Here is a 106,384-nt window from a genome sequence, read left to right on the forward strand (position 1 = left end):
CATAGAATTGGACCCCCTGGTCCAATCTTTTTGAAACTGGGAGGGTATTTTGGGGAGAGGCACTACCGTCCTCCACTGCGAAGACTGCCCATTTATACTCACTCTCTATTTCCTATTACTCAGCCATTTTTTGATCCAGAAGAGGACCTGTCCTTTTACTCCATGACTCTCAAGCTTTCTAAGGAGCCTTTGATGAGGAACTTTATCAAAAGCTTTCTGGAAGTCAAGGTAAACAACATCTATTGGGTCCCCTTTGTCCACCCCCTCAAAGAACTGTAACAGGTTAGTGAGGCAAGATCTTCCCTTACAGAACCCACCCTGAGTCTTCCTCAATAATCCGTGTTCATCAATGTGCCTACTCATTCTGTCCTTGATAATGGTTTCTAACAACTTTCCCGGTATTGAAGTCAGACTGACTGGCCTGTAATTTCCTGGAAATCCTCTGGAACCCTTTTTAAAGATGGGGGTGACATTTGCTACCTTCCAGTTTTCAGGAACGGAGGCAGATTTCAATGAAAGATTACATATTTTTGTCAGAAGATCAACAAGTTCAACTTTGAGTTCAGCCCCCAGGTCAGATGGTTGACACCCCGGGTTTGCAGAACGAAGTGTCACTCTGGCAATGTGAGCTTAAAAGGCTGGCCTCCCTAAAAAAGCAGTGTGCCAACCAAAGCTGGTTATACAAGCTTGAGCAAACACGGGTGGAGGACTCACATGTCCAGGCAGAGGGGTTTTTTACCATCACCTGAAAGCTACTACAGTTGGGGCTCCCAAACGCATGCCACAGAACCCATCTGAACAGATCAACCATTGGCTGGGGAAAAGCCCAGCTATCAAGCCTTGTTTTGCATACATGGCAACACGCTCCAATATTTATCTCTCTGCAAAAAGAAAAATCTGTCACCTAATTTGACTGCCATTTGCAAAAAAACCAAACAAGCCCGACGCCCCCACAAGCGTTTGCAGCCCACAGACCTTCGCCTACTCATCCTTCCAGGAATGAAAGTGGGCGGGGCTTCCTGACTCCGCGAGCACGCACGAGCAAGCGGAGCCCTTCTTTGCCAAGGGGCATGCCGGGTCTGGTAGTCTTTCGAGCCTCCTGCCTGCTGCGCTACCGAGCGCAAGGACTACGAGTCCCAGAAGGCGCCACAGTGGTTAGCTTGAGCTGCTTTTTCCTCGGCGCCTGGGTTTTAATCACACGTGGGAGTGGTGAAGCTGGAAGGGGCTGGAGGGAGTGAGACGCAATTCCTGGCAGGGCGCGCGTCTAACTTGTTCGCTTGGGCTTTTTTGCAGTCTGGTGGGGGAAAGAAACTGGTGAGTTTTAGGCACTTAGAGGGGAAAGTCCCCGTTGATCCGAGGGCGCCCGACCAACAAACGGTTCTATAGAACCGATAGCGCATTAGGTAACGGTTCCATAGAAGTGGTGCGAACCTGCTGAATCCCACCACTGCTAGTAGCCCACAAAGTTGAATTTCTGCTCACAAGACTCCGCAGCTTAGAAGGGAACATTGCTCTTGAGGTATTCTGCTTGGTGGCAGTAGCAGTCTACCCTCTATCTGCCATTGGGCTGGGAACTTGAGGATCCGGTCCTAAGCATGTGTCTTCATTGAGTACATAAGAACATAAGAGAAGCCCTGTTGGATCAGGCCAATGGCCCATCCAGTCCAACACTCTGTGTCACAGAAGAACATAAGAGAAGTCCTGTTGGATCAGGCCAATGGCCCCTCCAGTCCAACACTCTGTGTCACAGAAGAACATAAGAGAAGCCATGTTGGATCAGGCCAATGGCCCATCCAATCCAACACTCTGTGTCACATAAGAACATAAGAGAAGCCATGTTGGATCAGGCCAGTGGCCCCTCCAGTCCAACACTCTGTGTCACATAAGAACATAAGAGAAGCCATGTTGGATCAGGCCAATGGCCCATCCAATCCAACACTCTGTGTCACATAAGAACATAAGAGAAGCCATGTTGGATCAGGCCAATGGCCCCTCCAGTCCAACACTCTGTGTCACAGAAGAACATAAGAGAAGTCCTGTTGGATCAGGCCAATGGCCCCTCCAGTCCAACACTCTGTGTCACATAAGAACATAAGAGAAGCCATGTTGGATCAGGCCAATGGCCCATCCAATCCAACACTCTGTGTCACATAAGAACATAAGAGAAGCCATGTTGGATCAGGCCAATGGCCCATCCAGTCCAACACTCCATGTCACACAGTGGCCAAAAAACCCCAAGTGCCATCAGGAGGTCCACTAGTGGAGCTAGAAGCCCTCCCACTGTGCCCCCACCCAAGCACGCAGAATACAGAGAATCACTGCCCCAGACAGAGAGTTCCATCAATATGTTATGGCTAATAGCCACTGATGGACCTCTGCTCCATTTGCTTATGCAGTCCCCTCTTGAAGCCGTCTATGCTTGTAGCCACCACCGCCTCCTGTGACGGTGAATTCCATGTGTTAATCACCCTTTGGGTGAAGAAGTATTTCCTTTTATCTGTTCTAACCCAGCTGCTTAGCAATTTCATTGAATGTCCACAACTTTTCATCTTGTGATAAAGGGAGAAAAGTAGTTCTTTCTCTCCCTTCTCTATGCCATGCATAATCTTGTAAACCTTTATCATGTCACCCCTCAGTCGACGTTTCTCTAAGCTAAAGAGTCATAAGAACATAAGAGAAGTCATGTTGGATCAGGCCATGGCCCATTCAGTCCAACACTCTGTGTCACACAGTGGCCAAAAAAACTCCCCAAGGAAACTCAGGAGGTTCACAAGTGGGTCTAGAAGCCCTTCCACTTTGCCCCCCAAACACCAAGAATACAGATCATCACTCCCCCAGACAGTTCCAATAATATACTGTGGCTAATAGCCACTGATGGACCTCTGCTCCATATTTTTATCCAATCCCCTCTTGAACCTGTCTATGCTTGTAGCTGCCACCAACCCCTAAGGCAGTAAATTCCATGTGTTTATCACCCTTTGGGTGAAGAAGTACGGTACTTCCTTTTATCCGTTCTAACCTGACTGCTCAGCAACTTCATTGAATGCCCACGAGTTCTTGTATTGCGAGAAAGGGAGAAAAGTACTTCTTTCTTTATTTTCTCCATCCCATGCATAATCTTGTAAACCTCTATCATGTCACGTTGCAGTTGACGTTTCTCCAAGCTAAAGAGCCCCAAGTGTTTTAACCTTTCTTCATAGGGAAGGTGTTCCAAACCATTAATCATTCTAGTTGCCCTTTTTCCAATGCTATAATATCCTTTTTGAGGTGCGGTGACCAGAATTGTACACAGTATTCCAAATGAGACCGCACCATCGATTTATACAGGGGCATTATGATACTTGGCAAATAGAAGGGGAAGACATGGAAGTAGTGACAGATTTCATATTTCTGGGATCCAAGATCACTGCAGATGGTGACTGTAGCCATTAAATTAAAAGACGTTTGCTCCTTGGGAGGACAGCTACGGCGAACCTGGGCAGTATAATAACAAGTAGAGACATCACCCTGCCAACAAAAGTCTGTATAGTCAAAGCGATGGTATTCCCAGTAGTAATGTATGGCTGTGAGAGCTGGACCATAAGGAAGGCTGAGCACAAAAGAATAGATGCTTTTGAGATGTGGTGCTGGAGAACACTCTTGAGAGTCCCTTGGACTGCAAGAAGATCAAATCAATCAGACCTAGGGGAAATCAACCCAGACTGTTCCCTGGAAGGTCAGATGCTGAAGCTCCAATACTTTGGCCACCCAATGAGAAGGGAGCACTCACTGGAGAAGATCCTGATGCTGGGAAAGACAGAAGGCAAAAGAAGAAGGGGACGGCAAAAGAGGAGATGGCTGGACAGTGTTACTGATGTAACAAACACGAATTTGAGTAGACTTCGGAGGATGGTGGAAGACAGGAGGGCCTGGCATGACTTTGTCCATGGAGTCGCAAAGAGTTGGACTCAACTCTGCGACTGAACAACAATTATGATACTAATTTGTTTTCAGTTCCTTCCTAATAATTCCCAGCATGGCGTTGGCCTTTTTTATTGCAATTGCACACTGTCTTGACATTTTCAGTGAGTTATCTACCACGACCCCAAGATCTCTCTCTTGGTCAGTCTCTACCAGTTCACACCCCATCAACTTGTATTTGTAGCTGGGATTCTTGGCCCCAATGTGCATTACTTTGCACTTGGCCACATTGAACCTCATCTGCCACGTTGACACCCACTTACCCAGCCTCAATAGATCCCTTTGGAATGCCTCACAATCCTCTCTGGTTCTCACCACCCTGAACAATTTAGTGTCATCTGCAAACTTGGCCACTTCACTTCTTACTACCAACTCCAAATCATTAATGAACAAGTTAAAGAGCATGGGACCCAGTACTGAGCTCTGCGGCACCTTACTGCTTACCGTCCTCCACTGCGAAGACTGCCCATTTATACTCACTCTCTGCGTCCTATTAATTAGCCAGTGTTTCATCCACAAGAGGACCTGTGCTTTTACTCCATGACTCTTGAAGAAGAAGATATTGGATTTATATCCCGCCCTCCACTCCAAAGAGTCTCAGAGCTGCTCACAATCTCCTTTATCTTCCTCCCCCACAACAGACACCCTATGAGGTGGGTGGGGCTGGAGAGGGCTCTCACAGCAGCTGCCCTTTCAAGAACAACCTGTGCCAGAGCTATGGCTGACCCAAGGCCATTCCAGCAAGTGCAAGTGGAGGAGTGGGGAATCATACCCGGTTCTCCCAGATAAGAGTCCGCACACTTAACCACTACACCAAACTGGCTCTCTGTTGAGCTTACTAAGGATCCTTTGATGAGGAACTTTATCAAAAGCTTTCTGGAAGTCAAGGTAAGCAACATCTATCGGGTCCCCTTTGTCCACATGTTTGTTCACCCCCTCAAAGAAATGTAACGGGTTAGTGAGGCAAGATCTTCCCTCACAGAACCCATGCTGAGTCTTCCTCAATAACCCGTGTTCATCAATGTGCCTACTCATTCTGTCCTTGATAATGGTTTCTACCAACTTTCCCGGTATCGAAGTCAGACTGACTGGCCTGTAATTTCCCAGATCTCCTCAAGTCCGAAGGGTTTTAACCTTTCTTCATGGGGAAAGTGTTCTAGCCCTTTTAATCATTCTAGTTTTTGAAAAGTACCTTACTTTTCTAAGGTAACAGTCCACCAAACCCACAGGCATGAAGAAAGCCACGCTCGTGAATACAGTGACTGTTTGCTAAGGAACTGGCTGTATTATCTACAGATAAGCTTTCTATGACCCGTTCTTTTTTCCTTCTGGCAAGGAAGCTGCAGGTGAGGTCAGACGCCCCGGAATTCCCTGATGGGAAACAGAAGCATATCTGCTCAACTTAAAAAAAAAAAGGCTATATTTACTCTGCAACATCATTAGTTGTAATTAAAAAAAACAAACCTGAGAGCAATGTTTATTGATCTAAGACATTTTTTATTGCTCTGTTCTGTCAAAAAGACCATGCCAAGGTGGCTGGCGGTCAAATCACATCGCAACGGTAAGAATAGAAGACAATAAAATAGAGCAAAGGAGAACCGGGCGCAGCAGCCGATCGATAGAACTTGGCAGTCTCAACCCAGCCGGTGCCTGGAACAACCACATAAGGTATTTATAGGACCCCCCACAATGGAGGACGAGGAGATTAGATTTGTACCCCACCCTTCACTTCCTGAAGGCGTCTCAGAGCGGCTTACAATCTCCTTTCCCTCCCCACAACAGACACCCTGTGAGCAATACTCCCTCTAAGCCAGGGGCGTCAAACATGTCGTTTGGGGGCCGAATCGGGGCCCCCGGAGGGCTCCTATTTATTTATTTGTTATTTATTTATGATTTATATCCCGCCCTTCCCACCAAGGTGGCTCAGGGCGGCTTACAACAGGTAGATCAAACATAAAATTTTAAGTTAGGTATTTAAGATATTAAAACATTCAAAACATTTAAAACATTAAGCATTGCGGCAGTATGCATAGCAAGAATCTGATAGAGCTACATTTAATTTCCTATGTCAGTTAGGTGTAAGCCAGCCGGAAGAGGGTTGTCTTAAAGGCCCTGCGGAACTGAATAGGCCCCGGAGCCACTGGCTGTTGTCTGCTCCCTATGTCTTGCTTCCTTCTGCATCACAGCTTGCTTTGCAAGGCATGCTCAATTGCACAGGAGCTATAGAACAAAGCCTCTATTTTCTCCATTGGCTGAGGCTCCTCCTCTGGGAAAGAAGCTTGCTTTGCCAGGCTCTCTCAATCGCACAGCAGAGCTACTGAACCAAGCCTCTCTTCCTTCTATTGTCTGAGGCTCCTCCCCCTCCTGGTCCCCTGGGGAAGGAAGGAAAGAGCCAGAGCTTCCTTTGCCCAGTTCCTTGTATCCCATGGGAGAGATACAAAGAAAGCACCTTTAAGACCAACGAGTGCTAATGTTTTAAGCATGTTTTAAGTTTTTAAGATATATAATAATAATAATAATAACTTTATTTTTATATCCCGCCCTCCCCCGCCGAAGCGGGCTCAGGGCGGCTAACAGACATGGAAATCCCATGATTCATATAAAACAATGTAAACAATTTTAATATATCAGTTGTATAATAAATTAATTTAAAATAGATAAAATATATAAAATGGGTGCTAAAATACTGTGATCATAATATCCATAAGATGGCTAGATGTGCATACGTCAGATTAATCAGGTTCCATCTCGAAGGCAAGCTGGAAAAGAAATGTTTTGCAAGCCCTGCGGAATTGGTTCAGGTCCCGCAGGGCTCGCACCATCTCTGGAAGGTGGTTCCACCAACGAGGGGCCATCACCAAGAAGGCCTGCTCCCTAGTAGCCTTCAACCTAGCATCTCTTGGCCCAGGGATTGTTAGTGAGTTCTGAGAGCTAGATCTCAGTGCTCTCTGGGGCACATATGGGGAGAGGCGGTCCCTTAGGTAGGCAGGTCCTCGGCCATATAGGGCTTTAAAGGTAATAACCAGCACTTTATAGCGAACACGGTACACAACCGGTATATATTTGAGTTTGTGTGTTTTCTTCATAAAATTTATATCTCTGCTACCTGGTCTTAACTAGGTACACATATGGTCCAGTCCAACAAAGTCTCATTTATGTCAGGTCCGGCCCTCATAACAAATGAGTTCGACACCCCTGCTCTAAGCTGTGTGCGTCTTGTGAGCAAAAATTCTACTTTGTGAGCTCCTGGCATTAAAGTCGTGAGCGACTGCATAAAATCGGTTTGCTCTGGGGCTGTTTTTCCTGAGCGAAGGTAAAAATGTGTGAGCCGGAGGCTGAAAAACAGACAACTAGGGGCAATCCCAGAGGGTTTTCAAGCCAAAAGCTGCACAGTTGGATTGCCGTTGCCTGCCTTTGTGTAGCGACCCTGGACTTCCATGGTGGTCTCCCCCCCCCAAGTATGGAGCAGAGCTGATTCTGCTTAGCTTCTAGGATAGGAGTCTCTATGCAGCTTACTGGATATACTTGCAATATTCATTTATTTAATGGCTGCGGCAGGAGGTGGAGCCAGCCCCAAAACGGCCGCCGCAGATTGCCGTCAATCATACATTGAAGCTCCTTGTGCTGCGGTACTTCCCACCCAAAAGCTAGTGACCCTAGAGAACAATTTCCAAGGGCAGCTCCACAGAAGTTACATTACAGATGTCTAATCTTGATGTTACCAAGAAATTTATGCCAGTGGCCGGGTCATAAGAACATAAGAGAAGCCATGTTGGATCAGGCCAATGGCCCATCCAGTTCAACACTCTGTGTCACATAAGAGAAGCCATGTTGGATCAGGCCAGTGGCCCCTCCAGTCCAACACTCTGTGTCACATAAGAGAAGCCATGTTGGATCAGGCCAGTGGCCCATCCAGTCCAACACTCTGTGTCACATAAGAACATAAAAGAAGCCATGTTGGGTCAGGCCAGTGGCCCATCCAGTCCAACACTCTGTGTCACATAAGAACATAAGAGAAGCCATGTTGGATCAGGCCAGTGGCCCCTCCAGCCCAACACTCTGTGTCACATAAGAGAAGCCATGTTGGATCAGGCCAGTGGCCCCTCCAGTCCAACACTCTGTGTCACATAAGAACATAAGAAAAGCCATGTTGGATCAGGCCAATGGCCCATCCAGTCCAACACTCTGTGTCACATAAGAACATAAGAGAAGCCATGTTGGGTCAGGCCAATGGCCCATCCAGTCCAACACTCTGTGTCACATAAGAACATAAGAGAAGCCATGTTGGGTCAGGCCAATGGCCCATCCAGTCCAACACAAGGACCATAAATGTTAATTTTAAGTGGAATGATGATTTAAACAATGGTTTTATGATGTAGTATTTATTGAATCATATGATTTTATTGTATTATATTGAATTAATATGTTGTGAGCCGCCCTGAGCCTGCTTCGGCGGGGAGGGCAGGATATAAATAAAAAGTATTATTATTATTAACACTGTGTCACACAGTGGCCCAAACGCCCCCCCCCCCCCCCATGCTATCAGGAGGTTCACAAGTGGGGCTAGAAACCCTTCCACTTTGCCCCGCCCCCAAGCACCAAGAATACAGAGCACCACTGCGCCAGACAGTTCCAACAATATCCTGTGGCTAATAGCCACTGATGGACCTCTGCTCCATATGTCTATCCAATCCCCTCTTGAAGCTGGCTGTGCTTGTAGCCGCCACCACCTTCCACGTGTTAATCACCCTTTGGGTGAAGAAGGACTTCCTTTTATCCGTTCTAACCTGACTGCTCCGCAATTTAATTGAATACCCAGAAGTGCTTGTATTGTGAGAAAGGGAGAAAGGGAGAAAAGGACTTTTTTCTCTCCTTTCTCCATCCCATGCATAGTCTTGTAATCAGCTTCACAGAGAGTAGTATGTTTTAGTGTTGCAGTGGACCGGATTCTTTCCCTTCTAAGTCAGGAAGGTGAGTGAAAGAGTCCTTCCAAGATCAGGAGTCATCCCAGTATTTTGGATGCACCACTTACTTGACTGTTGACTTCATTGAAAAGGTCAATGCTTATTGTCCTGTTGTTTGTCATGCAAATTTACTCAGTGTATCAGGATATAATCCCCTTATCTCCTTTCTCCATTCCCTCCACACCCCCTGGCAGACCTCCCTTTGTCCACATCCCTTCTTGGCTGGAGCAGGATGGAATAAAACCCATGACACTGTTCCCCACCCCCCTGGGGATTCCCAACCTGTTTGAACCTGGGAGCCGCTTTGGAATTCTGAAGTAACATGGTGAGCACAGCCACAAAATGGCTGCCACAGTTTACCTTAAGAACATAAGAGAATCCACGTTGGATCAGGCCAATGGCCCCTCCAGTCCAACACTCTGTGTCACTTAAGAAAACAAGAGAAGCCATGTTGGATCAGGACAGTGGCCCATCCAGTCCAACATTCTGTGTCACTTAAGAACATAAGAGAAGCCATGTTGGATCAGGCCAATGGCCCATTCAGTTCAACACTCTGTGTCACATAAGAACATAAGAGAAGCCATGTTGGATCAGGCCAATGGCCCATTCAGTCCGTGTCACACAGTGGCCAAAAAAACCCATCTGGAGGTCCACCAGTGGGGCCAGGACACTAGAAGCCCTCCCAGTGTTGCCCCTCCCAAGCACCCAGAATACAGAGCATCACTGCCCCAGACAGAGAGTTCCAACAATACACTGTGGCCAATAGTCACTGATGGACCTCTGCTCCATATTTTTATCCAATCTCCTTTTAAAGCTGGCTATACTTGTGGCCGCCAGCACCTCCTGTGGCAGTGAATTCCACGTGTTAATCACCCCTTGGGCGAAGAAGGACTTCCTTTTATCCGTTCTAACCCGACTGCTCAGCAATTTCATCAAATGCCCACGAGTTCTTGTATTGTGAGAAAGGGAGAAAAGGACTTTTTTCTCAACCTTCTCCATCCCATGCATAATCTTGTCAACCTCTATCATGTCACCCCGCAGTCGACGTTTCTCTATCATATCACCCTGCAGTCTTGCGCCAAGAAGCCTCATGCTGAGCTGTAGCCGATGTGAAATTGCTGTTGGAGACTCTCTGCGTTCCCTTTTTTAAAAATTATGTAAAGAATCCATATAATTGAGTCAGTATTGGTCCCAGGTCTGATGAAGACTGGAAAGAAACAAGTACTTAATGGGTTGACTTGTCACCACACTACTTTGGGACTTGAATGTACATGTTTTGGACATTTGGACTGGTTTCTATATATTTCTTAGTAAATTGGTCACTAGTTTTATTTTTTTGTTGTGTAATCCCCAGGTGGGGGCAGGTTTGGAGGCCCTCCCCCCGCTTCAGGGTCATCAAAAAACGAGGGGAGGGAAATGTCTGCTAGGCACTTCATTATTCCCTATGGAGACCGATTCCCAGCAGGGGTGGCCAACGGTAGCTCTCCAGATTTTTTTTGCCTACAACTCCCATCAGCTCCAGCCATTAGCCATGCTGGCTGGGGCTGATGGGAGTTGTAGGCAAAAAAACATCTGGAGAGCTACCGTTGGCCTCCCCTGCCATAGGGTATAATGGAGAATTGATCCACGGGTATCTGGGGCTCGGGGGGGCGGGGGCTGTTTTTTGAGATAGAGGTACCAAATTTGCAGCATAGCATCCATTGCCTCTCCTCAAAACACCCTTCAAGTTTTAAAAGAATTGGACCAGGGGAGGTCCAATTATATGAACCCCCAAAGAAGGTCCCCCTATCCTTCATTATTTCTAATGGTGGGAAGGCATTTAAAAGGTGTGCTGTCCCTTTAAATGTGATGGCCAGAACTCCCTTTGGAGTTCAGTTGTGCTTGTCAGAGCCTTGCTTCTGGCTCCACCCCCAAAGTCCCCAGATATTTCTTGAATTGGACTTCGCAACCCTACACATTTGATACTCAGTTCCTTATTCCTAGTTCCTTCTTTGCAAACCCAGCCACAAAGACGTCCCCTGTGCCCAAGGATCTATAAATATCTTCAATATCTATAGCCCGATTGTGCACGTAAAGAACTGCTCACGACCTGAGTTCGATCCCTTGGTTAAAACAATTTTTATTGGTAACATATGGTAATAAATCTATTTCTTACATCTTTAATAACTTCTTTTATCTACCCCATATATTACTTTCTACCCACCCCTCCCCCCGTTACTTGACCCCCGCCGGTGTTATTTGCTTAAAATGCTAATATTTAAAGGTACCCTTAACTATTAAAACAAAAATTTATATTCTTCTTCTTTCTAAAACTTAATCATTATCAAAAATTGTCCAATGTCCTTTTATTTTCCTCTCTTTTTCTACATATCTTCTAAACTTTTAAAACTGAAGGAATAAGAAAAAGAGCAAACAGAAATGGAAAAAGTTCTGCTTGGAGACAATGAAAAATTAATTTCAAAAATATATAAATTACTTTTAAAATGGTCTACCGAGGATGAAGTAGTGAAATCTCAAATGATTAAATGGGCAATTAATGTAAATAAATACAGATGGAAACTTGGGAATACTTGTGGAAGAATTCTATGAAGCTTTAGACGTGTCATAGTATTAAAGAGAATTGTTTTAAAATGATGTATAGATGGTATATGACTCCTAAAAAATTGGCAGAGATGAACAATAAGATGCTAGACAGATGTTGGAAATGTAAAAAACATGAAGGTTCTTTCTACCATATGTGGTGGACTTGTGAAAGAGCGAAAAAGTATTGGCAGATGATTCAGCAAGAAATTTCTAAGATCTTGGGATATGAATTTAAGAAAGTTGCAGAGACGTTTCTGTTGGGATTATAAATGGAAAAATTTCCAAAAGAAGATAGAACTGTAATTTGGTACTTGCTTTCAGCTGCTAGGACATTATATACACAGTTGTGGAAGCAAGAAAAATACCAGAGAAATGGGATTCGATTATAAAAGTTATGACATGGAGTGAAATGGACAAATTAACAAGAATATTAAGAGACTATGATTTAGAAGTTTTTAAGACGGAGTGGGAAAAGTTTAGAAGATATGTACGACCTGAGTTCGATCCCAGCGGAAGCCGGTTCAGGTAGTTGGCTCCAGGTTGACTCAGCCTTCCATCCTTCCAAGGTCGGTCAAAGGAGTCTCCAGCTTGCTGGGGGGAAAGTGTAGAGGACTGGGGAAGGCAATGACAAACCACCCCGTAAAAAGCCTGCCATGAAAATGTTGTGAAAGCAACTTCACCCCAGAGTTGGAAAACGACTGGTGCTTGCACAGTGGACTACCTTTACCTTTTTAATAGCCACTGATGGACCTCTGCTTCATATGCTTATCCAATCCCGTATTGAACTCCCTCTGACTGCACATGGGCCAAGTGTTGACTGCCTGTTATTTGACCACAATCAAATGTTGCCTAATAGTCTAGGAAGCCAAAAATGTTATGTAGTTGATAACGTCTCTTTTTCATTTTTATGACGGTGTCATTTATTGACTAGAGGGGTGGGATTGTGCCACCCCACCCCACCCCCAGCTGTACCCTTTGAAAGGAAAGACCTTGCAGTATAGCAGAGCACCCTTTGATTAAAATGTGGAATTCACTGCCACAGGAGGTGGCGGCGGCTACTAAGCATAGCCAGCTTCAAGAGGGGATTGGATAAAAATATGGAGCAGAGGTCCATCAGTGGCTATTAGTCACAGTGTGTGTGTGTGTGTGTATTTTGGCCACTGTGTGATACAGAGTGTTAGACTGGATGGGCCATTGGCCTGATCCAACATGGCTTCTCTTATGTGACACAGAGTGTTGGACTGGAGGGGCCACTGGCATGATCCAACATGGCTTCTCTTATGTTCTTATGTGACACAGAGTGTTGGACTGGATGGGCCATTGGCCTGATCCAACATGGCTTTTCTTATGTTCTTATGTGACACAGAATGTTGGACTGGATGGGCCATTAGCCTGATCCAACATGGCTTCTCTTATGTTCTTATGTGACACAGAGTGTTGCACTGGATGGGCCATTGGCCTGATCCAACATGGCTTCTCTTATGTTCTTATGTGACACAGAGTGTTGCACTGGATGGGCCATTGGCCTGATCCAACATGGCTTCTCTTATGTTCTTATGTGACACAGAGTGTTGGACTGGTTGGGCCATTGGCCTGATCCAACATGGCTTCTCTTATGTTCTTATGTGACACAGAGTGTTGGACTGGATGGGCCATTAGCCTGATCCAACATGGCTTCTCTGATGAACATATGAAGCTGCCTTATATTGAATCAGACCTTTGGTCCATCAAAGTCAGTATTGTTTTCTCAGACTGGCAGCGGCTCTCCAGGGTCTCAAGCTGAGGTTTTTCACACCTATTTGCCTGGACCCTTTTTTGGAGATGCCAGGGATTGAACCTGGGACCTTCTGCTTCCCAAGCAGATGCTCTACCACTGAGCCACCGTCCCTCCCAACATAGCCTGATCCAACATGGCTTCTCTTTTGTTCTTATGTTATGTTCTTTGCTGGCCAAACAGCAGACGTTTCCAAATGGACTGTGCTCTTTAATTGCTGCTATTTCACTGTTGCTTTATTGATGTTTGCCTTCCATTTAAAAACTGCTGACCGAGCCGCTCTTCATTTCTCTGCATGTATAGAAACCTTATTTTGCTTTGATGCAAGCAGCTCTACCTCATAGCACTCAGTGTTATTTTTTTTTTAATCTCTTAGCATCCCCGGTGTGGTACTTTATTTTTGAAATCCCCTGTATTTCATTGAAAGGGAAACCAGCCTGAAACCCTCTTAAAAATGGGATACGCAAAACACTTTTGATTACAGGATGTAACTGTGACTTCTGTGCAAACGTAACGTAGATTCATGGATTATATAGATTCATGGAGGGTAAGCCTATCAGCGATTACCAGCTATAGGGGGTCGGAGCAAGGTTGCGCTGCCTCTATAGTTCACAGAAGGAATTATGGAATTGCTGCGCTTCACTCTGAGGATGTCTCCCCTTGTGGGGAAGGCAGACAGGAGCGAGGCCATGCCGCTTCTTTCTTCCGCCTGGGTCCCCGGGCAGATGAAAGAGGCAGGAAGCTGGGCCTCGAGGAGAGCACACACAGGTGCACAGTCTCGCCACTCTCAATTTCCCAGGTCTGCGGGCCAGGCAGCCAAGAGCGGTGGAGCAGTCTACAATCTCCTTTCCCTTCCTCCCCCACAACAGACACCCTGTGAGGTGGATGGGGCTGAGAGGGCTCTCACAGCAACTGCCCTTTCAAGGACAGAGTCTCAGAGCAGCCTGCAATCTCCTTTCCCTTCCTCCCCCACAACAGACACCCTGTGAGGTGGGTGGGGCTGAGAGGGCTCTCACAGCAGCTGCCCTATTAAGGACAGAGTCTCGGAGCGGCTCACAATCTCCTTTCCCTTCCTCCCCCACAACAGACACCCTGTGAGGTGGGTGTGGCTGAGAGGGCTCTCACAGCAGCTGCCCTTTCAAGGACAGAGTCTCAGAGCGGCTCACAATCTCCTTTCCCTTCCTCTCCCACAACAGACACCCTTTGAGGTGGGTGGGGCTGAGAGGGCTCTCACAGCAGCTGCCCTTTCAAGGACAGAGTCTCGGAGCGGCTCACAATCTCCTTTCCCTTCTTCCCCCACAACAGACACCCTGTGAGGTGGGTGGGGCTGAGAGGGCTCTCACAGCAGCTGCCCTTTCAAGGACAGATTCTCAGAGTGGCCTACAATCTCCTTTCCCTTCCTCCCCCACAACAGACACCCTGTGAGGTGGGTGGGGCTGAGAGGGCTCTCCCAGCAGCTGCCCTTCCAAGGACAGAGTCTCAGAGCGGCTCACAATCTCCTCTCCCTTCCTCCCCCACAACAGACACCCTGTGAGGTGGGTGGGGCTGAGAGGGCTCTCCCAGCAGCTGCCCTTTCAAGGACAGAGTCTCAGAGCGGCCTATAATCTCCTTTCCCTTCCTCCCCCCACAACAGACACCCTGTGAGGTGGGTGGGGCTGGAGAAGGCTCTCACAGCAGCTGCCCTTTCAAGGACAGAGTCTCAGAGCGGCTCACAATCTCCTCTCCCTTCCTGCCCCACAACAGACACCCTGTGAGGTGGGTGGGGCTGAGAGGGCTCTCACAGCAGCTGCCCTTTCAAGGACAGAGTCTCAGAGCGGCTCACAATCTCCTCTCCCTTCCTCCCCCACAACAGACACCCTGTGAGGTGGGTGGGGCTGAGAGGGCTCTCCCAGCAGCTGCCCTTTCAAGGACAGAGTCTCAGAGCGGCCTATAATCTCCTTTCCCTTCCTCCCCCACAACAGACACCCTGTGAGGTGGGTGGGGCTGGAGAGGGCTCTCACAGCAGCTGCCCTTTCAAGGACAGAGTCTCAGAGCAGCCTGCAATCTCCTTTCCCTTCCTCCCCCACAACAGACACCCTTTGAGGTGGGTGGGGCTGAGAGGGCTCTCACAGCAGCTGCCCTTTCAAGGACAGAGTCTCGGAGCGGCTCACAATCTCCTTTCCCTTCCTCCCCCACAACAGACACCCTGTGAGGTGGGTGGGGCTGAGAGGGCTCTCACAGCAGCTGCCCTATTAAGGACAGAGTCTCGGAGCGGCTAACAATCTCCTTTCCCTTCCTCCCCTACAACAGACACCCTGTGAGGTGGGTGGGGCTGAGAGGGCTCTCACAGCAGCTGCCCTTTCAGGGACAGAGTCTCAGAGCGGCTCACAATCTCCTTTCCCTTCCTCTCCCACAACAGACACCCTTTGAGGTGGGTGGGGCTGAGAGGGCTCTCACAGCAGCTGCCCTTTCAAGGACAGAGTCTCGGAGCGGCTCACAATCTCCTTTCCCTTCCTCCCCCACAACAGACACCCTGTGAGGTGGGTGGGGCTGAGAGGGCTCTCACAGCAGCTGCCCTATTAAGGACAGAGTCTCGGAGCGGCTCACAATCTCCTTTCCCTTCCTCCCCCACAACAGACACCCTGTGAGGTGGGTGGGGCTGAGAGGGCTCTCACAGCAGCTGCCCTTCCAAGGACAGAGTCTCAGAGCGGCTCACAATCTCCTTTCCCTTCCTCCCCCACAACAGACACCCTGTGAGGTGGGTGGGGCTGAGAGGGCTCTCACAGCAGCTGCCCTATTAAGGACAGAGTCTCGGAGCGGCTCACAATCTCCTTTCCCTTCCTCCCCCACAACAGACACCCTGTGAGGTGGGTGGGGCTGAGAGGGCTCTCACAGCAGCTGCCCTTTCAAGGACAGAGTCTCGGAGCGGCTCACAATCTCCTTTCCCTTCTTCCCCCACAACAGACACCCTGTGAGGTGGGTGGGGCTGAGAGGGCTCTCACAGCAGCTGCCCTTTCAAGGACAGATTCTCAGAGTGGCCTACAATCTCCTTTCCCTTCCTCCCCCACAACAGACACCCTGTGAGGTGGGTGGGGCTGAGAGGGCTCTCCCAGCAGCTGCCCTTCCAAGGACAGAGTCTCAGAGCGGCTCACAATCTCCTCTCCCTTCCTCCCCCACAACAGACACCCTGTGAGGGGGGTGGGGCTGAGAGGGCTCTCCCAGCAGCTGCCCTTTCAAGGACAGAGTCTCAGAGCGGCCTATAATCTCCTTTCCCTTCCTCCCCCACAACAGACACCCTGTGAGGAGGGTGGGGCTGGAGAGGGCTCTCACAGCAGCTGCCCTTTCAAGGACAGAGTCTCAGAGCGGCTCACAATCTCCTCTCCCTTCCTGCCCCACAACAGACACCCTGTGAGGTGGGTGGGGCTGAGAGGGCTCTCACAGCAGCTGCCCTTTCAAGGACAGAGTCTCAGAGCGGCTCACAATCTCCTCTCCCTTCCTCCCCCACAACAGACACCCTGTGAGGTGGGTGGGGCTGAGAGGGCTCTCCCAGCAGCTGCCCTTTCAAGGACAGAGTCTCAGAGCGGCCTATAATCTCCTTTCCCTTCCTCCCCCACAACAGACACCCTGTGAGGTGGGTGGGGCTGGAGAGGGCTCTCACAGCAGCTGCCCTTTCAAGGACAGAGTCTCAGAGCAGCCTGCAATCTCCTTTCCCTTCCTCCCCCACAACAGACACCCTTTGAGGTGGGTGGGGCTGAGAGGGCTCTCACAGCAGCTGCCCTTTCAAGGACAGAGTCTCGGAGCGGCTCACAATCTCCTTTCCCTTCCTCCCCCACAACAGACACCCTGTGAGGTGGGTGGGGCTGAGAGGGCTCTCACAGCAGCTGCCCTATTAAGGACAGAGTCTCGGAGCGGCTCACAATCTCCTTTCCCTTCCTCCCCTACAACAGACACCGTGTGAGGTGGGTGGGGCTGAGAGGGCTCTCACAGCAGCTGCCCTTTCAAGGACAGAGTCTCAGAGCGGCTCACAATCTCCTTTCCCTTCCTCTCCCACAACAGACACCCTTTGAGGTGGGTGGGGCTGAGAGGGCTCTCACAGCAGCTGCCCTTTCAAGGACAGAGTCTCGGAGCGGCTCACAATCTCCTTTCCCTTCTTCCCCCACAACAGACACCCTGTGAGGTGGGTGGGGCTGAGAGGGCTCTCACAGCAGCTGCCCTTTCAAGGACAGATTCTCAGAGTGGCCTACAATCTCCTTTCCCTTCCTCCCCCACAACAGACACCCTGTGAGGTGGGTGGGGCTGAGAGGGCTCTCCCAGCAGCTGCCCTTTCAAGGACAGATTCTCAGAGTGGCCTACAATCTCCTATATCTTCTCCCCCCACAACAGACACCCTTTGAGGTGGGTGGGGCTGAGAGGGCTCTCACAGCAGCTGCCCTTTCAAGGACAACTCCTGCGAGAGCTATGGCTGACCCAAGGCCATGCTAGCAGGTGCAAGTGGAGGAATGGGGAATCAAACCCGGTTCTCCCAGATAAGAGTTTGCACACTTAACCACTACACGAAACTGGGACTTTTCCACTTAGTAAAGAGACATATAATCATAGAGTTGGAAGGGACCTTCAGGATCATCTAGTTCAACCGTCTGCAGGAAATTCAGAGGCTTCCCCCCCCCTCCCGTGACCCCTGGTTCATGACCAGAAGATGGCAAAAAACCTCAAAGACTCAGACCGCCTTACGATCTCCTATATCTTCTCCCCCCACAACAGACACCCTGTGAGGTGGGTGGGGCTGAGAGAGCTTTCATAGAAACTGTCCTTTCAAGGACAACTCCTGCAATAACTATGGCTAACCCAAGGCCATTCCAGCAGCTGCAAGTGGAGGAGCGGGAAATCAAACGCGGTTTTCCCAGATAAGAGTCCGCGCACTTCACCACGACACCAAAGTGAGTCATCCCTTCCAGTTGGTCTGTTTAATGATCTGCCTCAGTTTGCAGAATCAGCATTGGTGTCAGATGGCCATCTAACCTCTCTTTAAAAACCTTCAAGGAAGGAGAGCCCACCACCTCCCGAGGAGGCCTGTTCCACTGCGGAACTGCTCTGTCAGGAAGTTCTCCCTAATATTTCGTTTAAAAGTCTTTTGATTTAATTTCAACCTATTGGTTTTAGTCTGATCTTCTGGGGCCACAGAAAACTAAGATAACTGAGGGGATGTGAGAGAGGTTTATAAAATTATGCCTGGGACGGAGAGAGAGAGAGAGACAAAGAGAACTTTTTCTCCTCCCAAAATATTAAAACTCCTTTACCCAGAGAGTGATTAAAATGTGGAATTCGCTGCCACAGGGGTGTTGGAATGGCCACAGGAATAAACAACTTTAAAAGGGGATTAGATAGATTCATGGAGGAGAAGTCTATGAGTAGTTACGAGCCATGGGGACTAAAGGGGACGCTCCATATTCAGGGGCACTAATCCTCTGAATCTCAGAGCAAGGAGACAACATGAGGGGAAAGAGGAATGTCTCAGCTCCTATGCCCTGTTGTTGGATCTCGAGAGGAACTGGCTGGCCACTGTGTGAGACAGGAGGTTGGACTAGATGGACCCTCACTGGTCTGATCCAGCAGGGCTCTTCTGATGTTTTTATGAAGGCCTCAGCCTCTATGCCCTGTTTTAGGCCCTCCAGAGGAACTGGCTGGCCTCTGTGTGAGACAGGAGGCTGGACTAGATGGACCCTCACTGGTCTGATCCAGCAGAGCTCTTCTGATGTTCTTATGAAGGCCTTGGACTCTATGCCCTGTTCTTGGCCCTCCAGAGGAACTGGATTGCCACTGTGTGGGACAGGAGGCTGGACTGGATGGACCCACACTGGTCTGATCCAGCAGGGCTCTTCTGATGTTCATATGAAGGCCTTGGCCTCTCTGCTCTGTTGTTGGCCCTCCAGAGGAACTGGTTGGCCACTGTGTAGACAGGAGGTTGGACTAGATGGACCACTGGTCTGATCCAGCAGGGCTCTTCTGATGTTCTTATGAAGGCCTTGGACTCTATGCCCTGTTCTTGGCCCTCCAGAGGAACTGGTTGGCCACTGTGTAGACAGGAGGTTGGACTAGATGGACCACTGGTCTGATCCAGCAGGGCTCTTCTGATGTTCTTATGAAGGCCTTGGACTCTATGCCCTGTTCTTGGCCCTCCAGAGGAACTGGTTGGCCACTGTGTGGGACAGGAGGCTGGACTGGATGGACCCACACTGGTCTGATCCAGCAGGGCTCTTCTGATGTTCTTATGAAGGCCTCGGCCTCTATGCCCTGTTTCAGGCCCTCCAAAGGAACTAGTTGGTCTTTGTGTGAGGCAGGATGCTGGACTAGAGGGACCCTCACTGGTCTGATGCATCAGGGCGCTTCTGATGTTCTTATGAAGGCCTCGGCCTCTCTGCCCTGTTTTAGGCCCTCCAGAGGAACTGGCTGGCCACTGTGTGAGACAGGAGGCTGGACTAGATGGACACTCACTGGTCTGATCCAGCAGGGCTCTTCTGATGTTCTTATGAAGGCCTCAGCCTCTATGCCCTGTTTCAGGCCCTCCAAAGAAACTAGTTGGTCTCTGTGTGAGACAGGATGCTGGACTAGAGGGACCTTCCCTGGTCTGATCCAGCAGGGCTCTTCTGATGTTCTTATGAAGGCCTCGGCCTCTCTGCCCTGTTTTAGGCCCTCCAGAGGAACTGGCTGGCCACTCTGGGAGACGGGATGCTGGACTAGATGGATCACTAGCCTGGTCCAGCAGGGCTCTTCTGATGTTCTTACCTTCTTGCATTTGAGTAAACGTGTACGTATCAAGCATATTGATGATGAAAATAATCTTTATTATTCTGAGTTGGTTTTAAGAATAATTGAGCAATATTTGAATGGTAAAGGTGGCTAGCACTAGATCTGGAACCTGAGGTTTCAAAAACACTTGTGTCAAATTCTTTTTAAGAGCCGTCCCTCAGAGTGCCTGAAGTCATGTCGTCCCCACCATCTGAAGGATGGGCTCTCCTTTGCTGTCTTCTGCTCCTGGGCGCATTTCCATCAAGTAACGGAGAAGACACTTTTTCAGAGCTGAAACTCCAGGAGTATTTCAGCGGCTTACCAGCATCAAAAGCATCCTTGGTTTATTTTAGGAGAGAAGGTGAGTATTATCACTTCATACAGATTTTATCACCTTTGGCTCATGGGGGAAGGAAAGGGAAAGGAGGGAGGAAAGGAAGGGAGAAAGGATTGAAGATTGGCTTAGTTGGAGTATGGAAGAACTCATTTGTCAGAGACTGGGAAGGGGCCAAAAGACTACTGAATTCCCAAACAAGGTTGACATCTTTTCTGGCACGTGCCAAGTGTTTTTAAAAAGTGGGTGGGGCCAAGTAGGGCTTTTGCGCAGAAAGTCTTCTGATTGGCTGTTGGAGAATTGATTGACTTTGTAGATTTTTTTAAAAAATGTGGCAACAGCTGCCGCCACAGCATCAGGATCTGCACTGACTGAAGTTAAGCTGCGGCAATCGTGTTGTCGCTGGCTCCGCCTCCTGAAGCAGCCATGTTGCCGTTGCACCCACCATGCCGTATCAGAAATTCCAAATGGGCCTGCAAGCTCAAATAGGTTACAATGTTCCCTCTAAGCTGCAGAGTCTTGTGAGCAAAAAATTCTACTTTGTGAGCTACTGGCCTTAAAGTTGTGAGCTACTGTATCACTTAGTGTTTTAGTGCGGTCCTCCTTCCTGAGCAAAGACAAAAATGTGTGAGCTGGAGGCTAAAAATCTGTGAGCTAGCTCACACTAACTCAGCTTAGAGGGAACACTGGTTGGAGAGTCCCCTAGGTTTGGAGTTCCCTCACCAGAACAATATTCCATTCACTATAACAGGGCCGGGAGACTTCGCAATTCAAGTTGGAGGAGTTAGCAGCAAGATACAGGGTCAGCCGGAACAGGAAGTGTGGTGTAGCAGTTGGAGCCTCAGTCTAGGATCCAGAACAGGGGTGGCCAAACTTGCTTAACGCAAGAACGTAAGAGAAGCCATGTTGGATCAGGCCAGTGACCCATCCAGTCCAACACTCTGTGTCACATAAGAGAAGCCATGTTGGATCAGGCCAATGGCCCATCCAGTCCAACACTCTGTGTCACAAAGGAACATAAGAGAAGCCATGTTGGATCAGGCCAAGGGCCCATCCAGTCCAACACTCTGTGTCACATAAGAACATAAGAGAAGCCATGTTGGATCAAGCCAGTGGCCCCTCCAGTCCAACACTCTGTGTCACAAAGGAACATAAGAGAAACCCTGTTGGATCAGGCCAGTGGCCCCTCCAGTCCAACACTCTGTGTCACATAAGAACATAAGGGAAGCCACGTTGGATCAGGCCAGTGGCCCCTCCAGTCCAACACTCTGTGTCACAAAGGAACATAAGAGAAACCCTGTTGGATCAGGCCAGTGGCCCCTCCAGTCCAACACTCTGTGTCACAAAGGAACATAAGAGAAACCCTGTTGGATCAGGCCAGTGGCCCCTCCAGTCCAACACTCTGTGTCACATAAGAACATAAGAGAAGCCATGCTGGATCAGGCCAATGGCCCATCCAGTCCAACACTTTGTGTCACATAAGAACATAAGAGAAGCCATGTTGGATCAGGCCAATGGCCCATCCAGTCCAACACTCTGTGTCACATAAGAACATAAGGGAAGCCATGTTGGATCAGGCCAATGGTCTATCCAGTCCAACACTCTGTGTCACATAAGAACATAAGGGAAGCCATGTTGGATCAGGCCAATGGCCCATCCAGTCCAACACTCTGTGTCACAGCGGCCAAACCCCCCCCCCCCCAAGTTCCATGAGGAGGTTCACAAGTGGGGCTAGAAGCCCTTCCACTTTGCCCCCCCTCCAAGCACCAAGAATACAAAGCATCACTGTCCCAGACAGTTCCAATAATATGTTGTGGCTAATAGGCACTGATGGACCTCTGCTCCATATTTTTATCCAATCCCCTCTTGAAGCTGGCTATGCTTTTAGCCGCTGCCTCCTCCTGTGGCAGTGAATTCCACATGTTAATCACCCTTTGGGTGAAGAAGTACTTCCTTTTATCCATTCTAACCTGACTGCTCAGCAATTTCATTGAATGCCCACGAGTTCTTGTATTGTGAGAAAGGGAGAAAAGGACTTCTTTCTCTTTTTCTCCATCCCATGCATAATCTTGTCAACCTCTCTGTCACCCCGTAATCGATGTTTCTCCAAGCTAAAGAGCCCCAGGCGTTGTGCACTGGGATTGTGTATCCTCAGGCTATGCTTCATAGTGGTTCTATTGTGTATAAACTTGCAAGCCACATAGAATAAATTTCAGTTGTCTGAGAGCCGCAAGACATGAACGTCAGATGTTTGAGAGCCACAAGGGAAGGAAGGAAGGAAAATAGATGGGAAGGAGGGGAGAGGTGGAAAGGAGGGGAAGCAACTTTAAACACAACTTTAAACACATTCTCCAAGCTGCCGGATAGATTGGCTTGGAAAGTGATTTAAAGAGAGAAATGCCTTCTCCAAGTTGGCCGATGTGGGGCAGCGAGAGCCACATAATATGTGTGAAAGAGCCACCCCTGATCCAGAAGATCTGGGTTCAGATCCCAGCTCAGTCGTAAAACTCGCTGGAAGGCTGAGACAGGCAGGAAATCTGTTTCCTCTTACTTTGCACAGTGATGCAAAATTCAGAGTGGTGGTGGGGAAAACAGTCCTAGCAGGTCTGCTCAGGAATACCTCCCGTCTTAATCACTGGGGCATATTTTTAGGCAGGGGTGGAGTTCTAGCGGGAGCTCATTTGCATAAGGCCACATCCCCCTGATGTAGCCAATCCTCCGAGAGCTTACAGGGCTCTTTTTTGTAAGCTCTTGGAGGATTGGCTACATCAGGGGGTGCGGCCTAATATGAGAAGGAGCTCCTGCTAGAATTCCACCCCTGTTTTTAGGAAAGTATTCTTAAGGATTTCAAAAGTTGTTTGCACCTGCACAGAGTTACATGTTTATTTGGGTTAAAAGGTAACGGTAGTCCCCTGTGCAAGCACCAGTTGTTTCTGACTCTGGAGTGACGTTGCTTTCGCAGCGTTTTCACGGCAGACTTTTTACGGGGTGGTTTGCCATTGCCTTCCCCAGCCCTCTACGCTTTCCCCTCAGCAAGCTGGGGACTCCTTTGACCGACCTTGGAAGGATGGAAGGCTGAGTCAACCTGGAGCCGGCGACTTGAACCAGCTTCCGCTGGGATCGAACTCAGGTCATGAGCAGAGGGCTCCGACGGCGATACTGCAGCTTTACTGCTCTGCGCCGCGGAGCTCCTGTTATTTGGGTTGGTCCTCATAAAAGCCTTTTCGTGGATTGCGCTTTGGATTTGTCTGTTATAGGAGCTCAATTTGACTGTCTTGGAAATGGGTTGCACTTCAATTCTGAATTGATCCATTTTGTTTAAACTTTGGGGGCCTTCCAGAGAGCAGGGGTCCCTTGTAACGTTCCTTTTGCTTCAGCAACTGCCAATTCAGAGCAACGGTAATGGGGCTTCCCGCGTGGGTTTCCTCGCATTTTCCCTGCCCTGTTCCTCCACAGCCATTCCCTCATGCGCCTCTAGAGGGAGTTATTTTTTTAAAATATCCTCACTCGCTAGATTGCTGTAGCATTGTATTATTATAACGATCTATCAGTTTGGTCCTCTGAATCCCTAGTTTTCAATTTTTTTTAAAAAAAGTAAGTCTTTAGCCCTTTTCATTGTGGAGCTAGAAGGGGAAAGGTATATCTCAGCAACAAAAAGGGCAGGGGTGGCCAAACCGCGGCTCGAGAGCCACATGTGCCTCTTTCGTGCATATTGTGTGGCTCTGGAAGCCCCCACCGCCCCATCAGCCAGCTGGGAGAAGGCATTTGTCTCTAAATCACTTGTCTCTTTAAATCAGGAGAGACAGTTTGGTGTGGAGAGCCAGTTTGGTGTAGTGGTTAAGTGTGCGGACTCTTATATGAGAGAACTGGGTTTGATACCCCACTCCTCCACTTGCAGCTGCTAGAATGGCCTTGGGTCAGCCATAGCTCTTGCAGAGTTGTCCTCGAAAGGGCTGATTCTGGGAGAGCTGTCTCAGCCCCGCACACCTCCCAGGGTGTCTGTTGTGGGAGGAGAAGATATAGGAGATTGTAAGTTGCTCTGAGCCTCTGATTCAGAGAGAAGGGCGGGATATAAATTTGCAGTCGTCTTCTTCTTCTTTCCACCTCTCCTTCCCTCCCTCCTCTTCCATCTATTTGCCTTCCTTCCCTCCTTCCTTGCGGTTCTCAAACACTTTGACGTTTTTGTCTTGAGGCTCTCAAACACCTGACATTTATTTGCTGAGGCTCTTAGGCTAAGGAACTTTTGCTGCCCCTAGTCTAGGGAAAGCTGGGAATTCATAGGACCTAAGCAACAGATCTTTACAGCATTTTAATCCTATGGCAGTCTTGCTATTGCTGGTTTTTTTTTAAAGGAAGAGGAAACTGTGGCTGTGAGAATCATGACAGGGGAAATGGCACTGAAGCCCTTGGCACCTTTTGAATGGCCACGTGCCTTCTGCACAGAACCAAATGTGCTCCAGCTGTGTATTGGCAGGAAACAGAAACAGAGAGCTTGGAAGGGACCCTAGAGGTCATCTAGTCCAGCCCCCTGCACGATGCTGGAAATTCTCATTTGCCTTCCCCCACTTTCCCAGTAACCCTTGCTCTATACCCAGGGGAAGGCAAAAAAAAAAAATTTCCAGGATCCCTGGACCAACCAAAGAGGAGGATCCCCTTCTGACCCCAAAATGGTGATTGGCTATACTTGGGCATATAAGAAATGGCCATGAAAGCAAAACAAGATCAGTTCCTCTGGAGAAAATGGATGCTTTGGAGGGGGGACTCTACCTTGCTGAGGTCCTTCCCCCTCCAAACCCCACAGTCCCCAGGCTCCACCCCCCCAAAAGTCCTGGAAATTCCCAACCTAGAGTTGGCAACCCTAATCCATCCAGATTTTCTGCTCTCTCTCTCTCCTCTGTCCCCTTCTGTCTGCAGCCCCTGTTCTGACTGGTTTTCCTCCATGCAGGCCCCAAGAGCCAAAACATGGTGGCTTAGTTCCAAAACATGGTGGCTTAGTTCCAAAACATGGTGGCTTAGTTCCAAAACATGGTGGCTTAGTTCCAAAACGTGGTGGCTTAATTCCAAAACATGGTGGCTTAGTTCCAAACATGGTGGTTTAATTCCAAAACATGGTGGCCTAGTTCCAAAACATGGTGGCTTAGTTCTCATGGTTCCCTTTTTTATTTGTCCAGGGAGATGATGATTGACACTGTTGGGGCCAGGCAGCAATTTTTCTCTAGGCCATTTTGGCCAGGGATCCTGGAGGGTTTTTTGGCCATCTTCTGAGCAGGGATCACTGGGTGTGTGCGTGTGTGGTTTTCCTGCACTGAGCAGGGGGGTTGACTAGATGACCCTGTAGGTCCCTTCCAAGTGTAGGATTCTTTGCTTCTGCGGCAGTCTAAAGAGCCCTTGTGCCTTCTTTTGGCAGTAGAAAATGTGGTAGTCAAGCTGGTATATGTTGTACTGCGCACAGTCATGGCAGAAGCTCTCCGTTTGCCGGTGAGGCAAACGATAGGATCTGTGTGCTTTCAGCGACGTGTCAACAGTTACAGGAATAATGGATTGTGACAATAAATCAGAACATTGTTCTTGTTGCTGTTGTAGCCTCTCAGTCTGCAGATGTGTTCCTGGAACAGCTGGAGAACTCCGTAGAAGCTCTTCGAGATTATGGAATTTCAGTCTTGAAGGTAATTCAAAGCAATTTTCCCTTGCCTTAGAAATGGCTTGGGAAGTCTTTTCGAGAGCCACTGTGGTGTAGCAGTTAAAGCTGTCAGACTAGTATCTGGAAGACCCAAGTTCGAATCCCCACTCTGTTATGGACGCTTGCCTGGTGACCTTGGGCCAGTCAAGGCCTCTCAGCTTAGCCTACCTAGGCTGGAAAACTGAGCTGAAACCAATAAAATGAATTTTAACAGGGATAAATGTAAAGTTCTGCATTTAAGTAGGAAAAATCCAATGCACGGTTATAGGATGGGGGGAGATTTGTCTTGGCAGTAGTCTGTGCGAAAAGGATCTCAGGGTCTTAGTGGATCGTACGCTGAACATGAGTCAACAGTGTGATGCGGCAGCTAAAAAGGCAAATGCAATTTTGGGCTGTATCAACAGAAGTATAGTGTCCCGATCACGTGATGTGATGGTATCGCTTTCCTCTGCTCTGGTAAGACCTCACCTGGAGTCGTGTTCAGTTTTGGGCACCACATTTTAAGAAGGATATAGACAAGCTGGAACGGGTCCAGAGGAGGGCGACGAAGATGGTGAGGGGTCTGAAGACGCTATGAGGAAAGATTGAAGGAGCTGGGCATGTTTAGCCTAGAGAGGAGAGGTAATATGATCACCATCTTCGAGTACTTGAAGGGCTGTCATATAGAGGATGGTGCGGAATTGTTTTCTGTGGCCCCAGAAGGTAGGACCAGAACCAACAGGTTGAAATTATATCAGAAGAATTTCTGGCTCAACATTAGGAAGAACTTCCTGACCATTTTTGCGATTCCTCAGTGGAACAGGCTTCCTTGGGAGGTGGTGGGCTCTCCTTCCTTGGAGGTTTTGAAACAGAGGCTAGATGGCCATCTGACAGCAATGAGGATCCTGTGAATTTAGGGGGAGGTCTTTGTGAGTTTCCTGCATTGTGCAGGGGTTTGATGATCCTGGAGGTCCCTTCCGATTCTATGATTCTACCTTACAGGGTTGTTGTGAGGATAAAATGGAGGAGAGGAGACTGAGGGAAGCCATCTTGGGTCCCCATTGCAGTGAAAGAAAGTAGAGAAATGAAATAAAATAAATTTGCTTCCAGCTCCCAAACTGATCTGTACCAGCAAGGTGGCATCGAAAAGCTCTTGGTAGTCCCATAGTCCAACAACATTGGTCTTAAATAGAGACAATTATAAACTCTGTGCTGCAGATAAAAATACCGCTCGGCCCTGAAAGCAGTTTTATTAGGCAGTTGGATACTCCCTGATACGGATAGACATAAGAGAGCAATGACATCTATATTACTGTCCATAGCAAAAAAAACCCCTGTTACCTAATAAATGGAATGACAAAAAAGATGCCATGAATTTATAATTGGAAGGTAAAAATTGGGGATTTTTGGTTGTTACAGATTTTCTGGGCTGTGTAGCTGTGATCCTGGCATTGTGAGACCTGACGTTTCGCCAGCAGCTGTGACTGGCATCCTTAGAGTAGATATAAATTACCTACCTACCATCTTCTTCTCACTTTGACCCAGAGAGAACTCCAGTTTTCTGGGTGACACCTCTGAGAGCCCTCTCCAGCCCCACCCACCTCGCAGGGTGTCTGTTGTGGGGGGGAGGAAGGGAAAGGAGATTGTAGGCCGCTCTGACTGTCCTTGGAAGGGCAGGTGCTGTGAGAGCCCTCTCCAGCCCCACCCACCTCGCAGGGTGTCTTTTGTGGGGGAGGAAGGGAAAGGAGATTGTAGGCCGCTCTGAGTCTCTGTCCTTGAAAGGGCAGCTGCTGTGAGAGCCCTCTCAGCCCCACCCACCGCACAGGGTGTCTGTTGTGGGGGAGGAAGGGAAAGGAGATTGTAGGCCACTCTGAGACTCTGTCCTTGGAAGGGCAGCTGCTGTGAGAGCGCTCTCCAGCCCCACCCACCTCACAGGGTGTCTGTTGTGGGGGAGGAAGGGAAAGAAGATTGTAGGCCGCTCTGAGACTCTGTCCTTGAAAGGGCAGCTTCTGGGAGAGCCCTCTCAGCCCCACCCACCTCACAGGGTGTCTGTTGTGGGGGAGGAAGGGAAAGGAGATTGTAGGCCGCTCTGAGTCTCTGTCCTTGAAAGGGCAGCTGCTGTGAGAGCCCTCTCCAGCCCCACCCACCTCACAGGGTGTCTGTTGTGAGGGAGGAAGGGAAAGGAGATTGCAGGCCACTCTGAGACTCTGTCCTTGGAAGGGCAGCCTCTGGGAGAGTCCTCTCAGCCCCACCCACCTCACAGGGTGTCTGTTTTGAGGGAGGAAGGGAAAGGAGATTGCAGGCCACTCTGAGACTCTGTCCTTGGAAGGGCAGCTCCTGTGAGAGCCCTCTCAGCCCCACCCTCCTCACAGGGTGTCTGTTGTGGGGGAGGAAGGGAAAGGAAATTGTAGGCCGCTCTGAGTCTCTGTCCTTGAAAGGGCAGCTGCTGTGAGAGCCCTCTGCAGCCCCACCCACCTCACATGGTGTCCGTTGTGGGGGAGGAAGAGAAAGGAGATTGTGAGCCGCTCTGAGCCTCTTTGAAGTGGAGGGCGGGATATAAATCCAATATCTTCTTCTTCTTCTTAATAAAGTTATTGGAAAAATTAAAAAGAAAAGAAAAGTGCTCAGTAGCCACATGCTGTGACACTCTTCAGTTTAGCCAGAGGTTTACCATGGACTGCTGCAAGCAGGGCGAAAGGTCTCTCCATAATCTCAGATGCACACTGTTTAGCGGGAGGTCAGGCGGTGGGGGAGGGGTGGGGATTTGTTATGGAAGGAAGAAGATCCCGATGTTGAGAAATGTCAGTCACACGGCACAGAGAGCGAGCTGGACCAGACTCGTTCTGCTGTGATAAGATAGTGATGTCAGGGAGGTGATTTTTAACGTCAGAGTCCTTTCAAGTGATTCATTAAAGATGTTCCACCCCACCTCCGTCCTTCTCCAAGGCTGTACAGTGTCACAAACAGATATAGATAGCAGGCAAAGCAGAATGAAAACATGCAATTAAATCAGCGTCAAATTGAATTGGAGATCGTTATCTTTTTAAGAAGGTGACCAGGCAGCATAGAGTGTCAAGACCCAGAGCCTTCTAAAAGAGTTTAAAGGGTTTAATTGTTGTTTTTATGTTTATGTGTTTCTTCTTAGCTTTGGTTTTAATTGCTTTAATGGTCTGTTGTTGGGGGGGGGGGTTCAAGAGCAGATAAAGGTTTCTTTAGGAACTAAGAAAAAGGTAGTCCCCTGTGCAAGCACCAGTCGTTTCCGAATCTGGGGTGAATTTGCTTTCACAACATTTTCACGGCTGACTTTTTATGAGGTGGTTTGCCGTTGCCTTACCCAGTCATCTACGCTTTCCCGGTATGGGAAGTATGAGTCCTTGCTGGGGACTCATTTTACCGACTTCGGAAGGATGGAAGGCTGAGTCAACCTCCAGCCGGCTACCTGAACCCAGCTTCCCCCGGGATTGAACTCAGGTTGTGAGCAGAGCTTAGGACTTGCAGTACTGCAGCTTTACCACTTTGTGCCACGGGGCTCTTTATTTAGGAACTAACACATTTTTTAAAAATAAGTTGCTGTTTGTGTCGTCTTGAAAGCTCTCTGGCCCTAATGTTCAAAAGAGCTACGCTAGGACCTTTTTGTAATACTGAGCAGAATTTTTCTTGCTGACCAATATGTTAAGAATATTAAGAACATAAGAGAAGCCATGTTGGATCAGGCCAGTGGCCCATCCAGTCCAACACTCTGTGTCACATAAGAGAAGCCCTGTTGGATCAGGCCAATGGCCCCTCCAGTCCAACACACCGTGTCACATAAGAACATAAGAGAAGCCATGTTGGATCAGGCCAGTGGCCCATCCAGTCCAACACTCTATGTCACATAAGAACATAAGAGAAGCCATGTTGGATCAGGCCAGTGGCCCATCCAGTCCAACACTCTGTGTCACATATGAACATAAGAGAAGCCATGTTGGATCAGGCCAGTGGCCCATCCAGTCCAACCCTCTGTGTCACATAAGAACCTAAGATAAGCCATGTTGGATCAGGCCAATGGCCCCTCCAGTCCAACACTCTGTGTCTCATAAGAACATAAGAGAAGCCATGTTGGATCAGACCAATGGCCCATTATATATATATATATATATACACACACACACACACACACATACACACTGTGGCTAATAGCCACTGATGGACCTCTGCTCCATATTTTTATCTAACCCCCTCTTGAAGGTGGCCATGCTTGTGGCCGCCACCACCTCCTGTGGCAGTGAATTCCACATGTTAATCACCCTTTGGGTGAAGAAGTACTTCCTTTTATCCGTGGATCAGGCCAATGGCCCCACCAGTCCAACACTCTGAGTCACATAAGAACATAAGAGAAGCCATGTTGGATCAGGCCAGTGGCTTAGCCAGTCGAAGAAGGAGTCACCGCCCACACCACGCTGGTGCTTCTCTGATGATAGCACTATCCACCGTTTCCATGGCACTTTGTGAAGTGCAGAGAGTTTTGCGTACATCGTCTCAGTGCCAGGGTATCTTTTTTTCTTTGCAGGTGAACTGCCACCGAGAAGAAATATTAGGATACTGTAGAGAGGACAGTTCTGTGGGGAAAGCGTACCTTTTCAGGTAAGTACATCATTTTGTTGCAGATGCAAATGTTAAAACCGATTGGAGTTACAAAGGAAATGTTTTGAGGACCGGGCCGTCCCCAAGCCCAGGAGAACAGGGGCTTGATTGATTGCTCGATCGAGTGATTTTACTTCATTTAGAGCTCACCTGTCTCACCGAGGTTCAGCAGACTACAAAATATGAAAAACGATGCTGTACAATGAAAAAACAGGGACGGGGAGAAAGACTAAACAACCAGAAAACACCAGCTATCTCCCTTGTATAATGAAAACCATGCATTTAATGTCTCCAGCACATAAAGAATACACAAAACACTAGTATTATTTATGAGAAAAATTCAGAATGCTGTAACACACACACTGTCCCCAATAAATACAATATCCAGAATAACATAAACCAAACCACCCAAGTTCAATTACATTTCCAGGCTTCCAAGGAATATGTAATGGGGAGGGACGGTGGCTCAGTGGTAGAGCGTCTGCTTGGTAAGCAGAAGGTCCCATGTTCAGTCCCCGGCATCTCCAACTAAAAAGGGTCCAGGCAAAAATAGGTGTGAAAAACCTCCGCTTGAGACCCTGGAGAGCCGCTGCCAGTCTGAGAAGACAATACTGACTTCGATGGACCCCGGGTCTGATTCAGTAGAAGGCAGCTTCAAGGATGAAAAAAGGGGAGGGAAGGTGATTCAGTGGCAGAGCATCTGCTTGGGAAGTAGAAGGTCCCAGGTTGAATCCCTAGCATCTCCAACTAAAAAGGGTCCAGTCAAATAGGTGTGAAAAACCTCCGCTTGAGACCCTGGAGAGCTGCTGCCAGTCTGAAAAGACACTGACTTTGATGGACCCAAGGTCTGATTCAGTAGAAGGCAGCTTCATATGTCTAGTGGAGGGACGGTGGCTCAGTGGTAGAGCATCTGCTTAGTAAGCAGAAGGTCCCAGGTTCAACCCCTGGCATCTCCAAAAAAGGGTCCAGGCAAATAGGTGTGAAAACCTCAGCTTGAGACCCTGGAGAGCCATGAATGGGGCTGTGGCTCAGTGGTAGAGCATCTGCTTGGCAAGCAGAAGGTCCCAGGTTCAATCCCCGGCATCTCCAACTAAAAAGGGTCCAGGCAAGTAGGCATGAAAAACCTCAGCTTGAGACCCTGGAGAGCCATGAATGGGGCTGTGGCTCAGTGGTAGAGCATCTGCTTGGCAAGCAGAAGGTCCCAGGTTCAATCCCCGGCATCTCCAACTAAAAAGGGTCCAGGCAAAAATAGGTGTGAAAAACCTCCGCTTGAGACCCTGGAGAACCGCTGCCAGTCTGAGAAGACAATACTGACTTCGATGGACCCAGGGTCTGATTCAGTATAAGGCAGCTTCGTATGTAAAGATTTGTACGACACTCAAAGGTGACATAAATATATTCCCCAACGGTGCATAAAGTACGTTCTCAACGGAATTTCGATCGTTACATTTCCCGTTTCGATTAGCATCTTTGTCAAGAGATGCACATGCGAATAACCAAAAAAGTATAAAAGTAAAGAAACGACAGGCTAGTAGAAGCATCGCTATCCAACTGAAAATACAACGTTGCAATGGCTAGAGGTAGATGTATGCTGCCCAGCCCATATCATAATGTTGCAGTGATGTTGTCTTTTTAGCTGGAGAGCGATGCCTCTACCTTGTTGTTCGTTTGCTATTATGCTCTTAGGTTATTCACATGTGCATCTCTTGACAAAGAACTGGTGTGAATGGGGAATTGGTGATCTTATGCGTCTGCAGCGTTCTTACATTCAGGAGCCTTTCCTTAGATGAGAAATGTTGTTGCGGTGGAACGTATTAGGAGAGATGGTCCCACAGACGTTTGCATCCAAGGCTGTGAAGGGCTTTGGAAGTGAAAACCAGAACATTGAATTGAACCCAGTGCATAAGGACAACTGAAGAGCCCTGCTGGATCAGACCAATGAGGGTCCATCTAGTCCAGCATCCCGTCTCACACGGTGGCCAACCAGTTCCTCTGGAGGGCCAACAACAGGGCAGAGAGGCCAAGGCCTTCATAAGAACATCAGAAGAGCCCTGCTGGATCAGACCAATGAGGGTCCATCTAGTCCGGCATCCTGTCTCACACAGTGGCCAGCCACTTCCTCTGGAGGGACAAAAACAGGGCAGAGAGGCCAAGGCCTTCAGAAGAACATCAGAAGAGCCCTGCTGGATCAGACCAATGAGGGTCCATCTAGTCCGGCATCCTGCCTCACACGGTGGCCAACCAGTTCCTCTGGAGGGCCAACAACAGGGCAGAGAGGCTGAGGCCTTCATAAGAACATCAGAAGAGCCCTGCTGGTTCAGACCAGTGAAGGTCCATTTAGTCCAGCCTCCTGTCTCACACAGTGGCCACCCAGCTGACTTGATTCCACCAGAAGTTTTCACTGTTGGAAGGGATTTCAGTAAGTGGAGTGGGGGGGGGCTCAGTTCCGCCCTGGATTCCCTCCCCACCCTGAGGGCAGTGTGGTGTAGAGGTCAGAATGTTGCCGTAGGACCTGGGAGACTCCGGTTTGAATCCCCTCTCTGCCGCAAAAGTTCAGGGGTGACCTTGGACTAGTTGAAGGTGCTTTGCTTGTTTTTGAGGAAGAAGGTGGGGGCAATATATAAAAACAAGACAGAAATAAAACAAACCTCAGCCTAGTTTTCACAAGCTTTTGCTGCGCTTTTGTCTCCTTCTCCAGGGGCCAGGTGCTGGTTCGAGAGCTCCCGACAGACGCTTTGTTCAGCGTGGACGCCATCGTAGCCAACGTCCTCTTGTGAGTCGACCTGCCATCTCCTGGTTTCCATGGTTGCAGATCCAAGTTGGCCTGTGGTAGATCAGCTAGAATTGAGTCTCCGAGCCCCTTACAGCAGTTCCCAGCTGTTCTGGTCTCTACCTAAGGTTGCCAATCCCCAGGTGGGAGCAGGGGATCCCTGGTTTGGAGGCCCTCCCCCCACTTCAGGGCCATCAGAAGGCGGGGTGGTGGTGGTGTCTGCTGGGCACTCCATTATTCCCTGTGGAGACCGATTCCCATAGAGTATAATGGAGAATTGATCCACAGGTATCTGGGGGTCTGTTTTTTGAGGCAGAGGCACCACATTTGCAGCATAGCATCCAGTGCCTCTCCCCAAAATACCCTCCAAATTTCAAAAGGATTGGACCAGGGAGTCCAATTCTATGAGCCCACATAGGAGGTGCCCCTATCCTTCATTATTTCCAATGGAGAGAAGGCATTTAAAAGGTGTGCAGTCCCTTGAAATGTGATGGCCAGAACTCCCTTTGGAGTTCATTGATGCTTGCCACACCCTGGCTCCTGGCTCCACCCCCAAAGTCTCCTGGCTCCATCCTCAAAGGAGGGTAAAGGAGATTGTGAGCCGCTCTGGAATTCAGAGTGAAGGCAGGATACAAATCCAATATCGTCCTCCTCTTCCTTTCCTTCTTCTTCTTCCTCCTCCTACCTCCCTGTCGTCACAACAACCCTGTGAGGTGGGTTTAACTGACAGAGAGCAGTGAACTCAATGTCCAAGGAGGGATTTGAACTCGGGTCTCCGTACTCCCAGCCTGACGAGGCAGCCTCTACTTTGACTTATTGTCCCAAAACTGTGAGTGGGTGGATGCGTGTCCCACCCTCTGAAGCCCAAACGGGCCTTCTCCCTCTAAGGAGACACCACTGCGTATTGGCGGGAGCTTCATCCACCTTTCTCTCCTGGTCTCCTTCACAGTTGTCTCCTCTTTAACGAAGTGAAATACGTCGCCACGCTAGAAGACCTCCGGAATCTGGAAAACGCTCTTCGGGGTCAGTCGGACCTTGTGTTTGCTTACATCCAAGCTGTTGGGACCACAGGTAAAGACATCCAGCTACTTCACTCGACACCTGAGAGTGCCTCAGCCGGTCTTTTCTCTCTGAAAATCTCAGCATTGGCTTTCTTGGAGCTTCCCCCAGCCTAAAAAGGACCCGTTTTGCTTGCGGTGTGACTCACAGGACTCAGCTTTTAGCTTTGGGATTTGCCTGAGGTTGTATACCATATTGTGGTTTTTGGAAAAAAAGATATGCAGTTGTAAGGGTAAAGTCGTAAGAAGGCACCCAGACAGGGAAAGCGATAATATTGTCATCAGTGATGACGTAAGTAATGCCAGAATAGAATCCTAGAGTTGGAAAGGTCCTCCAGGGTCATCTAGTCCAACCCCCTGCACAATGCAGGAAACTCACAGACACCTCCCCCTAAATTTACAGGATCCTTATCACTATCAGATGGCCATCCAGCCTCTGTTGAAAAACCTTTGTTTAAAAACCTCCTTCTGTCTTAGAATCCTCGAGCTGGAAGGGACCACCAGGGTCATCTAGTCCAACCCCCTGTACAATGCAGGAAACTCACAAACACTTCCCCCTAAATTCACAGGATCTTCATTGCTGTCAGAGGGCCATCTAGCCTCTGTTTAAAAACCTCCAAGGAAGGAGAGCCCACCAGTTCGCAAGGAGGAAGCCTGTTCCACTGAGGAACCGCTCTAAACTCACAGACACCTCCCCCTAAATTCACAGGATCTTCATTGCTGTCAGAGGGCCCTCTAGCCTCTGTTTAAAAACCTCCAAGGAAGGAGAGCCCACCACCTCCCGAGGAGGAAGCCTGTTCTACTGACGAACTGCTCTAACGGTCAGGAAGTTCTTCCTAATATTGAGCCGGAAACTCTTTTTGATTTAAGTTCAACCCATTGGTTCTGGTCCTACCTTCCGGGGCCACAGAAAACAATTCCACCCCATCCTCTATAGGACAGCCCTTCAAGTACTTGAAGATGGTGATCATATCCCCTGTCAGCCGCCTCCTCTCCAGGCTAAACATGCCAAGCTCCTTCAACCTTTCCTCATAGGACTTGGTCTCCAGACCCCTCCAAGGAAGGAGAGCCCACCACCTCCCAAGGAAGCCTGTTCCACTGAGGAACCGCTCTAAACTCACGGATACCTCCCCCTAAATTCACAGGATCCTCATTGCTGTCAGATGGCCATCTAGCCTCTGTTGAAAACCCTCCAAGGAAGGAGAGCCCACCACCTCCCAAGGAAGCCTGTTCCACTGAGGAACCGCTCTAAACTCACAAATACCTCCCCCTAAATCCACAGTATCTTCATCGCTGTCATTTGGCCATCCAGTCTCTGTTGAAAAACCTCCAAGGAAGGAGAGCCCACCACCTCCCAAGGAAGCCTGTTCCACTGAGGAACCACTCTAACGGTCAGGAAGTTCTTCCTAATGTTGAGCCGGAAACTCTTTTGATTTAATATATTAAGAGGAGATGGGATTTATGCCCTGCCCTTCAGTCAGATTCTCAGAGCAGCTTACAATCTCCTTTCCCTTCCTCTCCCCACAATGGACACCCTGAGAGGTAGGTGGGGCTGAGAGGGCTCTGAGAGAACTGCTCTGAGAGAACGGTGACTGGCCCAAGGTCATCCAGCAGCTGCATGTGGAAGGAGTGGGGACTCAAACTCGGTTCTCCCAGGTTAGAGTCTGCCGCTTTTAACCACTACACCAAACTACCATTGAGTCATTTTTGAACAAGGAGGAGGAGGCAATTGGATTTATACCCCGCCCTTCACTACCCGAAGGAGTCTCAGAGTGGCTGACAATCTCCCTTCCCTTCCCCGCAACAGACGCCCTGGGAGGCAGGTGGGGCTGAGAGAGCTCTGACAGAAACTGCTCTTGAGAGGAACAGCTCTGCGAGAACTTGTGACTGATTCAAGGTCACATCAGCAGTTGCAAGTGGAGGAGCGGGGAATCAAACCCGCTTCTCCCAGATACACCAAATTTGTATCAGGGCTCTTGACCGGATTTTTAAAGTAAGGATTGGGTTGTGGGTGGAGAGAAGAGGAAGTCGAAGCTTTCAGAGCCAGATCCGGAATGACTCTCTGTCTCTCCATCTCTCTCTCTCTCTGTCTCACGCTCTCTCTCGGACTCTTTTTCTCTGTTTGTCTGTCACTTCCCCTCTGTGTCTCTGTCTTTCTGTGCTTTCTCTGTCTCACTCTTCCTCCCTTTCTCCTCTCTGTCTTAACCAGGAGTGGCCAAACTTGCTTAACGAAAGAGCCACATAGAATAAATGTCTGATGTTTGAGAGCCGCAAGACAGGGAGGGAAGGAAGGAAAATAGATTGGGGGGGGGGAAAGGTGGAAAGAAGGCAAGTTTAACTTTAAATGCATTCTCCAAGCCAGCTGATGGCATGGTGGGAGTTTCAAGAGCCACGCAATATGTGTGAAAGAGCCACATGTGGCTCCCCAACCACAGTTTGGCCACCCCTGGTCTTAACTCTCTCTCTCTCTGTGTCTTCCCAGAGCACAGAGTGTTGATGGAAGCAGCCTTTGTCTATGGCTCTCTGCACCGGTTCGCCTTAACCACTGAAGTGACGCTTCTGAAGAGCATCTCGTAGGTATTCCCCAGCCTAGGAGGTTCAGCCCTTGCTACGAATCAGAGCTTCTCTGGAGCCCTAATGCACCCAGCCCTTTACAACCCCCCTGCCCCCCCAAGGTCTCCAGTCAAGGCTTAATGCTGATCGTTCACCTACTCACCCATGGTGAGGGCTGACTGAAACTAGCCAAAACCATCAGGAGGTCCAACAGAAGAGTCTCAGAGCGGCTCACAATCTCCTTTCCCTTCCTCCCCCCACAACAGACACCCTGTGAGGTAGTTGAAGATATTGGATTTATATCCCGCCCTCCACTCTGAAGAGTCTCACAGCAGCTCACAGTCTCCTTTCCCTTCCTCCCCCACAAGACACCCTGTGAGGTAGATGAAGATATTGGATTTATAGCCCGCCCTCCACTCCAAAGAGTCTCAAAGCGGCTCACAATCTCCTTTCCCTTCCTCCTCCACAACAGACACCCCGTGAGGTAGATGAGGTAGCCAAAACCATCAGGAGGTCCAACAGCAGGGCCAGAACTCCAGAAGCCCTCTCACCATGGCCCCCTAAGCACCAAGAAGTCAGAGTATCACTGCCGTAGACATAAAAGTAGCCATGTTGGATCAGGCCAACGGCCCATCCAGTCCAACACTCTGTGTCACGCAGTGGCCAAAACCCAGGGGCCATCAGGAGGTCCACCAGTGGGGCCAGAATTCCAGAACCCTCCCACTGTGACCCTTCAAGCAGACAGAGCATCGCTGGCCCAGACAGAGGGTTCCATCTACACCTTGTAACTCAGCCACTGATGGACCTCTGCTCCAGATGTTTACCAGTCCCCTCTTGAATTTGTCTGTGCTTGTAACCCGACACTACTCCCTGCAGCAGTGAATTCCATGCGTCAATTACTTTTTGGGTGAAGAAGTATTTCTTTTTATTTGTTCTAAGCCTACCACTCATTAATTTCATTAATTCACTTTATCTTGGTTGCCAGCAGCTCATCCTTACCCTTCAGGATCTTTTCCAGCTCCTTCATGGCCGCCCTGCCCAGTCTCCGTCTCCTTCTGATTCCTTGACCACAGTCTCCCTTTTGGCTGACAATGGAGCCAAGGAAGAGACAACACTGATTTTCTGGCCTGTGATGTGGGAGGGAAATATTTTGGGATGCAGGTGGGAGAAATAAGACAATATATTTATACCCCGTTCTTCTCTCTGAATCAGAGTCTCAGAGCGGCTCACAATCTCCTTTCCCTTCCTCCCCCACAACAGACACCCTGTGAGGTGGGTGGAACTGAGAGAACTTTCCCAGAAGCTGCCCTTTCAAGGACAACTCCTGTGAGAGCTATGGCTGACCCAAGGCCATTCCAGCAGGTGCAAGTGGAGGAGTGGGGAATCAAACCCGGTTCTCCCAGATAAGAAGAAGAAGAAGAAGATAAGAAGAAGATATTGGATTTATATCCCGCCCTCCACTCAGAAGAGTCTCAGAGCGGCTCACAATCTCCTTTACCTTCCCCCCCCCACAACAGACACCCTGTGAGGTGGGTGGGGCTGGAGAGGGCTCTCACAGCAGCTGCCCTTTCAAGGACAACCTCTGCCAGAGCTATGGCTGACCCAAGGCCATGCTAGCAGGTGCAAGTGGAGGAGTGGGGAATCAAACCTGGTTCTCCCAGATAAGAGTCCGCACACTTAATCACTACACCAAACTAGCTTTCAGAGACTCAGAGTGGCTTACAATCTCCTCTATCTTCTCCCCCCACAACAGACACCCTGTGAGGTGGGTGGGGCTGAGAGAGCTCTTACAGCAGTTGCCCTTTCAAGGACAGCTCTGCGAGAGCTATGGCTGACCCAAGGCCACTCCAGCAGCTGCAAGTGGAGGAGTGGGGAATCAAACCTGCATCTCCCAGATAAGAGTCCGTGCACTTAACCACTGCACCAAACTGGCTCTCGTTGCTGCTGGTATCTTTGGCCAGGATGGGAAGGAGATGCCATTGGGCTGACCAAGCTTCCCTTCTGATGAGGCCCCTTCAACTACCAAAGTCGGGAAACAAAGCTTTGTTAGAAGGAGACTTCCCTGGGGCGAGCGTTGCCGCGCACAAAAACCTGAGTCAAATGCTGTATACAGAGCCTGGCCCATGTTTAGCACATGAAGCTGCCATCTACTGAATCAAACCCTTGGGCTATGAAGTCAGTCTTGTCTGCTCAGGCCGGCAGCTGCTCTCCAGGATCTCAGGCTGAGGTCTTTCCCATCACTGACTGCCTGGTCCTATAACTGGAGATGCTGGGAATTGAACCTGAGACCTTCTGCATGCCAAGCAGATGCTCAGCCACGGAGCTATAGCTCCACTTCATGACTCTCCAGGGTCTAAGGTCAAAGTCTTTCCCATCACCTCCCCTCTGGTCTTTTCTAACTGGAGATGCCGGGGATTGAACCTGGGACCTCCTGCATGCCAGGCAGATGCTCAGCCACTGAGCTATAGCCCCACTTCATGACTCCCCGGGGTCTCAGGCTGAAGTCTTTCCTATCATCTCCTGCCTGGTCCTTTCTAACTGCAGATGCCGGGGATTGAACCTGGGACCTTCTGCATGCCAGGCAGATGCTCTGCCACTGAGCTATAGCCCCACTTCATGACTCCCTGGGGTCTCAGGTCAAGGTCTTTCCCATCACCTCTCCCCTGGTCTTTTCTAACTGGAGTTGTCGGGGTTTGAACCTGGGACCTTCTGCGTGCCAAGCAGAGGCTCTTCCACTGAGCCCCGGCCCCTCCCCAAACAAAGTAGGATCACGTATGACGTTGCCTCTTACTGAATCAGACGCTTGGATCGTTAAGGTCAGCATTGCCTGCTCTGACTGGCAGTGGGTCTCTCAGGCGGAGGGCTTTATTTTATTTACTTATTTTATTTTAGTAAATTTCTATTCCGCCCGTTCCCCGTAGGGCTCAAGGCGGAGTACAACATATGATAAAACAACAAAATACAATCAAGACATTTTATAAACAGACGACTCAATGGCACTCAGATTACCATGACAATGCATATTGCCCAGCCTAGCCATCTCACATCATGATATCTCATAGGGATGGCAGTTTTTATTCCATTTCCTAGCGCAGGTGACAGTGCCGGCAGGGGAGACCAACCAGATCAAGAAGAAACGCCCGCAGCCTCAGCTAAAATTGGGGGGGCACAGTGGGAGGGCTTCTGGAATTCTGGCCCTGCTGGTGGACCTCCTGATGGTGCCTGGGTTTTTGGGTCACTGTGTGACACAGAGTGTTAACATAAGAACATAAGAGAAGCCATGTTGGATCAGGCCAACAGCCCATCAAGTCCAACACTCTGTGTCACACAGTGGCAAAAAATTTTATATATACACATACACTGTGGCTAATAGCCACTGATGGACCTGTGCTCCATATTTTTATCTAAACCCTTCTTGAAGGTGGCTATACTTGTGGCCGCCACCACAAGTGTTGGACTGGATGGGCCCTTGGCCTGATCCAATATGACTTTCTTACGTTCGTATGTCTGGGACAGTGATGCTCTGTCTTCTTGGTGCTGGGGGGGTCAACAGTGGGAGGGTTTCTATTGTCCTGACCCCACTGGATGGACCTCCTGATGGCCCCTGGGTTTTTTGACCACTGTGTGACACAGAGTGTTGGACTGGATGGGCCATTGGCCTGATCCAACATGGCTTCTCTTATGTTCTTATGAGACACAGAGTGTTGGACTGGATGGGCCATTGGCCTGATCCAACATGGCGTATCTTATGTGACACAGAGTGTTGGACTGGATGGGCCACTGGCCTGATCCAACATGGCTTCTCTTATATTCTTATGTGACACAGAGTGTTGGACTGGATGGGTCATTGGCCTGATCCAACATGGCTTCTCTTATGTTCTTATGAGACACACAGTGTTGGACTGGATGGGCCATTGGCCTGATCCAACATGGCTTCTCTTATGTTCTTATGTGACACAGAGTGTTGGACTGGATGGGCCATTGGCCTGATCCAACATGGCTTCTCTTATGTTCTTATGAGACACAGAGTGTTGGACTGGATGGGTAAGTGGCCTGATCCACCATGGGTTCTCTTATGCTCTTAAAAACCTGGCGGAACAACTCCGTTTTACAGGCCCTATGGAAGACGAATAAGCCAGGTAGGGCCTGGATCTTAATAGGGAACTGATTCCACCAGGTCGGGGCCAGAACTGAAAAAGCCCTGATCCTGGTTGAGGCAAGGTGGGCATCTCTTCGGCCGGGGGCGGCCAGCAGACATTGGGAGGCCGAACGTAACAACCTCCTGGGCATGTATGGAAAGAGACGGTCCCGCAGGTATGTTGATCCCAGGCCGCATAAGGCGTTAAATGTTAGCACTAGAACCTTGAAGTCCGGTACTCGATGGGCAGCCGGTGCAGACTGTGGAATGCCGATTGAATCCCCACCCGTAAAGGAGGTGCAGTCAGCAGGCGAGCTGCCGCATCACTTCCTGCCTGGTCCTTTTTTTTCTTTTTGTCACCATCTTATTAAAATAAAAGAAACTTTTAACAATATAAAATCAGTAGGCTATATGGTAATTACAATCCTACAATAAGTCACGTGGCCCCCAAAATAAAGCAAAAAATAAAGTTACAGAATCCTCGTTGCAATAAATCATCATCATCATCATAAGACGACATTGGATTTATATCCCGCCCTCCACTCTGAAGAGTCTCAGAGCGGCTCACAATCGCCTTTCCCTTCCTTCCCCCCAACAGACACCCTGTGAGGTAGATGAAGATATTGGATTTATATCCCGCCCTCCACTCCAAAGAGTCTCAGAGCGGCTCACAATCGCCTTTCCCTTCCTTCCCCCCCCCAACAGACACCCTGTGAGGTAGATGAAGATATTGGATTTATATCCCGCCCTCCACTCCAAAGAGTCTCAGAGCGGCTCACAATCGCCTTTCCCTTCCTTCCCCCCCAACAGACACCTTGTGAGGTAGATGAAGATATTGGATTTATATCCCGCCCTCCACTCCAAAGAGTCTCAGAGCGGCTCACAATCGCCTTTCCCTTCCTTCCCCCCCAACAGACACCCTGTGAGGTAGATGAAGATATTGGATTTATATCCCGCCCTCCACTCCAAAGAGTCTCAGAGCGGCTCACAATCGCCTTTCCCTTCCTTCCCCCCAACAGACACCCTGTGAGGTAGATGAAGATATTGGATTTATATCCCGACCTCCACTCTGAAGAGTCTCAGAGCGGCTCACAATCTTCTTTCTCTTCCTCCCCCACAACAGACACCCTGTGAGGTGGGTGGGGCTGGAGAGGGCTCTCACAGCAGCTGCCCTTTCAAGGACAGAGTCTTGAAAACCTGGTGGAACAGCTCCGTTTTACAGGCCCTACGGAAGGCGAATAAGCCAGGTAGGGCCTGGATCTCAATAGGGAACTGATTCCACCAGATCGGGGCCAACATTCATGAATATGGGGGTCGGCCATCTTGAATTCTGGATCCAACCTTGCGGGTTTTCTTCCTGCAGCAACGAAGACTCAAACATACCGGCCTCGAAACTCTTTTTCTGCCACTGCAAGATGGCCGCCGATCCGGGACAGCCGTGCCGCAGGACTCCGATGGAGCAGCCACTGACCACGCTGAACATCCACAAGTTCCTGAAGTTGATGGGGGAGCCTCTTGTGGTATGTCTGGCGGCAGTGACTGCCCCCACCACCACCCCAGGGTCCCTCGCTCACCCAGTCACCTTTTCTTTGTGGCACCTCAGAGCAGGCGTTTGTCAGGCTGGGCGCCTGGGGTGTGCTGGGCAGGGGTGTGGAAATGGTTTGGGTTTAGAAGAAGGAAGATATTGGATTTATATCCCGCCCTCCACTCCGAAGAGTCTCAGAGCGGCTCACAATCTCCTTTCCCTTCCTCCCCCACAACAGACACCCTGTGAGGTAGATGAAGATATTGGATTTATATCCCGCCCTTCACTCCGAAGAGTCTCAGAGCGGCTCACAATCTCCTTTCCCTTCCTCCCCCACAACAGACACCCTGTGAGGTGGGTGGGGCTGAGAGGGCTCTCACAGCAGCTTCCCTTCCAAGGACAGAGTCTCAGAGCGGCCTACAATCTCCTTTCCCTTCCTCCCCCACAACAGGCACCCTGTGAGGTGGGTGGGGCTGAGAGGGCTCTCACAGCAGCTTCCCTTCCAAGGACAGAGTCTCAGAGCGGCCTACAATCTCCTTTCCCTTCCTCCCCCACAACAGACACCCTGTGAGGTGGGTGGGGCTGAGAGAGCTCTCCCAGCAGCTGCCCTTCCAAGGACAGCGTCTCAGAGCAGCCTACAATCTCCTTTCCCTTCCTCCCCCACAACAGACACCCTGTGAGGTGGGTGGGGCTGAGAGAGCTCTCCCAGAAGCTGCCCTTCCAAGGACAGCGTCTCAGAGCAGCCTACAATCTCCTTTCCCTTCCTCCCCCACAACAGACACCCTGTGAGGTGGGTGGTACTGAGAGGGCTCTCACAGCAGCTGCCCTTTCAAGGACGAAGTCTCAGAGTGGCTCACAATGTCCTTTCCCTCCCTCCCCCACAACAGACACCCTGTGAGGTGGGTGGGGCTGAGAGGGCTCTCAAAGCAGCTGCCTTTTCAGGGCCAACCTCTGCCAGAACTATGGCTGACCCAAGGCCATGCTAGCAGGTGCAAGTGGAGGAGTGGGGAATCAAACCCAGTTCTCCCAGATAAGAGTCCACACACTTAACCACTACACCAAACTGGCTAGGACAGATGGTGAGGAGAGGCCTGCCTCAAACAGACTGGATCACCTGACAGCAACCGAAGTCTGGCTTGGTTCGCCATTTTGAACAGGAAACAAACCCCTGTATTTGTTCAGATAGGCCCCTCAGGTGGCTTGCCTCTTCTCTCTGTCTGCTTACCTTTTTATCCTACCTTTCCTCATCCAGGGCTGGTGTGTGGAGTTCTGCTGCCCGAGGTTCCCCGGTAAACTTTCAAGATTTGAACCCAGGTTTCCAGCCCTAGTCTAGTATTTTGTCCGTGACATTGCACACTTTTCCTGCTGTGTAGGCCATAATAGCAAAAGCACAAAGCTCACGGCTCAATACTGCAAATATTGAATATATTTATACACACATAAAAAGTGACTTATCAAAAATGCAACTATATATGCACGCACGGTTGCACAATAATAACGCTGACCCGAACCAAAACAGTCAGTTCATAATGCCGCTCCGCTTGCAAAATGCGCAGCTTTACGTAATGTAAAGAGCAGGTGCTCTCTTTCTACTCCTACGCTCATGTGGAGTCCAGTGTGGTGAGATGAAGTAGATCAATATATTCCAAATGTCCCAAACTTGGAAACCCCAGGTGGACCGGTGAACGAAACATCTCCCAGAATGCTTCGTCAGGTGCTGATAAGATAAGTTGGGACTAACAAATGATGATGATGAAGAAGATACTTGATTTATATCCCGCCCTCCACTCTGAAGAGTCTCAGAGAGGCTCACAATCTCCTTTCCCTTCCTCCCCCACAACAGACACCCCGTGAGGTGGGTGGGGCTGGAAAGGGCTCTCCCAGCAGCTGCCCTTTCAAGGATAGAGTCTCAGAGCAGCCTACAATCTCCTTTCCCTTCCTCCCCCACAACAGACACCCTGTGAGGTGGGTGGGGCTGGAGAGGGCTCTCACAGCAGCTGCCCTTTCAAGGACAGCTCTGTAAGAGCTATAGCTGACCCAAGGCCATCCCAGCAGTTGCAAGTGCAGGAGTGGGGAATCAAACCCGGTTCTCCTGGACTCGGTGGGAAGGGCGGGATATAAATCCCAGATAAATAAAAAAAATAAATAAATAAGAGAGCTCTGGCTGACCCAAGGCCATTCCAGCAGCTGCAAGTGGAGGAGTGGGGAATCAAACCTGGTTCTTGCGGATAAGAGAGCTCTGGCTGACCCAAGGCCATTCCAGCAACTGCGAGTGAGGAGTGGGGAATCAAATCCGGTTCTCCCGGATAAGAGAGCTCTGGCTGACCCAAGGCCATTCCAGCAGCTGCGAGTGGAGGAGTGGGGAATCAAACCTAGTTCTCCCAGATAAGAGTCTGCACACTTAACCACTACACCAAACTGGCTCTCAATCATAACAGTGTAGCAACTGCTACATTGATTCGAAAAGCTGTTGTGATGGTATCACTTGTTAGTTGTATCACTGGGAAATGGTTCATTTACCAGTCCACCGTTGCACTTGGGGTTTCCAAGTTTGGGACATTTGGAATATATTGATCATCTACAAGACTTCATCTCGCCGCGAGCAAAAAGAGGTCGGATAGATGTTGGAAATGTAGAAAACACAAAGGTTCTTTCTTTCATATGTGGTGGACTTGTGAAAAAGCAAAAGAGTTTTGGAAGATGATACAACAAGAAATCTCCAAAAATGTTGGGTTATGATTTTAAGAAAACTGCAGAGACTTTTTTGCTTGGATTACAATTAGAAAAATTTCCAAAGGAAGACAGGACGTTAATTTGGTATTTGCTCTCAGCTGCTAGGACATTGTATGCGCAGCTGTGGAAACAGGGAAAAATACCAGAGAAATGGGATTGGATTGTGAAAGTTTTATCATGGAGTGAGATGGACAAATTAATTAAAACTTTTAAGAGACTATGATTTAGATATATTCAAAAAGGAGTGGAAGAAATTTAAAGGATATATGGAGACAGAGTGGAATGCAAAAAGATATTGGACAATTTTTTAGTATTAATGAGAAAAGAAAAGTATTGAACTTTGATTGGTTAGTGGTACCTTATAATTGAATTTAAATTAATAACTTCAGGGAAGTCAAATATTGGAGGGAGGGGGGGTTGAAATATCATATGGGTTAGTATAGAAAAGAGACAATTAAATATTGTAACCATATGTTATTAATAAATTGTTAAAACACAAGACTTCATCTCGCCGCACTGGACTCCACATGAACGTAGGAGTAAAAATAGAGCACCTGCTCTTTACATTACGGAAAGCTGCGCATTTTGCAAGCGGAGCGGCATTATGAACTGACTGTTTTGTTTCGGGTCAGCGTGATTATTGTGCAACCACGTGTGCACATATAGTTGTATTTTTGATAAGTCACTTTTTTATGTGTGTATAAATATATTCAATGTTTGCAGTATTGAGCCGTGAGCTTTGTGCTTTTGCTATTCCTGCTAGGGTGCCAGGCCCTGGAAGCAATAGAAGAAAGTTGTCCATTTGCATTTTTACGACCGACAAAGTTTTATTGAGAATGTAAGTGTGCTCAAAGCACACTTCCTCAGACAACGAAATGGGGTATCTACTGTGAGCAGTGCTACATACAGCTTGCGGGTAGGGCTAAGCATGCAAAATAGTATCAAGTTAGAATCCAGTGGGAAGGTAGTGAAATTAACCAAGTGAAAGAATAACAGTTTGGTCTGGCTAGTATAGGTTGTGTGGGAAAACCGCAAAGATAATAAACCTGTAGGAATTGGAGAATGATGGTGCGAAAGGTGGTAAAATGCACTCTGAGAACGAAACGTCTGGAAGAAAAACTTTCTCCAGTAGAACACGGCACTTGAGCCCGAAAGATTCCACAAACCCTAATGATGATGCCAGCCGTGAAAACCTGAAATCTTTGATAAAATGCACTCTGTTAATTGCTCTATTAAACGCCAACTTTGTTTTATTTGCAAGTGGGTTTTGCCATTTCAACACAGCAAAATTCAGTTGGAAAGTGGATTCAAAGCACATTGTTTAGTGTGTGTAAAAGCACCCAGGATTGCTCGTTTTGGTCCACTTAAGACCAGCTAGATCGCGTGTGCTGGCAGCCATCCTTGGGTTTTAACCAGAGATGGCCAAACTTGCTTAATGTAAGAGCCACATAAAATAAACATAAAATGTTTGAGAACTGCAAGACATGAATGTCAGATGTTTGAGAGGCGCAAAGAAAGAAGGACGGAGGGAGGAGGGAGTGGGGGAGGCAAATAGATGGTGGAGGAGAGGTGGAAAGAGCAACTTTAATTTAAAATGCACTATCCAAGCTGCCAGAAGAGCCCTACTGTATCAGACCAGTAAGGATCCATCTAGTCCAGCATCCTGCCTCACACAGGGGCCACCCAGTTCCTCTGGAGGGCCAACAACAGGGCATGGAGGCTGAGGCCTTCAAAAGAACATCAGAAGAGCCCTGCTGCATCAGACCAGTGAAGGTCCATCTAGTCCAGCATCTTCTCTCACACAGAGGCCACCCAGTTCCTCTGGAGGGCCTGAAACAGGGCAGAGAGACCGAGGCCTTCATAAGAACATCAGAAGACCCCTGCTGGATCAGACCAGTGAAGGTCCATCTAGTCCAGCACCTTCTCTCACACGAGCCAGCCAGTTCCTCTGGAGAGCCAACAACAGGGTAGAGAGGCCGAGGCCTTCATTAAAACATCAGAAGAGCCCTGCTGGATCAGACCAGTGAGGGTCCATCTAGTCCAGCATCTTCTCTCACACACGGGCCAACCAGTTCCTCTGGAGGGCCAACAACAGGGCATAAAGCAGGGGCGGCCAAAGTTGCTTAACGTAAGAGCCACATAAAATAAACCTCAGATGTCTGAGAACCACAAGACTTGAATGTCAGATGTTTGAGAGCCACAAGGAAGGCAGGCAAATGGGTGGGGGAGAGGGAGGGAGAGGTGAAAAGAAAGTGACTTTAAATTTACTCTCTGAATCATGGCTGGCTTGGCTTGGAGAAGCGATTTGTAAGAGACAAATGCCTTCTCCATGCCAGCTGATGGGGTGGCAGGGGCTTCAAGAGCCGCACAATATGTGTGAAAGAGCCCCACGTGGCTCCCGAGCCACAGTTTGGCCACCCCTGGTTTTAACCAGTTAAACTAAGGGAGCTTGCATTGGCATTTCCTTTTCTCTTCTCCAGATGGAGTTCATGGCGGATCCAGAGAAGGTTTCGACCGTCCACCTCCAGCTTGGCCTTCCGCTGCTCTTCATCCTCACCCAGAAAGAAACGCTGGAGGAAGACAGACGGACAGCTGAATTCGTGGCCTGGAGGTTGCTGGGGAAAGCGGGGGTGGTCCTTTTGTCAAGGTGAGAGGAGCGATTCAAGGTGGAAAGGGAGAGGATAAGAGCATAAGAGAAGCCATGTTGGATCAGGCCAGTGGCCCCTCCAGTCCAACACTCTCTCTCTATATATACACACACACACACACTGTGGCTAATAGCCACTGATGGACCTGTGCTCCATATTTTTATCTAACCCCCTCTTGAAGGTGGCTATGCTTGTGGCCGCCACCACCTCCTGTGGCAGTGAATTCCACATGTTAATCCCCCTTTGGGTGAAGAAGTACTTCCTTCTATCCGTTCTAACCCAACTGCTCAGCAATTTCATTGAATGCCCACGAGTTCTTGTATTGTGAGAAAGGGAGAAAAGTACCTCTTTCTCTCCTTTCTCCATCCCATGCATTATCTTGTCAACCTCTATCATGTCACCCCGCAGTCGACGTTCCTCCAAGCTAAAGAGCCCCAAGCATTTTAACCTTTCTTCATAGGGAGAGTGCTCCAGCCCTTCTCTGGACTTTTTCTGATGCTATAATATCCTTTTTGAGGTGCGGTGGCCAGAATTGCACACAGTATTTCAAATGAGACCGCACCATCGATTTATACAGGTGGGGGGATGATAAAGTGCTTCGGCCGTAGTGTCAGATTAGAAACGGGCAGGGCTGACTTTGTAGCAGGAGCTCCTTTGCATATTAGGCCACACCTCCCTGATGTAGCCAGTCCTCTAAGAGCTTACACTAGGCCCTGGAGGATTGGCTGCATCATGCCTAATATGCAAAGGAGCTCCTGCTACAAAGTGAACCCGGGGAATGGGGGAGGCTGGGTTCAATTTCCCACTTAGTTGTGAAGCTCACTCGAAGACCTTGGGCAGCCAAAGGCTGTCAACATAACCAGTCCCAAGGGTGTTGCCCACTTAAGATAGGGGAAAGGACAGTGTGGGCCCTTGTAAAATTGGGACTCAGTTGAAGGATGGTTGTCTTATGGCAGGTGCCACCAGATGGCGCTGTGCTACCATTTCCCAGGTGGTCTTGGACAGCGCTGTTAGTCACAGCTGACTTGAAGCAGGTGCCACCAGATGGCGCTGTGTGGCCATTTCCCAGGTGGTCTTGGACAGCGCTGTTAGTCACAGCTGACTTAAAAGCGATGCTCTGGGGTTTTCAAGGCAAGAGATGCCTGTCAACACCTCCTTGGATAAGGAGGAGGAGAAGGAAGAAGATGATGAGGATGATGTTGGATTTATTTCCTGCCCTCGCCTCTGAATCTCAGAGTCTCAAAGTGGCTTACAGTCTCCTTTCCCTTCCTCCCCCAGACACCCTGTGAGGTGGGTGGGGCTGAGAGAGCTCTCTTAGAAGCTGCCCTTTCACAGACAGCTCTGTGAGAGCTACAGCTGACCCAAGGCCATTCCAGCAGCTGCAAGTGGAGGAGTGCCCCAACCACCTCACTGGGTGTCTGCTGTGGAGGAAGAAGGTAGAGGAGATTTTGATCCGCTCTGAGACTCTGAGGAGTGGAGGGCTGGGGATATAAATCCAATATCATCATCTTCTTCTCCTTCTCTTCCTCCTCCTCAGCCCTAGCTGTGAGTGACTTCAAAGTTGAGTTGTTAAACACACGAGCAGGTAAGAGCCCCTTTAATTTCCAGAAGTTTCTGCACTCTAAAGTTCGGGGGGTGTTTAAATAGCGCATGAACTTTTGTAGGATGATTTTTGTCTTGGTTATGTTGGGTTTGTACTCCTCTCTGTTAAACCGCTATTTGTGGTGTTTGTACATGCAAGTAAAGGTGACCAACTGACTCATGGGATTGTTCTGAGGATGAGAGAAAAATGACAGAAGCCACTGTGGGTTCCCCACTGGGGGGAATTAAATGAAATCCTAGCTGTGAAAGAGGAAAGGCCTCACAGTGGCTGGCTATTGCCTTCTACAGCCAACCTTCTTCATTTAAAAACCCTGCGCAGCTCTTTTTTAAAAAATTTACATGCCTGCTGTTTTATGACTACTGCTGTTAGATTCTAGCCGTATTGTTTGTGACCCTTACGGTTTTATATCTTTTCTATTGTCTTATTGTTGTTCTTTATGGTTTTATGTCTTATACTTTTATGGTTTGTTTTTACTTGGTTAGTTGCCTCAAGCACATCTCTGTAGAAGTGGCCTATAAATCTCCTCAGTGTGAGAAGAACATAAGAAGAGCCCGGCTGGATCAGGCCAGTGAGGGCCCATCTAGTCCAGCATCCTGCCTCACACAGTGGCCACCAGTTCCTCTGGAGGGCCAACAACAGGGCAGAGAGGCTGAGGCCTTCATAAGAACACCAGAAGAGCCCTGGGAGATCAGACCAGTGAGGGTCCATCTAATCCAGCATCCTGTCCCACATAGTGGCCAACCAGTTCCTCTAGAGGGCCAACAACAGGGCATGGAGGCCAAGGCCTTCATAAAAACATCAGAAGAGCCCTGCTGGATCAGACCAGTGAGTCCATCCAGTCCAGCATCCTGTCTCACACATTGGCCAGCCAGTTCCTCTGGAGGGCCAACAACAGGGCATGGAAGCTGAGACCTTCATAAGAACATCAGAAGAGCCCTGCTGGATCAGACCAGTGAGGGTGCATCTAGTCCAGCATCCTGTTTCGCACAATGGCCAACCAGTTCCTCAGAAGAGCCATCAACGGGAGAGAGGCCAAGGCCTTCATAAGAAGAGCCCAGCTGAATCTGACCAGTGAGGGTCCATCTAGTCCAGCCTCCTGCCTCACACAGTGACCACCCAGTTCCTCTGGAAGGCCAACAGCAGGGCAGAGAGGCTGAGGCCTTAATAAGAACATCAGAAGAGCCCTGCTGGATCAGACCAGTGAGGGTCCATCTAATCCAGCATCTTCTCTCACACAGGGGCCAGCCAGTTCCTCTGGAGGGCCAACAACAGGGCAGAGAGCAGAGGTGGCCAAACTTGCTTAATTATAAGAGCCACATAAAATAAACATCAGATGTTTGAGAGCCACAAGGAAGGCAGGCAAATGGGTGGGGGAAAGGGAGGGAGGGAGGGAGAGGTGAAAAGAAAGTGACTTTAAATGCATTCTCTGAAGTGATTTAAAGAGACACATGCCTTCTGCATGCCAGCTGATGGGGTGGCAGGAGCTTCAAAAGCCACACAGTATGTGTGAAAGAGCCACAATTTGGCCACCCCTGGCCTTTATAAGAAGAGCCCTGCTGGATCAGACCAGTGAGGGTCCATCTAGCCCAGCCTCCTGTCTCACACAGAGGCCAACCAATTCCTCTGAGGGGCCCACAACAGGGCAGAGAGGCTGAGGCCTTCCTAAGAACGTCAGAAGAGCCCTGCTGGATCAGACCAGTGAGGGTCCATCTAGTCCAGCCTCCTGTCTCACACAGAGGCCAGCCAGTTCCTCTGGACGGCCAACAACAGGGCAGAGAGGCTGAGGCCTTCCTAAGAACATCAGAAGAGCCCTGCTGGATCAGACCAGTAAGGATCCATCTAGTCCAGGCTCCTGTCTCACACAGGGGCCACCCAGTTCCTCTGGACGGCCAACAACAGGGCAGAGAGGCCGAGGCCTTCCTAAGAACATCAGAAGAGCCCTGCTGGATCAGACCAGTAAGGATCCATCTAGTCCAGCCTCCTGTCTCACACAGGGACCACCCAGTTCCTCTGGACGGCCAGCAACAGGGCAGAGAGGCTGAGGCCTTCCTAAGAACATCAGAAGAGCCCTGCTGGATCAGACCAGTAAGGATCCATCTAGTCCAGGCTCCTGTCTCACACAGGGGCCACCCAGTTCCTCTGGACGGCCAACAACAGGGCAGAGAGGCCGAGGCCTTCCTAAGAACATCAGAAGAGCCCTGCTGGATCAGACCAGTAAGGATCCATCTAGTCCAGCCTCCTGTCTCACACAGGGGCCACCCAGTTCCTCTGGACGGCCAACAACAGGGCAGAGAGGCCGAGGCCTTCCTAAGAACATCAGAAGAGCCCTGCTGGATCAGACCAGTGAGGGTCCAACTAGTCCAGCCTCCTGTCTCACACAGGGGCCACCCAGTTCCTCTGGACGGCCAACAACAGGGCAGAGAGGCCGAGGCCTTCATAAGAACATCAGGAGAGCCCTGCTGGATCAGACCAGTGAGGGTCCATCTAGTCCAGCATCCTGCCTCACACAATGGCCAATCAGTTCCTTTGGAGGGCCAACAACGGGGCAGAGAGGATGAGGCCCATCCCCTGATAAGAACATCACCAGAATCCTGCAGGATCAGACCAGTGCTCTACCCAGTCCAGCATCCCATCTCACACTCTGGTCAACCAGTTCCTCTGGAGGGCCAGCAGCATGGCATAGAGGCCCAGGCCTTTGTAAGAAAGCCCCACTAATCAGACCAGTGAGGGTCCATCTAGTCCAGTCGACCAGTTCCTCTGGAGGGCCAACAACTGGTCAGAGAGACTGAGGCTTTCCCCTGATGTTGCCTCCTGGTTCTGGGATTCAGAGGTTGAGTCCCTCAACGTGGAGGTTCCCCTCAGTCACCATGGTTGGTAGCCACTGAAAGACTTCTCCTCCATGAATCTATCTAATCCCCTTTCAAAGCTGTCCGTGCCTGTGGCCGTCCCAGCATTCTATGGCAACGAACTCCACACGTTTAATCCTCCTCTGTGTAAAGTAGTCAACAGCTTTTAATTTCATTTAATTTGCAACCTCTCCTGCAAAGCAGGCTCAGGGCGGCTCACAACATTAGAACATAGCCATAACGATAAATAAAACATATCAAATTAAACACAACGGATTTAGGATATCTCATAAACGTAATACATACAGATGAAGATAAGAAGACCATAAGTCCAATAGTACAGCCAAAGGCCATAGTTCAGCCGTTGGTACAACTTCAGCCCTGCCTTTTTTTTTCCTGTGCAACAATTTAATTTTTTTTGAAAACAGGAGCATTGGTTTGTATGAAGGCTGCCTTAAAAGTATAGAGCAGAGGTCCATCAGTGGCTATTGGCGACAACGTATTATTGGAACTGTTTGGGACAGTGATGCTCTGTATTCTTGGTGCTTGAGGGGGGCAAAGTGGAAGAAGAAGAAGAAGAAGATATTGGATTTATATCCCGCCCTCCACTCCGAAGAGTCTCAGAGCGGCTCACAATCTCCTTTACCTTCCCCCCACAACAAACACCCTGTGAGGTGGGTGGGGCTGGAGAGGGCTCTCCCAGCAGCTGCCCTTTCAAGGACAACCTCTGCCAGAGCTATGGCTGACCCAAGGCCATTCCAGCAGGTGCAAGTGGAGGAGTGGGGAATCAAACCCGGTTCTCCCAGATAAGAGTCCGCACACTTAACCACTACACCAAACTGGCTTCTAGACCCACTTGTGGGGCTTCTAGACCCACTTGTGAACCTCCTGATGGCACTTGTGGGGGGGGGGGAGGGGGTTGGCCACTTTGTGACACAGAATGTTGGGCAGAATGGGCCATTGGCCTGATCCAACATGGCTTCTCTTATGTTCTTATGTGACACAGAGTGTTGGACTGGATGGGCCACTGGCCTGATCCAACATGGCTTCTCTTATGTTTTTATGTGACACAGAGTGTTGGACTGGATGGGCCACTGGCCTGATCCAACATGGCTTCTCTTATGTTCTTATGTGACACAGAGTGTTGGACTGGATGGGCCACTGGCCTGATCCAACATGGCTTCTCTTATGTTCTTATGTGACACAGAGTGTTGGACTGGATGGGCCACTGGCCTGATCCAACATGGCTTCTCTTATGTTCTTATGTGACACAGAGTGTTGGACTGGATGGGCCATTGGCCTGATCCAACATGGCTTCTCTTATGTTCTTATGTGACACAGAGTGTTGGACTGGAGGGGCCATTGGCCTGATCCAACATGGCTTCTCTTATGTTCTTCTGTGACACAGAGTGTTGGACTGGATGGGCCACTGGCCTGATCCAACATGGCTTCTCTTATGTTCTTATGTGACACAGAGTGTTGGACTGGATGGGCCACTGGCCTGATCCAACATGGCTTCTCTTATGTTCTTATGTGACACAGAGTGTTGGACTGGATGGGCCACTGGCCTGATCCAACATGGCTTCTCTTATGTTCTTATGTGACACAGAGTGTTGGACTGGAGGGGCCATTGGCCTGATCCAACATGGCTTCTCTTATGTTCTTATGTGACACAGAGTGTTGGACTGGAGGGGCCATTGGCCTGATCCAACATGGCTTCTCTTATGTTCTTCTGTGACACAGAGTGTTGGACTGGATGGGCCATTGGCCTGATCCAACATGGCTTCTGTTATGTTCTTATGTGACACAGAGTATTGGACTGGATCGGCCATTGGCCTGATCCAACATGGCTTCTCTTATGTTCTTATGTGACACAGAGTGTTGGACTGGAGGGGCCATTGGCCTGATCTAACATGGTTTCTCTTATGTTCTTATGTGACACAGAGTGTTGGACTGGAGGGGCCATTGGCCTGACCCAACATGGCTTCTGTTATGTTCTTATGTGACACAGAGTGTTGGACTGGATCGGCCATTGGCCTGATCCAACATGGCTTCTCTTATGTTCTTAAGCAGTACAGTGGAGTCACGGGTTTACCTAGAAGTCTGAGGTAAGGGACAGTTGTGTGAATCATAACATCTGATTTCTGTCTCGAAAGGGGTGCTGCAGGCTTGGACTTCCTTCTCCGGTATAATGTGGCCATCAAGACAGCAGCTGAGGTTAGTCATTGTTGTGCTCTAAGACTGTTACATCTTTTGTTTTAACTCAGGGGTGTTGAATGTCCGGCCTGTGGGCCCAGGACTTTCAGAGAGCCAGTGTAGTGGTGAAGTGCGTGGACTCTTATCTGGGAGAACCGGGTTTGATTCCCCCCTCCTCCACTTGGAACTGCTGGAATGGCCTTGGGTCAGCCAGAGCTCTCTTATCTGGGAGAACCGGGTTTGATTCCCCACTCCTCCACTTGCAGCTGCTGGCATGGCCTTGGGTCAGCCATAGCTCTGGCAGAGGTTGTCCTTGAAGGGCAGCTGCTGTGAGAGCCCTCTCAGCCCCACCCACCTCACAGGATGTGTGTTGTGGGGAGAGAAGATATAGGAGATTGTAAGCTGCTCTGAGTCTCTGATTCAGAGAGAAGTGCAGGGTATAAATCTGCAGGCTTCTTCATCAGACCCACCGGGCTCTTATCTCCTCCCTTCCCCCTCTTGTCCTTACCTTTTGAAGCTCCAAGGCTGCCGAAGTTCGCAGCTCCTCCTTCATTGTCTTTGCAGTCTGAAGAAGGAGGCAATGCTGAGCTTGTAGCGCTGCAAAGAAAATGTGGAATGGACTTTCCATTAAGTTATCTGTGCCTAGACAGGCTACTCTGGGACAGACCTTAATGGGAAATCCATTCCATGTTTTCCTTGCAGCTTTGTCTGTGCTGCGGCATATTTCAATGGGAGTGGAGCTCAGTTTCACTTTTCAGTCTTTATATGACCAGTGAGATTCTTTTTCTTTGCTGGTGTTGTGTGACCTTGTGAATAAAGCGTTGTTACTCTGAGCCAGCATGTCTCTGATGAAAGGACCTGAGAACCGGTGCCTACGGAGTACGCTAACCTGGGAGCCCACAGCCGAAGGGAGAATATTACACTGGAGAGCCGTTGCCAATCTGAGTAGACCTGGGGACAGGGGAAGAAGCTTGCATTGCCCAGCCGTTTCATGTTTTCCTAAGCCCAGAGCATTTTATGTTTTTGGTTTACATTGTGTGCTTTTTCTTGATGCTTTGTTTTAAAAATTGCATTGCTAAATCCCACTAATTCTCCCACCTTTCCATTTTTAAACAAAACATTGCAAAGAGTTCGAAGCATGTTTGTACTTTAAGTAAAAATAATACCTTTATTGTGCTTCTCTGTATCCTTTATAAAGTTTATATGGTCGAGGGCCTGCCTATCTATGGGACCGCCTTTCCCCATATGTTCCCCAGAGAACGCTGTGTTCAGGGACGCAAAACTTACGATCTGTCCCCAGACCAAGGGAGGACAGGCTGTGTTCCACACGGGCCAAGGCCTTCTCTGTGGCAGCACCAGAAACGTGGAATGCCTCCCCTGGAGGCTGTAAGGGCCCTGCAGGATCTTTCTCAATTCCACAGGGCCTGCAAAACTGAACTATTTCGGCAGGCCTTCAACACCTAAACTGGCAGAGGACTGCCACCCTACACTGCTGAGAAACTACGATCGCTATAGGATCACTGCCAGAAGAGAGCCTATACCGAGACTGAACATCCACTTAAAATGTATTTTAAATTGTTGTTTTATTGTTTTAAACTACAATGGTAAATGTTTTTTGAATTGACTGTCAGCTGCCCTGAGTCCGCTCGCGGAGAGGGCGGGATATAAGATTAAAGTAATAAATAAGTAAATAATATATTTTCCACTACCTGGCATTAGATTTTATCAGATGCACGGCCTGGTCCCACAAAATCCCATTTATGTCAGATCTGGGCCTCCCAACGAATGAGTTCAACACCTCTGTTTTAACTGGCGGAACTTGAAGGCAGCTTACGGCGCATGCCAAATGGTTATAAAAAACAGTAAGAACCATATAAATAAAACAACAGTTAAAAGAAGCAACGTAAAAAGTCACAACTTAAGAACTCCAGTTAGGACCGTTAATAAATAAAAACTTACATCGGTCAAATGCTCTCTCTCTCTCTCGGCTTGACTTCGCGAACGAAGATTTAAGAAGGGTGCAGTAGTCCACGTCTGCTGCAGGCTCGCTGGTGGCTGACAAGACCAATGCGGGACAGGCAGGTCCGGCCACAGTGGCTGCAGTCTGATTTGGGGTTGGTGCTGTAGCAGTGCGATTCTTCCTCAATCTCCTTTTGTCCTCAAGACCAGCTATGCGTGCGTTCTCAAAGGAAGAGACAGCCTGGTGGATGGTGTGCCTCCATGCTTTGCGATCTGAGGCTAGGTCAGACCACTGGTGATGGTTGATGCGACAGGTGCCAAGGGATTTCTTCAAGGAGTCCTTGTACCTCTTCTTTGGTGCCCCTCTATTTCGATGGCCGGTGGAAAGTTCGCCATACAGAGCAATCTTGGGAAGGCGGTGGTTTTCCATCCTAGAAATATGCCCTGCCCAGCGCAGCTGCGTCTTCAACAGCAAATGCAATCCTAAATAAAACCATCTTCAGCTGCCTCCTAAAGATTAAAAAGAGAGATAGGCCAGGCACACCTCCTTTGGGAGGTTGTTCTGTAAATGCGGGGCTACCACCAAAAAGGCCCCCTCTCATGCACCCACTAGACAAGTTTCTTTGATTGGGGGGACCAGTTTTTTTTCATATTAGGCCTCACTGTTGTTTCACACAGGGCTTTTTGTAGAAAAAGGCCAGCAGGAATGCATTTGCATATTCGGCCTCATTCCGTGATGCCCAGCCAGCCGGAACTGCGTTCATTTGGGGGAAAACGGTCAGGAGGGTCTCTTGCTGTGACCTTAATTCGCAAGCAAGAACAAATGGGGGTAGATGGTTCCAGTCTTATGCCATTTAGGGCTTTAAAGGTCAAATCCGGGGCTTTGGCGCAGGGACTCCTTTGTATATTAGGCCGCACCCCCCTGATGTAGCCCATCCTCCTGGAGCTGACAGTAGACCCTGCACGAGGAGCCCGGTAAGCTCTTGGAGGATAGGCTACATCAGGGGGGCGTGGCCTCATAGGGAAAAAAGCCCTGGTGAAAAGGAACACCTTGAATTGCCTGTGAGAGCAGACCAGTAACCAGTGCGATTGCTGTCCTGTTGGGGTCATGCGCTCTTGGGATTGCCGACAAACACCATTCTGAGGAGAGGGGTGTGGCGAATTTCATTTATTCATTACTTTCGATTTCTATCCCGCCCTCTCTGCAAGCGGACTCAGGGCGGCTAACAGTCAGTTCAAATATATCATTACAATTTTAAACCAATGAAATACAGTTACGTTTCAAACGTTTCGAAACATTTTACGGCGCTGTACAACGGCGATATAGACGGGATCTTTCCTTTCTGATAGTGATCCTGTAACGGTCGTAACTCCTCAGCGGTGTAGGGTGGCAGTCCTCTCCCGGTTAGGTGCTGAAAGCCTGCTGAAGTAATTCCGTTTTGCAGGCCGTGCGGAATTGAGAAAGATCCCACAGGGCCCTTACGGCCTCCGGGAGGGCGTTCCACATCTCTGGTGCTGCCACCGAGAAGGCCCTAGCCCGTGTGGAACACAGTTTGGCCTCTTTTGGCCCAGGGATGGACAGCAGGTTTTGTGTCCCTGAACGCAGTGCTCTCTGGGGAACAGGTGGAGAAAGGCGGTCCCGTAGATAGGCAGGCCCCGACCATAAAGGGCTTTAAAGGTCAGTGCCACTACTAATATGCCTGGATGCTAGAACAACCTTTCCATTCTGTGAACATATGAAGCATATGAACATATGAAGCTGCCTTCTACTGAATCAGACCTTTGGTCCATCAAAGTCAGTATTGTCTTCTCAGACTGGCAGCGGCTCTCCAGGGTCTCAAGCTGAGGTTTTTTCACACCTATTTGCCTGGACCCTTTTTTGGAGATGCCGGGGATTGAACCTGGGACTTTCTGCTTCCCAAGCAGATGCTCTGCCACTGAGTCACAGCCCCATCCATGGCTCTCCAGGGTCTCAAGCTGAGGTTTTTTCACACCTATTGGCCTGGACCCTTTTTTGGAGATGCCAGGGATTGAACCTGGGACCTTCTGCTTCCCAAGCAGATGCTCTACCACTGAGCCCCCATCCCTCCCCATGAACATATGAAGCTGCCTTCTACTGAATCAGACCCTGGGTCCATCAAAGTTAGTATTGTCTTCTCAGACTGGCAGCGGCTCTCCAGGGTCTCAAGCTGAGGTTTTTTCACACCTATTTGCCTGGACCCTTTTTTGGAGATGCCAGGGATTGAACCTGGGACCTTCTGCTTCCCAAGCAGATGCTCTACCCTGAGCCACCATCCCTCCCAAACATATAAAGCTGCCTTATACTGAATCAGACCCTGGGTCCATCAAAGTCAGTATTGTCTTCTCAGACTGGCAGCGGCTCTCCAGGGTCTCAAGCTGAGGTTTTTTCACACCTATTTGCCTGGACCCTTTTTTGGAGATGCCAGGGATTGAACCTGGGACCTTCTGCTTCCCAAGCAGATGCTCTACCACTGAGCCACCGTCCCTCCCCTGGTTCCGTTCAACACTGAGGTGCCAATGAGAACCCCTAATCCCACCCCACCAATCTGGAAATCCGCCCGGGTAGAAATTCAGCCTGTCCTCCTTTGTTTCTGCAGGGTGTGAAGTACTTGGTCTTGAAGGACACAGATGAAATCCTAGCGCTGGTGGAAAGCGATAAACAGAGCCACCCGATCCCAGAGTATGAGGAGGAGGAGGAGGAAGAAGAGGAAGCTGGTGAAAGTTATGAGCAAGGTAACCATAGCAACCGCTTCCCTCTGCAGCCCTCGAATTATCGTCAAGTTTATGGCAGGAGTTTCCATCTTTTTTCGAACCTGTGGGCTCATTTGGAATTCTGACACGGCGTGGTGGGCGCAACAACAAAATGGCTGCCGCAAAATGGCTGCCGCAGGAGGCAGAGCCAGCCACAAAATGGCTGCCGCAGCTTAACTTCAGTCCCACAGTGTAGAGATGCTTGCGCTGTGGTGGCAGCTAGGGTTGCCAATCCCCAGGTGGGGGCAGGGGATCCCCCGGTTTGGAGGCCCTCCCCCCGCTTCAGGGTCGTCAGAAAGCGGGGGGAGGGGAGGGGAATGTCTGCTGGGAACTCTATTATTCCCTATGGAGATTTATTCCCATAGAAAATCATGGAAAATTGATCCGCGGGTATCTGGGGCTCTTGGGGGGGCTGTTTTTTGAGGTAGAGGCACCAAATTTTCAGTACAGCGTCTAGTGCCTCTCCCCAAAATATCCCCCAAGTTTCAAAAAGATTGGACCAGGGGGTCCAATTCTATGAGCCCCAAAAGAAGGTGCCCCTATCCTTCATTACTTCCTATGGAAGGAAGGCATTGAAAAGGTATGCCGCCCCTTTAAATGTGATGGCCAGAACTCCCTTTGGAGTTCAATTATGCTTGTCACAGCCTTGATCTTGGCTCCACCCCAATGTCTCCTGGCTCCTCCCCCAAAGTCTCCTGGCTCCACCCCCAAAGTCCCCAGATATTTCTTAAATTGGACTTGGCAACCCTAGTGGCAGCTGATGCTGTAGCAACATCAGAAACAAAATCTGCACAGCCAATCAAATCTTCAGTGATCTGCCCACTTCCTAGAAACACTTGGTGGGGGCCGAGAGGACTCCTGGCCTAAAGAATGTGGTTCCTTTCAGGAATAGGTGAGGGCTTCTAGTGCCATTGCCTGTTGGTAGTTTCAGAGGAGAAGCTAGCCCAGAATAGGACTGCCAAGCCCCCGGTACCATAGAGTTTTTCCCTCCCAAAATGCTAGAGTGTCCAGGGAAACCATAGAGTTTCACCGGAAATGCCTAGAGCGACCGGCATGTGACGTTAACAACGCGATGACATCACTCATGGGTGACATCATCATGCTGCGCGTGCGAAACAAGTCCCCCACTGGAGGCTGGGGGGGACTTTGTAACCCTAGACCAGTAGCCTTTTAGAATCACAGAATTGGAAGGGACCTCCAGGGTCGTCTAGTCCAGCCCCCTGAACAATGCAGGAAATGCAGAGATGCCTCCCCCCCGCCACACACAGTGACCCCTCCTTTATGCCTAGAAGAAGGCAAAAAACCTCCAGCAGCCGGGCCAAACTAGCCTGGAGAAATATTGCTAACTGACCCCAAAGCAGCGAACGGCATTTCCCTGGGCATGTAAGAAAGGGCTACGAGAACTATGCACAGATACAACCCTTCCTGCCGTCCTTCTCATGAACTGCCTAAGTTCACAGGATCTGCCTTGCTGTCAGATGGCCCTCTAGCCTCTGCTTCAAAACCTCCAAAGAAGGAGAGCCCACCACCTCTCGAGGAAGCCTGTTCCACTGAGGAACTGCTCTAATGGTCAGACCAAGAAGATTTTGGGGGTGAAAGCTGTGTCTGCTGTTGGCAGTAACTCCTGACTCCTCTCCCACAAAAGCGTACTGAAGTGTTTTTATTTCCCATGCAGAGATCCAAGACGATCAGGTGGTGGAATCTGTTGTCAGAGACAGGAAGCACGAACTCCCCCTGGGACACATCCAGACCCTGACCGAATCCTCCTTCAGCCCCACCCTGGCTGCTTCCGACTACCTGGTGCTTCTATTCTATGCCAGCTGTGAGTGAATTTATAACAAACAGCTGTCTGTTAGAATCATAGAGTTGGAAGGGACTTCCAGGGACATCTAGTCCAACCTCCTGCACAATGCAGGAAATGTACAAATACTGCCCCCTAAATTCACAGGATCCTCATTGCTGTCAGATGGCCATCTAGCCTCTGTTTAAAGCCAGTTTGGTGTCGTGGTTAAGTGTGCGGACTCTTATCTGGGAGAACCAGGTTTGATTCCCCACTCCTCTACTTACAGCTGCTGGAATGCCCTTGGGTAAGCCATAGCTATCGCAGGCGTTGTCCTTGAAAGGGCAGTTTCTGTGAAAGCTCTCTCAGCCCCACCCACCTCACAGGGTGTCTGTTGTGGGTGGGGGGAGAAGATATAGGAGATTGTTAGCCGCTCTGAGTTTCTGATTCAGAGAGAAGGGTGAGGTATAAATCTGCAGTCTTCTAAAAACCTCCCAAGGAAGGAGAGCCCACCACCTCCCGAGGAAGCCTGTTCCACTGAGGAACCTCTCTAACAGTCCGGAAGTTCTTCCTAATGTTGAGCTGGAAACTCCTTTGATTTAATTTCAGCCCGTTGGTTCTGGTCCGACCTTCCGGGGCCACAGAAAACAATTCCGCACCACTGTCTATATGACAGCCCTTCAAGTACAATGCCTTCTTCCATCCACCAATCTTGGTATCCAGCTCTGCAAAACACCCTACAGACTATAAATTGCAGAAATTCACAGAACAACCAGCACATTCCACAGAACAATCAGCACAGAACAACCATCTTCCTTTTCTTCACACCCCTTCCAACCCTCCCAGCAATTAACACAGAACAATGGTCACATTCAACAGCCAGTTTCCTTATCACTACCCTTCCAGGAAGCCCCACCAAACAATGGGCACATCCACAAACCTATTGCCCTTTCACCACACCCCCTCCAGCCCTAGAAATAGCAGCTCTCCAGCAGCCCCGGCCTCACTCAATGCACAGCAACCAAGAAGGTCAGAGCGCCTGCTCCGGCTGCAACGCCACTGAGGATGTTCTCCGCAGCCGAGAACGAAACGTCTGGAAGAAAATCTTTCTCCAGTAGAACACGGCACTTGAGTCCGAAAGATTCTACAAACCCTAATGTTGTTACCAGCCGTGAAAACCTGAAACCTGTGAATGTTGTTTTCATGAATCAAAGTGACCTCAGACGGGGCCCTTGCACACTCCGCCTTTTGACCTTCTGTGGCTTTTGCAGCTGGCGTGGGGTGGGGGGCTGAGTATCTGTAAGAGCTCAGCGCTTATCAGACCCTAATGGAGCTTAAGAGACCTACCTTTGGAAAGAGCAGCCCGGCCTGACAAGGCCCAACAAAGCCTCATTTATGTCAGATCTTATAACAAATGAGTTTGACACCACTGATCCTCCAAGAGCTTCCAGGGGCTCCTCGTACAGGGCCTACTGTGAGCTCCAGGAGGATTGGCTACATTGGGGATGGGCACGGCCTAATATTGCGAAGCCCCGCTTCCAAGTACTAGCCAGGGCTGACCCTGGTTAGCTTCCGAGGTCTGATAAGATGGGGCTAGCCAGGGCCGTCTAGGTCACGGTGAATAGTTTATACAAGTGGCAAAATTCAGTTTTTGTTGGCCCAGAAATTTGACTCATGGGGAAATTTGTCTTGTGGCTCCAGAATAATGGCCGATTCTGGGTTTTTTTCGGTGTAGGGGAAGCCGTCTCCCTGGTCGTGATGCAGTCTTTCGTAGAAGTGGCCGCTCGTTTGGAAGGTACGGACGCGAATGAAGAGAGAGCTCGTGTGGTGTCGCGGTTATAGCTTCGTATTGGGCTGGGTAACCCTGGGCTGGTCACGAGGGGGTGGCCGTAGCTGAGAGGAAGAGTCATTCATTCATTAGACCTTTATTGGCATTTATATCAAGAATGCAGCGTGGTTTAAAACCAACAGTAACAGTATAAAATATAATAAAACCTTGAAGTCCAACAAAAGTTAAATGACATAAAATAGCTGTGGGCTACGCAGAAGTAAAAAGCCTCTCTAATTTGGATCGCGACCTGTAAAAAGCAAGCAACGTGAGTAGCGACAAAGTTGTGTTTCCCGTGGAGTAAAAAGCGGACCTTGGTATTGTCAGAAAGGCCTTGATGGTCGGACAGCAGTGCATCTAGGTATCTTGCTCGTGGGCTGCTGTAGAAAGGGCAGTCCAGAAGAACATGAGGGACCGTTTCGATGACTCCTTGGCTACAAGGGCATCGTCTAAGATTGTGGGGGATTCTGTGGAGAGGAAGAGTCTCTGCTTGGCATGCAGAAGGTCCCAGGTTCAGTCTCCGAGTTCTCGTCTTGTGAGAAAGGGAGAAAAATACTTTTCTCTACCTGCTCTATTCCCGTGCATCATCTTGTCAACCTCTATCACGTCACCCCTGCAGTCGACGTTTCTCCAAGCTAAAGAGCCCCAAGCGTTTTAACCTTTCTTCATAGGGAAAGCGTCCCAACCCTTGAAATCGTTCTAAGTTGCCCTTTTCCTGCACTTTTTCCCAGTGCTATCGTATCTTTTTTGAGGTGCTGTGACCAACAATTGTACACACTACTCCAAATGAGGCCGCACTATCGATTTACGTCGTTGTTGTTCAGTTCGCACAGTCAAGTCCGACTTTTTGCGACCCCACGGGCCAAGTCACGCCAAGCCCTCCTGTCTTCCACCGTCCTCCGAAGTCTGCTCAAATTCGTGTTTGTTACATCAGTAACACTGTCCAGCCATCTCCTCTTTTGCCGTCCCTTTCTTCTTTTGCCTTCTGTCTTTCCTAGCATCGGGATCTTCTCCAGTGAGTGCTCCTGGATTTATAACGGTAAAGGTAGTCCCCTCTGCAAGCAGCAGTCGTTTCCGACTCTGGGGTGACGTCGCTTCACAAGATTTTCACGGCAGACTTTTTACGGGGTGGTTTGCCCTTGCCTTCCCCAGTCATTTATACTTTCCCTCCAGCAAGCTGGGGACTCATTTTACCCCACGTCGGAAGGATGGAAGGCTGAGTCAGCCTGAGCCGGCTACCCGAAAACCAGCTTCCGCCGGGATCGAACTCAGGTCGTGAGCAGAGAGTTCAGACTGCAGTACTGCAGCTTTACCACTCTGCGCCACGGGTTTATACAGGGGCTTTATTATGATACTGGCTGATTTGTTTTCAATTCCCTTCCTAACAATTCCCAGCGCGGCGTTGGCCTTTTTTAAAATTGCAATCGCACATTTTGACGGAGTCAGAATTTGCATCATGATGACTACAGTTGGCTTGTGACGTGGCTGCGGTAACGTCTTTAATCTTTCCAAACATACAGAGAGGAGCACTCTTTTCCCCTGGTCAAGCATTTTGGGGCCGGCCTGGGTATTCTGCGAATGTCTCCTCCCTTTGCTGTTGGCGTCAGGCTGTGCGTGTTTGAGAGTGAGAAGGGGGTGGGGTGGGGGGCTGAGCCAGGAGATTTCTAGTAGTTGGTCAAGGAAAAGGACCAAACTGCCGCTTAAGCCTTTTACTGTCCAAAAGTAAATGAATATGGTTCTGATGGTTTGATGTTGGACCCAAACCCCAATTCCAATTATTCTCCCCACAGTGGGTTGCTGCTGTGTACATGGGCCGGACTTCCTGCTGCAGTTGGGGGGGGGGGGATCTTTCTAACCCAGGGGTGGCCAAACTGCGGCTTCGGAGCCACATGTGGCTCTTTCACACACATTGTGCGGCACTCAAAGCCCCCATCATCTCCTTGGCTGGCTTGGAGAAGGCATTTGATTCTTTAAATAACTTCTTCAAGCCAAGCCAGCCAGGGGAGGGACGGTGGCTCAGTGGTAGAGCATCTGCTTGGGAAGCAGAAGGGTCCCAGGTTCAATCCCCGGCATCTCCAAGTAAAAAGGGTCCAGGCAAGTAGGCGTGAAAAACCTCAGCTTGAGGCCCTGAAGAGCTGCTGCCAGTCTGAGTAGACAAGACTGACTTTGATGGACCCCTGAGGGTCTGATTCAGTATAAGGCAGCTTCATATGTTCATATATATGTGGCTTGAAGAATGTATTTAAAGTTAAAGTTGTTTTCTTTACACCTCTCGTTCCCCATCTCCCTCCCTCCCTTCCTTCCTTTACCTACCTTCCTTCCTTCCTTTACCTTCCTTCCTTCCTTCCTTCCTTCTTCCTTCCTTCCTTCCTTCCTTCCTTCCTTCCTTCCTTCCTTCCTTCCTTCCTTCCTTCCTTCCTTCCTTCCTTCCTTCCTTCTTTTCTCCCTCCCTCCCTTCCTAACTCCCTTCCTTCCTCCCTCCCTCCTTCGATTCCTTTTCGTTCCTTCCTTCTTTTCTCCCTCCCTCCCTTTATTATTCCCGCTCTTCCTCCCTCCCTCCCTTCCTTTTCCTTCCTTCCTTCTTTCTTTTCTCCCTCCCTCCCTTTCTTACTCCCTCTCTTCCTCTCTCCTTCCCTCCTCCCTCCCTCCCTCCTTCCTTCCTTCCTTCCTTCCTTCCTTCCTTCCTTCCTTCCTTCCTTCCTTCCTTCCTTCCTTCCTTCCTTCCTTCCTTCCTTCCTTCTGTCTTTTCTACCTCCCTCCCTTCCTCCTCCCTTCCTTCTTTTCTCCCTCCCTCTCTTTCTTACTCCCTCTCTCCCTCCCTTCCTTCCTTTTCCTTCCTTCCTCCATCCCTCCCTCTCTCCCTTCCTTATCCCTTCCTCCCTCTCTCCCTCCCTCCCTCCCTCCCTCCCTCCCTTCCTTCCTTCCTTCCTTCCTTCCTTCCTTCCTTCCTTCCTTCCTCCCTCCCTCCCTCCCTCCCTCCCCTCCCTCCCTCCCTTCCTTCCTTCCTTCCTTCCTTCCTTCCTTCCTTCCTTCCTTCCTTCCTCCCTCCCTCCCTCCCTCCCTCCCTCCCTCTCTCCTGCCTTATTCCCTTCTTCCTTCCTTCCTTCCCTCCCTCCCTCCCTCCCTCCCTCCTTTCCTTCCTTCCTTCCTTCCTTCCTTCCTTCCTTCCTTCCTTCCTTCCTTCCTTCCTTCCTTCCTTCCTTCCTTCCTTCCTTCTTCCCTCCCTCCCTCTCTTCCTCCCCCTCCCTCCCTTCCTTTCCCCCTCCCTCTCTTCCTCCCCCCCCTTCATCTGACTTTTATGTCTTATGGTGCTCAAAACATCTGTCATCTATTCAATGTGGCTCTTAGAGGAAGCAAGTTTTGCCAGCCCTGTTCTGACCCCTTTCCAGTCCTGTGAATGCTGTTTTCATGAATCAAAGTGACCTCAGAAGGGGCCCTTGCGCTCTCCGCCTTTTGACCTTCTGTGGCTTTTGCGGCTGGCGTGGGGTGGGGGGCTGAGTATCTGTAAGAGCTCAGCGCTTATCAGACCCTAATGGAGCTTAAAAGACCTACCCTTTGGAAAGAGCAGTTTGACTGGCACTTAGCTGCCTGGAGCGTGACATAAACAACACAGAGGAAGAGTGGGGTGATTAGATCAAGAGGCAAGCGGGCTTTTAAAGGCAGGGAAATGGAACAGCGGCAAAGGCCTGGCTGGGAATTGCATCCTTCCCCTTCAGTTACTCCTTCTACTCCTAGAGTGGCCCTCGTTTTCACGCTGACAGGGACTGAGCTTCCATTTGTACAGTGAAGAAAGGGGGAGACATCTCTGTCTGCTGCCAGAACTGAAGCACCGATGTGCATAGTGTCATGGCATCTCTCCCCTTAAGAACATAAGAGAAGCCATGTTGGATCAGGCCAGTGGCCCCTCCAGTCCAACACTCTGTGTCACATAAGAACATAAGAGCAGCCATGTTGGATCAGGCCAGTGGCCCCTCCAGTCCAACACGCTGTGTCACATAAGAACATAAGAGAAGCCATGTTGGATCAGGCCAGTGGCCCCTCCAGTCCAACACTCTGTGTCACATAAGAACATAAGAGCAGCCATGTTGGATCAGGCCAATGGCCCGTTCAGTCCAACACTCTGTGTCACATAAGAACATAAGAGAAGCCATGTTGGATCAGGCCAATGGCCCCTCCAGTCCAACACTCTGTGTCACATAAGAACATAAGAGAAGCCATGTTGGATCTTGCCAGTGGCCCCTCCAGTCCAACACTCTGTGTCACATAAGAACATAAGAGAAGCCATGTTGGATCAGGCCAATGGCCCGTTCAGTCCAACACTCTGTGTCACATAAGAAGAGAAGCCATGTTGGATCAGGCCAATGGCCCGTTCAGTCCAACACTCTGTGTCACATAAGAACATAAGAGAAGCCATGTTGGATCAGGCCAGTGGCCCCTCCAGTCCAACACTCTGTGTCACATAAGAAGAGAAGCCATGTTGGATCAGGCCAATGGCCCATTCAGTCCAACACTCTGTGTCACATAAGAACATAAGAGAAGCCATGTTGGATCAGGCCAGTGGCCCCTCCAGTCCAACACTCTGTGTCACATAAGAACATAAGAGAAGCCATGTTGGATCAGGCCAGTGGCCCCTCCAGTCCAACACTCTGTGTCACATAAGAAGAGAAGCCATGTTGGATCAGGCCAATGGCCCGTTCAGTCCAACACTCTGTGTCACATAAGAACATAAGAGAAGCCATGTTGGATCAGGCCAATGGCCCCTCCAGTCCAACACTCTGTGTCACATAAGAACATAAGAGAAGCCATGTTGGATCTTGCCAGTGGCCCCTCCAGTCCAACACTCTGTGTCACATAAGAACATAAGAGAAGCCATGTTGGATCAGGCCAATGGCCCGTTCAGTCCAACACTCTGTGTCACACAGTGGCCCAAAAAAACCAGGTGCCATCAGGAGGTTCATCAGTAGGGCCAGGACACTAGAAGCCTTCCCACTGTTGCCCCTCCCAAGCACCAAGAATACAGAGCATCACTGCCCCAGACAGAGAATTCCATCTATACCAGGGGTGGCCAAACTGTGACTCAGGAGCCACATGTGGCTCTTTCACACATATTGTGTGGCTCTTGAAGCCCCCACCACCCCATTGGCTGTCTTAGAGAAGGCATTTGTCTCTTTAAATCACTTCTCTAAGCCAAGCCAACCAGCAGCTTGGAGAATGCATTTAAAGCTAAAGTTGCTTTTTTTCTACCTCTCCCTCCATCCCCATCTATTTGCTTTCCTTCCTTTCCTTGTCTTGCAGCTCTCAAACATCTGATGTTTATTCTACGTGGCTCTTACATTAAGCAAGTTTGGCCACACTTGATCTATACCTTGCAGCTAATAGCCACTGATGGACCTCTGCTCCAGATGTTGATCCAATCCCCTCTTGAAACCATCTATGCGTGTAGCTGCCACCACCTCCTGTGGCAGTGAATTCCATGGGTTAATCACCCTTTGGGTGAAGAAGTACTTCCTTTTATCTGTTCTAACCCGACTGTTCAGCAATTTCATGGAGTGCGCACGAGTTCTCGTATTGTGAGAAAGGGAGAAAAGTACTTCTTTCTCTACCATCTCTATCCCATGCAGAATCTTGTCAACCTCTAGCATGTCACCTCTCAGTCATCATTTCTCCAAGCTAAAGAGCCTCAAGCACTTTAACCTTTCTTCATAGGGAAACTGCTCCAACCATGTAAGCATAAGAACATAAGAGAAGCCATGTTGGATCAGGCCAATGGCCCATCCAGTCCAACACTCTGTGTCACACAGTGGCCAATATATGTGTATATACGAATACATATATATATACTGTGGCTAATAGCCACTGATGGACCTCTGCTCCATATTTTTATCCAATCCACTCTTGAAGCTATCTATGCTTGTATCCGCCGCCACCTCCTGTGGCAGTGAAGTCCACGTGTTAATCACCCTTTGGGTGAAGAAGGACTTCCTTCTATCTGTTTTAACATGACTGCTCAGCAATTTCAATTGGTTTGTGGTTTGCCCTCTCACCACACCCCCTCCAGCCTAGAAATAGCAGCTCTCCAGCAGCCCTGGCCTCACTCAATGCACAGCAGCCAAGAAGGTCAGAGTGCCTGCTCCGGCTGCAACGCCACTGAGGATGTTCTCTGCAGCTGAGAACGAAACGTCTGGAAGAAAAACTTTCTCCAGTAGAACACGGCACTTGAGCTCGAAAGATTCTACAAACCCTAATGATGATGCCAGCCGTGAAAACCTGAAATCTTTGATAATAACATAATCGACCACACTGCTGCCTAATCTGGAACTAAATGTGTACTCCCCTGGCAAGTCATGTTGCATAGAAGTATTTAATATAGATCCATTAGAGGGGATGCAAACATTTGCCCGGAATACTCCCGCAGCATTAACATGGGGGGTCTTTAGAGTTCCTTGAAAAAAATCAGGAATTCGGGGAGGGAGTTGTGCTGGTCAAGACCCAAGGGTTTACATAACGCGTAATTATCGTTACCTATTCTAGCGTTAAAATCACCCATAATTATATGTTCAGCAGAGGGGTACTCCTGCTGTAGGTTCTCAATATACGTGCTAAAACTGTTCCATTGTGCTGAAAGGTCTCCTCTGTTTAGACAAGGGGGTAAAAATACATTCACCATTATTAATGCTAGGGCTGATAAGTTTAAGCAAAAGCGCCTGGGCCAGTGAAGAGCAAGGGGGCTTCACAAGCAAAGATCCCAGATCCGTGTACACAACATGGTCCCTCCAAGACCAGTGCCCCTCATCTAATCTGGGAGAACTGGGTTTGATTTCCACACTTCTCCTTCACATGCAGTCAGCGGGGTGACCTTGGGCCAGTCAGGGGAAGGTCTTGGCTTCTTTGCCCTGTAGGTGACCCTCCAAAGGAACTGGTTGGCTGCTGTGTGAGACAGGAGTCTAGACTAGATGGACTACTGGTCTGACCCACCAGGGTTCTTCTGATGTTCTTATGAAGGCCTCAGGCTCTCTGCCCTGTTGTTGGCCGTCCAGAGGAACTGGCTGGTCACTGGGTGAGACAGGAGACTGGACTAGATGGTCCCTCACTGGTCTGATCCAGCACGGCTCTACTGATGTTCTTCTCAGGGGAAGGCCTCAGCTTCTCTGCCCTGTTGTTGGCCCTCCAGAGGAACTGGTCGGCCACTGGGTGAGACAGGATGCTGGACTAGATGGACCCTCACTGGTCTGATCCAGCAGGGCTCTTCTGATGTTCTTACCAAGGGAATGCCTCAGCCTCTTTGCCCTATTGTTGGTCCTTCAGAGGAACTGGTTGGCCATTTTGTGAGACAGAATGTTGGACCGCTGGACTGATCCAGCAGGGCTCTTCTGGTGTTCTTATGAAGACCTCGGCCTCTCTGCCCTGTCATTGGCCCTCCAGAGGAACTGGTTGGCCACTGGATGAGACAGGAGGCTGGACTAGATGGACCCTCGCTGGTCTGATCCAGCACGGCTCTTCTGATGTTCTTCTCAGGGGGAAGGCCTCAGCCTCTCTGCCCTGTTGTTGGCCCTCCAGAGGAACTGGCTGGTCACTGGGTGAGACAGGAGGCTGGACTAGATGGACCCTCGCTGGTCTGATCCAGCACGGCTCTTCTGATGTTCTTCTCAGGGGGAAGGCCTCAGCCTCTCTGCCCTGTTGTTGGCCCTCCAGAGGAACTGGCTGGTCACTGGGTGAGACAGGAGGCTGGACTAGATGGACCCTCGCTGGTCTGATCCAGCATGGCTCTTCTGATGTTCTTCTCAGGGGGAAGGCCTCAGCCTCTCTGCCCTGTTGTTGGCCCTCCAGAGGAACTGGCTGGCCACTCTGTGAGACAGGAGGCTGGACTAGATGGACCCTCGCTGGTCTGATCCAGCAGGGCTCTTCTGATGTTTTTATGCTTTCTCTACCCAGAGGGGCTAGTACTCTGTAGTGTGTGAGGCATGTCAGGTGATGGTGGAGAGGCCTGGGGCTTTAGGAGGGCCAAAGAGGGTGCTCAGGTTGTACGGGGAAAGGGAGGTTAAGAAAGGATGGGGTAGGAGGGAGATGATTCAGGTGGGGAAACCTTCATTTCCTCTGCAAGTGTGTTTAGCGCCAGAATCCAGGACGAGAGCATGAATCCGTTGGAGACCCTGTTGTAGGCACTTGCACGCACACTAAACAACACACTTTTAATCGACTTGCAAACAATCATTGAGGTGGATTGACACTGCATTATTTAGCATGTGTGAAAATGTCTTGTGTTTTAGGCATTAGCTTTTGAAGAGGGTAATGGGCCGGCCGGCCAGGGGTTCAAGGGGGCACTAATACTCACTGGCGGGGTTGGAGGCCCGCTCTCTCGGCTCTTGGAAAGGTTTTTGGCCACCAGAGGGCAGCATGCCAACACTTGCGGATCCCAAAAGCTCTTTCGTCTTTCTCTGTCTCCCTGGCAGAAAACGATTCACAAGCTGGAAGACAGAGCTGGACAGTGTGAACACATTACACTTGGGAGACCAGAGAAGCTGTGGCTCAGTGGGAGAGAGCATAGCTGGCACGCAGGAAGGCCCAGAGCGGGGAGGGGCTGTGGATCAGCGGTACAGCATCTACTTGGCATGCGGAAGGTCCCAGGTTCAATTCCCCGGCATCTCCAGTCAAAAGCAGCAGGTGATAGGAAAGACCTCTGCCTGAGACCCTGAAGAGCCAGGCCCGTAGCCACGGGGCGCACAGGTTCTCCACCCACCCACCCCCCTCCACCTGTGTGGCCCCTCCTTTCCCACCTCTCTCCCCGCAGCCCTGTTTTCGCCACCGCTACTCTCCCCGGTCTCTCCCCTGCCTCCCAAGCTGTCCCTGCAGCCCCGTTTTCACCACCACCACTCTCCCCAGTCTCTCCCCTGCCTCCCAAGCTCTCCCTGCAGCCCCGTTTTCACCGCCACCACTCTCCCCGCAGCCCCGTCTTCGCCGCCACCGCTCTCCCCGGTCTCTCCCCTGCCTCCCTCTCTCCCTGCAGCCCCATTTTCGCCACCACCACTCTTCCCGGTCTCTCCCCTGCCTCCCAAGCTCTCCCTGCAGCCCCGTTTTCACCGCCACCCGCTTTCCCTGGTCTCTCCCCTGCCTCCCTCTCTCCCCGCAGCCCCGTTTTCGCCACCGCCACTCTTCCCGGTCTCTCCCCTGCCTCCCAAGCTCTCCCTGCAGCCCCGTTTTCTCCACCATCGCTCTCCCCGGTCTCTCCCCTGCCTCCCTCTCTCCCCGCAGCCCCGTTTTCGCCGCCGCTGCTATCCCCGGGCTCTTCCCACCCCCAAGAGCGTGAGAGAAAGAGAACTGGGGGTGGTTGCTGCCTGTTGGAAGAAGCAACCAAGCCTCCACGGCCCTCCCCACCCAAAATTTTTATGTCCTGGGCCCCCCCGCACCCCAAAATTTCTGGCTACGGGGCTGTGAAGAGCCCCTGTCAGTCTGAGTCTGATTCACAGTAAGGGAATGTCATGTGTGGATTTGGGTTCTCTCAGCAAATTGTAAACAGCTTCAGCCGTCTGCCCCACCCCCTACATTTGGATTGGGGCTGCCAGAAACAAGAAGATATTGGATTTATATCCCGCCCTCCACTCTGAAGAGTCTCAGATCGGCTCACAATCTCCTTTCCCTTCCTCCCCCACAACAGACACCCTGTGAGGTACATGAAGATATTGGATTTATATCCCGCCCTCCACTTCGAAGAGTCTCAGAGCGGCTCACAATCTCCTTTACCTTCTTCCCCCACAACAGACACCCTGTGAGGTAGATGAAGATATTGGATTTATATCCCGCCCTCCACTCTGAAGAGTCTCAGAGTGCCTCACAATCTCCTTTCCCTTCCTCCCCCACAACAGACACCCTGTGAGGTAGATGAAGATATTGGATTTATATCCCGCCCTCCACTCCGAAGAGTCTCAGAGCGGCTCACAATCTCCTTTCCTTTCCTCCCCACAAGAGACACCCTGTGAGGTAGATGAAGATACTGGATTTATATCCCGCCCTCCACTCCGAAGAGTCTCAGAGCGGCTCACAATCTCCTTTCCTTTCCTCCCCACAACAGACACCCTGTGAGGTAGATGAAGATACTGGATTTATATCCCGCCCTCCACTCCGAAGAGTCTCAGAGCGGCTCACAATCTCCTTTCCTTTCCTCCCCACAACAGACACCCTATGAGGTGGGTGGAGCTGGAGAGGGCTCTCACAGCAGCTGCCCTTTCAAGGACAACCTCTGCCAGAGCTATGGCTGACCCAAGGCCATGCTAGCAGGTGCAAGTGGAGGAATGGGGATTCAAACCTGGTTCTCCCAGATAAGAGTCCACACACTTAACCACTACACCAAACTGGCTCTCCTACACCAAAACAGGGTTTTAGCCTCCCTGCTGCATTCTGAAGGATCCCAGCAAGGGCTTTTTAAAGCAGGAACGCACAGGAATGCCGTTCCGGCTGGCTTGGCGTCAGGGGGTGAAATAATAGCCTAAGACTGATTGGATCTTCTTGCAGTCCGAGGGACTCTCAAGATTCTTCTCCAGCGCCACAGCTCAAAGGCATCTATTCTTCTCCACTCGGCCTTCCTTATGGTCCAGTTCTCACAGCCGTACATTACTACTGGGAATACCATCGCGTTGACTAGACGGACTTTTGTTGGCAGGGTGATGTCTCTACTTGTTGTTATACTGCCCCGGTTCGCCATAGCTGTCCTCCCAAGGAGCAAACGTCTTTTAATTTCGTGGCTCCAGTCACCGTCTGCAGTGATCTTGGATCCCAACCCAGACTGTTCCCTGGAAGGTCAGATGCTGAAGCTGAAGCTCAAATCCTTTGGCCACCCAATGAGAAGCGAGCCCTCCCTGGAGAAGACCCTGATGCTGAGAAAGACAGAAGGCAAAAGAAGAAGGGGACGGCAAAAGAGGAGATGGCTGGACAGTGTCACTGATGTAACAAACATGAATTTGAGTAGACTTCGGAGGATGGTGGAAGACAGGAGGGCCTGGCGTGACTTGGCCCGTGGGGTGCAAAGAGTCGGACTCAACTGTGCGACTGAACAACAACAACAATCCCCACTGGTGTGTTTACCCTGGCGATTCTGGGAGCTCTCTCTTCAGCTTCTGCCTTCCTGGCGCAAGCTGACATCACTGCGTGGAAATCGAGTGGGCATCTTCTGCAGACGTCCCTCTGGCTTGACAGAAGGCAGAAGAACAGCTGGCCGGCTGCTCGCTTGTTAGTAGAGAAAGCAATGAACAGAAGCCATGGTCCTTAGGGGCCCATAGTAGGTTGTACGGGATTCGCTTGTGACAAAATGGATCTGGAGTTAGCCACTGGGTCGGGTGGAGGGGCTTGTGGGGGGGAGCTAAGCCCCTCTGGGGTAGCCTTGGATTTTTAGCTCTGCTTTAAAAAAATTAACCGAGGTGAGTTTCCCCAACATGGTGCCGGCTGGTACCTTTCCTGCTACCCACACGTATATTTAGCAAATAGGTGGGGCCGGGTAAGGCTTTTGCCCAGCAGGGCTTCTGATTGGCCACTGGAGATTTGATTGGCGGTGGAGTTTTTTTAAAACACTGCTTTGGCAGCCGCTGCCAACACAGCCCAAGAATCTTCTCTGAGTGACTGAAGGGAAGCCGCAGCAGCCGTTTTGAGCCTGGCCCTGCCTCCCGTGGCAGCCATTTTGTGGAGGCCTGTGTCCACCACACTGTGTCAGAATTCCAGGTGCCCTCAGGAGGTCCGATAGAAAGATTGGGGACCCTTGCCTAGGTTTTAATCAATACGGGGTTGGCCAGTAAAGCAAGTGAACCGGTTCCCCCATTCTGGCATTCTGTCTAGTGTGGGAAGGGCGTTGGATGGTTGGCGCTCTCTTAAACAATCTTTTATAAATTATTCAGTCTATGTTCCTTTAATTTTTTTAAAAAAAATTCTGAATGTTTTAGTTGTAATTCAGTTTTTACCAACGCTAAATACATGATACAAAAGTAAGGAAAGAAATACTTCGTAAAACTTAACATTTATTTATTATTTATTTTATTTTATTTATTTTATTCGATTTATATCCCGCCCTACCCCACCGAGGTGGGCTCAGGGCGGCTTACAACACAAAAAGCTAACAAAGTCAATTTAAAATACATTAATAATACATGAATAATTATAATTATGCAATAAAATACATATAAAATACATAAAAGCACGCTTCAGTATGTACTATGCTACCTTCCTACATGAAGTTGAACAGTACACACATCAGTAAAATAAGATCGCCAATCAATGTTTTATCATTTATACAATTCAGTTAAGCCAGGGGTGGCCAAACTGTGGCTCTGGAGCCACATGTGGCTCTTTCACACATCTTGTGTGGCTCTTGAGGCCCCCAGCTTGGAGAAGACATTTGTCTCTTTAAATCACTTCTCCAATCCAAGCCAGCTGGCAGCTTGGAAGAATGCATTTAAAGTTAAAGTTGCTTTCTTTCCCCCTCCCCTCATCTATTTCCCTCCCTCCCTCCCTCCCTCCCTTCCTTCCTTCCCTCAAACATCTGACATGCATGTCTTACGGCTCTCAAATATCTGACATTTGCTCTTTGTGGCTCTTAGGTTAAGCACATTTGGCCACCCCTGAATTAAGCTAACAAAAATAGAGAACCCAAGCTAGAGAGCCAGTTTGGTGTAGTGGTTAAGTGCGTGGACTCTTATCTGGGAGAATCGGGTTTGATTCCCCACTCCTCCACTTCCAGCTGCTGGAATAACCTTGGGTCACCCATAGTTCTTGCAGGAGTTGTCCTTGAAAGGGAAGCTGCTGGGAGAGCCCTCTCAGCCCCGCCCACCTCACAGGGTGTCTGTTGTGGGGGGAGAAGATATAGAAGATTGTGAGCCACTCTGAGTCTCTGATTCAGAGAGAAGGGTGGGCTATAAATCTGCAGTTCTTCTTCTTCTTCTTCTAAATCACTGCTTGTACTATCAATCTGTGTTTCTTTAGATTTTCCTTTGTTGCAGAATGTCTTCTGGGAGTCCCGTTACTACCCACCACCGCAGTAATCCTAGCTGGAATTTGGCACTTTTCTCAGACAGTAGCATACAGGCACCAAGCGGTAAACAGTAGAATACAGGCACCACGTCAGTATTTCAGCAGACGGGAAATTTCAAAGGCGAGGTTAACATGAATCAGAGCGGAGCCTAGAATCATGACTTTAATCCCAGCTTGGACCGCTGTTTATTTATCTTAAATATTTCAGGCCATCTTGTGTCCAAAATTCACAGATAAAACATCAAACAAACGTCATACAAAAATGTTACAGGGCTAAAAGTAGCTTTTAAAGGGAGGTTTCAGAACAAAGCAAAGACAGGCAGTCGACTATTAACGAAGCGAAGGGAAAGAGCTAAACACAGAAACATAGAAGCGGAAGGGACACCAAGGGTCATCTAGTCCAACCCCCTGCGCAATGCAGGAGATTCACAGCTATCTCAGCTCTTGCCGCTGACCTCTGCCCCGTGCCCAGAGGAAGTAAAAAAAACAAACCCTCCAGGATTTCTGGTTATTCTGGCCTGGAGGAAAATTCCTTCCTGACCCCAAAGTTAAAATAAAAAAGATGTTGCTTAAAAATCCCCAGCTTTTCCAGGAGGGCAGGTGCCCCTTCTCCTGGGCTTCGTAACACAGAGTTGTCGTTTTCCCGCCAGGGACTCCTGGGATTTCGCTGGCCAGAGTCAACTGCTGGGAATGGCCCCGCCTCTGCAGCCAGCAGAACGTCACTCAGTTTCCCACCATCAAGCTGTACGAAAAAGGCGGCCGAACGCTGATGTACTCGGGGACGTGGGGCACAGATGCAATGCTGAGCTTCGTCGAGCTGTGAGTGGCTGAGATGATGTCATGTGGCCAGGCAAAGGGCAGGGATGGAGGCTCCGGAGTCCAGGGCAGTGGTGGCCAAACTGCAGTGCGGGAGCCTCATGTGGTTCTTTCACACATATTGTGTTGTTCTCCAATCCAATCCAAATACCTTTATTGGCATAGAGCAGGGGTGGGGGACAGTGGCTCTCCAGATGTTTTTCTGCCTACAACTCCCATCAGCCCCAGCCATTGGCCATGCTGGTTGGGGCTGATCGGAGTTGTAGGCAAAAAAAAAACATCTGGAGAGCCACTGCCCCCCACCCCTGGCATAGAACTAAAAAGTACAGCATAGCAAATTTACACAGAGTTTCAGCTAGAAAACCCAGTCAAACTGTGGCTCTTTCACGCATATCGTGTGGTTCTCAATCCAATCCAGTCTAAATACCTTTATTGGCATGGAACTAAAAAGTACACCATAGCAAATTTACATAGAGTTTGAACTATAAAAACCAGTCAAACCGTGGCTCTTTCACACATATTGAGTGGCTCTTGAAGCCCCCACCACCACCCATCAGCTGGCTTGGAGAAGGCATTTGTCTCTTTAAATCAATTCTCCGAGCCGAGGGATGGTGGCTCAGTAGAAGAGCATCTGCTTGGGAAGCAGAAGGTCCCAGGTTCTATCCCCAGCATCTCCAACTAAAAAGGGTCCAGGCAAATAGGTGTGAAAAACCTCAGCTTGAGACCCCGGAGAGCCGCTGCCAGTCTGAGTAGACAATACTGACTTTGATGGACCCAGGGTCTGATTCAGTAGAAGGCAGCTTCATAGAGCAGCCAAACTACAGGGGAACATGATAAAGGTTGGGGAGGGACGGTGGCTCAGTGGCAGAGCATCTGCTTGGTAAGCAGGAGGTCCCCGGTTCAATCCCCGGCATCTCTAACTAAAAAGGGTCCAGGCAAGTAGGCATGAAAAACCTCAGCTTGAGACCCTGGAGAGCTATGAAGGGCTGTGGCTCAGTGGTGGAGCATCTGCTTGGTAAGCAGAAGGTCCCAGGTTCAATCCCCGGCATCTCTAACTAAAAAGGGTCCAGGCAAGTAGGCGTGAAAAACCTCCGCTTGAGACCCTGGAGAGCCATGAAGGGCTGTGGCTCAGTGGTGGAGCATCTGCTTGGTAAGCAGAAGGTCCCAGGTTCTATCCCCGGCATCTCCAACTAAAAAGGGTCCAGGCAAATACGTGTGAAAAACCTCATCTTGAGACCCTGGAGAGCCGCTGCCAGTCTGAGTAGACAAGACTGACTTTGATGGACCAAAGAGGGTCCGATTCAGTAGAAGGCAGCTTCATATGTTCATATGAGCCATCTGGCAGCTTGGAGAATGCATTTAAAGTTGCTGTCTTTCCACCTCTCCCTCCCTTCCCTCATCTATTTGCCTTCCTGCCTGCCTGCCTGCCGGCTCTTGAACATCTGATATTTATTTTATGTGGCTCTTACATGAAGCAAGTTTGGCCGCCCCTGCTCCAGGGTCACTACTGTGGGCACAGTAGTGGTGCCCACAGTAGTGGACCCATCCGGACCACTGGCACTCCTGGACATACAAAGGGATGTGCGCGGAGTGGTCTCAGTTGGAACTGGTCTCCCTTCGGAGCCTTGGCTTCCGTTTAAAAGGACAAGCCGGTCCAAGTTTCTAATTCTCATGGTTCTGAAGAGAAGCCAGGACTGCTTGCATTCGGCGCTTGGCAAAAACGATGAACATCTGGAGAGCTACCCTTGGGCACCCCTGCCATAGGGTATAATGGAGAATTGATCCGCGGCTATCTGGGGCTCTAGGTGAGGTTGCTTTTTGAGGTAGAGGCACCAAATTTCCAGCATAGCTTCTGGTGACTCTCTTCAAAATAATCTTCCAGTTTCAAAAAGTCTGCACTGGGGGGGGGGGTCCAATTCTATGAGCCCCCAAAGAAGGTGCCCCTATCCTTCATTATTCCAAATGGAGGGAAGGCATTTGAAAGGATCGTGGGTCCCTTGAAATGTGATGGCCGGAACTCCCTTTGGAGTTCAGTTGGGCTTGCCTCTGTCACGGCTGGGGCCGGGTCAGGCAAAGTCCAGAGGCAGTCCGAGGTCTGTAGCCAGCAAGCAGGAGTGTCCGAGGTGCCAAATCCAAATTGCTGTGCAAGTATCGCAGGTCCGAGGTCCAGAAGCCGAGGTCAGGGAGTCCAGAAGTCAAAAGCCAAAGTCAGGGAGTCAGGAACCAAAGTCAAGCCGGAGTGGATGGTAGAACATCAGGGAGATGACTAGTTGCTTCCACAAAGCCTCCTCCCAAAGCCCACAGCTATATAGCCCTCAGCTGGCTGTTGCCCATTTGGGCTAATTGCTGGCTCTGGGAGGCAGCCAGGATCCTGTTACAACTCAAGCATCCTTGCTCTTAGGAGGGCCAGAATCTTCTCAAAACTCAGGGCTCAGGGAGCGTCTTGCTCGTGAGCGTGCTGCCCTCCTCCGATCCCTGAGGTCCTGACGGAGGCGGTCACGCACACGAGCCACCCGAGAGGGCGAGGCAGGGGGGCTGGGATCTTCTTCAGCAGGAGGCAGGGGTACTGGTGCAGGTGGCAGGGGTACAGTTTCCTCTGCAGACTCGTCTTCCTCTGCAGGGTCCCCAGCACCCATGACAGCCACCCCCTTACTCATGTGAACATATGAAGCTGCCTTCTACTGAATCAGACCCTTGGTCCATCAAAGTCAGTATTGTCTTCTCAGACCGGCAGCGGCTCTCCAGGGTCTCAAGCGGAGGTTTTTCACATCTATTTGCCTGGACCCTTTTTTGGAGATGCCGGGGATTGAACCTGGGACCTTCTGCTTCCCAAGCAGATGCTCTACCACTGAGCCACCATCCTTCATCCTTCTCCTGGCTCCACCCCCAAAGTCCCCAGATATTTCTTGAGTCAGACTTGGCAACCTTAGGGGATATGAAACTGGGTCTCCCACACTGCCGTCCTAAGCAAAGCTATGCTTGAGCGTGTGTGAGTGGCCCAAGGTCACCCAGCAAACTTTCGTGGCAGAGAGGGGATTCGAACCTGGGCTTCCCAGATCCTGATCTGACACTCTTAACGAATACACCTCCCTGCCTCTCCAGTCTTCAGCCTGGTGTCTGTTTTGTATTTTTTAGAAGCAGGACTCCCAGTCCAGTGAGGCTGACGACCCCTGGAGAAGTGGAAGAATTTTTAAGTGGCAAATCCCCACATCTGTCTCCTGGTGTCTCCGTTCTAGGATTATTTGACCCCAGCATGTGTGACGGTAAGGCCTGTCTTTGATTCTACTGTGGGAGGGCTTCTAGTGTCCTGGCTCCACGAGTGGACCTCCTGATGGCTCTTGGGTTTTTTTGGTTTCTGTGTGACACAGAGTGTTGGACTGGATGGGCCACTGGCCTGATCCAACATGGCTTCTCTTATGTTCTTATGTGACACAGAGTGTTGGACTGGATGGGCCACTGGCCTGATCCAACATGGCTTCTCTTATGTTCTTATGTGACACAGAGTGTTCGACAGAATGGGCCATTGGCCTGATCCAACATGGCTTCTCTTATGTCCTTATGTGTGACGCAGAGTGTTGGACTGGATGGGCCATTGGCCTGGTCCAACATGGCTTCTCTTATGTTCTTATGTGTGACACAGTGTGTTCGACTGGATGGGCCATTGGCCTGATCCAACATGGCTTCTCTTATGTTCTTATGTGACACAGAGTGTTCGACTGGATGGGCCATTGGCCTGATCCAACATGGCTTCTCTTATGTCCTTACCTGTTTTTTTGGCCACTGTGTGACAGAGTATTGAACTGGATGGGCCACTGGCCTGATCCAACATGGTTTCTCTTATGTCCTTACCTGTTTTTTTGGCCACTGTGTGACAGAGTATTGAACTGGATGGGCCACTGGCCTGATCCAACATGGCTTCTCTTATGTTCTTATGTGACACAGAGTGTTGGACTGGATGGGCCATTGGACTGATCCAACATGGCTTCTCTTATGTTCTTATGTGACACAGAGTGTTGGACTGGATGGGCCATTGGCCTGATCCAACAGGGCTTCTCTTATGTTATTATGTGATACAGAGTGTTGGACTGGATGGGCCATTGGCCTGATCCAACATGGCTTCTCTTATGTTCATAACTGGTTTTTTGGCTGCTGTGTGACAGAGTTTTGGTGGGCCATTGGCCTGATCCAACATGGCTTCTCTTATGTCCTTACCTGTTTTTTTGGCCACTGTGTGACAGAGTATTGAACTGGATGGGCCACTGGCCTGATCCAACATGGCTTCTCTTATGTCCTTACCTGTTTTTTTGGCCACTGTGTGACAGAGTATTGAACTGGATGGGCCACTGGCCTGATCCAACATGGCTTCTCTTATGTTCTTATGTGACACAGAGTGTTGGACTGGATGGGCCATTGGACTGATCCAACATGGCTTCTCTTATGTTCTTATGTGACACAGAGTGTTGGACTGGATGGGCCATTGGCCTGATCCAACAGGGCTTCTCTTATGTTCTTATGTGATACAGAGTGTTGGACTGGATGGGCCATTGGCCTGATCCAACATGGCTTCTCTTATGTTCTTATGTGACACAGAGTGTTGGACTGGATGGGCCATTGGACTGATCCAACATGGCTTCTCTTATGTTCTTATGTGACACAGAGTGTTGGACTGGATGGGCCATTGGCCTGATCCAACAGGGCTTCTCTTATGTTCTTATGTGATACAGAGTGTTGGACTGGATGGGCCATTGGCCTGATCCAACATGGCTTCTCTTATGTTCATAACTGGTTTTTTGGCTGCTGTGTGACAGAGTTTTGGTGGGCCATTGGCCTGATCCAACATGGCTTCTCTTATGTCCTTACCTGTTTTTTTGCCACTGTGTGACAGAGTGTTGGACTGGATGGGCCACTGGCCTGATCCAACATGGCTTCTCTTATGTGTTTATGTTCGATTTGACTTTGATGGGCTTCACAAAGACTTCACAACTGCAAAAAAAAGCCTCACAACTGCAAATAAAAATCCATATGTATAAGCTCTTCCTGTATTGTGCAGGGGGTTGGACTAGTTGACCCAGGAGGTCCCTTCCAACTGTACAATTCTTATGATTATTCCCCTTCACAACAACCCTCTCAGGTTATTTCTGTTTTAGAAATGGACTTAAAAGATAATTAGGCAAGTTCCTGGAAAGCAGGAGTCCTTATGGCTTTTGATAGCTCAATGGAGCCTCCATATCCAGGGGCAGTGCACCTCGGAATAGCAGATGCTAGAGAGAAACAGAAGGGACAGGCGCTCTCTCCCTTGCTCAGCTTGTAAACTTTCCAGAGGTGATTTGCAGGCTGCTCTTGGAGACTCCTGACCCAGAAAGGAAGACAAGGGTCAGCCAGAGTGAGGAGAACTGCAATCCCAGGTCTGGCCCAGCAGAGGGAGAAGAAGAATTGCAGATTTATACCCCGCCCTTCTCTCTGAATCAGAGACTCAGCGGCTTACAATCTCCTATGACTTCTCCCTCCCACAACCGACACCCTGTGAGGTGGGTGGGGCTGAGTGGGCTCTCACAGCAGCTGCCCTTTCAGGGACAACTCCTACGAGAGCTATGGCTGACCCAGGGCCATTCCAGCAGGTGCAAGTGGGGAATCAAACCCGGTTCTCCCAGATAAGAGTCCGCACGCTTAACCACTACACCAGGAGTGGCCAAAGTTGCGCAAGTAAGAGCCACATGAAATGAACGTCCAGTGTCTGAGAGCCGCCAGACATGCATGTCCAGTGTTTCAGAGCTGCAAGACATGAAGGAAGGAAGGGGAATTGAAGGTGGGAGGGAGGGAGAGGTGGAAAGAAAGCAACTTTAAATGCATTCTCCAAGACTCTGGCTGGCTTGGCTTGGAGAAGTGATTTAAAGAGAGCAACGCCTTCTCCAAGCTGGCTGATGGACCGTGGGTGCTTGGAGAGCCATACAATATATGTGAAAGAGCCACGGCTTGGCCACTCCCGCGCTGCGTCAAACTGGCAGGAGCTGCGCTGCTTTCTTGCCATTTGGGCCTGGCACGCCTGTGAGGAGTAGCCCATCTTCGCCTTCGCGAGACAGAGCCAAGAAATATCCCGTCGGCTTCCGCCAGCAAGAAGCCGAGCTTATCATGTACGATACCAAACCGCAGGACTCCGTTATGGGCCGAATTGGAAGGCCCGTCGCTGGAGGGCGTTTGCCTCTGTCGAGAGAGGAGGGGAGACGGGCTGGCAGAGGCTGGGGTGGAGAGGAAAGGGGGACGCGGTTATGTGTGTTTGATGTGTTGGTATGTTTGTGGAAGAGCACCTCATTTCGTTGCTCTCTTTTGTTGAGAACAATTACAATAAATTTATCTATCTATCTATCTATCTATCTATCTATCTATCTATCTATCTATCTATCTATCTATCTATCTATCTATCTATCTATCTATCTCTCTCTCTCTCTCTCTCTCTCTCTCTCTCTCTCTCTCTCTCTCTCTATCTATCTAGCTATCTATCTATCTATCTATCTATCTATCTATCTATCTATCTATCTATCTATCTATCTATCTATCTATCATCTATCAATCTATCATCTATCTATCTATCATCTATCTATCTATCTATCTATCTATCTATCTATCTATCTATCTATCTATCTATCTATCTATCCATCTATCTGAGCAGCTTACAATCTCCTATATCGCCTCACAGGGTGTCTGTTGTAGGGGGAGAAGATAGAGGAGATTATAAGCCACTCTGAGTCTCTGATTCAGAGAGAAGGGTAGGGTATAAATCTGCCGTCGTCTCCTTCTCACATTAGCTTCACGACAACCCTGCAAGGCAGAGTGGGCTGAGAGAAGGAGACTGGCCTGGGATCACCCAGCGAGCTTCATCACTGCTTGGGGAATTTGGACCCAGCTCTCCCTAGTCCTGGTTCACTGCTCCATCCCCCGCACCATGCCTCAGTCCCAAGCCTTGAAGATCAATTGGCGTTCAGCTTGCTTTCAGACTGCCCAGCAACCTAGACAAGGCTAATTTTCGGAGCCCCCCTCTGCACCGATGACGTCACTGAGTCACATGGGGGGGCACCCCGTTCAGTGCGCCCAGAAGGCCGGCGCTCTAGGCAGCCTCCTAGTTTGCCTAGCGGCTGGGCAAGGCCCTGCCTGCTTCGCTACATTTTGTAGCTGGTGCAAACTTCCCCTTACCAGCGGAGCACCTTGCTCTTCTTTGGTGCCTTTCCGAGCTGGGTCTTGTGTTTTGACAGCCAAAGAAGCTTTCGTCGAAGCTGCGGTCGCCCTGAACGGATACGTAAGGACCGGGATCTACAGCGAAGAGGACGCCGCAGTTCTGTAGGTTGGCCGCGTGCTTGCATTGGGTTTGGCGGTGGGAGCCTTGCTGGGTCTGGTTTGCGGGACGGTCCGTGGCTCAGCGGCAGAGCATCTGCTTGCTATGCAGAAGGTCGTAGGTTCAGTCCCTCTGAAACCGTTTTTCTTTCCAGTGCCAATAAATACAAGGCGCCACTTCCAGCAGTGCTGCTAGCCAGGCCGGGAAGTTCCAAGAGGGACACCATCTGCCTCTCAAAACACAGCGCCCAGGATGTGGTGGAACTCGTCCGACGTGCGTTACTGGATCCACTCGTGAGTGCAACTTTGGCTTCGGCTCTCTCTCTGTTCTAGAGCAGGGGTGTCGAATGTTCGGCCCGGGAGCCGAATCAGGCCCCCGAAGGGCTCCTATCAGACCCTCGAGCAACTGGCTGTCATCTGCTTCCTTCTCCCTCTCTCTTGCTTCCTTCTGCATCACAGCTTGCTTTGCAAGGCATGCTGAACCACACAGGAACTACAGAGCAAAGCCTCTGTTTTCTCCGTTGGCTGAGGCTCCTCTCTTGGGGAGGGAGAGCTTGCTTTGCCAAGTTCCCTCAAATCGCACAGCAGAGCTACTGAGCCAAGCCTCTCTTCCTTCTGTTGGCTGAGGCTCCTCCCCCTCCTGGTCCCCTGGGGAAGGAAGGAAGAAGAAGAAGAAGAATTGCAGATTTATGCCCTGCCCTTCTCTCTGAATCAGAGAGCAGCTTACAATCTCCTACGCCAGTTTGGTGTAGTGGTTAAGTGTGCGGACTCTTATCTGGGAGAACCAGGTTTGATTCCCCACTCCTCCACTTGCACCTGCTAGCATGGCCTTGGGTCAGCCATAGCTCTGGCAGAGGATGTCCTTGAAAGGGCAGCTGCTGGGAGAGCCCTCTCAGCCCCATTCACCTCACAGGGTGTCTGTTGTGGGGGAGGAAGGGAAAGGAGATTGTAGGCTGCTCTGAGACTCTGTCCTTGGAAGGGCAGCTGCTGCGAGAGCCCTCTCAGCCCCAGGCACCTCACAGGGTGTCTGTTGTGGGGGAGGAAGGGAAAGGAGATTATAGGCCGCTCTGAAACTCTGTCCTTGGAAGGGCAGCTGCTGTGAGAGCCCTCTCCAGCCCCACTCACCTCACAGGGTGTCTGTTGTGGGGGAGGAAGGGAAAGGAGATTGTAGGCCGCGCTGAGACTCTGTCCTTGAAAGGGCAGCTGCTGTGAGAGCCCTCTCCAGCCCCACCCACCTCACAGGGTGTCTGTTGTATGGAGGAAGGTAAAGGAGATTGTGAGTCTCTCTGAGACTCTTCGGAGTGGAGGGCGGGATATAAATCCAATATCATCTTCTTCTTCTTCTCCTCCCACAACAGACCCCCTGTGAGGTGGATGGGGCTGAGAGGGCTCTCACAGCAGCTTCCCTTTCAAGGACAACTCCTACGAGAGCTATGGGTAACCCAAGGCCATTCCAGCAGATGCAAGTGGAGGAGTGGGGAATGAAACCCGGTTCTCCCAGATAAGAGTCCGCACACTTAACCACTACACCAAACTGGCCAGAGCTCCCTTTGCCCAGTTCCCTGGATCCCATGGGAGAGATACAAAGAAAACACCTTTAAGACCAACGAGTGCTAATGTTTTAAGCATGTTTGATATTACTTTTTTAAAAAAAATCTTTAATTGTGTCCTTTATAAAGTTCATATCTTTGCTACCAAATCTTAAATAGGTATGCACACGGCCCGGCGCAACATGGCCTGGCCCAACCTGACATGACCCGGCCCGACAAGGTCTCATTTATGTCAGATCCGGCCCTCATAACAAATGAGTCCGATACCCCTGGGTTAAATTGTTGGGACTCACTCAGCCGCTTGGGTATCCCGAACACCCAAAGGCAAAATCTGGCAACTTTACTAGTTATCTCCCGGGAAGAGTCCTTAAGAAGGAGAGGGACATACTGCAGTAATTGAAAAAAAAAGTCACATGGGTTCAGGCATGTGATAGGCAGGGCTTTTTTTGTAGCAGGAACTCCTTTGCATATTGGGACACACACCCCTGATCTAGCCAATCCTCCTGGAGCTTGCAGTAGGCCTTGGGCTAAGAGTCCTGTAAGCTCTTGGAGGATTGGCTACATTAGGACTGTGTGGCCTAATATGCAAAGACAGGGGTGGAATTCTAGCAGAAACTCCTTTGCCTATTAGGCCACACACCTCTGATGCAGCCAACCCTCCAAGAACTTACAGGGCTCTTAGTACAGGGCCTACTGTAAGCTCCAGGAGGATTGGCTACATCAGGGGTGTGTGGCCTAATATGCAAAGGCGGTCCTGCTAGAATTCCTTACAGGGCTCTGAGTACAGGGCCTACTGGAAGCTCCAGGAGGATTGGCTACATCAGGGGTGTGTGGCCTAATATGCAAAGGCGGTCCTGCTAGAATTCCTTACAGGGCTCTCAGTACAGGGCCTACTGGAAGCTCCAGGAGGATTGGCTTCATCAGGGGGTGTGGCCTAATATGCAAAGGAGGTCCTGCTAGAATTTCTTACAGGGCTCTCAGTACAGGGCCTACTGGAAGCTCCAGGAGGATTGGCTTCATCAGGGGGTGTGGCCTAATATGCAAAGGAGGTCCTGCTAGAATTCCTTACAGGGCTCTTAGTACAGGGCCTACTGTAAGCTCTTGGAGGATTGGCTACATTAGGACTGTGTGGCCTAATATGCAAAGGAGTTCCTGCTACAAAAAAAGGCCTGCATATTAGGCCACGCACTCCTGATGTAGCCAATCCTCCTGGAGCTTACGGTAGGCCCTGTAAGAAGAGCCCCATAATCTCTAGGAGGAGTGGCTACATCAGGAGTGGGTGTGGCCTAATATGCAAAGGAGTTCCTGCTACAAAAAAAAGCCCTGGCGATGGGTAAAAAAAATGCAGGCCTTTTCTCTGGATCGGGCGTCAACATCGCCACATCGGTGCCTTCTGTTCTCCCGTTGCAGCCGGAAATCACCGTGGGAAACCTGCCAGAGTACTTCCAGTCGCAGAAGCCCTTGGTCATCTTCTTCAGCAGCGGCGTTCTAAGCCAGGCAGATGAAGGCGTGATTAGGCTTTTGGCCAAAGAGGAGAACCGCCAATCCTTCCTCGCCTGCTGGCTGAACCTGTAAGCACGTGGTGGGCTCAGGGGGGACTTCACTTTTGAGGTGCGATCCTCCACTTTCCTAGTTTGTCCAGGCGGCAGCCCTGGAGTGTGCTGTCGTCGCTCACAGCAGCAGTTCACAACAGTTCAGTTTATTATTACAGTCATTGACCAGAACATTTTTTATTTATTTATTCATTCATTCATTCATTCATTCATTCATTCATTCATTCATTCATTCATTCTATGACTTATATTCCGCCCTTCCCATAAAATGGCTCAGGGCGGCTCACAGCAAACAATAAAACAGAGTTTAAAATATTATTACATATATAAACATTTAAAAAATCAGAGCAGCATTTAAAAACCTAAGCCTTAAAATCTTAACATCACATCTAAACAGTATGAGCCACAGAAGTCCAATAAGCTACATTTATTTCCCAGTCAGGCGTAGGCTAGCCGGAAGAGGGTTGTCTTACAGGCCCTGCGGAACTGAGTGTAACGTACTCAGACGGGAGACGCGAATAGGGCAACATTCTTTATTGGGAGCACGTTGCAAGAGAGCGAACACGCGGGCCGGGTCCCGTTATGTACAATACAAGCCTTCTGGACAGGACAGGCCAATCCTGACCCGTTAAACTTCCCGCCACAGCTGGTGATTGGCGGGGGGTTCCGCGCCCTACGCTGGAGCGCCTGGGACAGCCCAGTCGCCTCTGCGCATGGGCGCGTGTAGCTGACGATACACTACACCGAGCAAGGTCCCGCAGGGCCCTCACCTCTTCCGGCAGCTGGTTCCACCATGTAGGGGCCATTGTGGAAAAGGCCCTGTCTCTAGTTGTCTTAAGACGGACTTCCTTAGGCCCGGGGATGGTGAGAAGGTTTTGAGTCCCAGACCTCAGTACTCTCTGGGGAACATGTGGGGAGAGACGGTCCTTCAGGTAGGCAGGTCCCAGGCCATATAGGGCTTTAGCCATCTAGAACAACCTTAAAAGTACCATTTGTAAATTATACACCAAGTATCTATGGCTGCAACCGCACACACTAAATAATGCACTTTCAATCCACTTTCAAAGGACTTTCGAACTGGATTTTGCCACTTCACACAGTAAAATCCGGTCGGAAAGCGCATTGAAAGCGTGTTGAAAGGGCATTATTTAGCGTGTGGGGTTGCAGCCTAAGTGTGAGGTTGTGTAAATGGTTAGAACAGGGATATCTGTTGGAAATGGAACAGGCGGGATTTCTTCAGGGCCGTTCTGCTTTAGAACCTGCGTATTAAAATTTGATGACTTGAGGGTTAAAACAGTAAAAAAAGAATTTAAAAGATTATCATTTAGCCCTTTAAACCGTTTTTTAAAAGTCGCTTTTAAAATTTGTTAAAAGATTTACAGTTTGGCCTATTTGTCCCGCTTTTTGCGTTCTTTATCAGCCTGGGAACAGACCCTAGCCCACCTGTCTTGTTGTTTGGTGGTTCCTGTCTGACAATCTAATTTGAGTTTATTTGATCTGGCAGGGAACCTTTCTAACAGCAGACGTTGTAGCCAACTTACAGTGACCCCACAGGGTTTAAAGGCAAGAGATGAGCAAAGGTCGGTCAAATGAGTCCCCAGGTTGCTGGGGGGAAAGCGTAGATGACTGGGGAAGGCAAGGGCAAACCACCCCATAAAAAGTATGCAGTGAAAACGTCGTGATGCGTCACCCCAGAGTCAGAAACGACTGGTGCTTGTAGAGGGGACTACCTCTACCTTTTCTTTGTCTCACTTGAGAGAGCATTTTACAAAGCAGGAGTCAAGTGGCACCTTTAAAACCAACTTTTATTCAGAAGTTAAGCTTTCATGTGCTAAAAACACACTTCTTCAGACGAGGAGATCAGGTATAGTGTGATACAGAGTGTTGGACTGGATGGGCCAATGGCCTGATCCAACATGGCTTCTCTTATGTCTTATGTGACAAAGAGTGTTGGATTGGATGGGCCATTGGCCTGATTCAACATGGCTTCTCTTATGTTCTTCTGTGACACAGAGTGTTGGACTGGATGGGCCATTGGTCTGATCCAACATGGCTTCTCTTCTGTTCTTATGGCAAACCACCCCGTAAAAAGTCTGCTGTGAAAATATTGTGAAAGCAACGTCACCCCAGAGTCGGAAATGACTGGTGCTTGCACAGGGGACCTTTCCTTTCCCTTTTTTTTTTCAGTTTACCATTGGCTGCCTCTGTGTAGCAACCCTGGACTTCCTTGGTGGTCTCCCATCCCAGTCCTAACTTGCTCCTTGCTCTTCTGCTCTTCTTTCCTGCAGCGAGAACACCCCCGTGGGCAGAGGGATCCTGAAGGCCTACGTCGGAAGTCCTTTCCCTCCCTTGCCTCTCCTCGTTTGGGTCAACCCCCATTCCGGGGGTCAGGTGTTTGCATTTCCTTCTGGTCAGTCCATCACCGAAGCCAACGTCCTCTCTTGGATCGAGAAGCTCAAGTCCGGCCTGGAAGTTCCCAGCAGTGAGTATTGCCAGGGTGTGGCCAGTGAGCCAAAACGCTCTTATTTCGCACGTGCTCCAATTTGGGGCGTCCAAAGAAGAAGAAGATGATATTGGATTTATATCTCGCCCTCCACTCCGAAGAGTCTCAGAGCGGCTCACAATCTCCTTTCCCTTCCTTCCCCACAACAGACACCCTGTGAGGTAGATGAAGATATTGGATTTATATCCCGCCCTCCACTCCGAAGAGTCTCAGAGCGGCTCACAATCTCCTTTACCTTCCTCCCCCACAACAGACACCCTGTGAGGTAGATGAAGATATTGGATTTATATTCCACCCTCCACTCCGAAGAGTCTCAGAGCGGCTCACAATCTCCTTTCCCTTCCTCCCCCACAACAGACACCCTGTGAGGTAGATGAAGATATTGGATTTATATCCCGCCCTCCACTCCGAAGAGTCTCAGAGCGGCTCACAATCTCCTTTCCCTTCCTTCCCCACAACAGACACCCTGTGAGGTAGATGAAGATATTGGATTTATATCCCGCCCTCCACTCCGAAGAGTCTCAGAGCGGCTCACAATCTCCTTTCCCTTCCTTCCCCACAACAGACACACTGTGAGGTAGATGAAGATATTGGATTTATATCCCGCCCTCCACTCCGAAGAGTCTCAGAGCGGCTCACAATCTCCTTTACCTTCCTCCCCCACAACAGACACCCTGTGAGGTAGATGAAGATATTGGATTTATATTCCGCCCTCCATTCCGAAGAGTCTCAGAGCGGCTCACAATCTCCTTTCCCTTCCTCCCCCACAACAGACACCCTGTGAGGTAGATGAAGATATTGGATTTATATCCCGCCCTCCACTCCGAAGAGTCTCAGAGCGGCTCACAATCGACTTTCCCTTCCTCCCCCACAACAGACACCCTGAGAGGTGGGTGGGGCTGGAGAGGGCTCTCAGCAGCTGCCTTTTCAAGGACAGAGTCTCAGAGCAGCTCACAATCTCCTTTCCCTTCCTTCCCCACAACAGACACCCTGTGAGGTAGATGAAGATATTGGATTTATATCCTGCCCTCCACTTCGAAGAGTCTCAGAGCGGCTCACAATCTCCTTTCCCTTCCTCCCCCACAACAGACACCCTGTGAGGTAGATGAAGATATTGGATTTATATCCTGCCCTCCACTTCGAAGAGTCTCAGAGCGGCCTACAATCTCCTTTCCCTTCCTCAAACCCGGTTCTCCCAGATATGAGTCCGCACACTTAACCACTACACCAAACTGGCTCTCCCAAAGGTTCAAAGCTGAGATTAGCCCCCTCAGGAGCAAAATCCACCCAGTATTTTTTTTTTAAACATATGATAAGTTTATTTTAAAAATTCCAAGTCAGACAGAACTTTCAATTCCATATATAACAAAATTCTACTGTGCTGCAAAATTTGGTGGTATGTATAACATTGTAGGACACCTTCTTTAGCATTTTAAGATTACGTCCGGTTCGGCAGTCGATCAGTCAGTCGATAAATAAATATCGTATTAAGGATAAATGAACTGGTAGTTGGGCTAGAACTGGTAATTGGGCTACGAATAATGCCTTGTTCCATCCCAAGCTGAACGAAAGGGAATATTTAAATAAAAAGAGAAAGAGGAGACAGCATGTTAGAAAGAATTACAGCGAGAGGAATGGAAGGTAAGTTGTGTTAATAGGTAAGATGTTTTTAGATTCAGTGTATTCCAGAAACGGAAGCCATTTTTCTTCAAAAATGCCGGACAAGGAAAGTTGTGCCGTGATTTTCTCCATGATTAAAATGTCCCAGGTTTTTGTAAACCAGAGTTCAAGCGATGGTCGGGGGTTCGTTTTCCATAGAGCTGCTATAGCTGTTGCAGCAGCTGTAAGAAGACTTCCGGTCAGTTCGTGAGCAATCATCCAGTATTGTCCACTCAGGCTGGCAGCCTCTCTCCAGGGTCTCACACGGAGGTCTTTCCCATCACCTCCCACCTGGTCCTTTTTTAAACAGGAGATGCTGGGGATTGAACCTGGGACCTCCTGCGTGCCAAGCAGAGGCTCTGCCACTGTGCTACAGCCCCTCCCCGACTCGACCTTCCTTCATCCAAGCCTGTACATGGGCAATTTACTGAGAATGTGATTCCTTTTGCAAGAAATCCTATTCAAATTGGGGGATTTTCACTCCCCGGCCAGAAGAACTCATTTATTTTATTTATTTAAATTTATTTCATTGATACCTCACCTTTTTCCCCAGTGGGGATCCAAAGTACCCAACATCATTCTTCTCTCCACTGTTTTATCCTCATGACAACCCTGCAAGATAGGCTAGGCAGAGAGTGCAGCCAGCCCAGGTGAACTTCCACAGCACAAGAGGGGCTGGATCCCAGATACTAGAAGAAGACGATATTGGATTTATATCCTGCCCTCCACTCTGAATCTTAGAGTCTCAGAGTGGCTTACAATCTCCTTTATCTTTTTCGTCCACAACAGACACCTTGTGGGGTGGGTGGGGCTGAGAGGGCTCTCACACCAGCTGCCCTTTCAAGGACAACCTCTGAGAGAGCTATGGCTGACCCAAGGCCATTCCAGAAGCTGCAAGTGGAGGAGTGGGGAATCAAATCCGGTTCTCCCAGATAAGAGTCCGCACACTTAACCACTACACCAAACTAGCTCGACATTCTTAACCACTACGCCACACTGCTCTCTGTTCACACCCTACTTTTCCTCTTGACTCAAATGACGGGCTTTGTGTGTTCGCCCTGTAGCGTTTTCTATGCCCCCTCCCTCTCTCCAAATTCCATGTCCGAAACCACTCTTGAATGTTCCTGCAGTTCCTAGGAAAACATCTGTAATCTCTCCCTCCGCGCCTATAAGTCATGTCTCAGTTGTTTGGATCCAGGCCCATATCTGCAGCTGGAAGACCCTATAACAACCCCAAAAAGTCACTCGAGAGAAAAGAAATCAAAGTATTACCAGTTCACGCATCTTGTTGCTCACAGAAATGAGACAGTCCCCCGAAACGGAAAAAAAAAAAAGCGATGCAGAGTGTTGTACAAGCTGCTTTTGAGAAAGCTCGTGCGCATCTATTCTGTCTTTGTGCTGGGCAAATCGGGGAATTGGTATTGGCTACTGAATGCAGCATCCCCAAAATCTCAGCAGTCTCTCCTTTTTTATTTATTTATCGTTTAAAGCAGGTTTCTAGTCCTCAAGAGAGGGAAGTGCGACTTGAAAGCCAGTGAGGCTGTGGTTGGAGAAAAGCATAAAAGGGACGATGTATCACGTCGTTATTACGAACGACAATTATGTCAAAGTCCCAGCTTCATTTTAATGTTTGGCAAAGTGGGAGCAGGGGACGATCTCCCCAAAGGAAAAGGAAAGGCAGTCCTTCTCCTATGAATGTTGGGTTGCCGACTTCCAGGGGATACAGCGAACAATACAAACAGAACGTTACCTAGATTTATGGCACTTCGCACCTGCAACAACAGTCTGCTTTTTATCACCCTCCGGCGTTATTTCAGGCCTGCTTCGTCCTACGCTGACAAACACAGATCCCTATTTGTGATTCTTTTAATCTGTTAAAAACATCCCCACGGTTCTACACCACCCGCTTAGATTAAGAACTGCTGCTTCCATTCCCATTTGCCTGATGAAGTCTGCTTAAGAGCGTACGAAAGCTGACATTCCGAATAAAAGCTTAGTTGGTCTTAAAGGTGCCACTTGACTCCGGCTTTGTTCTAATACAAACAGGCTTCGGTGTGAGCAGGCCTGGCCCCAGGCTGAAACCCGCTCCCCTGTCCCCCCCCCCCCCCAAGGTGTGGATTCGTGCCCGCTTTGCACTCGCGGCCCAATGACGTCATCGGGGGCATGAAGCGCAAGCGCTCAGCCCACATCGGCCCTGTCCCACTTCAAAGGGAGCTGGAAGGACCTCTCCCCATCTCTCTCTGAAGCGGGAGAGGGCCGGGGATGGGGCAGCCTGAGCCGCGCATTCTCTCAAGAACGTGCAGCTTGGTCTGTCCTTGCTCCCCCCTCTCAACTTCACCGAGGCTTCCCATTCCCCAGCAAGGCCCAGACGGCAGCAGGTGCGCTCCGAGCCGGACTCTGAGTGCCCTCGCTGCTGTCCCCCCCCTTGCTGAGGCTTTGCAAACCTCAGCCAGGTCAGGAAGTTAGCGGGTGAGGAGAGGGGGCACCTCATGGCGTCTCTAGGCCAGGTGGCGCCCCTAGACGGAGAGCCAGTTTGGTGTAGTGGTTAAGTGGGCGGACTCTTATCTGGGAGAACCGGGTTTGATTCCCCACTCCTCCACTTGCAGCTGCTGGAATGGCCTTGGGTCAGACATAGCTCTGGCAGAGATGTCCTTGAAAGGGCAGCTGTTGTGAGAGCCATCTCAGCCCCACCCACCTCACAAGGTGTCTGTTGTGGGGGAGGAAGGGAAAGAAGATTGTAGGCCGCTCTGAGACTCTGTCCTTGGAAGGGCAGCTGCTGGGAGAGCCCTCTCCAGCCCCACCCACCTCACAGGGTGCCTGTTGTGGGGGAGGAAGGGAAAGGAGATTGTAGGCCGCTCTGAGACTCTGTCCTTGGAAGGGCAGCTGCTGGGAACCCTCTCCAGCCCCACCCACCTCACAGGGTGTCTGTTGTGGGGGAGGAAGGGAAAGGAGATTGTAGGCTGCTCTGAGACTTTGTCCTTGAAAGGGCAGCTGCTGGGAGAGCCCTCTCCAGCCCCACCCACCTCACAGGGTGTCTGTTGTGGGGGAGGAAGGTAAAGGAGATTGTGAGCCGCTCTGAGACTCTTCGGAGTGGAGGGCGGGATATAAATCCAATATCTTCTTCCTACTTGACCTACTCCCATGCACCGGCCCCGGGTGTAAGTAATACAGAAACAGACTATGCACTGAAAAAATACAGTAGTGTGCATATTTGCTCTCTTGAAGCACTGAAAACGTACGTTCGTCAAGTCCTTTTACAAAGTATCAACGCATATCGCTGTATAGCGACTGCAATAGCCACACTCCAAGGTTCACACAGGCAACATCTACTTAAGACCTGGTGCTCTTTAGCTTGGAGAAATGCCGCCTGCGGGGTGACGTGATAGAGGTTGACAAGATGATACATGGGATGGAGAAAGTAGAGAAAGAAGTGGTTTTCTCCCTTTCTCACAATACAAGAACTCGTGGGCATTCGATGAAATTGCTGAGCAGTCAGGTTAAAATGGATAAAAGGAAGTCCTTCTTCACCCAAAGGGTGATTAATATGTGGAATTCACTGCCACGGGAGGTGGTGGTGGCTACAAGCACAGCCAGCTTTAAGAGGGGATTGGATAAAAATATGGAGCAGAGGTCCATCAGTGGCTATTGGTCACAGTATATATGTGTGTGTATACACTCACACATATATTGGCCACTGTGTGACACAAAGTGTTGGACTGGATGGGCCATTGGCCTGATCCAACATGGCTTCTCTTATGTTCTTACGCTTTAACACTCCTTTAAATTTCAATGTCCGAAGTGACGTCTTAATCAATGTTGACCCGGAGTTGGGCACCTTGAGGGGTTTCAGCGAAAGTCCACACAAAGTGAGAAAGAGAACTTGCCTCTTCCAGAATTTAAGGCCGTTTTGGCACTTTTCATCTGGGTGTAGAAGCTTCGAGAGACTGTGTCGATCCAAGCATAAGAAGGTGTTATCTGTGGCTCCGTTAAAAATGATTTGTATGAGAGACTGAAGAGAAGAGCACCGAAACTGCCTTAAATTCCGGAAGAGGCAAACTGCCATCCACTTTCTCCTCCCAAGAATGTGAAAGGTTTTCCTTAAAGCATCCCATAATGTACTGATGCTGTAGGATGGGCCTGTGTCACAAATGGAGTACCAAATTCCATTTTCTTCTGAAACTGGAGTCAGGAGGGACATCTTTAGAGAAATGTTCTAACCACAGAATCCTCTCAGAAAGGAGCGTTCGTTTCCAGTTTCCCTCTCACACCCCTCTGTCCTGCCACAAAGTGCGTCCTGTTGACCTTTCCTTCCTGGCAGTGTGATAACGCGGGTCCTGTTGCATCCTGGGATATGTTCCCATCATACCGATGACAGTAATGGAGTTGCTGAAAGGCACTCAGCAGTAGGCACATCGATGGTGTGGTGAGGAAGCAGATTCGGCGAGGGCTAGGGAAATACATTAAGATCTCCCTTCCCCTACATTTTTACCCCTCCCTTCCTCCAGGCATCTGGGGGTGACGTCCACGGTTCTCTCTTCCCAGTTTTATTCTCACGACAACCCTGCGAGGTAGGTTAGGCTGAGAGGATGTGACTGACCCAAAGTCACTCATTGGGTTTCGGGATAGAGTCGGGACTCGAACTCAGGTTTCCGGGATGATCCTACTCCAGAACTCTAACCACTAAACCCCACTAGAGAAAGGAAACTTAGGAACTGTCAGACGCATTCTGTATTGGATGGAAGGATGAAATAGAAACATTTAAATTAAGTAGATAAATTTAGATTCCCCCTCCCCTCCAATACTGCAGATGTGATTGTTTTTTCCCCCAGTGTCGCCACACCTTCTAAGATAGGTAAATTTTCTCTATCCTTCATTTATATCCCGTCTTCTCCCCCTCAGCCATGAAGCTCGCGGGGCAACCTTGTGTCAGTCGCTCTCTCAGCAAAACCCGCCCCACAAGGTTGTTGTGAAGATTAAATGAGGAAAGGAGAATGATATATGCCACTCTTGAGTTCTTTACAGCAACAGTCCCTAACCTTTTGGCATCAAGGATCGGTTTTGTGGGAGACAGTTTTTCCACAGACCGGGGATGGGGGTGCAGGATGACACAATTGTGCACTTTATTTCTATTAGTTTGGTGTAGTGGTTAAGTGCGGGGTCTCTTATCTGGGAGAACGGGGTTTGATTCCCCACTCCTCCACTTGCAGCTGCTGGAATGGCCTTGGGTCAGCCACAGCTCTTGTAGGAGTTCTCATCAAAAGGGCAGCTTCTGGGAAAGCTCTCTCAGTCCCACCCACCTCACAGGGTGTCTGTTGTGGGGGAGGAAGGGAAAGGAGATTGTGAGCCGCTCTGAGATTCGGAGTGGAGGGTGGGATATAAATTCAATGTTGTCTTTTTCTTACATTGCAATATATAATGAAATAATTCTACAACTCACGGCCCAGTTGCTAACAGGCCACAGACTGGTACTGGTCCACGGACCAGGGATTGGGGACCTCTTATCGGATACATGAGGTAAAAATGTACTAGATCGAACAGAACCTGGCTAAACTGATGTGTAGCTACCCAGCCATCTTGTGGATATTATGACTTATAGTAATTTAGCACCTATTTTATCTATTTTAACTAATTTATTATGTAATTGATTATTTAAAATTGTTGTTTGTACTGTATTGTTTTATTGAACCATGGAATGCCATGCCTGTGAGCCGCCCTGAGCCCGCCTTTGGCGGGGGAGGGCGGGATATAAGAATAAATTTATTATTATTATTATTATAAAAGCCATGCAAGTAAACTTTTCACTATCCTTATTGTTTCTCAGTATCTCTGGCTGTTAATGGCCAGTTTGTCTCAAAAAGGACTTGAAGAAGAGGCTGGATTTATACCCTAACCTTCACTACCCGAAGGCGTCTCCAAGCGACTTACAATCTCCTTCCCTTCCTCTCCCCACAACAGACACCCTGGGGCTGAGAGAGCTCTTTCGAGCACTGCTCTTGAGAGGAAGGTGGGGCTGAGAGAGCTCTTTCGAGCACTGCTCTTGAGAGGAAGGTGGGGCTGAGAGAGCTCTTTCGAGCACTGCTCTTGAGAGAATAGCTCTCAGAGAACTTGTGGCTGACCCAAGGCCACACAAGCAGGCTGCATGTGGAGGAGTGGGGAATCAAACCCAGTTTTCCCTGATTAGAGTCCGCGCTCTTAACCACCTCCCCAAACTTGCTGTTGTAACATTCTGGAATATGCTCTGGCTTTGCTGAATTTCCAGAGGAAGAGAATACCTCTCCATACACCACCGAAGTTTTGGCAATCTGTAGAACAGGGGTCCTGAACACCTTTCCTGGCACCTGCCACATTTTTTTTGAAACATGGGTAGGGCTAGGTGGGGCTTTTGCCTTGTCAGGCTTCTAATTGGTTACACAGATTAGAAAGCATGCTGGCTTAACTGAGCTTCGACCTGGAATGTTGAAGAGGTGCTTATTTGAGTTTTATATATAAAACTTTACTCCCTGACATTTTGTGTCGGCTCCGCCTCCTGTGGCAGCCATTTTGTGTCGGCTCCGCCTCCTGTGGCAGCCATTTTGTGGTTGGTTCTGCCTCCTGTGGCAGCCATTTTGTGACTGGTTCTGCCTCTGGCAGCCATTTTGTGACTGGTTCTGCCTCCTCTGGCAGCCATTTTGTGGTTGGTTCTGCCTCCTGTGGCAGCCATTTTGTGACTGGTTCTGCCTCCTCTGGCAGCCATTTTGTGATTATGCCCATCTCCACGTGTCAGAGTTCCAGAGGTGTCCACAGGCTCAAAACGTTCAGGGACCTCTGGTATAGACAATACACAAGAGTTTATTCTTGGTTGATCATGAGGGTGAAGGGGGCCTTCTGCCTAGGCTGGAGCACACAATAAAGTAAATACATTGCAGATTTCGTTTGACAGAACAGGCTTGAATCCACCAAAGTGTTTCCACAGATGGAAGGGTTTCCTCCTGAGGAGCCCAGCTTTCTTGCCTCCCTCCTCACGCAAAGAGGTGTGGAAGTCACACTGCATGGGGAGAAATCCTTCACTCCAGGGAAACGCTCTAGAGCAGGAGTTCTCAACGTGGGGCCTGTGGTTGCCATGGCAGCCGCTGGGATCTTTCCCGGTGCCCACTGTTTATACAAAGTGGGTGGGGGCTTTTGCCCAGCAAGGTTTTTATTGGCTGTGCTCTTTTTAAAAATACTGCTTCGGCAGCAGCTACCACCGCGGCACAAGGACCTGCAACAGCCATTTTGTGCCTGGCTCCGCCTCCTGAGGTAGCCATTTTGTGATTGTACTCCCCCACTCTGCGTCAGAATTCCAATAGTGCCCACAGGCTCAAAAAAGTTTTGGGCTACGACTTTAAGAAAACTGCAGAGACGTTTTTAATTGGATTACAATTAGAAAAATTTCCAAAAGAAGACAGGACTCTAATTTGGTACCTGCTATCAGCTGCTAGGACATTATACGCGCAGCTTTGGAAGCAAGAAAAAATACCGGAGAAATGGGACTGGACCATGAAAGTTTTATCGTGGTGTGAAATGGACAAACTAACTAGAACACTAAGAGACTATGATTTAGAGATATTCAAAAGGGAGTGGAGAAAATTTAAAGGATATATGGAGAAAACTTGGAAAGTAAAGAAATATTGGACAATTTTTTATTAGTAAGAATATATACATTGAACTTTGAGCGGTTAGAAGTGCCTTTAGTATTGATTTTGAATTTATAACCTCGGGGAAGTCAACATTGGAGGAAGGGGGGATGGAAATGTCATATGGGTTAATGCGGGAAAAACAACAACTAAGAAATAGTTAAGTTTTGTAACCATATGCTACCAATAAATTGTTTAAACGCAAAAAAGGTTGGGGGCCCCTGGATTAGAGCACCCAACTGCTGACTCCAGTCTTGTCTCAGCTGCCAACAGCCTCCTGACATGTCCATGTTCCCTTTTCGCCCCCAGCAACTTTATCCGATGAAGACTGGAAGCCCCGCCTTCCTGCCTACGACTTCCTGAGCCGGATGGCCCCCTCCCTGCCCGAATTTACCATTTATAGTTGGCAGCGCAGCCAGCAGGACGAGGGGGTGGCAGCCGCTGGAGAAAGCAAGACGACAGAGGTGCGGGAGGACACTGCTGAAGACGCCACTGCGGCCGAGCTGGAGAAGGCGCCGCCGACAGGCAGGGACTTGCGGGGGACAGCCCCGCGCCTGGCCGCAAGGGAAAAGCAGGCAAAGCGCCACACGGAGTTGTGATGTGACCTATCACCCCAGGTTAGAGGGCGGTTCCGGAAGCTGGGGATGGCCGTGTGGCAACCAGAAGGAAGCTGGGAGCTTTTCCCTTCTTGGCTACTCCTCTAGAACTGGCCGTGAGCCTGCTCTGATGTGGGGCAAGAAGTGGAAGCTCCATATAGGGTTGCCAAGTCCAATTAAAGGAATATCTCGGGACTTTGGGGGTGGAACCAGGAGCAAGGCTGGGACAAGCATCATTGAACTCCCAAGGGAGGTCTGGCCATCACATTGAAAGGGACCGCACACCTTTTAAATGCCTTCCCTCCATTGGAAATAATGAAGGATAGGGGCACCTTCTTTGGGGGCTCATAGAATTGGACCCCCTGGTCCAATCCTTTTAAAACTTGGAGGGTATTTTGGGGAGAGGCACCGGATGCTATGCTGCAAATGTGGTGCCTCTATCTCAAAAAACAGACCCCCGAGCCCCAGACACCCGTGGATCAATTCTCCATTATACGCTACGGGAATCGGTCTCCATAGGGAATAATGAAGTGTCCAGCAGATATTCTCCCCCCCACCCCCACTCCCCGCTTTCTGATGACCTTGAAGGCCTCCAAACCGGGGGATCCCCTGCCCCCACCTGGGGATTGGCAACCCTAGCTCTGTATGGTTGCCAGTCGCCAGGTGGGGCCTGAAAATTTCCTGGAATCACAGCTAGTGCTGTTAAGGATATAAAAAAAGCTTCCTGCTGGGTCAGACCAGGGAGGGTCCATCTAGTCCAGCCTCCTGTCTCACACAGTGGCCAGCCAGTTCCTCTGGAGGGACAACAACAGGGCAGAGAGGCCGAGGCCTTCATAAGAACATCAGAAGAGCCCTGCTGGATCAGACCAGGGAGGGTCCATCTAGTCCATCATCCTGTCTCATACAGTGGCCAACCAGTTCCTCTAGAGGGCCAACAACAGGGCAGAGAGGCCGAGGCCTTCATAAGAACATCAGAAGACCCCTCCTGGATCAGACCAGTGGTCCATCTAGTCCAGCCTCCTGTCTCACACAGTGGCCACCCAGTTCCTCTGGAGGGCCAACAACAGGGCAGAGAGGCCGAGGCCTTCATAAGAACATCAGAAGACCCCTCCTGGATCAGACCAGTGAAGGTCCATCTCGTCCAGCATCCTGCCTCACACAGGGGCCAACCAGTGAAGGGCCAACAACAGGGCATGGAGGCTGAGGCCTTCATGTTGCCCCCGGCAGTGGGATTCAGAGTCTGACTGCCTCTGAATGTGGAGGTTCTAAAGTCTGTTGCTTTAGAAAAGAGCCAGAATCGAGTAGCACCTTAAAGACTAACAGAATTTGGCAGGGGATGCTTTCATGAGTCTCTGCTCACTTCTTCAGATGCTTATAATTCTTCTCACTGCTTCTGTTGCTCATAATTTTCCAGGACAACCACAGAGAATTTACAAGCTGCTTAAACTTTCCTATGTGGAGATGCACTTCTGTGTAGTGAAAAAGGACAAACCAGAGGGATAGATTTGTCATGCGCGTGGGCCTCTTGTGAACGCAGCAAAATACACGGATGCCCGGTTGGCAAGGAGGACAGTCTTTGCACAAATTCTCACACTTTCTGTTTAGGACAAACGTAAGGAAGTGCAACAAACGTCTGAAAACTAATGGCAGAAGTGGGGGAAGGCCTTAGCCTCTGTGCTCTGTTAGTTGGTAACTGGTAAAGAAGAAAAAGATATTGGATTTATATCCTGCCCAATACCCTGAATCTCAGAGCAGTAACAATCTCCTTTACCTCCCCCTCCCCCCGCAGTGGATACCCTGTGAGGTAGATGGGGCTGAGAGAGCTCTGACAGAAGCTGCCCTTTCAAGGACAACTCCTGCAAGGGCTATGACTGACCCAAGGCCATTCCAGCAGCTGCAAGTGGAGGAGTGGTGAATCAAACCTGATTCTCCCAGATAAGAGTCTGTGCACTTAACCACTACACCAAACTGGCTTTCTTATATATATCCCACCCTATACTCTGAATCTCAGAGTGGTCACAATCTCCTTTACCTCCCCCCCACCCCACAACAGACACCCTGTGATGTGGGTGGGGCTGAGAGAGCTCTGTCAGAAGCTGCCCTTTCAAGGACAACTCCTACAAGAGCTGTGGCTGACCCAAGGCCATTCCAGCAGCTGCAAGTGGAGGAGTGGGGAATCAAACCCGGTTCTCCCAGAGAAGAGTCTACGCACTTCACCACTACACTGGCTCTGGAAGAAGAGTTGGGTTTTATACCACCCTTTTCTGTATCCAAAAGTGGCTCAAAGCAGCGTACAGTCTCCTTCCCTTTCTCTCCCCAAATTAGTTACCTTGTGAGACAAGTGGGACTGAGAGAGTTTGGAGGGAGCAGTGACTGGCCCAAGGTCACCCAGCAGGCTTCATGTGGAGGAGGAGTGAAGACTTGAACCTGGCTGTCCAAATTAGAGGCCAACACTTTTAGAAGAAGAAGAATTGCAGATTTATACCCCGCCCTTCTCTCTGAATCAGAGACTCAGAGTGGCTTACTATCTCCTATATCCTCTCTCCCCACAACAGACACCCTGTGAAGGGTGGGGCTGAGAGGGCTCTCCCAGAAGCTGCCCTTGCAAGGATAACTCTGCGAGAGCTATGGCTGACCCAAGGCCATGCCAGCAGCTGCAAGTGGAGGACTGGGGAATCAAACCAGGTTCTCCCAGATAAGAGTCCACACACTTGACCACTAAACCAAACTGGCTCCTATAACTACACCAGACTGGCTCCTTTAATTATTACATCTTGCTGGCTGGCTGGCCCTTGTGTGAGGCAGGATGCTAGACCAGATAGACCCTCACTGGTCTGATCCAGCAGGGCTCTTCTGATGTTCTTATGAAGGCCTCGGCCTCTCTGCGCTGTTGTTGGCCCTGCAGAGGAACTGGCTGGCCACTGTGTGAGACAGGAGGTTGGACTAGAAGGACCCTCACTGGTCTGATCCAGCAGGCCTCTTCTGATGTTCTTTTGAAGGCCTCGGCCACTATGCCCTGTTGTTGGCCCTCCAGAGAAAGAACTGAGTGGCCACTGTGTGAGACAGCATGTTGGACCAGATGGACCACTGGTCTGATCCAGCAGGGCTCTTCTGATGTTCTTATGAAGGCCTCGGCCACTATGCCCTGTTGTTGGCCCTCCAGAGGAACTGGGTGGCCCCTGTGTGAGACAGGAGGCTGGACTAGATGGACCACTGGTCTGATCCAGCAGGGCTCTTCTGATGTTCTTATGAAGGCCTTGGCCTCTCTGCCCTGTTGTTGGCCGTCCAAAGGAACTGACTGGCCACTGTGTGAGACAGGAGGCTGGACTAGGTGGACCCTCACTGGTCTGATCCAGCAGGGCTCTTCTGATGTTCTTATGAAGGTCTTGGCCTCTCTGCCCTGTTGTTGGCCCTCCAGAGGAACTGAGTGGCCACTGTGAGACAGCATGTTGGACTAGATGGACCACTGGTCTGATCCAGCAGGGCTCTTCTGACATTCTTAACTAGGTAGCCTCAGTTGTGTACAACAGCAATGGACTTAAAGCAGCGTAGAACATTGTTCTTTCCTCCTCCATTCTGTGATAACAACCCCCCCCCCCCCCTGTGAGATACACCAAGCTGAGAGTTTGGGATGGGCCCAAGTTTCCTTGGTAGAAGGGGGGATTTGAATCCAGGTCGCCCAGGGTCTTAGTCCGCCACTGTATCCACTACAACACCAGCTCTCGGATCAAAACCTTAGCATTCCAACTGTGATTTCTTTTCTTTTTTTTAACTTGAAATTCTTTATTAATAAAAGACTGGAAAAGATAACAGTCGTGTGTCTCAATGTATCCTGCAGCTTGTGACATCACTGGCCCAAATTTTGGTGTGGAGTCGATTGCCACGGCTCCCCAGTTTGCAGTCGGGGGTGGTGGTGGTCAGCATTGAGATTTGGCTGTGAAAGCAGAGATGTGGCCAGCATTTTACCCTCTTCCTCTTGCCAGTTCTTCCCAGTATTGCCATATTCCCATCTCAGGGGAAGTAACAGTTTAAGATAGTGAAGCTACACAGAGTCAGGGTATGAAATGTTGGAATAAATTGTTCGGGGTGGTGAGAACCAGAGAGGATTGTGAGGCACTCCGAAGGGATCTGTTGAGGCTGGGTGAGTGGGCGTCAACGTGGCAGATGCGGTTCAATGTGGCCAAGTGCAAAGTAATGCACATTGGGGCCAAGAATCCCAGCTACAAATACAAGTTGATGGGGTGTGAACTGGCAGAGACTGACCAAGAGAGAGATCTTGGGGTCGTGGTAGATATCTCACTGAAAATGTCAAGGCAGTGTGCGTTTGCAATAAAAAAGGCCAACGCCATGCTGGGAATTATTAGGAAGGGAACTGAAAACAAATCAGCCAGTATCATAATACCCCTGTATAAATCGATGGTGTGGTCTCATTTGGAATACTGTGTACAATTCTGGTCGCCGCACCTCAAAAAGGATATTATAGCATTGGGAAAAGTGCAGAAAAGGGCAACTAGAATGATTAAAGGGTTGGAACACGTTCCCTATGAAGAAAGGTTAAAACGCTTGGGGCACTTTAGAGAAAGTCGACTGCACATAGAGGTTTACAAGATTATGCATGGGATGGAGAAAGTAGAGAAAGAAGTCCTTTTCACAATACAAGAACTCGTGGGCATTCAATTAAATTGCTGAGCAGTCAGGTTAAAACGGATAAAAGGAAGTACTTCTTCACCCAAAGGGTGATTAACATGTGGAATTCACTGCCACAGGAGGTGGTGGCGGCTACAAGCATAGCCAGCTTTAAGAGGAGATTGGATAAAAATATGGAGCAGAGGTCCATCAGTGGCTATTAGACACAGTGTGTATATATATGTGTGTGTTTGTGTGTGTATGTATGTACACACACACATATATTGGCCACTGTGTGACACAGAGTGTTGGACTGGAGGGGCCATTGGCCTGATCCAACATGGCTTCTCTGATGTTCTTATGTGACACAGAATGTTGGACTGGATGGGCCATTGGCCTGATCCAACATGGCTTCTCTTATGTTCTTATGTGACACAGAGTGTTGGACTGGATGGGCCATTGGCCTGATCCAACATGGCTTCTCTTATGTGACACAGAGTGTTGGACTGGAGGGGCCATTGGCCTGATCCAACGTGGCTTCTCTTATGTGACACAGAGTGTTGGACTGGAGGGGCCACTGGCCTGATCCAACAGGGCTTCTCTTATGTTCTTATGTGACAGAGTATTGGACAGGAGGGGCCATTGGCCTGATCCAACATGGCTTCTGATTTTCTTATGTGACACAGAGTGTTGGACTGGATGGGCCACTGGCCTGATCCACCATGGCTTCTCTTATGTTCTTCTGTGACACAGAGTGTTGGAATGGAGGGGCCATTGGCCTGATCCAACATGGCTTCTCTTATGTTCTTCTGTGACACAGAGTGCTGGACTGGAGGGGCCATTGGCCTGATCCAACATGGCTTCTCTTATGTTCTTCTGTGACACAGAGTGCTGGACTGGAGGGGCCATTGGCCTGATCCAACATGGCTTCTTTTATGTTCAAATAGTTCACTGATTTGAATGGAACGAGAAAGGAATAATTGCAGCTGGGAAAGGGGCTAATACGTTGTATTTTTAAAATTATTTTGTGGATTTCTAGTCTGCCCTTTTCCAAGTCGGGCTCAGGGCGGATTACAACATAGTAAAAGAGTTAAATCACACAATAAAACATTTAAAATTAAAGCCATTAAAATGAAATTTAAAAAAGGCAGCATCAGTGATATGTACAGCGTTCACAGATTGAAACACAGGATGCAGTCAGCGCAGGGAGGCCGATTAGATGGCGTGAGGACACCCATCTGCCTCAGCCAGAGGCCTGGTGGAACAGCTCCGTTTTACAGGCCCTCCAGAATAGCAGCATGATATTTATCTCTTGACTCCTGTTATTGCTAGCCCATCCATGCTGCCCCGTGGCGCAGGGTGGTAAAGCAGCAGTACTGTGGACTGAACTCTCCGTTCACGGCCTGAGTTCGATTCCGGCGGAAGCTGGATTCAGGTAGCCAACCCAAGGGTGACTCAGCCTTCCATCCTTCTGAGGTGAGTCAAATGAGTCCCCATTTGCTGGGGGGAAAGCGCTGATGACTGGGGAAGGCAATGGCAAACCACCCCATAAAAAGTCTGCCGTGAAAACGTGAAAGCAACGTCACCGAGAGTCGGGAACAACTGGTGCTTGCACAGGGGACCTTTCCTTTCCCCTGCCATGAGGGAACATTATTTGGAGTACTGTGTGCAGTACTCTCATTTGGAGTACTCTCATTTGGAGTACTCTCATTTGGAGTACTGTGTGCAGTTCTGGTCGCCGCACCTCAAAAAGGATATTATAGCATTGGAGAAAGTTCAGAAAAGAGCAACTAGAATGATTAAAGGGCTGGAACACCTTCCCTATGAAGAAAGGTTGAAACGCTTAGGGCTCTTTAGCTTGGAGAAACGTCGACTGAGGGGTGACATGATAGAGGTTTACAAGATAATGCATGGGATGGAGAAAGTAGAGAAAGAAGTACTTTTCTCCCTTTCTCACAATACGAGAACTCGTTGGCATTCGATGAAATTGCTGAGAAGACAGGTTAAAACGGATAAAAGGAAGT

At 49.6% G+C, this 106,384-nt stretch overlaps 1 protein-coding gene and 3 non-coding genes across 4 annotated transcripts; all 4 read left to right on the forward strand.

The window, feature by feature from the left end:
* Window positions 1-20,241: 20,241 nt before the first annotated feature.
* Window positions 20,242-99,785, forward strand: TXNDC16 (thioredoxin domain containing 16). The gene is made up of 19 exons (XM_060262847.1): window positions 20,242-20,407; window positions 25,964-26,046; window positions 30,589-30,662; window positions 33,361-33,435; window positions 34,382-34,503; window positions 36,973-37,063; window positions 42,545-42,701; window positions 47,920-48,086; window positions 54,693-54,753; window positions 59,310-59,445; window positions 61,139-61,285; window positions 62,979-63,038; window positions 76,730-76,898; window positions 80,031-80,158; window positions 84,143-84,227; window positions 84,377-84,515; window positions 87,182-87,342; window positions 89,613-89,806; window positions 99,448-99,785. Exons 1-19 carry the CDS (start codon window positions 20,242-20,244, stop codon window positions 99,735-99,737), a joined length of 2,505 nt encoding a protein of 834 aa, XP_060118830.1. The 3' UTR covers window positions 99,738-99,785.
* On the forward strand, window positions 31,552-31,618 carry TRNAT-AGU (transfer RNA threonine (anticodon AGU)). Its single transcript has one exon. It is a non-coding gene; the product is annotated as a tRNA-Thr (tRNA).
* On the forward strand, window positions 31,680-31,751 carry TRNAA-GGC (transfer RNA alanine (anticodon GGC)). The gene has a single exon. It is a non-coding gene; the product is annotated as a tRNA-Ala (tRNA).
* TRNAA-GGC (transfer RNA alanine (anticodon GGC)) lies at window positions 31,817-31,888 on the forward strand. Its single transcript has one exon. It is a non-coding gene; the product is annotated as a tRNA-Ala (tRNA).
* Window positions 99,786-106,384: the final 6,599 nt, after the last annotated feature.

Source organism: Heteronotia binoei, chromosome 21 (genome assembly GCF_032191835.1).
Source record: "Heteronotia binoei isolate CCM8104 ecotype False Entrance Well chromosome 21, APGP_CSIRO_Hbin_v1, whole genome shotgun sequence".
Lineage (NCBI taxonomy): Eukaryota > Metazoa > Chordata > Lepidosauria > Squamata > Gekkonidae > Heteronotia > Heteronotia binoei.

Bases quoted from the DNA above. Each gene is read 5' to 3' on its own strand.
- TXNDC16 (XM_060262847.1), top strand. From the start codon at position 20,242: ATGTCGTCCCCACCATCTGAAGGATGGGCTCTCCTTTGCTGTCTTCTG. The intron at 34,504-36,972 runs GTAAAGACATCC...GTGTCTTCCCAG, and splicing joins CCAAGCTGTTGGGACCACAG to AGCACAGAGTGTTGATGGAA. The intron at 80,159-84,142 runs GTAAGGCCTGTC...GTGTTTTGACAG, and splicing joins TGACCCCAGCATGTGTGACG to CCAAAGAAGCTTTCGTCGAA.